Source organism: Anopheles ziemanni, chromosome 2 (assembly GCF_943734765.1).
Source record: "Anopheles ziemanni chromosome 2, idAnoZiCoDA_A2_x.2, whole genome shotgun sequence".
Lineage (NCBI taxonomy): Eukaryota > Metazoa > Arthropoda > Insecta > Diptera > Culicidae > Anopheles > Anopheles ziemanni.
In genome coordinates, this window is record NC_080705.1 from 63901614 (window position 1) to 64042049 (window position 140436).

The 140436-nt window shown below is 45.6% G+C and overlaps 14 protein-coding genes and 1 pseudogene across 14 annotated transcripts; 6 read left to right on the forward strand and 9 right to left on the reverse strand.

Annotated features, from left to right (window-relative positions):
- Positions 1-20496: 20496 nt before the first annotated feature.
- On the reverse strand, positions 20497-22391 carry LOC131294074 (esterase B1-like). Its single transcript, XM_058322119.1, has 3 exons — positions 22323-22391; positions 21759-22256; positions 20497-21687 (listed from the first exon to the last, which is right to left on the reverse strand). The coding sequence occupies exons 1-3, from the start codon at positions 22389-22391 to the stop codon at positions 20497-20499; spliced, it is 1758 nt and encodes a 585-aa protein (XP_058178102.1).
- Positions 22392-23129: 738 nt separating this feature from the next.
- Positions 23130-25149, reverse strand: LOC131294075 (esterase B1-like). The gene is made up of 4 exons (XM_058322121.1): positions 25048-25149; positions 24159-24987; positions 23629-24097; positions 23130-23547 (listed from the first exon to the last, which is right to left on the reverse strand). Exons 1-4 carry the CDS (start codon positions 25147-25149, stop codon positions 23130-23132), a joined length of 1818 nt encoding a protein of 605 aa, XP_058178104.1.
- Positions 25150-25904: 755 nt separating this feature from the next.
- On the reverse strand, positions 25905-27705 carry LOC131294076 (esterase B1-like). Its single transcript, XM_058322122.1, has 3 exons — positions 26928-27705; positions 26386-26854; positions 25905-26304 (listed from the first exon to the last, which is right to left on the reverse strand). Exons 1-3 carry the CDS (start codon positions 27703-27705, stop codon positions 25905-25907), a joined length of 1647 nt encoding a protein of 548 aa, XP_058178105.1.
- An 807-nt stretch (positions 27706-28512) lies between these two features.
- On the forward strand, positions 28513-30081 carry LOC131282838 (esterase B1-like). Its single transcript, XM_058312380.1, has 4 exons — positions 28513-28835; positions 28909-29517; positions 29581-29703; positions 29777-30081. The coding sequence occupies exons 1-4, from the start codon at positions 28528-28530 to the stop codon at positions 30075-30077; spliced, it is 1341 nt and encodes a 446-aa protein (XP_058168363.1). The 5' UTR covers positions 28513-28527; the 3' UTR covers positions 30078-30081.
- Positions 30082-32509: 2428 nt separating this feature from the next.
- On the forward strand, positions 32510-34361 carry LOC131294077 (esterase B1-like). Its single transcript, XM_058322123.1, has 4 exons — positions 32510-33120; positions 33192-33800; positions 33866-33988; positions 34061-34361. The coding sequence occupies exons 1-4, from the start codon at positions 32510-32512 to the stop codon at positions 34359-34361; spliced, it is 1644 nt and encodes a 547-aa protein (XP_058178106.1).
- A 3458-nt stretch (positions 34362-37819) lies between these two features.
- Positions 37820-39643, forward strand: LOC131282839 (esterase B1-like; annotated as a pseudogene).
- A 44-nt stretch (positions 39644-39687) lies between these two features.
- Positions 39688-42023, reverse strand: LOC131282837 (esterase B1). The gene is made up of 4 exons (XM_058312379.1): positions 41943-42023; positions 41255-41622; positions 40196-41182; positions 39688-40130 (listed from the first exon to the last, which is right to left on the reverse strand). The coding sequence occupies exons 1-4, from the start codon at positions 42021-42023 to the stop codon at positions 39830-39832; spliced, it is 1737 nt and encodes a 578-aa protein (XP_058168362.1). The 3' UTR covers positions 39688-39829.
- A 3022-nt stretch (positions 42024-45045) lies between these two features.
- Positions 45046-51311, forward strand: LOC131294078 (juvenile hormone esterase-like). The gene is made up of 5 exons (XM_058322124.1): positions 45046-45126; positions 49428-49454; positions 49529-49896; positions 49957-50940; positions 51011-51311. Exons 1-5 carry the CDS (start codon positions 45046-45048, stop codon positions 51309-51311), a joined length of 1761 nt encoding a protein of 586 aa, XP_058178107.1.
- A 1059-nt stretch (positions 51312-52370) lies between these two features.
- On the reverse strand, positions 52371-53474 carry LOC131281627 (ester hydrolase C11orf54 homolog). Its single transcript, XM_058310971.1, has 3 exons — positions 53396-53474; positions 53233-53331; positions 52371-53161 (listed from the first exon to the last, which is right to left on the reverse strand). The coding sequence occupies exons 1-3, from the start codon at positions 53472-53474 to the stop codon at positions 52371-52373; spliced, it is 969 nt and encodes a 322-aa protein (XP_058166954.1).
- A 1861-nt stretch (positions 53475-55335) lies between these two features.
- LOC131283032 (uncharacterized) lies at positions 55336-59503 on the reverse strand. Its single transcript, XM_058312590.1, has 5 exons — positions 58953-59503; positions 58617-58850; positions 56734-58537; positions 56518-56657; positions 55336-56444 (listed from the first exon to the last, which is right to left on the reverse strand). The coding sequence occupies exons 1-5, from the start codon at positions 59188-59190 to the stop codon at positions 56269-56271; spliced, it is 2592 nt and encodes an 863-aa protein (XP_058168573.1). The 5' UTR covers positions 59191-59503; the 3' UTR covers positions 55336-56268.
- Positions 59504-60098: 595 nt separating this feature from the next.
- Positions 60099-63778, forward strand: LOC131282605 (THO complex subunit 4). The gene is made up of 4 exons (XM_058312114.1): positions 60099-60558; positions 62833-63067; positions 63148-63351; positions 63429-63778. The coding sequence occupies exons 1-4, from the start codon at positions 60316-60318 to the stop codon at positions 63560-63562; spliced, it is 816 nt and encodes a 271-aa protein (XP_058168097.1). The 5' UTR covers positions 60099-60315; the 3' UTR covers positions 63563-63778.
- Positions 63779-64807: 1029 nt separating this feature from the next.
- Positions 64808-65867, reverse strand: LOC131294885 (DNA repair protein Rad51 homolog). Its single transcript, XM_058322937.1, has one exon. It carries the CDS (start codon positions 65838-65840, stop codon positions 64884-64886), a length of 957 nt encoding a protein of 318 aa, XP_058178920.1. The 5' UTR covers positions 65841-65867; the 3' UTR covers positions 64808-64883.
- A 4885-nt stretch (positions 65868-70752) lies between these two features.
- On the reverse strand, positions 70753-77411 carry LOC131294079 (cilia- and flagella-associated protein 44). Its single transcript, XM_058322125.1, has 10 exons — positions 77290-77411; positions 77048-77210; positions 76656-76965; positions 75050-76559; positions 74343-74981; positions 74171-74278; positions 74053-74088; positions 73636-73819; positions 71843-73564; positions 70753-71775 (listed from the first exon to the last, which is right to left on the reverse strand). The coding sequence occupies exons 1-10, from the start codon at positions 77409-77411 to the stop codon at positions 70753-70755; spliced, it is 5817 nt and encodes a 1938-aa protein (XP_058178108.1).
- A 7695-nt stretch (positions 77412-85106) lies between these two features.
- On the forward strand, positions 85107-89086 carry LOC131294080 (zinc finger protein GLI4). The gene is made up of 3 exons (XM_058322126.1): positions 85107-85717; positions 87933-88206; positions 88280-89086. The coding sequence occupies exons 1-3, from the start codon at positions 85107-85109 to the stop codon at positions 89084-89086; spliced, it is 1692 nt and encodes a 563-aa protein (XP_058178109.1).
- A 31766-nt stretch (positions 89087-120852) lies between these two features.
- On the reverse strand, positions 120853-138170 carry LOC131294081 (uncharacterized protein DDB_G0271670-like). The gene is made up of 5 exons (XM_058322127.1): positions 138051-138170; positions 125281-125375; positions 125047-125128; positions 124714-125004; positions 120853-122049 (listed from the first exon to the last, which is right to left on the reverse strand). The coding sequence occupies exons 2-5, from the start codon at positions 125373-125375 to the stop codon at positions 120853-120855; spliced, it is 1665 nt and encodes a 554-aa protein (XP_058178110.1). The 5' UTR covers positions 138051-138170.
- Positions 138171-140436: the final 2266 nt, after the last annotated feature.

The window sequence follows — 140436 nt, forward strand, 5'->3', positions numbered from 1 at the left end:
CGGGTATAGAACAATAGAAACGACTCCTCCCCCACCGCACCATCCTCCACTTTGGTCTTCTCGTGTTTCATTCAACCGAGAGTGTCCGGAATAGATTTTCCGAGACCGGGGTTGTGCATAAAAGAAATCCTGTTTTATGACGATCCATATTAACCATACGGTGGAAATCATTGACATTGGAAAACATTCCGTTCATCTGAATAGAAAAACATTGAGTCGGTTGGTAATCAAAATATCATTAGAAGTAGCAAAGGGTATACAAAGCACAATATGAATCAATAGTTGAAATTTGATTTTATAGCTCACAATCATAATATTCTAAACAAGTAAAATGTTTCCAATTGGATTTTACATATTTTTAAACACCACAGGTATCATTAAAAAGTCAAAAACTCATTTTATTGATCATTGGATTCAGTTGAACAATTTTAACTGACTTTTTGATTCAATTTACTTGAAACGTATTTACTTCGACCAAATCGATCGAATTCGAAAAGAAACCGAAGAAACCAATGCTTGACCGTGCAAAAGTTTTCCGAACTAGTGACGCGGGAAAACGTTTCAATTTTCTTTTACGCCACACAAAGCAATCAAAAAGTAACTGGCGGCAAACAAATCAAACGGTAACACACGAGCTCGAAAGTTCAGCTTCGTTTCCAACTTTCGACGTACTTTCGATAGAACGCGCGACAAACGAATCTTGCGCTGGTGGCGTGTGACATTCGATTTCGTGGACACAAATGGGGGAGCCGAAGTTTCGTTCTAAATAAAAACCGGGAAAAACTTTTTCCGATTGTTACACACAAACACACACACATGCTTCAAACAAGCGGTACGCGCTTCAGTAACAATTTGTTTCTTTGGATAAGCAAACTTTTTCGAAATGAAATACTTCAAGGTGAAGGTTGTCCAGCGCAAGCTTGGAAAAGATCGAGAAAATTGTTGAAAAAGACCATTTTTCCCTGCCAAGCATCCACCGCACGTGGGCTCGTAAAACGGCGACCAATCAAAACACGCCGGACACGGTGCGGTAGGTTTTCCCGCGAAACGAGTCCTCGTTAGGTTTTCCCTCCGTTTACGCCTAAGCCTGCTTTATGGCAGTTTTCCAGACTTTACGAGCGTAGTAGGCCCCGGCCACGTACGGTTTTCGTGCGCTCGCGTAATATCGACCGAATGTGGGGAAATGTCGACGGTCAAGGCGGTCAGTTTCAGGTGTTGGTCAGTTCGCGGATTGGTTGGGGCCACCGAACCGGCAAGGACCGTCAAAACGTTCGTTCCGACCCACCCGACCCGCGATTGACCCCCGAACCTCGCACGGCAACGATTAAACCGAGTGCGACGGAAATGAAACGTGAAAGAGAGAAAGAGAAGCGCAGGACAAAAAATCCACCCGAAAGCAATTAACGAACACAACCAAAGCTGGTTCAATTTGCTCGTCCAGTATTTTTTTTATCCACTCACCTCGCTCGCTTCCGCACATCCAACCACCCTAATGGATGGTCAGTCAAAATATTTGCAACGCACAAAAAACGACCAACAAAATGAATAAATATGATTATAAGCCTGACAGCGTTAATTATGACGTTCAGTGCGAAACTTTTCTCTGCGAACGTCCTAAACGGGAGGGGCCCGGTAAACCGGTGGTGGAAGGACGATATGATCGATGGAACGGCTTCAACCACATGCAAAACAAATTTCGACAAAACGAACACATCGATCGGTAGGGATAAGCGAAAAACCGGGGACCATCGTTAGTCTGCGGCAGAAGCAGCTCGTTTGTCAAAAAAACCGGAATCCATCAACTCACTATCACGATGTAGATAGTGTAATGATGTTAATCAAATTGATGAAAGATAAGTTGTCTGAAACCAAAGCTCATTTTTTACACAACGAATGCATGCTAAGCACTTTTATTTATGGCCTGTCTGTGCTGATAATATTCATGCACAGCTTTGAGCAATATCTAAATATTTTACTTTGTTTCAATTTTAATTGGATTTTCCTCTATTTCTCTTTTGCTTTCGAAAGAGAAAATTGCATTACGGCCATGTATCTTCATGCAGGAAAATTCCATTAAATCTTTCCTATCGGTTCATATGTTCCATCTTCATGGGAATTGGTTTCGATAGAGAGAGAAGATTTGCCATTCCGGTCAGCACCAACAACACACACGTACACACAAAGTCATGCCCTGAAGTAAGTAAAGCAAACCTTGACGAACGCCCATTTCTACAATGAAACTAATTCCTACCGGAAAGAACGAAGAGAATACCCGGAAGTAACGATGGAACAGAAGTTGGGTAAAATACTGAATACTGGAACAAAAGCCCCATCTCTAGCGTATATCTGTTACATCCGGCCGGGAGGAAAATGGTGCTGGAGGAAAAGTTGGTGACACATACGCTCTGCGCATCCACCCGGTACTAAATCCCTCCGTGTGTCGTTCGGGCGGTTTAGAATCGAAACCGGTTCACGAAGTTCTCCGTGCAAGCACGACCCCTCCGTGTATGTGTCACGACGAAACAAATGTGATTGTCAAAACTGGCTCGGAACATTCTCACAACAACGTCACGACCGAGAAAGAACGCGCCCCAAAGGGAGGAAAAGCGGGAGACACATCCGTCGGTTGACATCCGTCCAAGAAGATGAATGTAAAGTTTCGTCGGATTTAATTTAAATCTACCCCACAGTGGGGGAGGTCCCGGTCCCGTTGTGTATTCAGTTGTTGTGCGATCTATTAGCAATATAAATTATGTATCGTCCTGCTCGCATGGCATCGGTTTCACGGTGGATATGCACGAAACTGCACACTGCACATCTCGAGGGAAAATGTATTCCACGACCACCTAGAAAGCAATCGTTCGTTGCATCCTTCCGTGGTTGGGTGAGCTTATTTTATTCGCTTTTCCTTGTACATTTCTGGGTCCAACGCGGAAGAAGAATACAGAAACCCTTCTCATAAAATTCAACCAAGTCTCTGTTTAATCACGCAACAACACCGAGACGCTCACCAAACGGATCGATTGACCGTTGGATTGAGCTACAAGGGCTTTTTTCATTCATCACTTGATTAATCTGTTACAGCTGTGTGACCGCAACGCCCCAGCCATCAGGAAGTAGAGGAAAATTCGAGGAAAACTAACAGGAAACGGCCGTGATGTTTTTCCTTTCTAGAACCATGCTTCTCCCGCTCCAGTGGGATGTAATAATTGGTAAATTCATTTTTCATACCGACAGCTTTATTATGTATGGAATAATTTGATTTTCATTTTTGTCCCGCCAAGGCTTCCCCACTCCGCCTCCCCCCACAGGGGACGCCGTCTTGGAGAGCACTTGATAGGCCAGCATACCCGGTGTGTCAAACAAAATTTCCACATTTCCACTGTCCGCGTCACACTTATGGCTTCGGCGGAACGGGACTTCATTCGTCCTCTCCAATCCTCGCCGAGCGTGTTCGAGTGAGTTTGTATGTGTACGATTTCGTCTAACAGGGCTGTCAATCAATATTTTTCATGCCAACCTCGGCCGGCCGTGCATTGTCTCGCCTGCTTTTTGACGCTGTAACGTAACGTCGTGTCCCCAACAACAACAATAGCAAAATCCCATCAATTTCCAACGAGACCCATCAGAACACAATCAGAATACGCCACGCCAACCAAACCGAAGGGGAGTCTCGCGTTTTCCATCCACTTTCTGGTCTTTCGGAGAGGTAGGAAGTAGTTGGGAGGCAAAGATGCTGCTATTTTTATTACCTCCTCTCTTCGTCCGTCATTCTTTCGGCGTTGTTTGAATGTACTTCTTGGTCGACGTGGTAACATGTCGGCCCCCTTAGGTGCTGGATAGACAAAAAATTGGTTATTTATATGGCGGACAATCGATTTCGTGAAAGCTAACGGAGTGGTTTTGTCTGGTTGTGGGATAAAAATAGACACTCCTAGGGCTGAAGTCAATCGTTTACGAACTTCCATCTTGATGTTTTGAAAGGTTTATCCCTTGTTTACGACGTAACGGTTAGTAAGGAATAAGTTTTCGACATTAAAAGAACACTTATTATCGATTATCAACTTTCGTGATGCAGTACAGAGGAGCAAAGAGTGATCGAAAGAGCAATCAATCAATAGATAGCAACAATTCTATAAAAAAATAATTGAATTTTTTTGATGTTCAAAGAGGAAAATGCAGATGTCCTGTCTCAAAATGTGATGCAAATGCTGTTTTCCTTAAAAAAACCAAGGCAACCACAACAAGTAACTCGCTTCTCATCTCAAACAAAACCACGGTGCGCTAAAGATTGATGGTCTGCAGTAGTGGCAGGAAAAACTTGCAAACCCAACTTCACTCAACTTCAGCTGCATCAGTTTCCATCCAGCTCTACCGACCCACGGTCCTCTATAAATCATCATTTATGGAGCCATGTTCCATTTGGCCCTTGCGGCACAGAATCAAATTTTCATATTTCAATCCTTTGCCGAACCGAACTACAACCGACTAAGGAAAAGAACAAGGAGAGAGAGAGAGAAAAAAAACAAAACACGTCACCCAAACGGGGTGGACCTTCCGGGAAAAAATACCATGGAAAAAGGAGAAAAATTATAAACTTACTGCCCGGCTGCTATGATGGAACATTTATTCCCCTCACATGCATCCAAAGCGAGCGGTGTGAAGGTGGGAGTGAAAAACAAAACCCAAACCGACACAAACGACTGCCACCGTCAGTTAAGATATTGTTTCGAGATTTGGCATGCATAATGTGTGAGTGTGCTGGACGAGTTTTCTCGCATGGTGGAGGAGTTGGAAAGAGCATCTTGAAACACATAAATCAGGCCCGCCGAAAGTGGCCCGAAATCTACGAAATCTACTACATCAGCTGCTTGAGAGATGAAAAAGTATCTCCACTTCTTGCCCCGGGGTCTTATAAATTCCATCTCGCCAACAAAACGGGGTGGACGAGCCATGCCGCGTATCGTTTATCTTAATCCAGTTTTCCACATTTGCCGAGCGCGAACGAAGCGGAAAACGATTGTGCCACTAATGTTGTCCAAGGGTTTACGCTAGAGCTTCTCCATCAGCTGTCTACTTACGGAGCGGCGTTGTTTATCATATCGGTGCGGCGAGCAGAGTGTCACTTGTTTGTAAATGTTGCGTTTCTTTCTCGACAGTTGATTACTTAAACATTGATTACATGAACCAACAAATCGGATTTATTTGCGGAAGGATCTTGAGGAAAACGACGAAATCGTAGCACGATTTATAAGAGGATATTTATGTATGTAGCATATACCTTTGTCAACCGAAACCTAACCCTTATGCGGCATAAATGAAGCTAAATTGCTCATCAGCAAGTATCTTATCGACCACTTTCGGGCGCAACGATATAACGTGAATTATGTGCAACATGAATATTTTATTTCAACCATCCAGATTTCACTTCACCACCCGAAAACCAAACCACTCATCGATTCACTCTCGGGGGAAGGAAACAAATGACACGCTACGGCCGATTTCCCGAAACAATGAGCCGCACTCCAGTATTAATGGGGAAGTTTTATCACTGTCGAAAATGCAATTTTATCTCCCTTCCAAAAAACCAATCGAAGCGGGCATCAAAAACCAATCAATGTACCGATTTACAATCCCATCAGCCTTAACCTTCAACCCGAGCGAGAAACAAAAGCTCCACGAGGGCGAAGGCACTTTCCAAGGTTCGCCGGGCCCGTCGAACACCCGGCTTTAGACTCCATGCCACCACTCCTCAGACCGGCATTTTTCACATTCCTTGCTGTGGTTATAGGGCATCGAAGTTTTCCCGACCTTTCGGGTGGATCTGGGTGGTTTCCCCCCCCCCCCCCCCCCATCCCTTCGTTGGCCGAAATGGCAATTTGGAATTTTAGCGCCGAGCGCTAGCGAACAGTCGATCGATTGAAGGCCCAGTGCGGTCATTTTGAGTTTAGCGTACGTTCACGGAACCTCTCTGGCGGGGTGGCCGGTGTGCGTGACTAATTGATAAAAGAAAACACGCTGGCTCCAGAATTCCTATTACCCTTTGTGCGGTTAAGGTGAGCCTCGAGCGGTTCGAAAGCCAACCGCCGAAACTACTGCTCCGGCCAGCCCCACCCCGATTAACTCCCCAGGGCCTGCAAACTTCGAGTGAAGTTTGGCGTTTATGTTTATTTTGTGGTGTTTTTCTCTCCAGTTTGCTTTACTTTTGCTAACCACGAAATCGTGCGTTTTGAACGCTGAGAACGATTGCAAGGGGAGTGAATTTATGGTAAATTTAAGGCACTGAAATTAACTTAGTTCTGGGAAAAGTGAACAACTGTTGCTGTATTTTTATTATTATTTCTTTAACAATAAGCAAAGGAAAACCTTAATAGAGCATTATTTTTGTCAAACAAAACACAGACAAAACGGTTAGAACGGCTCGCGATGGAAAAAACCAACAAACCACCACAAAAAACCATTCTAATGGCGCTATAAAAATTATCTGCGACCTTCGCCGACGTATTCCCTTGGCAAGAATAAACACTATCACCGAACTATCGTCCGATCGGGCCTTTCGATACTTCCAGCCAGGTGGCCGTTAAAGGAGTCCGGAGGAGAAACCGTGGCTCGGCTCGTGTCGGTTGAAATGATTAGCTGGGTGGAGGTATAAAACTCCCCCGCCCTCAGTAGTAGCCCTCATGCAAACAATGGAACGGGCAGTTACTTTTGCAGGAATGAAAAATCAATATTCAAACCTCGCCTCTCCAGTCTGCACGGAACTCTTTGCGCCTGAAAGGCACGTCCAGGCGAGCCCTCGCACGGTATTAATAATGAATATCCTTCCTGCCGACAAGTGGTTTCATGCTCTTCAGCAGCAAACTGGGCCGTTTAAAAAGGCCTTGTTCTCTGACACACACCCACACACAGTCACACAAGCACGCATAGAGCTCTCTCTCTCTCTCTTTCTCTACCCACACCGGAAATGGATGACGACCGGCTGCCTGTTCCGTTATGGGAACCGTTTTGGATCGGGGCCAGCTTGGGCGGAAATTGATTTGTCTTTTATCGCATTTCGGGCGTCCGTTTTGTGGATCTCCCTCCCTTCCGGCGTCTGTGGAGGGTGCGGCCAGGGAGTTGTTGGGTTTTTCGGCAAATTGAGCGGAACTAAACTCGGAATCAGAAGTTTATGCTGGCGATCGTATGATGTTGGTCGGTTTCGATTTTAAGCTCGGGTTTCGATTTTCTTTTCCGGGACAAAATGTTGATTGGTTTCATTTTAAAGACTTCATATTTGTTGTTAAAGAAAAGATACTTCGATTCAAACAAATTGCCCTGTTCAGAAAACTTGCTTTGCTAAAACGAAAAATTACTCCTAACGAACGGCTGTGTTATAACAATCTTTTTTTCTTTGTTTTTCCAAGAAAGATGAATAATCTTGCGTGTCGTAATAACTTCATCACGAGGAACAACACACGCAGGTTCTCTCGTCAAAATTGCAAATCGTCCCGACTTGCTCCTTGATGCGAGAGTGAATATGTCCTCATGTAATCCCATCAAAACGGCATCTTTCAACGCCCAACGATGAAGGAACATTTCTTCCTTCCCTTTTGTCTTTCGTCCCGCAAATCGTCTCACCATCAGCGACCCACTCCGATTCGCAACGTAATAATATCGACCCTAGAGTGGAACGATGAAGATTTCCCGACAGTGAAGTGTTTTGTTGTGTGAGCATAAATAAAAATGAAAGCAAATCTGACGTGAAGCAAATCACAATTTACTACAATCACAATCCATTGTGCGGAACCGATGCTCATAAGCTTCCACCGCGCCGGTGACTGGCAGAACGATGTAAAGAAAGCATGGGATGGGAGTTTGTTTGACTAAATTGAAGCATGGCTTTCATTCGCCCGCAATCTCACCCCCGGCAGCCTTGAGGGTGCTGTGGAACCGTTGTTTTAATATTTGTGATGAATTTTTGATGTATCATCATTTCTTTCCTTTTCGACCGGCATATCGACCTTCGTCGCCAGGCTCAATTTCCGTTCCGGCGATATGTGTGGGCTCCACGATCTGTGTGTATGAGATCGTCTCTTACCGCAGACAAAAGCTTTCACATTTGCTTTCAATTATTTTCGATATCGTTCGCTTCTATGGTGCGGGACAGAAAACTCAACGAACCGGTTCGAACCGTTCCCTGGAAGCGGGCCTTCTCCTGTGGGGACGATTTCGAAAGCATATCCCGTTGCGAAGAAAGCCCTTTTTGTTGAGTGAATTCTGGTGCCTTAAGCAAACGTTACCTGCGCCATAACCTCCCCGGAGGCAACATCGAAGGCGGCTGTGCGAAGGTGTTCGAAATGAAGCCTGGCAACAAAAGGTTGTCAGTAGTTTCCAATCGATGAGCAGCTGGATGGAAAGCGGTGCACGGTTGGAAGGATCGATCGCGGAAGGAAAATTCGAGAAAAATGAACCCGGCCAGATCAGCACTGAATATCTAATCAAGCCGACGAAATCCACCGAAGGGTGAGCTACGTGTCAATCGAACCGGTAACATCTGCCAAGCCCGCAACTGGTCCGGGCCTTTTCCACTCTTTCGAACGCGCAAAGTGTTGATGAGGCTGGCTCCATCCGGAGTTGTTACAATTTGATTTTCGCTGGCGCACACAAACACACACACACATATGCACACAGTTACAAATGCACCATCATTGTCGGGATGGTTCTTCATCGTCACAATAGTGCTCGGTGCTGCTGATACGCCACTTCATGGCCACGTCTGGGCGAAGTCGCTGATTCACTTCAGTTCTTCCGTTCGGCGCTACCGACGGGCCGAGATGCTTCTCGAAGCGCTTTCAGCCATGCGATGTGTGCCACACACTTGACTTTGCCGGCTTAACACCGAAAGCCATCGTATATCGATGATTCGGTGCGGTGTTTTCAAGCGAAACCCCGATTTTCAAGGCGCTTCCCACGATGGGAAAGGATGCTGTGCTTTATGTGCGGTAAGGATTTAAAGTTCATCCGACTAGCGCGTTTTCTACGACCGTCTCAACAACACACGCACACATATAGAAGGTTAAACTAAGGTTCCGGGACCGTAAAAGTTTGAGAAGATGTCATAAAATTAAACGATTTATGATACTTCCACACCACACCGCCAAGTGATTTTGAACTTTATTGGGCCAAACTAAATCCCCACACTCGAGGCGGTTGGTTGAAATGATAAATCTACTGTGGCTTAACTGGTTGACGGTTGACATTATGATGAAGTTTTAATAAGATGTTAGATAAAGCACTGGTTGGAGGCATTAGAGATGCTCTAAGAAAATAAAATTACACTACTTCTACTGATGAAGAAATTAAACTTGATCTCACCATCTACCTGGATTAGAAATTTCATAAACTATGCGAAAAATAAAAATAAAAATAAAACGTTATAAACTTCCTGACATGTAACGATGAATAAAATAATCGTAAAATATTTCATAAAACTGTCATATTCAACGAGAGCACCCAGCAGATCCTATATCCGTTGAGGTTACATAGATAAAATAGTGCTTCACTTGACAGGAAAAGCTCGTTCAGTTTTCTTTTGCCCCCCAACGGTGACCCTTTTCATACGAGTTTACGACCACACACCAATGTCACATTCTCATTACAAGTATTTCCACGAGTACGGTGCTACCGTAGGGTTTCGTTTTTGTTGCTTCACTAGTTTCCGTAAGGATGCACTAACTCCGCCCGTTACTCTTCATAAATTATCCGCTGGCAGTTCCTCTATCACCCGCTGTGGCGAGCCCGTTAGCACGCAAAAGGTATTGAATTTTATCGTGAAGGATCTTCAGCCGAAGAATACTTGAGAAAATGTTATAGCATACAGTTTGTGCCGGGAAATGGTTGAAATGTTCTCGTTTTAATTATGCCTTTTTTTATTGCATGCTTTAGGATTACGGCTCTTGATTGCCTGTAGACATTCAATTTTCAAGTTGTCTGAAACAACACGATCGATTATAAGAAACGCATTTTTTTCTAACTGGTACGGAATGAGGAAAACAGGCCTGTCTTGAACATTATTCACTTATCCTTGTGAGGTACTGGGCGCCTCCATTTCCTTCCAGATGGAGGCGCCCAGTACTTCACAGCTGGAAACTGTGTTAGAAACACAACACGAGACTCCATTACTTTCTTGCGATCGAAATCCTTGACCTTCAACGAACGCTCGAACGATGCGAGTTTTCCTCCCATTCGACATTTCACTGGATCGCAGAAGCAACTTCATCGCCGAGCCAAACATTAAATGCATTATGCAGTATCAAATTCATAACCCATTAGTTCGCCGGCTCCGGCACCACACTGTGGGAGAGTGCCAGAGTACTGGCACGAGAGCTCCCACTTAGCACAAACACCATCCATCGGCCATTCCATCGGTTGGCATCTGTTTCGAAAGTTCAAGCAAAAGCCAACGACGATGGAGTCAGAGAAGGAAAAGGCAATGAAAATGGCAATTCCGATTGGGGATCGTCCGCCACACGCCCTTGGTCGAGCACACAACAACAGGAAACTTTCCACTCAATTAGAGCATCCAATAAAACTTATCATCAGCCCGCTATGATACGCTCATCTCTTTTTCTGTCCGGCTTCCCTAATCGCCAATAAGGAAAACTTTTCTTTTCGGGGTGCGCTTTTTTAATTCGCTTCACGCGCTGTGCTTGTCGACAAAGTTGTTTTGCCTGGTGCCATTTTTCACGTGTTTCCGTGTTATGTTTTTCTTTTTATTTCTTCCCTTCTGAAAGATCGCCAATTTATTTCGCCCGCACACACAACCTAGAAAGTGTAAAATTGCTCACCATCTCGCGTGAAGCCTCCGTACCGATGGCAGCGTAACGGAAACGGTTTAGTGGCACAATTTAGCGCACGAATAAATTTTCACAACAAAATCGAGCCGGCCCAACTGTTCGTTCTCATGCTCCGGGGTGCCCAGAAGTGTTGAGACACGATAAAATCTGCCACGGGACGAATCCGCGGGGGCAAGTGGGGTGTGGTGATACCGAAGGTAGAAAGTACAAATACACCGGAGTGTACGTTAAAACTATTTCGAATCGAGCCAGATGATGATGACGGGTGTGGAAAACGGAAACAAACGTTACTGGTGGTGAGAATATGTGGAAAAATCCCTCCCAAACCACGGCGAACGACTCATCCACACGAGACTGTCACCAGATTCCGATGGTTCGGATGCTTTTTGAACCACTTATCGGCAGCGAAACGAATCCCCATCACCATCCACTCGCAACGAACGCAAAAGAGATAGAGAAAAAGATACTTCCACACGAAACCGCCATCAATGGCTGATGATGCTGATGATGATGGTGCACATTTTCCCGACTGAAGCGGCCCCGGAAGCTGCCCTCAATCGTAATCGAGTTCCAACTAAATGCATCCCGCACGTCCCGTCCGGTTGAGGTTTGGATTCACATCAAGCTATCGGTTGTGTAAATATTGCTCGATATTTTTACCCTTCCCGTAAGCCGCCAAAATGGGGTTTCCCTTCGTTTCTATGTCGAGGAGAAATGTGGGTTAACTGTAAAATTTATTCTATTGACAGCAGGCAACTACTTAATGGTGCTGTTATGCTGTTCAACTGCCATTTCATTGGACTCGTTCGCTCGATGCTCGATTTCCGTAGGATGCTGTGAGAAATGTGACAACCTAGGCTTAAAAACGACTGGTAATCTCGCACAGTGAGATACGAGGCGTATGAAGCGATGAAAAATATTTTCATTTTCCCGATTCTATTTCTATTGAATCATTTTGGCTTAACAAATAAAGCTCATTTGAAATAGGTTTATATAAAATACTAACTAAATTATATTTACCATAAATTTAAAAAGCGTTGAAAAACGACCATAACACTTTTTCCTGCACAAACAACACAATAAAACCGAGTAAAACACATAAATCTATCGACTGTTAAAACTCCTATTTCAACCAGGCATTCGGTGTGCGCCTCTGCGCCTCAACATGTTTCACGCCGACTCACAAATGGATTTATTTCTGGTGCATACAACGCTGCCCTTGGCCAGCGCCAGTGAAGGAAACCCCCGAAAGCCGACAGCTTCTCGCTTATACCGATCATTATAGACCTTCACCATCGCATCACGCGCTCGTGCGCCGCCGTGACACTTTTAAAACGCATCATCAACACAATCCGAGCGAATGCGGGGCAGTCCGAACAATCACACACACAAACATAAATAGACGTACATGGCAAGCATCAAACGGTTGCAGAACGCAGCGGGGTAAATGTGCGAAAATACATTTTTATTACCATAATAAAATTGAACCAACGTGCACCGACGTTTGGCAACTTTTTTTTTGTTTTGAATCCGCTGACCGTTGGCCCTTCGAACGCCACTGGGAGCGTTGGAGGGATCCCACTTGATCGCAGTCTGGTGTCCCCAGCATTTGCTTTTTTGTGAGAAAAACAAATACATACAATCAAACGCACCAAAACTCGCCCAAGCGTGCCGGATTGCAGAGGAGGAGTTCTGTGCGGGATTATCCAGTTTTCGTATCATGTTCGGTCCACCGTGCACCGAACGCGATAAAGATGATGATGAAAGGCTCACCCGGCTCGTTGTAAATATAGCATCCGTTCGCAACGAAAAAAGGTGCCCTTAAGCCGATTGAAGTTGTTTCCTTTCGGAGGTCGTGTATTTTTCTGCTATTTTTTTGATTTATACATGCAGCTCACTGAAATACGTCCTTTTTTTCCTTTTAACCTCTACTTTAACAGTTTTTTTCTCATTGATTTTGATCACCTTCAACACACACCATGAAACTAAATGAAGAAGAAAAACACAATGAAAATCGTAAAAAACCATAAAAACCATCCGGCCATCCACCGAAACGGAACACATGGAAGAAATTACTTTCACTTTCTCTCGATGGAAAAGCAACCGATAAAAGAAAATCCATGATCGCGCAAGAATAGGACGGCCCATTCCCTTCCCTTTCTCGGAGCTTGGCCCCGCACCAAAAAGCACCGGACACCCTCCCATTTGCTTGCCAAAGGGCCAAGAGGAACATTCTCGAGACAAAACAAACCAACACCGTAGTGACGGGCCGGAAAAAGGGAAAAATGAAAACCAACCGCCCGGTGCACCGCCGGGAGATTACGGGTTTATTGTGTTTGAAATGGAATCCAATTCGGTTTACGAGTTTATGAGCCTCCGTCCGGCCGCACGCCAAAAATTCATCGTTTTGGCTATGCGCGCGACGTTACTTCCGAGTGATGACAGGTCGCTGCAGGCCGGAAAATGGAACCGAAAGTTTGCCCCACGAATAAGGTACGCCAATTGCCCGAGATGAGATAATATTGCGGGTGAATTTAAACCGTTCGGCGGGGAACGGTTGTAAACAGGAACCCTGGAAGTATCCCGCTGGCTACGCGCTGGTGATAAGCGTCCATCATAATGGATAAAGTTTTTGTCCCGCACAACACCATCGTTTGTTGTCCACTTTTGTTAAAAAGACTCGGGCGGTGCTTCGTTTCCTTGGCGGACAGATTTAGTGCGCTGAGAACGCGCGACAAAATCATTAAAATTTACAACATTATGAGCTTGTAATCGGAAAGACAACGGATATAACCGTTTGTAAGCATTGTTGGTGTGTGAATAAAAATTTATTCACGAAAATCCCAAAATAAAGACTCTGATCATAAACAGGAATGATCAGTGTTGGGGTTTTAAAGCTATTTTTTACCACTCTCCCGTTCATCCAACGACTGTCTCACCTGATGTGTCACGCATTACACAACCTTTAATGTTCAGAAAAATCGTATAGCGCGTATTTAAACGACGTTGAAGCGTTCAACAAAGTTGCTTCTTTAGAGATTCAACTTATTTTTCACTTTCTTTTATCAACATTATGAACAACACGCCGCAAAATGGCGCCTTGTGATGCTGGAAGGATGTTTTATTTTGTACTCGTGTTCTTCCGTGTAGCACTTACAATATTTATTTTCTTCACCCCGATTCCATCAATGTCGGCTGCAGCCCCAACGTCTGCTTGAGCATCGCAAAACGGACACACAAATTGAAACGAAAATGAACTGCTAGCGCAAGGGAATGTTTAAATCATCGTCACGGAAATACAGTGTACCTGAAGTGAAATGCTTCCATCCCGCGTCCATCTGAGCCCAGTTTTCCCAGCGTGAAAAAGACGCTCCCTACCTTTTCCCTCATTTCTCGGCTACTTCCGAATGCAATTACCTTTGGCTGGAAAGTCCACCGCAGAGTGTTTCTTCCTATTTGCTCACTTGTTTGCGCGTTTGCTTGCGCAAAATTCCTTTAATGATTACTTCCCCATTTGGGTGGTTTGGGAGGGGGAGCGGGCTTAGTTGGAAAATACTTATAATTTTAATTTCCCTCTCGCTTGGCGAACTTCAAACTGGCGCTTGGTGAACTGCAGTAAAAGCCGCAGTAATCTTGATTTTATGTTTCATCCAGCGGGGCAAGAAGTGGGTCGGGAAAAACCACGCACGGGACGTTCGAGACTTAATATCTTAATGATGATGCTGCTGCTGCTCGGGCTGCATGCAGTCCTCGGTAACGCCGTGTGTGCATATGTGTGTTTATTAATAGACCAGCTGGTATTGTACTGGGTTTGGCGTATTGCGGCTGGGAACCTCTTTTGAACGACGCCAAACGTCGCCAGCTTCAATCGCACGCGTGAGCAACGGAAAATCTGTGCGTGGAAAGTGGTAAGGGTCGAGCACCAAAGCGGAATCGCGAGAAAACGGTCGGAAAAGATGCGGTTACAAGCGGCATTAAAAGGAAAATGTAGGACGCTGCCGAGTAATGGAAAGCCCTGTTGAGGTAAATATCAGAACGGATTAGGTTCGTTCACGGAACGATCTTGCCGATGTGTTCGGCGGAAGGTAAGAAACGAGCTGAGTCAAGCATTCGGTATGATTTACCGAAGTATATGTGCTCCGCAACTTTTGACCAGAAATTTAAACCGTTTAATGGTGAAAGTTTTCGCAATTGAAACAGCTTTATCGATTTTTACATGTCGTGTAGGTTGTTCTCGCAATCTAAGCACATGTTTTGCTTCTTTTAAACAACACGTTTTACTGTACAAACTCTTATGTATGAAAGTGATGGAATCCTCCTTGGAACGTTCTTTGTTCAAACAATTTAATTTGTAGCAACACTGGTCGATTCTTGGAATCTCCTGGCAACAACATTGAAACGAGAAAAACCTTCCCCTGAAATCAGAGAACTTTCCACGAAGCTACCCTTTCATACGAAAAAAACCGTAAGAAGAGTTGGGCTTGTAGACTCTTTTGCCGATTTCCTCAAACCTTCCCGTGTCGCAGCATCCCTTTTTATTTCATCATTATATTTTTCAAGGTTGCATTTTCCTGTCTCCTATCCCTCCTTTGAAGAGACCCACTTGGAAGGCCTTTGACTTAAAACTCTCGAGACGGTATTTGCGCGACAGCGAGGACAACAGTGGAGCTAAATTAATTAACTCTACTTACACTTTATTAGTTTCATCGTCGTCCGTGGGCTGCATCGTCCAGCTTCCAGTGCACCCGGGGTCATCAGTCGGGAAAGTGGGTCTTAGCGCTCGTAATAAAACACTCGGGAGTCAACTTCAGTAGACTGAATGGCGAATGAAACCGAAGGAACCCCGTGCAGACCAGAAACGAAGCACCAGCGAACAATCAGCGCAAGGTTGAAGCGTCCCATTGTGACCATCATTCTTTCCTTTCTTTGCGCGAGGTTTACATTTTCCACGCGGAAAGCGAATCCGAGAGCGAGAAGGTTCGGGACAGCAGCCGTTTCATATTTCGTGGAAACCGCAAGGTTGTCAGGTTGGCTACCGGGCCAGATGGGACCAGGGATACCAGGGCGAATCCTTTTCCCATCTTCTGCAACCCATTCGGGAGCGGATCTAAATTTAATGCTTTTCCACACCTGTCCAAATCCGATCGATTGTTTGCCGAAAACGATTTAATTAAAAACGGCTTCACCGTCCACGTTGTCCTGGGGATAACCCGTTTTTGTTGCATCGAATGTAACGTTTCGGGTGGTAAAGGTATTATATCCTGGGACAAAAAATGTTATCCCATTCCGCCCAGTTCGGTATGTTTTACGATGGCACGACCTTTTCCCTCTTCTGGACGGCAGACAATCGATAAGTCTTATCGGACGGCTGTCGAAGTTGTTGTGGGTAACACCGACAGGTACACAATATAAAACATTGAAAATAAAGCATCCCGGAACAGGAAAATGGGAACAAAAAACTGAGGGATACTATTAGTAGAAGCTACCAATAAACAACCTATTCACATACACCGACAAACAAGGCAAAAGGTAAAACTCACTCTGTCGGAAACGGTGGTTCGGTGGCGGAGTGGTTCCCAATTTTTTCTCGAGTGTCTACCCCAACCCTTTACCAAATGACGATACCCGGCCAGCGGGTGGGTGAAGCACTAGTCAAACTCCTCTTTTTTCTAATTAATTGACTGCTCGGGAAAACAGCACTCCTGCTGTGGGGTGTTATGTTTTTTTTAATAGCCCTCGACGACGACTATGACGACGACGGGAGGCCAACCCAAATGGCGCTCGATCGTTCCTGAGTAATTGATCTTTTTTTTTATTATTATTAGTCTGCCACTGGAAGTCTTCCTTCCATTCTTCCACTTGCCACCCGGGGGCCACCCACTCGCACTTCGCTGCCAGATAGGAGGTGATAAGTTTTCCCCCCGCTTTAGTGTTTCACCAAAGTGATGGCACAGTGTACGGCTTCCTTCAACTTGTCGCTGCACAGTGTGTGCTTACATTTGGCATGTCGGTGGATATAAAACGGGCCACTGCATTACAACTGCGGCCAGCGTAAAGCAGTGTAGTACGTACTAGGCATTTTAAAGGGGCTCGTGACGAAAATCCTACTTCACACAAGAACATTCGTTCCGCGTTCCGTAACCATTAACACAACGGATCAATTGTTAAATGAAAAACACTCCAGACCAACGTAATCCCAGGATAACCGGGTGGTATCGAGCATGCAACCGGTTGCCAGCTAAAACACTCACTTCACAGCACGATGGGTTGCGTTGCAGCACTACTCTAACGGTCGGTCGGTGCACCGTGTTCACCACCATACCGTGTACACACACAGGATTCCACGCACTAGTGCACGCACGGCACGCACGCATCAGCACGGCGAAGGTAGCTCGGAGCGAGTCGACATCGTTTGCGAAAATAACATACACACCAGAAAGGCGCACCAGCGCGAGAACGCACCACTGTCGGGAAGCGCGGCCAAACCTGGACTGAACCGTTCGATGCTGCGAAAAGTGTGTTTTATTCTCCCCGCCCGACTGCCGACCAAGGGTGCAGGTGAAAAGGGGCGCGCGGCATGGGGGAACATGACGAAAACAACATCGGATTGCGGCGAGCAGTGAGAAGTAAACCTCACCCTGTTCGATATGGAAAGCGGTGAGGTAAGGATGGATGTTTGTTTAAATTTGAAAGCTTCTTTAACAACTCCACTTGATATGTGTTAATTTGATTATGAAAATTCGGTTCGGGAAGATTTTCTTGTAGAACATTTCGTTTTCAGTGTGAATGAAGCTTATAGAAGGGAACAACATTTAGAAACGGCCGTTATAAATAAGTTAGTAAACATTCATCTCTTTATGTTAAACACATGCAGAAGTTGTTGGTAATTACTAAAAAAGGATGCCTAATCATTAACTCATTTTTTCAAAGAACATCAAAGTAGAGACTCATCAAAAATTCCTCCATGTTTAAATCAGTTGTTTATGGTCGAGAAACTTTTAGTGAACTGCGATGGAGGCGCCTCATCTCGCACGATCTGCTCACCACAACAAAATATTTCACTCTCTTTCAAACTCAGGATTCCTTACGCTCCTCACTGCTATCGAGAGACGCCATTATTTCCACTCACTTTTCGGGGAAAATTTGTCTCACAAGTCTCGAAGGAGGCCGCCAACAGCTGTCCGGAGGAACTGTACGTTACATTGAGCTTTCTCTCCAGTTAGACTTTCCACGATTTTATTAAATATTTATCATTCGACAGTAATAGCAAGTTTGGAGTGTTGTGCGCTTTTGTTTACGCGATCTCTCGGCTATTTAAACTCACTCCCGGAGCAATGATGAGTGTTTCTCTCGCACGGAGAAATACCACCGGTTCGGCAGTTCGGCCGTCGTGTGTGCTATAACCGGTTCACAGTTAGTAGAACAGGGAACTGGTCCTGGCGAGCCTGTACCGGGTTGGAAGGATCCCCGTCAAGTACACTTACTGCTGCTGATATTATTACCAAATTCGGAGGCGGTTGCCTTCGCCATTTGTCATGCCATTACGGCTCACGCACGGTTTTCCTTCACGTAATATTATCGCTCGCCCGGCACAGATGGGCCACCTGAGAATTTTGAACCATACTCACGATGGTCGGTCCGTCCGATCTGATGGACTGGCGCTCGGTGTACTACGGAGGAGGTACGTAAGGCCACGTCGCGCGTGTGAATTATGAATCAAGTTGACCAGAATGCTTAATTTTATTCAAGTTGACGATTTGTCTCATAAGAGCTTTTCAAGAGCACAATAAACCGTCGAAACCTGAAATACAATTTTTTAATCAACCAAGCATGCTGATGGCCCTATAATTTATTTTATTTGATTTAATAGAAACTTTGCCACTCACCAACCATTTTTCGTAATTCTAATCAATTACAAAATTCGACAAATTCCAGCAAAACTTCATCGAAAAACAGACAAATCAATTATTCCTTAATGCATTATTGAGCACCGGATGCGTCTGCCGGAATCTACGTTTCTCTTGAATGAATCAATAATTAGATTCATAATGGAAACGGAAACAAAACAGCCCCACGCTTTGCGGCACTCCAAAGCCTAAATCGAGAAAGAAGTGACTTTCAAGTCTCGAAAACCGGAAAGCTTTCCCTAATCGGTCGAACCGTGCAAAACACATTTTTTTCCAAACCAGTGAATCGCGTTGATTTACAACACGGCTCAGATTTTAGGGCCTTCTTTCCAATGCATTTTATTGAAGTTTGATGTTGATCTTATTGATGAGAATCTACCGCTCCTATACCACAAGTTATTTATGTATCGCTGGTTGTACAAAAACAAGTGGGATTAAAATAATCAAAATATTAACACTAAATCGGCACATGTTTAACAAACATTTTAATCATATTTATGAAGTCCAAATGATTGCTTAAAATATTGACTTATATGAAAAAGACTAAACGTTCTACCAGGAGCAGCAAACAACCACCAAATGCGATGGCAGCAAAACAACCGTCGTGCTTTTAAATTAGCACCGTAACTTCCCACTCCCATTCGCACCCTCCCTGGGAACCCCTGCCGCTGACAACTTAATTATTTATCATTCGTCAGCGCGCGAACTTGTTTGATCCACGATCCGTCGGCGAATATGGTGTGCCAGGGTTCATAGTTTTACCGCTACACACACCTACCCACCGCCCGGTTTGGAGAGGAGACATTAAAAAATCATCATTCCGATATTACTGAAAGATTTTTATTCGTCTCGCCTCAGCTCCAAAGCTTTTGCAGACGAAACGAAGTTGCTTTTGGCATTGACTTTGATTAGCAGCAAATCAAGAGCACCAGTTGTGACGAAAATAATAATTTTAGCTTCAGATTTTACCTGTTACTTGCAGCTTTTTCAAGCTTGAATGTTTTTTTATATATATCTCACACAGTTTTTGTAACCATAAATTTGTTGGTGGGCGTTCCATACTTCTTCTCAAATTCCAAAATCGTTCATTGGATAACTGTTGGTAATCCTGGTTGGTACATTTTGGAGTTGCTTAGCGTGTACATGTTTTAATAATACCAAATAAATCCTTTGTAACTGTTGCGCCAATGTTTCCATCAATCAAAATAAATTTCTATTCATAGATCCTGCATTCCATGTTTGAAGGAATTGTAAACATAAACAAACTACTTTATTTGGATACATTTTACAGCATTACAGTATTCTTTAACATCCTTAGGTTACCATCGGGACATAATTTAACTATTCCTCCGATTGCTGCATAAATTTCAATATAAAATCATTTGCAAACTTCATTGATGTGGTAGACTAATTACCTAATTAATATATACTCTCGCTGAACAAAGTTCCCTGTTACTAATATTGATCCTCAGAAAGCACTACGCTGGTGTCTTCCAAATTTCGTCTTCAAATTACCGACTAATGAATTCAGTTTGGCGGCCTTGGGCTCACAAAATGCGGAGCACCACACCGAACCGCCGTCCAATGTCAAACAATTAATTATAAATTCATTACCGCCTCACCAAACTGGCCGTGTTTCGGTGGTTTGCGGAATAAATTAACGAGTACCTGGAATTGAAGGTACAATGCATGTCACCGTACACACATACGAGCATGTTCATTTAGCTAACATTATCCGCTTCAGGCAGGTCCTTTCAAGCGTCAACACGCGGGATAACGAAGTTATCTATTGACCCATTGCATCGCTTAAGGATGTCTAGAAATTTGGCCAACCGTTGCAACTCCGGCAGCGTGTCCATCTTCACCTCCTCGTTGCCGATCGCAAGCAGGGTGTAGTTGGGTGGATTTTCTTCACCCTGTGGCACCGCGACCATCGATTCCCAGCGGCACGGAAGACGAGCTAAATCGTGCGTTGGCGTCGGATCGGAGTACTTGGCGAAGTTGGTCCACATACGAACCATCGTTTGACGCATTGCGTGCGCCTGGTCGGTCGGTGGAATTTCCGTCCGAAGTAACGGTGAGCTGAAGATGTAGTACACCTCATCGATGTGGCATGCGCCCGGCAGATGCTGGAACTTAAGCAACTCCTTGCCTTTGTTCAACGAGCCGTCGAAGGCAAACCGGTACGAGTAGAACGGTGTCTGTGGCTGGTAGGTATTCCACAAATGACACAGCACGTAATAGCCTACAACGAAACGGTCCGATAGGAGGTCTACCATGTGGTGCAGGTTGTCGCGTGTGATCGGCTGATCGCCAAAGTAATGTCGCTTTAACTCCTCCCCGAGGGCTCGAGCAAGCGGGCTAAAGTAGTCCACATTGAACGAGCCACAGATAAACTTCTCTGGCTGACGGTTGTACACGGAGATTGTTTTGATCGTGTCTACCAGCTCCATAATGCCCTCCTTATCATTGTATCCGCAGAGGACCGGCACCGGGATACTGCCGTGCTCTCGCAGATAATCCATGGGAGTCTTGAGTAGAACGGCATCCCGGGACTCCTTCCGCTCAATGACGGCAGTGAACGGGAAGTGGAAGATAGGTCCATACTCACGCTCTCGATCGGACAGAACGAGAAACTGGGCCTCGTAGAGACGGTGTGCCGGCACGTCCCGGAGTGTTGCCAGTGCTCCCTCGTCCGATGAACCCTCGTATCCGAAGATGCGCGCCAGGGAACGAGCCCGGTTTTCCGGTTCGTTTTGGTAAATCAGATCCGCAAACACAGTCGCACTCTGCGCGATTGCCTTGTGAAAGAATGGTCGCGAAAGTTCGGAGAAGCAGTGCATCATGACGTTGCTTCCACCGGAGCTTGCCCCAAAGATGGTTACGTTGTTCGGGTCACCAGCAAACGTTGTGATATTCTGAGCGATCCACTGCAACGCCATACGCTGTGAAAGTGGTTCGAGAAAACCGCATGCAACAACGATTTAATATCCTACCAACGGTTACTTATCCTCACCTGATCTTTCAACCCAGCGTTCCCTTCAATGCCCGCATGCGGTAGACACAGAAATCCAAGCACTCCAAGGCGATAGTTAACCGTGGCAACTACCACACCCTCCTGCACCAGATAGTCCGGCAGGTAGAGGCCGCTTCCTCCATTGCCACCCGTCATTCCACCACCATGAAAGAACACCATTACCGGCAGCAGTCCGCCCGACGATCCATCTCTAACGATTCGCGGTGTATATACATTCAAGAACAGACCATCCTCAGATCCGGATATGTCGCGGGTTATCACATCTCGACCCATGCAGTTGCTCCGTTCGCGGCTACAGTCCAGGTACGACACGTTGTATCTTTCGATAGCCACCGGAGATGCGAATCGAAGCTTTCCAATCGGAGGCTGCGCGTAGGGGATACCTTTGAAACAGTAGTACGGCTGCCCGTTCGGGAGACGATCTTTCGTACCGTAAATTGACCCCTGTACCACCTTCACCATCACTCGAAAAGAAGCCTGCAATGTGAAACAGCTAGAACACGCTCGTTGCCCAATCATCCAACCAAAGTCTGACAAACTTACATCGTACTGCTGCGTTCCGTTACCTAGGCAACTCGACGCACCATGCTTGCGAACATTTCGCATAACCATCGTCACCGAAATCAATTAAAGTAACGGACGGTAAACTAACTGCCCACCGTATCACCATGCAACTGCGTTTGTAGACTGCATTCGTCCGATGGCGTTGTTTCTTTTATAAAGAGATCCATTCGGTGGATTAGAACGAACGAGGTGGTAAGTTGACAAAACAACTGCAGGTATGATTAGCATATGATTATTTCCTTCTGTTTTGTATCGTCTCCATTTAACTTCACTGTCGAAACGAACCGTCTGCAAGCAGTTCCCTCACCCTGGCGCACTGCGAGACGTCATCGGCCATTTGGATTGCGAAAGTGAATTTTTATTACACCCGACTTAGCGTGTGAGTAAGAACCGCTACGTCTCGTCTGCCCTCAACCCTTATTACTTAAGCGGAATGATTTGCGCAAAGACCGATTGCAGCCGGGTTGCATAAATGCTCTGCCCTGCGCTAACATTGACCGAGAAAACAATGCCGCGGCAGATACGGGCCAAAAAATAAAAGTATATCACCGTCTTATCTTGGCAGCCAACCTGAAACGGAGACCTCACCACAATTTCGGATATCTCTCTGCGGCGTAAGCAATCAAAACGCGAGCCTTATCTGTCACCCACACGACGGCGGTCGGCGGTGTTTTATAGCTAAGGTTTTGTGTGTCCGTAAACTCTCCCCAAACGGGGCGGCATCTCAAAATCGAAGAAAAATAATCCCGGGGATTACGCTCAGCAAAATCCCAGACCCTAGGGCGATTAGCCCAGCAGTGTCGGGTTATAGCGTTCGGCCAGCGACCTCCAAAACTGTATCCGATCGTGCAACGGATTCTCCAGCATGCACACTGGATCGTTCAGCTCGAGGGCCTTCAGGACGAACGGTTCGCCGGAGGGTGTAGGAGCGACCGGTTCCCATCGGAAGCCGATGCTGTCGACTTGCTCATCCGGCGTAGGGTTGCTGAACTTGGCAAAGTTAGTCCAAAGCTGGCACAGCAACGAACGAGCTCGTCCGGCGCTGGAATCAGGCTGCACCTGCACATGGAACTCGGAACCGCTGAACAGGTACGGCAGCTCGTCACCGTGGCAGGCTCCCGGGGTTCCTTCCGGTACGTTTAAGAACTTGCGCATCTGGTTCAGCTCGTTTTCGTATGCGAAATTGTAGAAGTACAGTGGAGCTCTGTTGAGAAAGAATTCGAAATTGGCATGTAAATACTAGGTCCTTGACTAAACTGTCCTCCAGAATATGCCAAAAACTTACTCCTGCTGATAGCGAGAATGCAACTCAGCGGCATTGAACACGGGGAAATTGAAACCAACGTCAGCCAAAAGATCCAACATGCGTAGAACCGTATCCTGGCTGATCGGTTGATCCTGGAAGTAGAACTGACGAATTTCCTCCAACACGGCTGGTGCCGTATCGCGCGGGATTCCGAAATCTAGCGGCAGTGTCATGCCCAGGTTACTCGCCAACACGTCCAGCATCGTATGCATGTGTCCATTCCATAACAACCCCTCACCGCTGTTTACCCCATATATCAAAGGAATCGATGTCACATTGGGTTGCTTCAGCAGCTCCTCACCACGCTGCGGAATGATCGGATCCTCCGAGGTAGCGTCCTCGATCGAGGGAATGAACGGTGACGCAAAGTAGATGCTCTTCTCAGCCTCCTCAAACGCTTTGTTTGCATTCGCCACTAAATCTTCGGCCGAAGCGTTTCGCAAAGTTTCTGAAGGTGGACGAAGGATCGATTATGACTCACCGACTTTTGTAGTTACTTTTATACGTACCCAAAACTCCCGCATCATCGTCTCCCTCGTAGCCCAACACCGAGGCCAACTTGCGTGCCTTATGCTCCGGCTGGTACTGCAACCCCCAGGGACAGAACACCGAACCCGACTGGCAGATTGCCTTGTGGAAGAACTGGCGAGACGTTGGCGAGAGGTAGTGCCAGTTCACCGATGCACTGCCAGCACTTTCCCCGAACAGCGTTACGTTCGATGGATCGCCCCCGAAATGGACAATGTTCTCCTTCACCCAGCGAAGAGCCAACTGTTGATCTTTCAGTCCCTGGTTGCCGTGGATGCCGACAGACGGAAGGGCAAGGAAACCGAGCGGTCCCAGTCGATAGTTGAACGTCACCAGAACCACGCCCTCCTGCACCAGATAGTCTGGGCCGTACAAACTCGTGCTCGAACTGCCAGTATAGAAACCGCCACCATGAATCCACACCATGACCGGCATCAGCGTACCGGGCTGACCACTCGGAGCACTCGTTGTGTACACGTTCAGATAGAGACAATCCTCCGTTCCGTGGCCACCTTCGGGCAGGTAAAAGCAGGCAGTGCAGATACTCCGCTCCTGGCTACAGTCCAGCGGTTCTTCGGAGAACTTTTCCACTGGAACCGGCGGCTTGAAGCGCAGCTCACCCAACGGCGGTTCCGCGTACGGAATACCCTGGTAGGAGTAATACTCCTTGTTAGCTGCGGTTACCTTCCGGCGGCCAACAATCTTCCCCGGCTTGATGGTAAGCTCTACATCGTCCGCAAACACGAGCGGCTCACCGCCATTCGGCACACTCGTCTCATCGACGATCAACGGTAGATCGCTGGAAGGGGGCTAAAGGAGAACCTGTTTGAAACTAAGTTACATAATCGTGCACTCAACGTTCACTCTTACCTGATAGGCGCTGGCCGGAGGCAAAGAGCTCGGATCCACGCGCGGCGGAACTGGATCTCTCTTTACGACCGTCGGTGGAACGTACAGCTTGCGGATAACCATCCTGTCGGGCAGTTTGCTTCGAACTAAACGGGCCACCCACCGGATTTGGTCGGTTGAAGCTTAGAAGTATACTCTATCTCCGCTCCAAAAGATACGTTGATAAGATATGGGCAGAGGGAGCAAAAAGAAAAATCACGCCGCCCCGGGGAATGACTGCGGATTCTTCCGATTGGTGCGAGATTTGGCAAATACTTGCCATGACATCATACCCACTTTGTCGTACACCGTTCGGTTAATGTTTCTCGATATTTGATCAGCAACACCGCTCTTGAACTTTCGGTCGCTTACAAAAAGGAACACAACTGTGTGTGGTGAATTAATTATGCTCGAAAACATATTTCCTGGTGCGCTTTTTTAAACTTTTATCGTTTTATCTAATCACCTTATCGCGCACCGTTTATCATTGATTTGGAAACCGGCGCAATTTTTGGGCAAGGCTAAATCCGTGCCCAAATGTACCGAGAACTGTCCCTTCTCTTCCTCCTTTCTTCCTCCCCAGGGATAAATATACAGAATAAGCCACCTCTTGCATCTTCATTGGATGAAACGTAAGTTCTTGTACCACATGGGACCATATCTAATTTTAGAAATCAAAGCGATTCCTTTCATAACTTTTAAAGGTCTGTGTGTAATGGAAAATTTTATATAATTTTTATAGATCGAACTTTCAGCGATTTTCTCATTCAGTTGTGTGTTTTCATAAATAAGCACAATTAATTCATGGTTATTAATGATACAACAGTTACATGAATTGTTTATTCCCAACAGTTATATTTTTGATATAGCTCTCTCCAAAATTGAATCCGCCTGTTGGGAAGACTCTTCATCTTTACCCCTTGGTTACCAATCTCCAGCGCCATCCATTGAATCTCCGACGGGCCCGGGCTTTCCAGTGGAGTCCACACAACGCCATCATTTGTCGTAGCGCACGGGGAGGAAGTTTTTGCGAAACTGGCCCACAGCTGGCACACTGTTTCTCTTAATTGCCAACCCGTGGACTGCCGTTCGATGGCGTCGGTATTGAAGTACGGCGAGCTGAACAGATAGCAAACGTCGTCCGCGTGGCTGGCACCCCGATGTTCGTCCGGCACTTTCCACAGTTTGCGAAATTTGTTCAGTTCCGTTTCTGCGGTGAAATGGTAGAAAAATATGCTCCTGAAAAATACACACACACACACACATATCAATCAATTGTGTTGATAGTACAAACCCCTGCGCTTGAAAGAGGTCCCTTACCCAGTCTGGTGCTTTAAATGCAACTCGGCCGCTTGTACCGCAGGGATGAGGTAGAAAATGTCGGTAAATATTCTACTCATCTGCAGTTCGGTGGAGCGAGCGATTCCGGTTGTGCAACAGTAGAAATCTATGACGTCTTGCGCTACCTTCTGTCGACGGTCCGATGGAATGTTCAGTGAGGCCGGAAGGAAGCGAGTCACTTCAGTCCTGTACCGGTCCAGATGCAGACGGAAGGTGTTTATCTTGTACAGAGCCTCCTCACTGGTCACTCCAATGATCATGGGGATGGTCACACTGTTCGGGTGCTTCAGCAAAACCATCACATCCTCCGTGACTACAGGTTCGTCCGCTTCGGGCACTTCCACCGTTGGCCGGAATGGGTAAACCGAATCGAGTGTTTTCTCATACACGGTCAGCGCTTCTTTCTGATGTTTGGCAAGCTGGTCCGGAGCCACATTCATAAGCGTTTCTGTAAATCAACAAGAGTATTGCAATATTGGATCGAAGTTGGTAACGTTTCATTTCATTTTATGTTGACGTACCCAGCACAAGGTCATCAGAAGCACCCTCTGGACAGCCGAAAAACTCCGCCAACCGCCTTGCCTTTCGCTCCGGATCGTTCTGAAAGGTAATCGAACTAGTCGCAACCCCCGATTGACAGATAGCTTTGTGGAACAGGTGGCGGGACCGCTCCGATAGGCAGTGTAGATGGGTCGAAACCGCACCGGCACTTTCACCGAACAGCGTCACATTACCAGCGTCGCCCCCAAAGCGACCGATATTTGACCGCACCCATTCGAGCGCCATCCGTTGATCCTTCAGCCCCATATTGCCGTAGATTCCCACCGACGGTAAACACAAAAATCCAGCCGGTCCGAGTCGATAGTTTACCGTTACGACGACGACACCCTGCGCCACCAGCCACTCCGGGTCGTATACCGTCGAATCGGCGCTCCCAGTGCAGAAGGCTCCACCGTGCAGCCAGACCATCACGGGCAGTAGGAGGGTTCCCGTACAGCCGTCTACCACCGTCGGGTTTATCGGTGTGTAAACATTTAAAAACAAACAATCTTCCGAACCGATAGCATCCGGCGGAAGGTAGCTGCTGGCTAAACTGACGCATCGTTCGACGCTACAATCCAGCGGTACGGGCTTGGCGTGTTGTTTGAACGGTTGGGGCGGACGGAAGCGACGACTTCCGACCGGTGGTTCGGCATACGGGATTCCCTTGAACCGGAAGCAGGGCTCGCCGTTCGGTAGCGGTGCCGTTACGCCTCGGATCACGCCAGACGACACTCGAACCGTGCAGTTTGCCTCCATCAGATTGTGGCTGATTGGCGAAAATTAGCAAAAAGCCTGAAAAGAAAAACAAAAACGAAATTCGCAAATTGAACAACAACCCACGTCCGAAAATAACAACGAACTTGCCACTCGCCAAATTTGTGCCGGTCGGACACGGGGGGTTAAGATCAAGGCCAATCAAACAATCAAACCGGCAATAAGGCGGGGTGTTTACTTCCTCAATTTGGCGCTAACAGCGACATAGTTGTTGCTTCAACGCGCGATGCACTCTCGATATCGATGGCGAGTGTGTGTGTTCGTGTGGGAAGATGCCTCCGAGAGCACTCTGGCTCGATCTTCGTTCAAGTGGCCCACCCCACACTCAGCATCGCAAACAACAAGTTCGGGAAGATAAGCGACTCTCTCGGTGGCTAGTCAACGGGGGACGATTCCGACGAACAGTAAGAACCCAGTGTTTGTTCAAGCAACACCGGGAAAGAATCGAAACCGCACAGCTTCCTTCCAGTGAAATCCGTGTTTCGTGTTATCAGCAAAGCGATGGCCGAAAGCAAGATAACCGTTTCCCTGCAGCCGGGTAGCATCGTCGGAATCAAGGGTTCACTGCCAAATGGACACGATTGTTACATTTTCAAAGGAATTCCTTACGCAAAGCCACCGATCGGTGAGCTGCGGTTCAGGGCGCCGGTTCCGCTGGCATCTTTTCCGGTCGACCCACTGGAGTGTCTCGTGGACGGTCCCAGCAGCTACTCGGATGAGGTGCGGCTCGAACGAAAATCGGAAGATTGCCTCTACCTGAACGTGTTCAGCCCGGAGCTGGAACCGAAAACACCCCTCCCGGTGATGGTGTGGGTGCACGGTGGGGGATTTTACACCGGTTCCGGCGACTCGGCCCTGTACGACCCGGAGTATCTGGTGCAGCAGGGTGCGGTCGTCGTCTCGCTCAATTATCGCCTCGGCCCGCTCGGTTTCCTATCGCTGCCGAGTGTCGGAATCGCGGGCAACGCGGGACTAAAAGACCAACGGATGAGCTTCCGGTGGGTGCAGGAGAACATCGACCGGTTCGGTGGTGACCCGAACAATGTAACCATCTTTGGCGAGAGTGCCGGTGGTGCTTCGGTGCATCTGCACTACCTGAGCGAGCCGTCCAGGTGAGGGGATGGGGATGGATGGACAACCAATCCGGCAGCTGTGTGATATTTTACAATCGTTTTTTTTTTTAAGGCAATACTTCCACAAAGCCATCGCGCAAAGCGGTACGGCGTACAACGAGTGGGTATGGCAGCGTGAACCGGCCGAACGTGCCCGTAGGCTGGCGAACCTGTTGGGTGCGGCCGAGGACAGCACTGACGAGGAAGTGCTGGCCACGCTAATGCAAGCGTCGGCCGAAAAAATGACCACCATCCAAAACCAAGTGATGACCGAACACGAACAAACGCTACTGATACGCTTCCCATTCACTCCGGTCGTCGAGCAACCGGACAGTGAGGATGCCATTCTTACCGTCCATCCGGTGGACGCGGCCAAGGCGAGCTTCACCAGAGAAATCCCTCTCGTCCTGGGAAGCACCAGCGCGGAAGGTTTGGTCCTGTGGTCGGCGATAGAGGAGAAACTTTCGCTCTACGCAAGCGAACCGTTCCGGATGGTTCCGGCCACGCTGCGCATTAGCAACGAGCAGGACAAACAACTGGCAGCGGAAACGATTAAGAAATTCTTCTTCAACGGACGTCCCGTGTCGTCGGATACGATACAAAACATGACCACTGTTTTGGGAGATAATCTCAACACCTTTCCGGGTTACTTTGCGGCCGAACTGCACGTACGACACCAAAGGTAAGGTTGTGGAAGTACGGATGTATGCGCAACTGCTAAAAACTGGTCTTTTTCCCACTTCAGTGCACCCCTTTACCTGTACGTGTTCTCGTTCATGGGAGAACTGAACAAGTTTCGGGAGGAAATGAAGGTCCCGCCAGAACCGGTCGGTGCTGCACATGCTGACGAATTGTACTATCTCTTTAGGTAACTTTTGAGCCACAAAAAATGCCCGTTATTACCTTATCAGCTATTTGTGCACGTTACTTTAAACTTTCAGTTCCACATTATACAACACTGCCACGGTAGACGATCATTCTGATGCAGCCAAGTTTCGCGAGTATTTGTGTCGCCTATGGGTCAACTTGGCACGCCATGGCAATCCATCTGAAGTCGCCGCCGAGTGGATCCCGGTCGAGCACCCCCTGGAGGAGGTCACCGATGATTTCTATCCACATGCGTTCGAGCTGAAAGAGGGTGGCTGTGCCATGACGAGCGATTTCTTCCTCGAGCGCTTCCAGTTTTGGAAGGCCCTCTACAAACAGTTCAACGGATCGCATCTTGTTCCGAGCATTGAGTAAGGTTTCGGAGAATCGAGATTGATTGATGCGACACACTGTGCACGTATACTAAAGCAACAAATAAACGTTTTATTAAAAATATATACCCCCATTAATCCTGTGTTGTACACAACGTACCTTTAGTCGTGTAACGACGTGGAATTGTCCGATCAAGCGCGAAGGTAGCTTGACCGTGTGCGTTAGTCGGCTCCAACGCGAACACCTTTTACTGTGAACTTGACTCCTTCGGCTTTAGTATCAACGTGTTCGGTCCGGGCCGTGACTATGCCGACACCGGAGAAAACAACGTGTGATGCTAAAACCTGGACTTGACGATAACCGAGAATTCGGTCCGCGACGTGGCTATGCCGCCAGCGGAGAGAGATTCCGACGAATTATCGTTAAGTCTTTCGGATAGGGTTAGGAAGCTGGCTTTCGGTACGATCGGTCCGCGCCGTGACTACGCCGACGACGGAGAAATCGCGACCGAGGATGGGATAGAACCTTGGATCTTTGGAGAGTTTGGTCCGTGCCGTGACTACGCCGACGCCGGAGGGGACGCTCTCAAGATTTCCTAAGTCCTTAGGGTAAGGTTGCTGAAAGGGTAAAAAATGATTAGACCGAACTTCCTTTCCTCTAAAGCGTCGAGGTTAAGATGATGAGAACATCCCCGAGCCTCGTACCAAGACGGTCAAGGTGACCGCCTCGGATGGATTCCCATGAAAGTCTGATTTTATTCCAAATTTGTCCGTCTTATATACCTAAATGGTTTCTATGGACTAAAGAGCGCGAGCGAGTTAGAAGATCTCACTCCAGAATCCAGACTTGTTTGCATTTGCGTTGAACTAACGTAAATTCCTGTTCCAACTTGTTCATTCATGCTCGTTCGAACATATTCGCAGTTTTTCTATTGAACTTGAAATCGAACAGCGCCATTTGTAACTACATTGTTGTTTTGGTTTAGATGCGTATGCCTTGGCCTGACTCACTGACTTTCGCATGATTTGGTCACACGCTTGGACCATTATGTCGATCGAGTAAACAACTGAAAATTGTTTGTCAACGCGTTCTTGCTTCGCTCGATCGTTCGTTCTTTTTACAATGTTGTATCGTTCGAATTCGGTTATCTGGATTTTGTACTGGATAAAACATTGTTAGATCGCGCACGCTCGCGATTCTTTCCACAATGTTATATTGTTGGAATTCGGTTAGCTGAATTTTGTTCTCGTTACAACATGTTATATCGCGCCCTCTCGCGATCGTTCGTTCTACAATGTTGGAATTTGGTTATGCTGAATTTTGTACTTGTTACAACATTGTTATATCGCGCCCGCTCGCGATTCCTTCTACAATGTTGGAATTTGGTTAGCGTACGCATACGTGTGGCGTTTCGACTTTGTAGCCTTAAGCGATCTCGCTTTCCCGGTCTTTGCTCCCACGCGTTGAGCAAGCCATGTTTTGATTTAATCATTAATATTTGTCGCGCCATACGTTTAGCGCTATCGTTGCACGCATGCTTACACATCTCGTTCCCGATGAATAGTATCCGGGAAGTCATGTGTATTTTGATCCACGATTGTACTTGGTACCGAAAGTAACAATCGTTTCCTTTATCATAATCTACATGCGAGTTTGCATTGGTGCAACGACAGCAGTAATCGCTGTTTCTAGGCTATGCGTTTATCCTAAACTTTACTCGTGGTTGTTCTGTGTTAAACCAACAACTTTTTCTGACCAATTCAAGCATTTTCTGGCCATCTTTGTTGGTTATTTGTTCCATCCTTTACTTCCATTTTCTTGTCTGTGTGTAAATTTTATATTTTGACATGCCAATTTGAGAACCGATTTTCTAACTCGAACGAGACCTATCGTCCGTCCGTAACAATTCGTTTCTTTTGCCCTTTCACCAACCCCTACATGTTTTTCCTCTCTCTGGAACGAAGTTGATCCTAAAGTTTGACTTTGAGAAAATCTTCATTCCACTTCCGATAGACACCGCGCCAGAAGTCAATCCGTTCTTTCACCGGATCAACCATCATTTGCGGCTGCCGGTTGATATCCAAACACTTTAACCGGAACTCTCGATATCGCTGTGGAGTGTGTGTGTGTGTGTGTGTCTGTGTGGGAAGATGCTTCCGAGGAGAACACTCCGGCTCGATCATCTTGCAAGTGGCCCACCCCACACTCAGCATCGCAAACAACAAGTTCGGGAAGATAAGCGACTCTCTCGGTGGCTAGTCAACGTGGGACGATTCTGGCGAACTTCTTCTTCTTTCGCTATGCGAGTCGGGCTCTTATAAAGGAGCTCGTCCTTTAGGACCGGCTATAAAAGCCATATGTCCAATTCTGGCGAACAGTAAGAACCCAGTGTTTGTTCAAGCAACACCGGGAAAGAATCGAAACCGCACAGCTTCCTTCCAGTGAAATCCGTGTTTCGTGTTATCAGCAAAGCGATGGCCGAAAGCAAGATAACCGTTTCCCTGCAGCCGGGTAGAATCGTCGGAATCAAGGGTTCACTGCCAAATGGACACGATTGTTACGTTTTCAAAGGAATTCCTTACGCAAAGCCACCGATCGGTGAGCTGCGGTTCAGGGCGCCGGTTCCGCTGGCATCTTTTCCGGTCGACCCACTGGAGTGTCTCGTGGACGGTCCCAGCAGCTACTCGGATGAGGTGCGGCTCGAACGAAAATCGGAAGATTGCCTCTACCTGAACGTGTTCAGCCCGGAGCTGGAACCGCAAACACTCCTCCCGGTGATGGTGTGGGTGCACGGGGGAGGATTTTACACCGGTTCCGGCCACTCGGCCCTGTACGACCCGGAGTATCTGGTGCAGCAGGGTGCGGTCGTCGTCTCGCTCAATTATCGCCTCGGCCCGCTCGGTTTCCTATCGCTGCCGAGTGTCGGAATCGCGGGCAACGCGGGACTGAAAGACCAACGGATGAGCTTCCGGTGGGTGCAGGAGAACATCGACCGGTTCGGTGGTGACCCGAACAATGTAACCATCTTTGGCGACAGTGCCGGTGGAGCTTCGGTGCATCTGCACTACTTGAGCGAGCCGTCCAGGTGAGGGTATGGGGATGAGTGGGAAACCAATCCAGTAGCTTTGTAACATTTTGCAATCGTTTGTTTTCAAGGCAATACTTCCACAAAGCCATCGCGCAAAGCGGAACGGCGTACAACGAGTGGTTATGGCAGCGGGAACCGGCCGAACGTGCCCGTAGGCTGGCGAAACTGTTGGGTACGGCCGAGGACAGCACCGACGTGGAAAAGCTGGCCACGCTAATGCAAGCGTCGGCCGAAAAAATGACCGCCATCCAAAGCCAAGTGATGACCGAACTCGAACAAACGACACTGATTCGCTTCCCGTTCACGCCGGTCGTCGAGCAACCGGACAGTGAGGATGCCATCCTTACTGTCCATCCGGTGGACGCTGCCAAGGCGAGCTTCACCCGGGAAATCCCGCTCATCCTGGGAACCACCAGCGCGGAAGGTTTGGTCCTGTGGTCGGCGATAGAGGAAAGACTTCCACTCTACGCAAGCGAACCGTCCCGGATGGTTCCGGCCACGCTGCGCATTAGGAACGAGCGGGACAGACAACTGGCAGCGAAAACGATTAAGAAATTCTTCTTCAACGAACGTCCCGTGTCGTCGGAAACGAAAGAAAACTTGGCCACCGTTTTGGGAGATAATCTCAACACCTTTCCGTGTTACTTTGCGGCCGAACTGCACGTACGACACCAAAGGTAAGGTTGCGGAAGAACGTTTTTCGTATGCGCATCTGCTAAAAACTAGCCTTTTTCCCCTTCAGTGCACCCCTTTACATGTACGTGTTCTCGTTCATGGGAGAACTGAACAAGTATCGGGAGATAATGAAGGTCCCGCCAGAACTGATCGGTGCTGCACATGGTGACGAATTGTACTATCTTTTTAGGTAACTTTTGAGTCATAAAAATACCCGTTATTACCTTACCAGCCATTTATGCACGTTACTTTAAACTATCAGTTCCACATTGTTCAACACTGCCGCGGTAGACGATAATTCCGAGGCAGCCAAGTTTCGCGAATATTTGTGTCGCCAATGGGTCAACTTGGCACGCCATGGCAATCCATCTGAAGTCGCCGCCGAGTGGATCCCGGTCGAGCACCCCCGGGAGGAGGTCACCGATGATTTCTATCCACATGCGTTCGAGCTGAAAGAGGGTGGCTGTGTCATGACGAGCGATTTCTTCCTTGAGCGCTTCCAGTTTTGGAAGGTCCTGTTCAAAAGGTTCAACGGATCGCAACTTGTTCCGATCATTGAGTAAGGTTTCGGAGAATCGAGATTGATTGATGCGACACACTGTGCACGTATACTAAAGCAACAAATAAACGTTTTATTAAAAATGTACTTACTTACTTACTTATGTGGCGCTACAACCGCTGAGCGGTCTTGGCCTGACGAAGCTCTATCCGAAACCGCTCACGGTCGCTCGCCACGCTGGTCCAATTCCGTATTCCGGCTTTATTGGCGGCTTCGTCTACGCCATCCTTCCACCTCAATTTAGGCCTACCACGCCTCCTCTGTCCTTGGGGACAGCCTAAAAGGACTTTATGGGCTGGGTCGTCCGGTGCCATTCTCATGACATGACCAGCCCACGGGAGCCTGGCGAGTCTTATTCGCTGTACGACAGTAAGGTCGCCGTACAGCTCGTAGAGCTCGTCGTTATAGCGGCTCCTCCATTGTCCCTCCTCACATACGGGGCCAAAAATCCTCCTGAGCATCTTCCTCTCGAACACGGCTAAGAGGGTTTCGTCAGATTTGGACAGAGTCCATGTCTCGGAGGCGTATGTGAGCACTGGTACTATGTATGTTCGGTATAGTCCCAGCTTCGACTGTCTTGACAGGTATCGTGAGTGGAAGAGATTTCTCAGACTGTAATATGACCGGTTGGCTGCCAGCACCGTGGCGCGAATTTCATCTTCAATGTTGTTGTCGGTGCTGACCTTTGACCCAAGATAGGTGAAAATGCCCCGCGTAGGCTTTCGGCAATTGTTGGCAGGGCCGCTGATGGTGCCACCATCATCTTGGTTTTTCCCTCGTTTATCTGCAGTCCGAGGTTATTCGCCGCTTGCTCGATCCTTTGGTATGCTTCTGCTACATAGGAGAGTCTTCTACCAATAATATCAATATCATCAGCGTATGCCAGGATCTGGATTGACTTATAGAAGATGGTCCCCGAAGTTTCCACCTCCGAGTCTCGGATGGCCCTCTCTAGCGCTAGGTTGAAGAGTATGCAGGCAAGTCCATCCCCTTGGCGCAGTCCCTTGGTGGTAGCAAAGGAACTTGAGAGTTTTCCATCCACCTTCACCTGACAAGTGACGTTGGTCATGGTCATTCTTACAAGTCTGATTAATTTAGCCGGGATTCCAAATGAGCTCATGGTTTGATACAGTTTTACCCTGGCTATGCTATCATATGCGGCTTTAAAATCAATGAAGAGATGGAAAGTGTTTTGTTGGTACTCTGCCATCTTCTCCAAGACTTGCCGCATGGTGAAGATCTGATCAGTGGTTGATCTCCCTCTTCGGAATCCCCTCTGATAGTTTCCTACTATCTCTTCAGCGTATGGGTCAAGTCGTTCTTGAAGAACGAGGGAGAATATTTTGTAGGCGATATTCAACACCGTAATACCCCTGTAGTTACTGCAGTCTAACTTATCTCCCTTTTTGTATATGGGGTAGATGATACCAAGATTCCAATCACAAGGCTCGATTCGCTATCCCATATCTCAGATATCAGTCGATGAATTTCGTTCTCTAGATTTGCGCCTCCGTTTTTGATCAGTTCGGCTGTTATTCCGTCCGTGCCAGGCGACTTGTTGTTCTTGAGGCGACGGATAGCCTTTCGTTGTTCTTCAATGCTAGGTGGCTGAAGCATGATTTCATCTGCTGGTGGAGCCTCCAGCTCCTCGTTAAACTGATCATTTAGTAATTCATCGAAGTACTGAGCCCACCGCGAGAGGACCTCTGGCTGGTTGCTGACCAAATCTCCATCCTTGCTGCGACAGCAGGTCACCTTCGGAGTAAAGGTGCTTCGGTGGTCTGCTATCGCTTGGTAAAACTGTCTTGTGGGTCCGTAACGCACTCTGGTTGCCTCGAGTTTTTGCATTTTGGCGTCCTCCCACAATTGCTTCTTTCGCTTGAAAACTCGTTTCTCTTCTCGTCTGAACCGGTGATATTCTTCTGCGCATGCCCGTGTTCTTTGTTTCTGCTGCATTGCTCGGTATGCGCAGTTTTTGCGTTCATTCACAAGTCTACACTCCTCGTCGTACCAGCCAGATCTGGTGTTGCCACGACGTTCTCCTAAAACGTTTTTGGCACAGTTCGTGATCGTTGTTTTTAGAGCATCCCACCTCCCGCTCGTATCTGTTTCTCCTTGTTGCAGTAGTAGAGACTCATCTATGGCTCCCTGGTAAGAGAGTTGGACTCGACTGTCCTTAAGAGAGTCCGTGTTGTATCGTGTCTGCGTGTTGTTTCTACCCACATTGGCTCGTGGGCAGGCGATCTTGCATCTTATCATTAAGCCAACCAGGTAATGATCAGAATCGATGTTGGCCCCTCTATAAGTTCTGACGTTTAACAGACTCGATTGGTGGCGGCGATTTATCAACACGTGGTCGATCTGGTTGGAAGTGGCTCCATCCGGGGATACCCACGTGATTTTGTGGATGTCCCGTCGCGCAAACTGGGTACTTCCGATGACCAGATTGCTCGCTGCTGCGAACTGGACCAATCTACTACCGTTTTCATTACTGTGCTCGTGTAGACTGTGGGTTCCGATGTACTGGCGGTACATCGACTCCCTACCGACTTTTGCATTGAAGTCCCCCAGGATGATTTTGAGGTCATACCTGGGGCATATTTCATAGAGTTTCGCGAGGCGGCCGTAAAACAGGTCCTTCTCCTCTTCATCTTTGTCTTCGGTAGGGGCATGAACGTTAATGAGGCTTATATTATAAAATTTGCCTCTCATGTGCAGGTAGCATAGCCTTATTAAAAATATATACCCCCATTAATCCTGTGTTGTACACAACGTACCTTTAGTCGTTTTTTTTGCCCTTTCACCAACCCCTACATGTTTTTCCTCTCTCTGGAACGAAGTTGATCCTAAAGTTTGACTTTGAGAAAATCTTCATTCCACTTCCGATAGACACCGCGCCAGAAGTCAATCCGTTCTTTCGCCGGATCAACCATCATTAGCGGCTGACGGTTGATATCCAAACACTTTAACCGGAACTCTCGATATCGCTGTGGAGTGTGTGTGTGTGTGTGTGTCTGTGTGGGAAGATGCTTCCGAGGAGAACACTCCGGCTCGATCATCTTGCAAGTGGCCCACCCCACACTCAGCATCGCAAACCACAAGTACGATGCACAAACCTGCATCGCAAACCACAAGTACAAACAGGAACATAAGCAACTCTCTCAGCGGTGGCTAGTCAACGTGGGACGATTCTGGCGAACTTCTTCTTCTTTCGCTATGCGAGTCGGGGTATATCCTCCTACGCTAAGTCGAACGTTTGTTCCCTTACTCGTAATCAGAGGCGTACCAACTCTGTCCGAACTCCTATAAAAGAGCTCGTCCTTTAGGACCGGCTATAAAAGCCATATGTCCAATTCTGGCGAACAGTAAGAATCTAGTGTTTGTTCAAGCAACAGTGGAAAAGATTCGGAACCGCACAGCTTCCTTCCAGTGAAATCCGTGTTCAGTGTTGTCAGCAAAGCGATGGCCGAAAGCAAGATAACCGTTTCCCTGCAGCCGGGTAGCATCGTCGGAATCAAGGGTTCACTGCCAAATGGACACGATTGTTACATTTTCAAAGGAATTCCTTACGCAAAGCCACCGATCGGTGAGCTGCGGTTCAGGGCGCCGGTGCCGTTGGCATCTTTTCCGGTCGAACCACTGGAGTGTCTCGTGGACGGTCCCAGCAGCTGCTCGGACGATGTGCGGCTTGAGAGATCGGAAGATTGTCTCTACCTGAACGTGTTCAGCCCGGAGCTGGAACCGAAAACACCCCTCCCGGTGATGGTGTGGGTGCACGGGGGGGGATTTTACAACGGTTCCGGCGTCTCGGCCCTGTTCAACCCGGAGTATCTGGTGCAGCAGGGTGCGGTCGTCGTCTCGCTCAATTATCGCCTAGGCCCGCTCGGTTTCCTATCGCTGCCGAGTGTCGGAATCGCGGGCAACGCGGGACTGAAAGACCAACGGCTGAGCTTCCGGTGGGTGCAGGAGAACATCGACCGGTTCGGTGGTGACCCAAGCAATGTAACCATCTTTGGCGACAGTGCCGGTGGAGCTTCGGTGCATCTGCACTACTTGAGCGAGCTGTCCAGGTGAGGGGATGGGGATGAGTGGGAAACCAATCCAGTAGCTTTGTAACATTTTGCAATCGTTTGTTTTCAAGGCAATACTTCCACAAAGCCATCGCGCAAAGTGGAACGGCGTACAACGAGTGGTTATGGCAGCGGGAACCGGCCGAACGTGCCCGTAGGCTGGCGAACCTGTTGGGTGCGGCCGAGGACAGCACCGACGAGGAAGTGCTGGCCACGCTAATGCAAGCGTCGGCCGAAAAAATGACCGCCATCCAAAACCAAGTGATGACCGAACTCGAACAAACGGTACTGATTCGCTTCCCGTTCACGCCGGTCGTCGAGCAACCGGACAGTGAGGATGCCATCCTTACCGTCCATCCGGTGGACGCTGCCAAGGCGAGCTTCACCCGGGAAATCCCGCTCATCCTGGGAACCACCAGCGCGGAAGGTTTGGTCCTGTGGTCGGCGATAGCGAACCGTCCCGGATGGTTCCGGCCACGCTGCGCATTAGGAACGAGCGGGACAGACAACTGGCAGCGAAAACGATTAAGAAATTCTTCTTCAACGAACGTCCCGTGTCGTCGGAAACGAAAGAAAACTTGGCCACCGTTTTGGGAGATAATCTCAACACCTTTCCGTGTTACTTTGCGGCCGAACTGCACGTACGACACCAAAGGTAAGGTTGCGGAAGAACGTTTTTCGTATGCGCATCTGCTAAAAACTAGCCTTTTTCCCCTTCAGTGCACCCCTTTACATGTACGTGTTCTCGTTCATGGGAGAACTGAACAAGTTTCGGGAGATAATGAAGGTCCCGCCAGAACTGATCGGTGCTGTACATGCTGACGATCTGTACTATCTTTTTAGGTAACTTTTGAGTCATAAAAATTTCCGTTATTACCTTACCAGCTATTTATGCACGTTACTTAAAACTTTCAGTTCCACATTGTACAACACTGCCGCGGTAGACGATAATTCCGAGGCAGCCAAGTTTCGCGAATATTTGTGTCGCCTATGGGTCAACTGGGCACGCCATGGCAATCCATCTGAAGTCGCCGCCGAGTGGATCCCGGTCGAGCACCCCCGGGAGGAGGTCACCGATGATTTCTATCCACATGCGTTCGAGCTGAAAGAGGGTGGCTGTGCCATGACGAGCGATTTCTTCCTTGAGCGCTTCCAGTTTTGGAAGGTCCTGTTCAAAAGGTTCAACGGATCGCAACTTGTTCCGATCATTGAGTAAGGTTTCGGAGAATCGAGATTGATTGATGCGACACACTGTGCACGTATACTAAAGCAACAAATAAACGTTTTATTAAAAATATATACCCCCATTAATCCTGTGTTGTACACAACGTACCTTTAGCCGTTTCTTTTGCCCTTTCACCAACCCCTAAAAGTTTCTCCTCTCTCTGGAACGAAGTTGATCCTAAAGTTTGACTTTGAGAAAATCTTCATTCCACTTCCGATAGACACCGCGCCAGAAGTCGATCCGTTCTTTCGCCGGATCAACCATCATTTGCGGCTGCCGGTTGATATTCAAACACTTTAACCGGAATGGCTCATTCGGCGGAATCTTATCTACCGGATCCCACCGGAAGGGAAGACTCTTATCGTCGGCCGGGGTGGGGTGACCATATTTAGCGAAGTTCGTCCACAAGCGACACATCACGCGTCGCACTTGGGCAGCTTCCGTGTCCGGTTGCACGTCGTAGTTCGCTAGTCGCATCCTGCAACGTGCATTCATAATTATATGAAATCAAACTTAAAATTAACCGCTACCCTGGATACTTACAAAAATAGATACGATAGTTCGTCCGCATGACATGCCCCGGGGATGCTCAACTGTAGCAACTTTTTGTACATGTTCAGCTCCCCGTCGAAGCTGAAGTTGTAGTAGAACATTGGCGAGTTTGGCTGATGCCGTGCGTGCAGTTCGGCGCAAGTGTTGGCCAAAATACCGAAATGGTAATCCGTCATCAGGTCGGCAAGCTGGTTAACGGTTTCATTCGTGACACCCTTCGGCCCACAGTAGAATCGTTTGATTTCTTCTCCCAGCTGCTCACTGGCGGGACTCCCCGGGGCCACGTTCACCGTCCGTGGGATCATCCGTGCCATATCGTTATCGTACAGGTCGAGCTTTCTTATCGCATCCATCATCATAATGGTGCCCTCGCGATCGTTATTGCCAAATATGATCGGTATCGGTGGGATACGGTTCGGTTGTTGCATGGCTACGAACGGATGCACCGGAACGACGGTATCCGGTCCAATCGATTCCTCCACCACCGGCTTGAATGGCATCGGCAGACCGCGACGCTTCTCATCAGCCGTAAGTGTGTTCAACATCAGTCCCATCAGTTCCACTTTGTCCGCTTTTAGCAGCGTTCGGTATACCTCCTCGTCCGATTTTGCCGCCGGATCGATCAGTCTCGCCAGGGTGCGCGTACGGTTTACGGAATCGAGCTGCATCGCCCATTCCATGATGGAGATACCACTCTGGCAGATGGCCCTATGGAAGTATCGCTGCGAGACGGGCGATAAAAGATGCAGATGGACCGAGGCGGCACCAGCACTTTCACCGAAAAGTGTCACATTCAGTGGATCACCTTGAAAGTGGGAAATGTTGTCCTGCACCCACTTCAGAACCATCAGTTGATCCTTCAGTCCGGCGTTCCCCTCGATACCCTGGCTGGGTAGGTGCAAAAAACCTAACGCGCCGAGCCGATAGTTGAGTGTAACCACTACGACGTCCTCTTGCAGCAAATATTCAGGAGAATAACTAAAAAGAAATCAGCCGTGAATAAATGTCTGCCGTTCCACCAGCATTTGCCGGAAACAAGCTTTCAACTACCAATCACTGTTGCCACTGCCGAAAAGGAAGGCTCCACCGTGGATAAACACCATCACGGGCAGGGGTTTAGTGCAGCGCTCTGGGGCCGGCGTATAGACGTTCAAGTGGAGACAGTCTTCCGTACCCTCCAGCTCCTGCGTGAACATGTTCCGGCTGAAGCAAACATCCCGCTCGACACTGCAGTCCAGTACGGGGTACGGGAACCGCTCGAGAGGTTGCGGCGCCCTAAAGCGCAACTCTCCGACCGGTGGTTTCGCGTACGGGATACCACGAAAGGCACAAAATTCGTTCCCATTCGGCAGCTTCTCTTTCACGCCACTAACTGTCCCCTGCCGGACCTTCACGTTAACACGATCAATGTTTCTCATCTGCAACGGAAGACGGAGCGCGTTTGAGTCGATGAGAAAAATCTTTTTCAACTGTTCAAAAAGCAAACAAAACTGTCTCTACTGGCCAAAGTTTCCCTCCACCAACATGAACAACGTGTAGTGCGTCAGGAACAAACCGATTATCAAGCGATCGTTCCCAGATAAAGAAATCTGCCCATTCATGCATCCCACTCCTACAAGCTTCTAATCAACCAAACACCCACCCTATCACGCGGGAACAAAATTACATCCAATAGAATCGAGGTAAGAAACGGAACGAGAATTAACAAAATTTGGACACAAAACCACACAATACTTGCCCAACGTTGAACACTGGTTGAAAAGGAAGCTTGAGATAAACACGGTAATTTCGATCGAAGCAGCCGTGCACACTTGAACATTATTGAGAAATAAATATTACGAAATATCGCTAGGAGGCTCACTTTACAGATTCACGCACAGCCAACAACGGATGCGCCAGCCTTATGAACTTTTTATCTTACAAAATTCTTCTTGTTTGCTACCTGATGTTCACAGCAGTAAAATTTATAAAAATATCCCCTTTCACTGAAAGAAATAACTAGAAATTGGAAGTTGTGTTATTTCAGAAGAGAAGCACAACAACAACAAAGTCGAACTGTGACAGTTGAAAGTGATAACAATCGCTCAGTGACGTGGCTGGCTTGGAATAAGAAGGGGCCATACGTTTTTACAGGGATTTTTAGATGGTTACATAATAGCAGCAGCATTATTTCTACGACATCAGTTGATTTTATAAAGCGATCATGTCTATTATAACTTTGTCACTTGAAAACAGAATCGTAGCAGTTGATATTATAATCCTGGCAGCTTGCGCGAAATATGCAACTAGCATAGCGCATTCAACGGCGAATCCGGTTGAATTCATTTGAATCCGGTTGAATCCAGGGTGCTTCTACCGATTTTATTTTTTTATGTGGCACGACATCCCCTAGTGGGACAAGGCCTCTCTCCGGAGAGAGTTTGGGTGACCGAAAGACGGTATATTATAGATCGGTGGTCAGCCGTTCGTAATACCGGGGGGTGCCAGACTCGAGATTCGATCCCACACCTGTGGTGTGGTGTTTCCTCGCGCTACCGCTGCGCCATGGGCACCCCCATGGCTTCTATTAATGCTGCTATTATCGATTATGGTACCAATATGTTGTGATATCATGTGCTACAGTTAGAAATAATGCTGCTGCTGTTATAATATCATCTGAAAATCCTTGTAAATCGGTCGTTATTGTGTAGCAGAAAGCTATCTCTCAAAAAATCAAAACAAATTTAACCGTCACCCGTTCAACCGCCTACCCGGGTAGTTTTTAGAGTTTTGTTTTGTTCTAACTTTTGATTGGATTGACGTATCGGCATGAAATTTTTAGAATGCCTAGAAAAACTCATTTTCTGTCGTTTTGCTAAAGAAAAAAAATTGCCTAGGAATTTAAATAATTTTTATTTGCGTTTTTCGGTTGATACCCCTCAAACGATCAACCGGACTACCCGGGTAGTCCATACATTTTGTATGGGAGATTCCGTTTTCCTGTACTTAAGACTTAATAACTTTTTATCTAGACGTCGGATCGATTTGAAATTTTCAGTGAAGATACTTGGGTGTTTCTCAAAATATTGTATAATTTTTATAATTTTAAAAATTCATTAAATATGTTAATTTGAGGTTCCAAAAAATTTCACCATTACATTTATAACCATTTATCTGTGTAGTTCATATATTTGACATAGAAGTTGGCTTTTTCTGTATTTTAGTACTGATATATTTGCTCGTAAATACTTAACTACTTGAAATTTTTTGTAAAATTGCATAACATATTGTAAAAAATAATTAACCTTCAGGTCTACGACCAAAAATACCTACGTTAACATACGACCGCCTACCCGGGTAGGCCATACGTTTTGTATGGGGGTTTGCATTTTGCTGTGCTTCAAAGCTAATATCTTTTGTTCTAGATGCCGTAGTGAGTTGAAATTTTCAGTAATGATACTTAAGAATGTTTTCTAACAAATCTCATTCAAATAATAATATTAAAAATTCGATAAGTAAGTAATTTTTTCATTCAAATATATTTTATCCCATAGATCTACAATCGCCAACTCTGTAAACCATACATTTTCAATAAGTTATTGTGTTTGTTTATACTTCTTAAGTTTCTGGTGAAGTAACTTCTTGGTGCCTTCAACATTTTTGCTTATAAATTGAAGCTTCAAAGATGTAGAAATATCTATATCTATAAAATTCTTGTGTCACGGTGTTAGTGTTCAAACTCCTCCTAAACGACTGAACCATTTAAACTCAAACGTTGCACACACGTTCCTTAGGTATGAGAATAGGTTTTTAACTATGTCTCATATCTGAAAATTTTATACTTTTTTAATTAATTACAATTTTCTATCGTCATACATTGGTTTGTTTGTTTTGTTTACATTCAGCAATGACACATAAAGTGAACTACAACAAGTATAAACCGACACAGCAACATGCCTTTTGACATACTGTGGTGGTGAGTTTAATACAAAAGTGGTGAATTTAATTCAAACAAGTCGTTTCATATAAGTGACGATAGTAAAATCTTTGTTAATTTTTGGTAATAATAACTAATGTTGTTAATTGGTGGTAGTAGAATATGTGTTCAAATTATTGTTGCTTAGAGCAGTGAGAAAACCTTCTCATTTACCAGTGTTGTGAAAACGAATTTCAGTATAATTACTACAGCGAGGCTATGAACTCGCGAATAGGGACGAGCATGCTTATTCGTCACGTTTACATGCAATCCAACGTGGCGTAAGTTTTACTGTTACCAGGACAAAATGCGGCGCATAGTCATGATACAACAAAACGTGTGTTCAAACATTAATGTCGCTGAATTTAGTCCGACAAGCTATGATTAGTATCGAGGATCTTTGCATGGTAATTAAAAATTTATCGCTAAGTTATTATTATGTTTTAGGTTCGCCGAATCGAAGTGCATCTAATTTGATGGACACTGAAATAAGTCGTGAACTGCAGCATAATATTGCAGTCATGTTGGATATCGTTTCTCACAACGTATCAATGTTGACTGATGAACAAGCATATGTTTACGAACGCATTATCATGGTAGTATCAACGGGACAAAGTGGTATCTTTTTTTGGATGCCCCAGTCCGAACTGGCAAAACATTTCTCATATCGCTCTTGCTTTCCAAAATACGAGCAAACAATGACATTGCAATACCAGTTGCTTCATCTGGAATTGTAGTTGAAAATGGAGGTAGAACGACCCATTCATCATTTAGGCTACTTCTAAACATCAATAGGAACTCAAAAGCCGTATGAAACATCAAAAATCAATCACTCATGGCCTAGGTCATGGAACAGTGAAAAATAATTTTCTGGGAAGAATGCACCATGGCAAAGAAGCATTCTCTTGAGGCGCTGTACAGAACACTCAAAGACGTGAAGTGTAATAAAGATTGTTCCAGTAATACAGTAGGTCCCTGCAGTACGCTATACTCGATATACGCGAATTAGCAATACGCGATTTTTTACAACTGACAGCTCATAGGGTTGCTAGACTTCTGATTAGTCAATTTTACTTTGTTTTGGTAGAATGAAGTTTTTAATATGCACTGGAATAGAAAAAATGGAACATTTATTAGTGATTTGGAAGATAAGTTAAATAAGCGGTTCCCTCTCAGTGTCAACTCTTCAATATGAAGTATAAACGATATGGCAGAGGAATCCGCAATACGCGAAAATTCGATATACGCTATTGCGTTTGGTCCCAAACATTCGTGTACTGCGGGGACCAACTGTACTGTGTTTCTCCTCTCAGGTGATTTCAGGCAAACTCTTCCCGTAGTGCCACGATTCACCTATGCTGATAAGATCACCTGAACTTGCCTTACTCATCGGTGTTATGGAGCAATTTTGAAAAACTTTAGCTAAGCATAAACAGGCACGTCCAAATGCTACAGGATCCATCAGCTTCTACTTTTTCCAAACAGTTATTAGACATCGGCAATACACCTTAGCAGATTCTTAAAAAGCTCTAATAGAAACCCAATTTAGAAAACTAATATGTACGTCATACATGGCTTACCAGGCGTGCACAAAACATCGTTCATTCAATTGGTCTGCTTGATTAATAACAAAATAAGGATGATAATCATTAGCAGCCTCACTATAAGCTTATTACGACGTAAAAAGGGTAAATACAATGAAATTGTAAAATGTACTTAAGAAATATAATGTGACCGTTAAACCAATTTTTAACAACATCAAACGGGTCAGCTAGTTTTTCTATAAAATTTTACGTTTTGGAAATGTTCATGTTCCTCAGTAAATTCAGTGGCATATCTGGCGGAAATTCTTCATTATACATTGTTACATCTGATATTTAAGCCTTAACATTTTAAAACTTAGCTCATATACATAAATTTGATCGTTTTGTTTCAAACGATAACAGTTTCTTTTGTATTTAATTCAACCCGTTGCATCATGATTTTCTTGCAATTAAAAATTATTATTTTGTGTAGCAAATGATGAAGGTTCAAATGTAGCATAATTTGCATATTTGTAGATCGTCTTTGAGTTTATCTCATTACTAATTGTTCGAGGAGTTCGAGGAGTAAAACAGTCTTTCATAGTGTGTCTTAGATAAATTTGGATTGTTTTCAATATAAATATAAAAAGAAAAACCCGAGGGGCACCTCCTTTCACCTACTGGTGGTTTGTCTTGGTACAGAAAAATATAAACTCTCGTACAAAACGTATGACTTACCCGGGTAGGCGGTTGTAGATTTAAGGGGTATAAATTGAAAAATGGTTTATAAAAATACTTAGAATAAAAATAAAAAGTCGGTTTTCGGCAGAACGATAGAGAACATGTTGCTTGAGGCATTCCAGGAATTTCGAGTCGATATAACTGTTCAATTCGAAGTAATTGCAAAATAAAAGGGGAAAACTTACCCAGGTAGGCGGTTGTAGATCTGAAGGTTAATTGCAAGAAAATCATGATGCAACGGGTTGAATTAAATACAAAAGAAACTGTTATCGTTTGAAACAAAACGATCAAATTTATGTATATGAGCTAAGTTTTAAAATGTTAAGGCTTAAATATCAGATGTAACAATGTATAATGAAGAATTTCCGCCAGATATGCCACTGAATTTACTGAGGAACATGAACATTTCCAAAACGTAAAATTTTATAGAAAAATATTTCTACATCTTTGAAGCTTCAATTTATAAGCAAAAATGTTGAAGGCACCAAGAAGTTACTTCACCAGAAACTTAAGAAGTATAAACAAACACAATAACTTATTGAAAATGTATGGTTTACAGAGTTGGCGATTGTAGATCTATGGGATAAAATATATTTGAATGAAAAAATTACTTACTTATCGAATTTTTAATATTATTATTTGAATGAGATTTGTTAGAAAACATTCTTAAGTATCATTACTGAAAATTTCAACTCACTACGGCATCTAGAACAAAAGATATTAGCTTTGAAGCACAGCAAAATGCAAACCCCCATACAAAACGTATGGCCTACCCGGGTAGGCGGTCGTATGTTAACGTAGGTATTTTTGGTCGTAGACCTGAAGGTTAAAAATTATTATTTTGTGTAGCAAATGATGAAAGTTCACCTAGAATGCTTTCGATGCCGCTGTGTGGTTCAAAATGTAGCATAATTTGCATATTTGTAGATCGTCTTTGAGTTTATCTCATTACTAATTGTTCGAGGAGTTCGAGGAGTAAAACAGTCTTTCATAGTGTGTCTTAGATAAATTTGGATTGTTTTCAATATAAATATAAAAAGAAAAACCCGAGGGGCACCTCCTTTCACCTACTGGTGGTTTGTCTTGGTACAGAAAAATATAAACTCTCGTACAAAACGTATGACTTACCCGGGTAGGCGGTTGTAGATTTAAGGGGTATAAATTGAAAAATGGTGTAAAAAAATACTTAGAATAAAAATAAAAAGTCGGTTTTCGGCAGAACGATAGAGAACATGTTGCTTGAGGCATTCCAGGAATTTCGAGTCGATATAACTGTTCAATTCGAAGTAATTGCAAAATAAAAGGGGAAAACTTACCCAGGTAGGCGGTTGTAGATCTGAAGGTTAACTCTCTGTCGCTTCATGCCACCTTCATGCTCCAACTGGGAACAGAGTTTTGTCCGTTATTTAATTCTTTTTTCGTCAGAAATGTTGTTCCTAGTAATTCTTCTATAAGTCTGTTCGGTTTTATCTATTCTAAGGATTGATATTTTCCATAACGCGCACTTTTACTTAGCTTTTCTTGCACTTTGAATCACACACATAGTCGACTAGAAGCGGATTAATAAACGTGTTTGTGGCGCACATTTTCTGAACAAATTGATGTGTAGCATACTTGTATTTAATATTAGATTAAGATTTTAATACCTATACGTAAGGCATAAATGTTTGAATTATCGAATTCGTGTTTTCGAATGAAACATTCCTACTTGAACATTGAACATTTCTCAAACACTTTTGGAAAAAAAATTGAATAATTTTCTGAAAATTTCAAGCAATTCAGCTTTAATGATCAAATATATGTACAGTTGGTCCCCGCAGTACGCGAATGTTTGGGACCGAACGCAATAGCGTATATCGAATTTTCGCGTATTGCGGATTTCCTCTGCCATATCGTTTATACCTCATATTGAAGAGTTGACACTGAGAGGGAAGCGCTTATTTAACATATATTTTATCCAAATCACCAATAAGTGTTCCATTTATTACATTGCGTAATTATGTCTCTGTTAAAATGTGCATTTTAAAAACTTCATTTTACCAAAACAAAGTAAAATTGACTAGTCAGAACTCAAACAACGCTATGAGCTGTCAGTTGTAAAAAATCGCGTATTGCGAATTCGCGTATATCGAGTATCGCGTACTGCGGGGACCAACTGTATACTGAAATACAGAAAATGCAAGCTCCTATCTAAAATGTTGAAGCTACACAGGTTTGGGTCATAGATGTGAAGGGTGAATTTTTTTGGAACCTCAAATTAACATATTTAATGAATTTTTAAAATTATAAAAATTATACAATATTTTGAGAAACACCATCAAGTATCTTCACTGAAAATTTCAAATCGATCCGACATCTAGATAAAAAGTTATTAAGTCTTAAGTACAGGAAAACGGAGTCTCCCATACAAAATGTATGGACTACCCGGGTAGTCCGGTTGAACGACTACGTATGTAGGTTTGGTTGAACGGGTGACGGTTAAATTATCACATAAAAATGCACTTTTATTATGCTTTAATTATCTAATTCTTTTACTATCCGCTAGGCGATTTCAAGCAAATCGTCCTAAAAAACGTCCTACGTGACACAAACGAGCAGTTTTGTATGGTGAGTAGGACGAAGTAGGACGACTGCTCGAAAAACGTGCTACATTTGTTTCATCCCGATACAAAAAAGTAGAACGTTTGTTCGCGCGTCGGACGTTTTAGGACGATATGTCGAGCTGCCTAGCGGGTATCTTTAGTTTTCTGAAGTCTGAAGCTATACCGGTTTTAAGTGATTCGATTCACAATTGTGCATGTCCCGTGCGTTGCACGCATGTTCTGCTCTCCGCCTGGAATTGATCACGCTATTCGTGTAAGCGTCTTGATCAATTCCTTCCCACAAACTATAAAAGCCTAGAGTATGACCACTTTTTACATCAATCCTTTCAAAGGAACTCGTGGTGTAGTGCGGATAAGTGCTTCAACTTACTATGAACTATTTTTTCCTTTCCCGTTTGCAGAGACACGTGTCCAGTGTTGTTAGGAAAGTGAGTGTTACATTGTGATAAACAGCTTAATGAAATCCTTTAATCAATCCTCATCTCCGATTGTAACAATACAGTTTAGTAGCATGGAACGAGTGAATATCAACGTTAAAGCTGGCACAGTCAGCGGGGTCATCGAGAAGCTACCGGACGGTAACGATTTTTGCGCCTTCCGTGGCATACCCTACGCTAAGGCGCCCGTTGGAAGTGGTCGCTTTCAGCCACCAGAACCATTGGACCGTTTCCAGACACCCGTGCTTGACTGCAGCGTAGAGCGTGATGTTTGCATATCTAAAAATCCCTTCGATCAAAAATGGAACGGTTCGGAGGATTGCCTTCACCTCAACGTGTACACTCCTCAAATACGACACCAGGAAGAACCTCTCCCAGTCATGGTGTTCATACACGGAGGATCATTCAAATATGGCAGTGGAAACAGTGACTGGTATGAAACAGCGTGATAACGGGCTGGACCACGTGTGTTCTTATGGTTATTTTTTCGCAGCTACTCTCCCGAGTACTTACTCGAGCAGAACGTAATCGTGGTCACGATAAACTACCGTTTGGGGCCGCTCGGATTGCTGCACCTCCCGAGCCAGGGAGTCGAAGGTAATATGTCACTGAAGGACCAGCTGATGGCGCTTCGCTGGGTGACGGAAAACATCGTCAGCTTCAACGGTGATCCGAACAATGTGACCCTGTTCGGTGAGAGTGCCGGAGCGGTCGCGGTCCACCTGCATCTTTTGTCCACGCGTTCAACACAGTACTTCCACAAAGCCATCTGCCAGAGTGGTGTTCCGTTGGCCGGATATGCCTTGCCGAACGATACGATCGGTAACAGCCGGCGATTGGCGAGATTGATCAATCCGTTGGCTAAAACGGACGCCGATGTACTCAAAACGCTTCGGAATGCTCCGGCGAAAGAACTGGCGCTGCTGGGCGATCGTACAATGACGAAGGACGAAAGCCGAAGCGGATTTCCGATAGCGTTCCGCACAGTTATCGATACGAACAGCAAAGAACCGATAGTGGCACTTCATCCCATCACGGCAATGCAGACTACCGATCGGATCCCGCAGATTCCACTGATGCTCGGCTACAACGATCGTGATGGAGCCTCCTTCACGCAGCACATGATAAAATATCCCGAACTGTACCGGGACGATATGCAGCGGATGATCCCGAGGACACTCAACTTGGACAAGCGCTCACCGGAAGCGGCACAGCTGGCGAAGGAAATAGAACAGTTCTACTTCGGCCCGGAAGGGTTCTCACCGCGAAAGGTCGACGATTTTGCCGACCTCGTAACGGATTGCAATTATTCAGTAATCATACGAATGGCCGCTGAGCTGCACGCCCGCTTTCAGCACCGGTCACCGCTCTACTTCTACCGCTTCGAATACGACGGGGATTTGAATTTGTACAAGAAATTCCTTCCGTTTCCCCTGGCCGGAGCGTACCACGCGGACGATCTAGGATACCTGTTTCGGTGAGTAAGGTGGCTCTTGTTTACCATTCACCGAACTCTGATTCGCTAAACACACACATTTCCACGTCAGCATGCGGATGGCCCCTAAGGAGGTGCACGCAAACTCGGAGGCCGCGCGTGTCCGTCGGTACATGTGCCGCATGTGGACCAATTTTGCCAAGTACGGAAATCCGACGCCTGCACACGACGAATCACTTCCGTTCAGCTGGACTCCGGTCCCGCACGTGGAACCGGAGTCGCAAGCACGATTTCATCTCCCTTACCTTCGCATCAATGCCGAGCCGCAGATGGACGTCGATCCAGACCGAGAGAGGATTGGGTTTTGGGAAAAGATTTACCAGAAGTACAATGGGGGATTTAAGAATATTTGAAAATTACTATATCATCCCATCATAATCTGAAAATAATTTAAATGGGTTTGCTTTCGCAAATAACAATCCTGACCTACACATTGGATTGAAAAATCGGATTACTAGATGAAAATATATTTGTTCTTAAAATCAAAAGCTACTTTAAAAAAAATCTCAGTTTTTATTTGACCAGTTCCAAGAGCCAAGTTGACCAGCCCCGAATGCCCCTGCGGTCTTTTTGACCACTCTTTTATAAATGTTATAACTTTGTTGTTTTTGAACATTAAATCTAGAGACTAGATTTACAGATTACATTTCCTCCTAGGGTGGCCTTTCCCGGACTTTCTCGGTTAAAATATAAAAATTAAACATAAACGCGAATATATAGTGGAATGATGGAAGGGAGCATAAAAATTAAAATCAAACAAAAATATTAAAAAAGTAGCCATTTACGGATTCGAACAAACTTAAAAATTGACGAAATTATAGCATTTGCGAAAGAGTTGTCGAAAAGACCGCTAAAAGCATTCGGATGTTATTCAAAAGCAATGTATTCAAGTGTTAAAAAGCGATTCAATTATAAGTCACTTGTAATCTTTTATTCTTTTTTGTTGTGTTAATTAATTTCCCTAATAAAAAAAAGTACGAAGTAATCAGTAATTCGTCGTCACCTTTTGTGAAACAATTAATCATTTCAAAGATCACTTAATTTTGGCTGTCAAACAAACGCAGGCCAGGCACGAGACGGACACTATCAAATCTTCCTTGTCCAAGAGCACCGACTTAGCCGTTCGCGGTCAAGTTCTTCTCGCTCGGGTGAGTTCTTATCAGTTCTTATTATTCCATCCTCCAAGCAATACACACAACGGTTGTGTACCCATAGGATGACCTACAAAAGCACATCAGACAACGAAAAGCGTGCGCGTATTGCCTGGTTCATTATCAATGTTTATTTGTTGACCCATTAGTGCATGATACTCTCCCACCCTTAAGGGCTCCGAAGGGCTTCCCCTTATGTTTATTGTTTCCCTTATTGTGTGTGTGTGCTTTGCGAAACCGAATGGATTGCGCTCGATCTGCTTAGTCTCGTCCGAATTTGTGCGTAATGACCGGTTTGTCGACGCGCACGATCCGCTCGCCGACGACAAAATATCCCTCGTACTCGACAATGTCCGGCGTGGTGTCGATATGATAGTGGCCACCATGGCCGTGCGTTGAGAAGCTGTGGAAATGCTGCAGCCGCAGATCGAGATCGCACTCGGTTGTCACGAGGGTGCCCACGTTAATCAGCGGTGCCGGCATATCATAGAAGTTAAGCCACTCGTTGAGCTCTTCCTCCGTGTTAAGCGGAGTCTCCGAGAACGGCGACATTACGTGCTGCTTCGCTTTACCCGCCTGCAATAGGAACACACCCCCGAGACCGACCGTCTGCTCTCCGTAGTGACCCTCGAGACACGTGCGGATGCTGGCAATGAAGTCCTTCTTTCCGGTACGCCGCTTGCAGCTCACCTTCAGCACCTGGCCCGCTTTGCCCTCCGCGACGAGAATGTTACCAAGCAGTGCGCAGCGCGTTTCCGTGTTCGGGATTTTGTGAACGGTCACCGTTCGATCGGTAGGGGAGATCACCGCCAAGTGACTTTCGCTGGCCACCGTTCCTGGGGGCGTGTAGCGTAGGTTGAACATACCCTCGCAATTGGAGTTTACCAGCGGGAATGGACCGGCACCAGCACCGATGGCAATGAATTCTTTCTTCGTGTCATGCAGGGCACGCTGGGAAACGGACACCAGATCGTACAGCTTGCTGCGATCGACGTTCGGGAGGAGGTACGGTGGTCCACCGATTTCCACCAGCGTTGGACTGCCGTTCAAACCTATCGACCCGACACAGTAGTCCTCGATAATGAATCGTGCATGTTTACAATTATTCAAAAAGGCGTTTTACCTTGTCCGGCAAGATGGAAAGGGGCTTTGGTGAGATCCGGACATGCCACGACCTCCACGTTGACCGTTGCGAAGCTAGACTTCAAGCCAGTCGCGAGCACTAGAAGAAAAAAAAAAGATTTCTTTTATAATCCGTTATTACTGATCACCATCGAGCAACTTACCATCGCGTATTTCGACCAACGAAGGTGTATGCAGTGCTTTCTCTTCGAACAGTAGGCTTTGCGTATCCAGACTTGCCATTTTGGAGCTTTCCTTAGCTACCTTTCACCGAACCAAACACTGCTTCAACTTGAAACTTCCGTCGGTTACGACTGTTTTGTACAATCGACCGCCAACAACTGACCCCGAGACCGGTGGAAACGGCTTAAATGGCTCTCGTCGCGCAAGGAGTAAACCGCGAGCGCAAAAACCAACACGATACACTGACAAATGGCCGATGACGATGACCACCACAACGGAACGACGACGACGACGGCATCAGCTCAAGTGTTTCTCCGCGGAAACGGTCGATGTTACTGTATCTGTGCACTCCATGGCTCCATCCAGTCGATTTCATGTGTTCCCGACAATGAAGGGCCTGTAAACAGCGACCCTCCGTGGGGTTTATCATCCAACAAACACGCTCCACACGTTGAGTGTTGGTGTAGCTTATCTCCTTCAACCGCAAATATTTCCTCGATAAAACGCAAGATAAAAAGCAATATATTCACACCCTCCGCCACGCAACCCCACCCGGATGCATTCGGTGATGTAAATACGATTTCAAATAGTGCACGCGACGCGAACCGCGGTCATTGTGGTGTTTCTGTTCCGATCAGATGTTTTGTAGCATTATTTTATCCCCTGCTGGTAAGAACGCTATGCGCAGGTGCAACAACAATTGGTAACGATGAATGGAACGTAGCAGGCCGCGCGTACACCAATACCAGCTAGCAAGGTCACCCCCGGCGTATGTTTTATGCTACGGAGAGCAAAATCAAACGAACGAGAGAAACCCGAGACATCCCGCGGAGCATACCTTTTCACCTTTCCATTCCCATAGTCCCGGCAATCAGGCGCACACGTGTTTGCCCTATGCATGTGCGATCAAAGAGGAACGTGAATGGAAACATGAAGTTTTTGAATGGATTATCGAATTAACATTTTAAAGAAGAGAAAAGAAAAAAATCTTGAATTCTTACTACGTATGCTCACACTCCTCTCAGCGTGGTTGTTCGTAAACAACATTTCTTTACGTCTTGCTTTCCTTTCATGTCTTGATTCCTTTTTCTTGACGGCATGATTTTGAGCCTCATGCTTTACATTTTAAAGAAATTAACGCCACTATCGAACAAATTACAAATTAAAAGTATTATTCCTCTTTCAAATTTCCAAACTGAATAAAATAAAATGTGTATTGTTATCGTTCAAACCAGTAAAGGAACTGAAATATATTATTTGTTCTTTCGGAGAAACGGTAGATGCTTATTTGAAAAAAACTATTTTTATGATGTTGTAGTATTGTTTATTACGGTTATTACTCTAGTTTGCAATCCGAATTCATTAACCTTTTCTTTGTTTTTTGCTTTTGCACACCTTGCCAAATGCTATAGTAAGTCTAATCAGAGAATTTTGGTTGAACAACGTTTTAAGTGTTTGAGTGTGTGTGTTTATGTATTTCAACGGACATCTTTCCGTAAAGTGAGTAGAATATGTTCATTGAGTTTGCAAGTTTGTAGTACGGTTTTAACAATGAAATTAGCGACAGCATATTAGAACTGTGTGTTTTTTGGAGAGGAGGGGGGACAGCATTCAAAGATGTTGTAAGGATGTCCATCGGTAAGGGTCACTGGGCACGAAAAAAATGGCACGCGCCATGTAGACACCGGAAGGAGTAGGGGGGAAACATTGTGAGTAGATTCTCTAGACAGCATCCTTTGTCTTCTCTATATTGGAGAAAATACTTCACCGTAGTAGTATCGTTTAGCACCCAAGATTGTTCTTGTAATTTTGTGTGTGTATATTTTCCGATCGAGTTACCACCAGTATTACACTTTTCAGCCCGGGGGGGGGGGGGGGGGGGGGGGGGGGGGATTTAGTTTTCCCTCTAATTCTCACATCCATACGTTCATCATACATTGAAACATGCACATCATATCACAATCACACATTTAAACATACTCGGTCTTTGTAATGCCTTCACATAAATATCCTTGTTTTAAATCCACCGATTCGCGGCATTACATAGCAGGAATACTATCGGTTACTGGCCTTGGTGCTCGTTGGCGGACCGCACCGGGACTAGCAGCACGCCCGCCACCCAGCAGTAGCAGTCAAAGATGCAAGGAATATGCAGAGAATAAACTCGGCGTACGGCGGAAGAAAGTAACGTGCCATTCGTTCTGAGTAAGCTCGCTAATTACTCCTCATTTTCTACACGTTCTACTATGTGTTGATTTAAGTTTTCTTCTCTCTTCTTTTTTTTAAATCCTAGATTAACTAGATCACATTTTTCGTTTATGTTGTTCGTCGGGTTTCCTATTCCGGGCGTCTTAATGTTACAGTTTTATTTGTCCTTTGTGTGCCGCACAAGCACTGGAATAAGTGAAACGGGTAACGACCACTTGTGTCTACAACAACACCCGTGTGTGCAGTAGTGTACGTCAATGTCTCGCGCAATTGGATGAATTAAATTCGTAAAATTAAAAACATAAATTCTTGCATTCGGATGAATTGGATTCATACAAATTAACTAGATTTTCACCAAGTCGACCCTGGTGCCGTATCAGCCTAGGGAACACGAGAAACTACCTTTCGTAGCGTAGAGAAAGGTTGAACAATTTCAAGGAAATTAATTATCGCCAAAGAAAACTCCCTGCTATTTGTGTTTCCAGTCACGAATAAACCTCCTAGAGAGGTTTGTTGATGGAAAACAATTGTTGTTTTCAAACATTAATAACGATCAGAAAGGAACATTCACAAACTAATAAAACAAATGTGTCTACTTATCCTCCACGTCTATAAACGCGGCACATGAAGACGGTTGGCGCTTACTTTAGGCTCGGAAGAATCGTACAACGCGCACGATGTACTGACGGCAGATGGGACACTCGGTAAGCACCTTACCGCAGGCGGTACAGGTTGTCATATGGCCGCACTCGAGAATCACGCACTCGATCGGAGCATCCATGCAGATCTTGCACAGATCATCCGATGTAAGCTTTTCAATAGCTGAAAAAGCGCGAAAAGGGACGAGATTAGAACGATGTTATGCATTGGGTTTGGTATTTCAGCATGGACTTACATGGGATGGACTTAAAATCGCGCCACAAGCGTAGCACTCTTTCTCGAAGTTCCGCCTTTTCACAGCAACCTTTAAAATCGACCCGGTTTACCATCAGGATTCCTTTTAACTGCTTCACGGACAGCACGTCCAGGTCCGCACTGTAAATAACAACGATGGAAAAAAAAGGTTAATGGAGGTGGACATCGGGAAACGACGCCTCGTTTTAAGTCGTACCTTTCCTTGATGTCACTCAAATTGATTTGTTTCATATTGACCAGCTGCTGATTACCGGACGAGTAAAGGTTCACACAGACGGTGGTATCGTCAGTCGGCAACCGATTCGAAGACGTTTGCCCACTGGTTCTACTATTGTTGACTATCCCGTTGGTGGCCCTTCCCGCTTCTGACTCGTGACTATCGCTGACGTCGGCCGCAGCAACCGCCCCATCCAAGACGGCTCTCGTCCCCGGGATCGTCGATTCTTCCGCCAAACTTACGCTCGCCTCCTCGGTGATGGATTCCGAATCGGTCAGCTCAAACGAACCCTTGCTGCGCCGCTCGAGATAGTTAAGGAATGCTTCCAGCTGGCGGCGCTTTTCCGCCTCCGACGCACCGGTGGCCGCCTCTAGCTGGCGACGGAACTTCTTCAACTGTCGCCGGATACCGTTGCGGCGTTTGCCACAGCGGAAGCACATGCTCGTGTGGTTGGCAGGATGACTAGAGCTGGGGATTGCATCGGTGCTGAGGGTGCTGTTCAGTCCCGGTCCCGGAAGCCTTGCACCGGGGACACCCATTTCGTTGGCGCGACCTAAAGTGAACGGATGTCCCCCAAACAGTTGTCCAACGATTGGCGCCCCAACGGGACGCTGTTGTTTCGGGTGAAGCGAAAGCAGATAGCTATCGGAGCGACGCCGGGTCACGACACTTGGCGATGGATGGATGGGACTTTCGCCCGCCACCGGCATCATCATGGGGGCGGCAGGTTTTGATTTGTTCGTCTCCGAGTTACTTATGCTATCACTGCTCTCTTCGGCATCGTAGATCGTAACCGTCGTGGCATCATTCGCTTCGGTAACATCGACCGCTGGAATGCCTTCGGTATCGGCCGTACCAACGTCAGCGCCACCACCGCCACCACCACCGCTGTTCGCATCTGAGGTATTGATGATTTGCCACTGCTCCGTGTCGTCCATCGAAGCTGCGGTGGTCATCTGGGCGTCGGTTTCGGTTGTTGTTACCGCGAGCGTGTCGGCTGCAATCGCGTGATCAGCATTGCTGCTGCTACCCTCCCCGAGAAGGTCGTCGAACGAAGACGATGGTGTTTGACTTTTCGAAGGGGGACCCTCCTTCGGTGTTGCTGCCGCCGACGGCACACTGTCCGAAATGGCCTCCTGACTCGGCCCAGCCGGTTCGGGTGAGGGCAACAGATTAGCATGGGAAACACTTCGGCGAGCGAATTTCGACCGGCGAGGAATGTCTTCATCGCTCTTCTCGACCACCGGGGACGGAATGTCACCGATTGGCGCCTCGGGCATCGCACCTTCGTTTCGCCCGTCCTCCTCGTCGTCCGTACAACATTCACAGCCATTTGCGCCAGACTCTAGTGCCAGAATACTTTCGATTCGATCGTTCAGTGCTGTCTGGGAAGTGTTACTGTCTATTACAGTTCGAAATGGTGGATCAGCTCCTCGGATCGGCGACGAAAAGGACGAAGAGGCAGCACTCGTATCGGCACTGGAAGTAGGACCACTGCTGACACTACTGTTAACCCCACCAGTCCTTGGCTGTACATTTGGTCTTTCTCCATCGTGCGGCTGGTTTGTTCTTTGGTTCGCTTCACTAATACCTCCGGATCCGACCGTTTGACCATTAGCACCGTTAACCGACCGCTCACTGGCATCCGTACTGTGGTACACATTGTTACTGCCGAATCGGGGCTGAGTAGAAATGTGACGTTGTTCTTCCTGTGGAGAAAAACTACCGTTGGCTGTGGGTTGGTCGGTAAATCGTCGTTCATTCCTTGATCCTACGGGAGAATCTGCAAACCAAAGAAATATTTGCTAATGACGGTTGCTTTGATTTAAAAAAAAGGCTCGGCAAAAGAGCAATCCAATTACCTCCTTGGAATCTGTCGGAAAACGAGGAAAACAAATTCTGGCACGTGTTTCTTATGTGATCGAACGTATTGGAATAATTCCTATCACCGTTTTGCGAAAAGCTTCCATAACGCGAGGACCCTCTAGAGGCGGATCCGTTCGTCGATGAGGTGGCGCTGAATGCACCGGGCGTTCGTGGAGAGCTTCCACCGGAGTTTACATGAGCAATCACCAGGTTGATTAGGTCGTCTTTTTCTATAAACAAACATTAAAAAAAAAAGTACAACAATTGAGAACGTCCCCTACTGTGCTGGCGTAAGTTGTCAAGTGCCCTTTGGACCATCGTGGTCCACTTACCAACACAACCAGTCGTGGAAATATGCTTCGACTGCAGATAGAAGATCAGGTCCTTCACCTTGAGCTGGGCCAAATCGATACGCGACAAGGGCCGTTTGGTGAAGATGGTACAGCTGGGACAGAAGAATCGGTCCTGCCGTTTGGAGAGGCAGTCCCGGCAAAACAGGCGGCGGCATTCGTAACAGGACCTTTTGCGCGTCAGCAGGCCAAATTTCACGTTACACTTTTCACAGGGCATGCTGCGATGTTGACGCAAAGTCGCCCGAATGGAGGAACGTATTTTCTTTCTAGCAGCAATCGGCAGTGCACGAAAAACAGCATTGGGAAAATCTCACCCGAAGCGCAACCATTGAACTGGCGACAAACTAAGAATGTGTCCTTTTCGCTTGGCAACTCGTTAAAGGGTGACGAATTCACTAGTGACGACGGTGATTATACGCAGCAATTTACGATTATCTTGCAATGCACGATGCCAAGAGTGTCATGCACATCTTATAGCATCGACACAATGCTTTACCGAAGCGGGCAGGCGAATGGAACTAAAATTTACACTCCACCATACGTAGAGAAACAATTTCCTGCCCACAAACTGAGATTTTTATTTTTCTAATTTTTGTTTGTGTTGTCACAATCGCCCTGGACTTTGTGTTGAAGTTTCATGCAGCAAAACTTTACAAGATAATGGTAAAAGTTATTTTTAATGGGCTACACTGCTGGAGGCAAACTAAAGTCAATATTTTCTTATAATTTGCATTAACTAGTTATTTCTGCAACACCTTACACCCTGTAACTGTAAATTTCTTTCCGATTTCGTCAAAAAAGATAATGAGCCTATGCAGCAGATATTTTTGAATAGTAGGTGGGACATGCGCGCAAGATTGACAATCGGTGTGCATTGGTTTATGGTACATCACATATTCTCTAATTTCAGGAAAAAATGAACTGATATTACATAATCTTAACAATTAAAACATTTTTTCAAATACTTAGCAAAACCATTAGTTTACAATTACTCTTATAAACAGACAAAAATAAACTAATTCTAATTCACTCGACCTATGACTGTCAATTACATTTTTGAGGTAACCTGTCAAGTGTAGGTTCGCGGGCGCTTCTACGCATCATCGTCACTTCGCTTCAAGTTTTCGTTTGCTACGCATCGCAACGTACGAAGCCGAAAGAAAATTTAAAGAAAAAGTATAATTCAACGTTAAAACGTACCACAAGTGTAAAACCAGTGAAACCAAGTATAACTTCAAACTGCCCAACGTGCATTAGCTTCAGAGTGTGCTGCCAAGCTAGCGTAAAATCCGTTCGAAGTTCATTCAACCAGGCGAGGTTAGGCACCAAGCGGAAAAACAAAATGGTCGACAAAATTGAGATGAGCCTTGATGAAATCATCAAGTCGCAGAAAGGTTCCCGTGGACCTCGTGGAGGAGGCCGCGCCGGCGGAGCCGGTCGGCCAAGCCGTCGTCCAACCAGCGGAGCAAGCAGCCGTAATGGATTCCGCTCGAACCAGCCGCGCAACGGAGCCGTCGGTAGCGGCGGTGGCGGAGTCCTCAAGGGGCGCAATCGTGGCGGAATTTCCCGCGCACGCTTCGGGCGGGTAAGACAGTGAACCTACCATAGAACGACGCGCTGGGTGTGCGATTTCAACCTCTGAGAGAGCAACCGTGACGAGCTTGAGCTCTTACCTTGGGTGCTGGGCCAGTTTCCGGCAGCCTCCCCAAAATCGTCCGACGGACGCCAGAGCAGCGCAAGGTAGCTGCGGCTTTCCAATCTCGTCCTCCGTTGCCGCAAGCACCGTTCGTTCCTGGCAATTACCCGCTTCGGAGTTTCGCTTCCGTTTCTCGAGTGCCCCCGTGGGCTAGGGAACCTTCCCGGAAATGATTGACGGTAGTACGAGGGAATAATGAAATCGGATGGACAGTTGTTGGTTAACGAAGGAATAGAAATGTGCCGATGGGGAAATTTGAGCGTTTTATGTGAAAATCGATTGCATCGCTGCATAAAGGATGCACGAAAACTCTTTTTGCGCTGCAGTAATATGTGCCCAAGGTGACGCCATTAAAAATCAAGATGGCGCCGACCGTGGTGAAAATATTGGCTGCCTCTTCCTCCCCTTCCTCCGCTCTTGTTCATCTTACGATCAGTATCATGGTGTGCTGGTAGTAGTAATACGTCGCGTGAAACGTGCAAGTGTGTTCGTGTCGTGTCGTGTTTCGGGCGATCGAAAGGAAAAGAAAAATGGTGCGTGCGTTGGAAAAGGAATGCGAAAAGTGTGAGGAAAAGCAGCAAGAAGGTGGCTCAATCTGCAATGTGTGTTAGCGAAGTTGCAGTATTTAGGAAACGGTTTTTGTTGCTTAAGTTTTTCCAATGTCCCGTTATTTTGAGAGTTCCTATGTCGTCCTATCAGTGATCTGTTTTGATGGTGCTTACCGTCTTGAAATTTCCACCGCCATGTTGAGTTCGTTGGTTTTCAATGCATATAGTCTCTACGAAAGAAGGACCATTTTGTGGCTATTGTTTCTTCATTCGTTTTTGTGCGCGTGTGTGTTCATATTCACGGCAAAAGAGTAAATCCTTTTCAAGATGAGTCATAATGCGTGAAAAGAAAAATGTCAGTGTGTTCCAAGCGATGTGTGTTTGCGATGATCACGAATCCTAGTTATAGCTGAAAATTTAATGAAAATGTCTTAAAGTGAACACTTTTCCCCAATCCTGTACCTTTTTGCTGGTTCATATTCGAACCGTCACACATCCATCCAGCTTCTTGCAGTGCGATCTAAGTTCCCAGTGTTCGTAAAGTCGCCGTGGTTACGCGCTGTTGCTATATCAACAAACCTCCCCTCGCTGTTTGGAAAGAAGGAGCAGAAGAAAGGAGTATTGTATTTACATGCAGCATCAGACGGTTTCTTGCTCCTTATCATAGTATCAACGTCTATAGTTCTAAAACCACGTATTATTTTCGCAGCTCATCGTTTGATTTCCGCTAATTTTCGAGAGAGAAACAAAACATGCTAAGCTAGCAGAATCCCTTCGTAGCATTTCTTCGCTGGATTGCACTGAGAGAAAAGAGAAAGAGAAGATCAATATGCTGACAACACGAAATAATATTCCATTCAATGAGGAAAGGATGTCCTTTACAGTAGAGCTGAATGCTGACATAACGTCCTTTCCAAACAAAAACCAGCCGCAGCCACCATCTGTCGGGTGTCTCTTCATCTGAAGCAAGTGGACGAGCGTTCATTGGAAGATGTTGAAGCAACTGTGATAAATCTGCATCTGCGGTGGGATCACAACTCTTTGCCAAAATATCGAACCAGATGGCGACTGGATTTAATTTTTGCAGCTAGTAACATATCTATCGAACGATTCCTCTCGCCTTCCTGTCACAGAACAACTGATGACGCTGTCTGTGCATCATCAGTCCTTCGAGTCCTCTAGTATTCTTACCTTTTCTACGTACGTACAAGAACCTAAGCATAAACACACGAACGCTACGCTCAAGGGAATGCACGCCCGAAAGCGGCCTCCGTGTCCCAAGCGGGTGAGCGGAAGGAAACCGGAGCAAACGGAAACCGGAGATACGGAAGCGAATCGGCCAAGGAGAGAATTATTCCATTATTGTCCCAATCGGAAGAGCAAAGGAAGCTCATGAGGAAAAGGGGTTCGGGCGTGATTATTTCGAGATGATCGGTTGCTGTCCGCTCCTCCGGGTTTTTTTTGGATACGGACCGGCGCGGTGTTCTGCATCAAAAGAGGAGAAGGCGCGCACGTAGCGAAAGACACACACAGAATTCTTAGAGACCAAGAGAGAACCAATGAGTGATGAAAAACCAAAATCCACCAACACAAACCCCGTCACATCAATCCACAGGGCGACGTAAACAGCGCATGGAAACATGATATGTACGATGGACCCCGCAAGGGGGGCCGTTCGCTGACGACGGGTGGCGGCGCAGGTGCAGGAGGATCATCCGGCGGAGTCACGAAGCTCCTGGTTTCGAACCTGGACTTTGGCGTGTCGGAGACGGACATCAACGAGCTGTTTATCGAATTTGGACCCCTGAAGAACGCTTCGGTGCATTACGATCGTTCGGGTCGTTCCCTTGGTAAGTGATCGTTAGAAGCACGCAAACAAAAGCAATTAGCAGTTAATAAACTGTTTCCTTGTCCTGTTTCTTTTCCTTAGGAACGGCGGATGTGATCTTTGAGCGGCGCGCGGATGCCATTAAAGCAATGATGCAATACAATGGAGTACCTCTAGACGGGCGGCCGATGAGCATTCAGCTGGCGACCTCTGAAATACCCACCGCGCGTCCAGCGCGTCCCGCGCCAATTCCGTCCAGTTCATCGCGATCCCCGCGCAAACCGACCGGAGGACGAACAAGCGGAGGTACGGAGACTTGCAATTTTAGTTTCGTTTCGTAGCAAGCGATCATTCTCATAATATTTCTCCCTTGAATTCCTTAGGAAAACCGCCTGCACGTCGCGGTGGTGCTGGAGGTGGTGGCGGTGGCGCTGGAGGAAGACGCCAGCCACGAGAAACGAAGACCGCTGAAGAGCTGGACGCCGAACTGGATGCGTACACCAAAGACATGAAGTAGAATTTCTGCGGATCTCTCCGATCGGGTGCTGCTGCTGCAAACAAGAGTGAACTCTGCTGATACCGCTTGATATTCAAAGATCAAAGTAGAGGGCACACAATGTTAAGAGTATTTCCTGCCGACAAACAAATCTTTCTAAACGGTAAAAGAACAAACGTTTGTACGCAATAGTCGGTGGAGAGTACAAAGCAGCGAGAGGGCACCACGGTTCACAATTCACAATTCATAACCTTGTATATAGAAAATCGCAGCATATTAGGGTCCAATCGATCCGACCCCCGGGGTCGCTCCGTACGGAAGCGGTGGCCGTTTACACAAACCATATGTGTATTCTGTGTTCTGCGTGTAAATTCTACTGTTGAATTGAGCGTGGTTAGGTCTAGATTACGGTATTTGAAGGTAACGCATTTCTTGCTTCGTCACAATTTATCAGCAGTTATAAAGATCGGTATGACGTTTTAAGTTTTCCCAAAAAATAATGATGAACTGGATGAAGTTAATAAGCGGTAGGTGAATTCGTGATCATAAACGAATTCCTTGCAAACGCAACCATGCGCCGGGTCATCTGACACGCGACGAGGGAACGTTTTAATCCAATTTTTTGGACGTACTAGAGTACCGAAGTAAGATAGTTTATTTTCATTCAACACTATCAAGCATAGATTGCGCAGCAAGAAGCAGACAACTGATAATCTTTAGTTTTTACTAAGCTAGACAAATAGGGACGAAATAATAGGAGAAGGAAACGTAGCAAATATTTCGGTCGGAAAAGTTTAGGGGCTGGGAGATGCTGAGGAAAAACCTGAAGGTTTGATTTGATTCTGCTATCGTATCAGGGAATTGATATTTTCTTCAACGTTTATTGAATGATTTGTTCTAAAATGAGCCTCTAGTGAGGGGAGGAAAACACATTTTCTTTCTTTATTTTTTTACAACATCTGTTTTTGGCGGGTTCTCAACTCATCCGATTTGTCTTACGACGAGGGGAAAGATCTAAATAATGTTTTTTTAATATTACTTTTCTTCATCTCAATGCCATTTCAATCATTCACTGTTAATCCACACTTGCTTGAGGTATGCGAAAAGATACGAGCAATTATCCAGAACTTAGGTCAGGTTTTAGACGCGCTATAGCTTTTTTTCTTCTCGAACTACGTGACGCCAAGAAGTCGACTCGGAAAAGCACTGCAATACAGTGAGAAAATAAAACATAAATAAAAAATCTAATCAAGTTTGTACAAGTCTTGTGTTTAATTTTATTTCGTTAATATATTTTTCTTACGAATAGTTTGTACAGTTGTTTGGTATTTTCTCCCCTCCATCATTGCTCTATCCAGTTGAAGCCAAACGAATCGATCAAGTAGAATCGGACATACTGTTTGTCCTGCGTTGTCACGAATGCGTTAAACCGCATCTCTTCGTTGCCTTCGTTCGAACTGGTCCGAAGGCTGGGACTGTCCATTTCAGCAAGCTCGATCCGATGTTCGATCGTTACGCTGGCTGACGACGACGCGAACTCATTTAAGATCGACATATGGCGGCTACTGCTTCCCGCGAGCGATGAAACCTGCGTCGAAACTGACCCATCCAGTGGGCTTCCGTGCTCGAAGTCCCGCGCTGTTCCGCCGCTGGCAAAGTACGAGGGTTTCGTAAAGATGATGGTTTTCTTCCACTTCTCCGCCAGCTTGCGGAGCGCTTTGCACTGCGTTCTCAGGAAGGTGTCCATTCGGACGAGATTCTGCTCGGTGCATTTGCTCCAATAGAACGTTGCAAGCGAATCTATCAACACGTAGGACAGTGTGCCATCTTTGAGAAAACGGTCCGGCAGGGCGACCAACGATAATTCGTACTGCTCCAGTGAGTAACACCGCACTAGGAGTAGGCGCCGGAGGGCGGTACGCTGGATGGTGCCAATTTGTTGCGGTGTCAAGCTTGCCGCCACCGACGGGTCGGCCAGGTTCAGGATGTACTTTTCCATCACACTCAGTAGCATCATCCGGTTGAAGCTGTTCTCGCAATCGATGAAAACGGCACCCGTTTCATGTCCTCCGCAATTCCCGGGAAGGACAATGCGCGCAATCAGTTCGTGCAGAAGCAACGATTTGCCAGTATTGCTTTCACCGTGAATTTGTACCAGCTCGCCAGATTTCGGACCACCGTCGGGAAATATGGCTGAATCGAGGCAGGGTATGCTTTCTCCGCTGGACGAAACGCGCACAACAACGGCTGAAAATGCAGACTCCATCTTTCGATACGAGTTCCGACAAAACGCCGGCATATTTTTGTTTGTAAACAAAACCAACAACTGGTTGATGTAAAGGATTTGGTTTGTACATGCAGACTTTTTTTGTTTTACCAAGTGTTTTGTGTACTTTTGTTACGTCCACATGAATTATTGGTACAATGTTCATGGTAGTTTAGTGAAAAAATTTATCAAACGAATGGTTCAGGAACTTCTGGCCAAGCATTGCAAAGGAAATGAAAATGCAGTAGCCAAACTGTATTTACATTTAAGGTCTACAACAAATTACAAAATTATAATACTAACGAATATATTGAATACGACTATTATTGATTATTGGTCTTCACTATTAGTTAAAGAAGCGCATTTGTTGGTGGGAACCTTTTATACAACCTACTTTACGTCGTTTTGGGAAACATCCACCGCGAGCGATCTGTCAGTTCAAATGAAATTACGTCGTTTGAAAAGCGGATGTTAATGTACTAAAACTATTTCATCTTCTAAGCTACGTAAATTTACATGTTGCATTATACATTACAACGTGTTTACAGATTGGTCAACAAACCTTCATTCAATGTCGATGCTTGGCTTTCGAAACATTACTTACAAGTTCCCTCTGTAATTCAACAACACACGGTTGGGTTCCGAATAGCTACCAGCGTGTTGATATGGCTAAACAATTATTCTTCACATTGTGATGAAACTGTATTTCAAAGCTTGGATTAAAAAATCTTGACCTATACGAAATATATATTTTGAAACACATGCTTCAACGTGGCCTAAGTGAGCTAACATATGATCCGTTCTGGTCTGAAACCTTGGGGTTTCAACTACAACACGAAGGTAATGATCTATCATCATTGTAGGCAATAGTGTGGTTAATGATTTTACATAGTTGCCCCGGCTTGTCATTCGACTATTTATATGCTTCATATCGTCGTCGTTTTGTCGCTATAGATAATCTCTGAATTCTTTATTCCAAAATTTTACAATATTCACCGAGATTAAGTCGCTGCATGATAGTGGTTTTGGAAACGCTTATAATACTGAATTTGTTCTATTGATTGTTTTTATAATGATTGCCTCTGCATAGTGGACTAATCGGTCAGAGACCTTTTACTAGTATATCAACTATTTAAAACATATTTGAATCAGCAATTCAGTCATTTATAGAAAGATGTTATATTCCCTTATGACGTTTTGATGAAATTAAACATTTATGACACAAAAATCTAGATCAACCATCTGTTCTGATAACATATTATAGAAGAAAGAATATGTTGTACAATACACGTTCAACTTCTGTTTGTAAATTTTAAGGAACAACCCCGTTTAGTTTGTTATGTGTACAATCGGATTAAGTAACAACTGAATCTATTGTTAATTAAACATAATTACAACAAGAATCAGACGTGAAAAAAACCACACATTCCAATGCATATATTTCCTTTAAAAACCATATTGTGGGTATTTCATATTGATCGTGTTGGTCGCGTTTATCCGAAACCGGCTCTCTACCACACGGTAACGCTAGGCGTGGATAATTATAAATCAGCTGATCTCCTGCTAGGATCACCAACTCCATACGGAGGTGGTCTGATCGGCAGGTAAAACTGTCCCCATAGCGCATCGCGCGTTATCCCATGAGGAGAACCGTCGCACACATATTGACTGATCCGATCTAAAAATGATCAACGGCTCACCAGATTGGAAGCGATCAAGAAAACTAAAACGAAAACAATAGAAACCATAATTTCCATTTGTCCGTCCTTCAGGTTTTCTCACTCGCCACGCTCTTTCTCATCTGTTTGGTGCTTTTCTGCCGTGTCTTCCCGAATCTTCTATTTTCGTGCGGCTCTTCGGGGCGCTCTGCGTACGATCCACTTTGTATTGACGACCCACCATCCCTATGCGGGGGGTGGATTTTCCAATCCGTTTTCCAACCGGCGCGCTGCTTGCGGTCGCAGCCGGTTTTGGGGCCCCGGCAGCGGCTCGTGCCATGGTCCCCGGATTAACTGCGCCGGCAATCGTCACTCGTTGGTCGTGATTCACGCGAGTCGTATCGGTGCGGTGCAACCCGGCGAGTCACCTCGTCATCGTGACGTGCAAAGTGCATCGGCGAGTGATTGATCCAAGCAGTCCGGACAACTTCCGTCAAACGAGGAAGAAAAATTGAACCGTTCAAAGTGACTAGTATTTGAGTGATTTTAAAGTTCCTTCGTGAATAATGTTGGTGAGTTATGTAGCTTACCTTTATTTAAAAGAAATAGTAACCATTCTAACCATAATGTACCGTGACGTTAATGTGTGACTGTGCTGGTTTGTTTATTAAACAAAATGGGGTGATTAATTTTTAACGTTTCAATTCTATCGGTTATAACATCCAGTTGGTTTCCTAAATTTTTAACGTGGTTTATTCGGCTAACCTTTAGACCGACCGTTTGCTCACCGGAGTTAAAACGAAATCTACCAAAAATATCCATCCCATCTAATCAGAACGTTCGGTGCAAACCTTGACCGCCCGCGAAAGAAAAAAAAAACCCGATTGTTCTCTATCAACAATCCTCCCTCCCCCCTGGTGGGGGTATCAGGAAGCGATGGATGCGAAGGGAACATAAGAAACCAAATCCATCATTATCAGCGCACGATTGGCATGCGTCCGTGTGTCCGCTGTTGCCGGGAGAGCGCACAGTTTATCGCTCGGCGCACACGGCACACACAAAAATCGATCGGACGCGAACAACATGCTAAGCGCTGGACTAAATTTGTTTGCCCGAGCTGATAAAGCGCGCACGAAACGGACAGGACACAGGACAGGAAATTGGATGCCGTTGGTGGTGGTGGTTGTGGTGGCTCAACGATGATGATGATGATGATGATGATTTGGTTTATTGTTGTCTTCTTTCTCTTTGTAGCCCGACGGGGGCACTATCACTAGCAAAACGGCGTAAACAAGGATCGAAAGATCTCGAGAGTGTCTGCTGGGGGGAGGGAGGGGGAGGGACTGAGCACCGTGGGGGGGACTCGAGGGTGGGAGCACACACTCACCACCCATCGAGCGGACGCAAAAATGGGAAGTGACACGATAAGGAGTGTTCGCGATAGATCTTCCGCCGGCGAAAAACAACATATTGCACCATGTTTTTTTACCTCGGTCGACAAACAACGAGAGACACAACACACGGCAGGAACGTGCACAAATTGAACAAACAGAGGCGAATGAAAAGAAGAAGGGAAAAAACAACACATCCATAATGAAACGGGTTCGCGCACACTTGGCGCACACTGGAACCGTCAACGTCAAGGGCGAAAACCATGCGCCCCCTGCGTGTGTCGGCTTTATCTGCTGAAGGACGAATGGCGCTGTTTTAGGAAATTCATTTGAATAATGATAAATCAAGTGTTCGCGATCACCGTTATCGTGTTTGTAAGCTTTCGGTGGGCAAACAGGAAGCTGATTTCGAATTTATGTTTTAATCATTTCAAATCTATCCTACCATAAATGTGGATCTTCCTTTAAATTAGTAGTCAAAAAGTCCGTTGGCTTATGATGGAAACCTTTTTCAAAAATATCCTCTTTATTCATTAACTGAACCTAGTATTCTTAGGATTTGAACAGCCTCATTCAATCCGTTTTAAAATAAAATTAAATTCACCGCAAAAGTAGTACTCTGTCTTATTCGTCAATGTGTGCTTCTGCTATGTGACCTTGGCTTGGTTGATCTCGGGATTTCTTCCGATAATCCTACATTGCCAAACCACCACAACCAAACCCCAACGACTCGGATATATCCCCCGGAATATCCGTTGGGTGGGAAATTTCCCAACCTGCAGCCCAAAACAGTCACGTTTTCTGCGGCCGCAACCCGTCGCTCCATTATCTCCTATCGTGGGGACGCGTGTGTTTCACGTTGCCAAAATACTGGGTACCATGTCCCCATCTCTTCCAGTAGATGGTATGATAGGCGCGATACACGGAATGGAGTGCTATTTTTAGAAGGGGGTTGGGTCTACAGGACAAGGGAAGATAGGGCCTCACCGATACCAAAATGGGGCACGTTTATCGACCAAAGGTGGATTGATGGAAAATCCTGCAGATTGGTTTACCTGTGGTCATCTTATCTAGGCCTAGGTATTCTAATTGAATGATACTTGTGAATGCTGTTCTGCAATTCATAAGTCATATAGGTGATCGAAAATGTTGGGTGGAACAAAGGATTATTAAGTACATAGTCACACAAGTAAAAGCCTCAATACAATCGCTTCTAATTTCTAAAGTTCTTCGACTTATCCTCAAGTAAAGTTATCGACAGTCCCTGCTTTGATAATAAATCGTCAGCAAAACTTCTTCTAGCGACATTGGTTAAGATAAACGTCATAAGATAGACAAATTTCATCATCTTCCGCGAAAGGCCACAGCGTCGAATAGCAACCGATTTTGGGGGGTGGGAGGGAATATTTTGTTTACTTCCAACACCACGATAACGACGTACGCAACCCGATCCTTCCACCCGATTGCGTGTGCAGGGCAACGTCTCCCCCCCCCCCACCCCAAAACTTTGCAGGTAGGGTCGGGTTGCAAAAAGATAACGCGGCCGTCGTTGTTATAACATGGACCGGCGCACGCCACGGACGCATGGTATTTTCGCCCAAACAAGACAAAAATTTGGGGGGCCTGTTTGTGGCACACTGTCGCTAAGGGCACATGGTTGCAGCTGTGGTGTGTCCATTTCCCAAAACACGTTGTTTTTTCGTGTTCTTGACTTAGGCGTGGACCGTGTTTGTTTGTATGTGCGTGCGCGGAATGACGTTGCAGTTGGGTTACGCACGATATAAGAAGGTGGTCCTATGCCGATTATCGAGGCTCGCGGTCGAATATCAAACCCTGGTTCACCATGTTTGTGGCAAATCACGACTCTGCCCACTTCTCTCAAGGTTTCTATTCATCTCATGGCTCACGAACGCACTGTAAAATGCCCTGAATTACTCCCTTGATCAGCTCCAGGCTGACCTCGTCGACCGTGTTTTCCTGCGCGTACAGTAGAATCTCCTCGCTGACCATCGCCACGTCGACGCCGTCCGGATCGATGCCGGGCTTGTGACGGATGCCGTTCGCTATGAACTCGATCGTTTCCGGATGGTTGATGTCGGCGATGTGCAGGGTGGCCAACACCTGCTTCATAATGTCCACCAGGATGTTGTGGGAGTAGTTTTGCGAAGCGGGAAATATCATCTCCAGACTGTTGCCGACGATCTCTCCCAAGATTTCCTTGGTGTCGATGTCGTAGCCCTCCTTGAACGTGCGGAAGATGCTCTCGATCAGCTCGGCGATCGCCTGAGGTGGGATCGTGATCAGCAGCTCTTCCGGGATGAACGATTTAAAGTTCTCGATAATGTGCGGCAGCAGGTCGCTCGCATGTTCCGGGGCAAAGTTGTGTATAATGTTGGACAGGTAGTGGGCCAGATGGTTCACCACTCGCTTGATGTCCGACTGGAGGACGCGCGATCCTAGCTGCTCCACGAGGAAATCGTCGATAAGGCTGGAAATTTCGTTGTACAGGAAGTTATCCGGCGAGCTGGCCCTGGTGCTCGGCGGTGCGGAGTCCATTACCGCGTTGTACACCGACTCATCTGGGATGGGCACCGGTTTTCCGCAGACTGGCGGTGGGATGGCGATCTCCACGTCCGGACTCTCGGCTGACAGTGGCTTACACTTCATGCTCAGCGTACGTATCTCACGCTGGAGGGTGTTTATCTGTTCTTTCTGAATCTTGGCGATTTCCCGTAACTTACTGAGGTCCTCCGAGTAGGTGGGTGGAGGATGGGCACGCTTCTCTTGCAACTGTTTCTGGTGAGCCAGCGCCTTCTCCAAATTATTATACTCCTCCTGTAGTACGGTGAGCACGTGTAGCTTTTCCGTTCCCTCCTGAATGACCTTCTTTAGCTCTTCTTGTTTTTTTGCGTACAATTTCTGAAATCATCAAAGAGTGCGTGATAAATTAACACTATCAGAAAACAGTTAGAATGTAGAATTGTACCTTCAATTCCTTCGTGCGTTCATCGTAGTTCTTCTTGACGTCGTCTAGATTGGCCCGCATCTCGAACGTGTACTGACGAAGGATGGTTTCTTCCAGCTCGTCCAGATCGATCACTCGTCCAAACTTCTTCATCATCGTTTCATTGATCTCCTCCCGAAGTGTCACTAGCTGCTGGCGCATGTACTTGATGTCGGTTTTCATGCGCGCTAAATGGACGACGTTCACCCGATGCCTGCGCTTTGTCTCGAGCGTTTCAACCGCCAGCTGGTCAACCCGAGCGTATAGCTTCAACAGCGCCTCACGGTTGAACAGTAGACTGTGCTCCACGTCGTGGAACTCCGTTTCCGTGCGGAAGTACTGCATCTGGTCCATCTTAACGATCACTAGCGTGTCGATGTCGTTCAGCCGCCGTTGCTTCTCACGGCGTAGTTCGAGTAGCTCGTCTTTCTTCTGCCCCAAACGAAGCTCTGAGTCGGCCAGCTGAGGCTTAAGGTTCTCCAGTGTCTTGTGTAGTTCGCGCAGGGAGCGATCTTCCGCGTAGTGACGTCGCTGAAGATCCAGCTTCTCGTCACGTAGTTGTATGGCCAGATTGTACGTGTCCGGATCGCAGCCGGATGGGCATTGGTTGAGATCAAGGAACACCTTGCTCACCTCACTGTCGTTCGCAACTTCCAACCCATCGATGTCTTCCGAGGAGTACTCGGAGGAGGAGTCGGATTCGTTGTCGTTGATCTTACATGGCTTGTATTTCTTCTTGTAGATACGTTTCATGACCTTCGCGAACTCGTTGTCCAGGCAGCTCGAGTTGAAGCGCTGTAGGTTTGAACGCTGCTCCCTCTGGATCAGCTCGATCTCTTGTTCAACCTGATCAATCGATGCCCGTGCGTCCTGTACCGCCTGGAGCAACCCATTTCGTTCGATGGTCACTTGTTCCACGCCATTCAAGACGTCCGTCTCGAGCTTGCTAAAGTCCTTCAGTATCCACAGTTCCTGATACAGTGTAAGTTGGAAGTTTTCCAGCAACTTTGCGTTCGTCTCCACCACCAGCCGTTCGTGGGACAACTTTTCCAGCTCCCGATCAAATTCAGCGATGCGCCGTGCTACTTTGTCGATAATTTTATCCTGCTTGAAAAGTTTCCTCACGAGCCTCATCTCACATAACTCTTGTTCGTGTTTGTTTTGCCCTGGTAATGGCTTGGCCGTCATCCGTTCGTCGCTGCTTAGACCGAGTGCTTCCTGGAGAATTGAGTCATAATAATCTGGTGTTCCCTTAACACCCTTCTTCCGCACCAGATCTTGCGGGACGGTGTCCAATCGCGTTCGATCCTCTTCAAACTTGTACTGCTCATCGGCGTACTCCAGTTCCACATCGATCACCACTTCCCGCTGCAGTTGCTTCCGTTTGTCCGTCGGAAGTTCTGCATGAATGTCCCTCAGCTTGACCTTCTGCTTTTCCACGTAACATCTCAACTGCACCTTTCTGTCCCGTAGTGCAAACACTTTTTCATTGTACTCGTTGCGTAAGGTAAACATCTCCCGACGGACGCGCAACAGCTCGTGGTACTTGCCGGTCGTCGTCTCCACTTGCTCCTCGCTGGGCTCATACTCCGGGTCACTCTTCAGATTGTAGTCTCCGATTGAGCTGGCCGCCTCCCGGATGGCCAGATCGTCGGCCGGATCGTTCAAGTTCGGATCCGGTTTGGACGCTTTATGTTCTTCCCACTGAAACAATGTGATCACATTTTAAAATTACCAACTCCGTGGTTCCCAGATAATCATTGCAACCATTTTACCTCCTGTTGGCGAATCATTTCCTGGTTTTTGCGTTCCCGATACTTCGATAAAAGTCGTCTCATTTTACTTTCGAGCTTAAAGTCGATGGTTGACTGGGACAGACCCTCAAGGAACGACTCCTTCCGTTGCAGCTGTGAGTCTTTGCGGCGATCCTTCCGTTTATCTGTGGATGTTTCGGGAAGCCTAGAAGAAATCAAAGCATTACCAAACATATTCTAAAATTTCCCTAGATTAAGTGAGAGTGTCAAACTACAGTGTATACTACACAAACAAAATCTGTGTGGGTGTGCGACATAATCATTAGAAATATAAATTTTACTAAGGTGTGATTTAATGTTTGTGTAATCAAACATCTTCAGCTCGTGCAAATGGATCTTTTTAAAACACATTACAAATGCACTCTGGGTCCAACAAACCTGTCCTCCGGAGTTTTACATAACTCAATGAATTGGCTTAATATTTAACCAATGGAAAAATTAGAAGAGAAATTATCAATATTACCGCCCGTCGCGATTGCGTCAAATCCCTACTCACCGTCTACGATTTTCCTCTTCTTCTACTAATTTTTCCACTTGTTTAAGCGTTTGGAAATAGTCATCGTCTAGCTTCTCGATTCGAAAACTTTTCACTGACTGTCCGGTGCTGAAATGGAATGAGATTGTTTTACATGAAAGCCACCACCTTCGACGGCAACTATCAACCGTACCTTATGGCCAACACCTCGATAGGGAAGCCCTCCAGCGGGTTCAGAAAGAAGCGATGTAGCTTGCCCGCCGTAATGCGCACTTTCTCGACGTCAAACGCCATCCGGCGGTGGACGAGAGCCATTTCGGACTCGAGCTGCCTTTGCAAATCGTCCGTTATGCGCTCATCCAGGACAAAGTCCGTCACCGGAATACGGTACGACTCCGGCAACGAACGGTTGCGCTCGAGCAGAGCCTCAAACTGCTTACGGTATGTTGCGACGGTCTCCAGCACTTCGTTCTTACGCCCAGCGACGATCCGTTCGAGCCGGTCCCGCTCCTGGCGAGCCTTTTGCTCTTCCAGCGATGGGTAGTTCTGCTCGTCGATGTCGAACACACGCTTGACGGATTTTTCCAACGCCTTAGGCGGGATGGCTTGAAACGGTTCTCCTTCACCGTACCAACGGTACGCAAACAGGTTTCCATCGGTACCGGTGCTGAAGATGTACGAATAGTCGTAGCTAAACGCCAATCCCGTCACGCGTCCGGTACGGTTGTCGTGCATGGGCAGCGTCCAGTAGTCACCGAGATCACGGAAATCCTCCTTCGTCCTGGTCACCCGCAGTGCGCCCTCGCTGGTGCCAAAGATTGTGTAATGAGTGCTGAGAAAGAGAAGAAAAGTAACATGAATCAACACTGAGACGATCGGAAAGTGGAGCGTGTCGCTTACTCCCGCAGGTAGCACGTCAGCTCCGCGTCTTCCGCCTCCGGGATCGGTGTGCACGAGATGGGGTCTTCATCGTCGAATCCATACTCATAGACGTATCCCGCGTCGTAGCCTCCCATGGAGAGCCACAGCGTGTCCTCTTCGGTGTAGCGTGCCCATAGAATTGGGTTTGGTATTTTCGGAATGAACAGCGGTTCCAGCTCTTCCTCTCCGTCCGAGTCAGCTAGAAACGCTACTTCGTTGATTTCGGCCCGTGGGTCGTCTTGGCGAAGCTTCTCCAGCGTTTGCAGCTTCCGTGCGCGCTTTTCCTGCTTGCGCCGCTCGATGTCCGCGATGCGCAAGTTTCGTTTGATCTCCGACTTGACCGATTGGAATGTCAGCTGCTTGATCTCGACGTGGCGCAGGTGGTATGATATGGTCGTATAGTCGACCGGCGATTCCGGGAGTTCTACCTCGAGTAGCTGACCGTGTTGACAGCCGACCAGAGCGATCGAAGCGTAGCCTGGCTTCCAGTCGAGTGATGTCACCGGAGATGGTGTGTACACGAGTCCGATGGGTTCGATTGTCACGTGTGGAGTCCCACGGACACATCGGTGCACGAAGATGGTCTTATCATCCGCACCGGACACCAGAATCGTCTCACGGATGTTGAGGGCCAGCGCGGTGATGGTCCGGGCGTGTGGTTTCAGTACCTGTATCAAGTTGACTCGATTCTCCGGGTAGGATAGGTGACCATCGTGTAGGTTTAGTGCGACGGCTCGTAAAAATCCATCGCTGAATCCGAGAATCAAAATGGCTCCGGTTGGATCGAGTGTCGGCGGGAGCCAAAGCATTGTTCTACCGGCACACTGGAACCGGTGGCTCAGTAGGAGTTCCCGCTTGGCGTAGTCGTACACGCACAGCATTCCGTCAACACCGAGCGTTGCCACGTGGGAGGATACCGGCGAAGCCTGAACGGCGGCGATAGCCCCAGCGTGACACTTGAACAGCTGCTGCGGTGGTTCGGTGTGATGCGCCGGTGTGAGATCACACAACCAGATACAGCCGTTGCCATCCTGCGCGTACCATTCGTAATCGCCCTGCTTGTTAACTAAACACATCAGCTCGCTGTGATGGTGCGGGTCTGACCCGATGCGAAACTCCATGATGGGTTCGATCTCCACAAAGCGATCGTCGTCCGGGGGGTCGGCCAACTCGACCGTCTCCCAGAACCAGATCTTTATTTTTCCATCCAAACCGGCCGTCATTACCTCACCAGCGCGCATGTGCAGCTGTGTGATGGAGCCCTCGTGGCACGGTTTCCTTCCCTTCCGGCACACCTCTAGCTTGATCAGACCGGCTTCCCATACCAGAATGTTACCCCACTGGCAACCCGACAGAACCTTCTCGTCGGGCAAAGGCAATATACCGATGATGTCTGATATTTCCGTCTTCCCGAAGCGTCCCAGCTCGCCCTGGAGCTTCAACCCGGTGAAGGTGTGTGACATCTTCCAGAATTTGATATGCCCAAGTCCTTTCAACAAAAATGGAATATTCTGTTAGTAATTTCCAATTGACATCCTTAAATAAGAACATGTTAGAGATCCTCCTTGAGGTCTACACTACTTACCACAAGTGGTGATGTGCCCGGGAACAGACGGTGAAAACATCACATTGATCACGTCGTTCGAGAAGGACTTGCATCGCAGTACTATCTCCCCCTCCAACCAGTTCCACACCGTCAGCATATAGTCCGGTTCGATGCCCTGCGAAATTAGCAGCTTCCCATCGACGGTATAGTCGATCCGAGAGTATCCGCCCGTCGTACCGCCGGTGAGAATCCTCTCTACCGTCATCTCCGGGTACTGGTAGATGATGATAGGCGGATTGGGCCCATTTTCACCGACGGTCAGATGTGAAAACTCTTCACTCGGATTGGTCTAAAAGGGCGAAAAAGGCAAACAAAACATGGTTGCTAGGTAACGACGCAACGAGATACATTGGACACGCAAGTTTTCTTACGGTAATACATCCGATGCCGCCACCGGTAGAGCTCCGGCGTGTCGTGACCGTGCGGGTTCCAACGTGAAAAAAATGTATCAGATTTCCCGACGCAAATACTAGCACATTCTCGTCCACTTTACACAAGTTAAAGTAGCGCTTGCAGTCGTAGCCGTAGGAGTAACTTGAAAGAGAAAGTTTAGTGATAAAAAAATGGTCAGAAGTGGCGAAATATTGGGAAATTGTGGAAGTGGGCTACTTACTCCAATTCCAGAAGCTCGATTGGGATAGTACAGGATGAGTTCCGGATCGGTTTCGATATCATGGAGTGGATACGTTTTGATTTTCCATTCGAAGACGAGCCATTCTGCTGAGTTTGTTCCATTTTTGCTACCGTTTGAAGCTAGTGATTCTCGAGACTAAACGAAACATTCTTCCAGCAGGGCTTGCTTGGTTGCACCCTCTGCTATTTCTATAGGAACAGTGTCAGGAGCATAGCAACCGCCAAACATGTTGCACATTTACGATATATAGGAACATGCGGCCGAATATGTTGAACATGGTTTTGTTTTAGTTTGTTGACTTAACGAAAACGTATTTCTTAATTTTTTCTCTCTGAGGAATGGGTACACAAATACAATACCTAATGTTTGTTTATTTCGAATCCTGTCATTTTCGTAAGATAAGAATGGTCGTTGAATCATGTGATTAAAGAACAATAAAGGTTTGTAATCTTCCACTCCAATCAAGGTAAACATCGTCCCTACTTAAGATATTTAGCAGAGTCACGTTCGATTGAGCTGCAATCTGCAATATTCCAGCGTTTATGATTGTAATCGCCCCCTTTCGAATGCAGATTGCGCACCTGCAATCGGGGAGGTGAACCCCAAAACTGCATCAAAACCGGCTGCCCAGCTAGAACCCGTTCATTGACCGTGTGTGTTTACGCTTCGTGAAATCCCGACAAAGCTGATGAAACATCGCGTTCGAGTTTCAACAGGTCTCCCGGTTTCGATAAGCGCCGTCCCGGTACATCTGTTTTACGAGCATCCCCCGTGCTCGTGGAGTCCAAGGTATACCGGCAGAAGGGTTCCGCCGGATAATCGCCTTATCGCGGTGGCTATCCCAGGGCTAACGATATTCGATCGGCCTACGACCCATAAATAATCGTCCCGGGGTTCGGTGTCAGCGGCGAAGGAAACGAGCGCACTATCAGTAGCCACCTTCAGCTGCCAACCGACACGAACCGGATTCGTGTACACGGTGACTGATTCCCAGGCCTTTGTGACGGATTTGGTGGCTCTATTTTGGGCACCCCCGGGCCCCTCAGGAGCTGTGGAAGGAGACGTTCATTAATCATCGTGGTCTGGGTGGAGTGGGAGGGAGTAACCCGGTCGTAACGTCGATTTCCAAACGCTGGCAGGGCAAAGTCCGCGAGGAATCGCGGAGTTTCGGCGACTGATTCCACCGGCGATACCCGTTCGACTCCATTGCATGTGCAGTACGGCGGTGGGGTAGATACAGGCAGTGGGTGAAATACTGAGCGGGGGAAAATAATGAGGCAGAAGATTGCGAGTGGAATCGTAAGTGCATCCTTTCTAAGTGGGCCAAACCGGAGAGCGCACGAGTGGCGATAAGCCCACCCGGCTACGTATGGAACGCCATGCACTGAGAGCCGGAACCGGTTCGAACCGGTTACGGATAACCCCCGGCTGGGGGTTAATTTACTGAACAATCGCGCTAGCGATCGGGTTGATCTGGCCCGTCTTCCGGCCGGTTGCGTCAATGAATGGCAAGATGGTTCTGGTCCCTCGTTATAAGTGTTTTGAAAATGTTGTTAAAAGAAATTGTTTTAAAACGAATGCGAAAGCCTTGTGGAATGAAATTCATCTATGATTTTTCCACCCACTTCCCAAGCATGCCGTTATTCGAATCATCAGCATAAAGCATGATTCCGCTGCGTGATGTAATAGTTCCCAAACGTTGCCACGGGATCACCGGAAAGTTTCCAAAGTCCACGGCCTCGTTGGAACGACACCGGTAGATTATCGACAGTGTTATAAATATAAAAACCTAGTCCAACTTCACCGCTGGGAAGCACAACGTCCCGCCGAATCGGGGCGTTTGTTTCAATAATTGACTCGGAATATTGTGTTGCGATAAGGCACGAGGTCGGGAAAAATGCTAATCGAAACCGGGTTGAACCGGCTTCAATCGCTGCAGTCATTCCGAGGCGGGTGGCTCTAGGTTGGGAGGTGACGCGGGGAAACGTTATCAGGTGAAGACTACATCCAGATCGGACAGTGGACGCTGAGTGACAACAGTAGTGCATCTTGAAGGCGGTGTACATTATGCATACCGCGCATCGGGTTTGCACAAGAGTTGTGTAAATCGGATTCAGATTCATGAATCTGAATGAATCTCTGCCTTATAAGGGATTCATGAATCTTTCGCCGCGAGATTCATGAATCCCAAAGACACACCAAATGATGTAAAGTCACCAACCAAAAGTCGGTTGAGGGACCACCTTTTTTTTTTTTTTTTTGGTCTCATTGTCCACGCCTATGACAGAATCGGGGAGATTCATGACAGAACCATGAAAGATTCATGAAGATTCATTAAGGTTTCGAAAAATTCATTAAGCTTTGAATATTCGAATCCGCAAAGATTCATGAATCCATCTGAATGAATCTTAGGTAAAAGATTCATATGAATGAACCTCGCCAAAAGATTCATTAAGCACAACACTAGTTTGCACCGTTTGGAAGCTGGTGTGAAGTGAGGGCAGTCACGCGATTGCCGTTTGTTTTGCTAGTGACCTCTTGTTTACGAAGCTTCTGCAGAAAGCTAGCCTCCCCGCCAAGCAGTGTGCGAAGTTGTTTGAAGCTTTATCAACAGAATTGCACCCTTTTCGTTTGCGACTGTAACTTTCTTCGAATAATAAACTCCTACAGTATGTGTTTTATGACGTTGCACCGCTTTATTGGGGGTTCAAAAACGCAATCTCATAGACACACTACAAGGCGTAGTAGAAGATGGCCCCATGGATTAGAACATGCTCAAACACTCGGCACTGATCGTAGATCTTCCCCCCTGTCGGTCCGCTTGGTATGGCCTAATCCCGTTCTTCCTGGGCGGACGTCATAAGACGACGAGTTGTTTGATAAACAACCCACTGGAAATAGAAAACAAAAACTGGATTTACAATTTCTCTCCACCTTCGGACACCCAGCAGTTTACCGCACAGAGGAAGGGGACGTCTTGGATTTACTTTATCGTCTTGCCCTCTTCTGAATGCCGACCCTGTCAATAAAGGCATCCACGAGGGTCCGGGAGTTTGTTGTCACAGGTTTGTATACTGGGAAAGTGGAATAAACATTCGAAAGACTTAAAACCGTTACGAAAAGCACAATATTTGCCATTGGGAAACAATTGACATTCCCGTAGGGACTTCAGACACAAAAATCCCCTCTTCCCAAGGGGTTTGTTCCGCACAGGTGACGAGCCAGAGTGTAAGTGGTCTAGTAGATTAGAGCTCCCCTGTGAATCAAGTAGCCAAATCATACCTAACGGCCTTGCTGCGGCCCAACCAGCAGCACTTCGATTGCGTCCGATTCGGTCACCTACACCCCCGATAGTAGAGTGCGCAGTAAGTCTACGCAAAGTCATCGTACATCGACTCTATGGAAAGCTTAAAGCTGGCACGCCCCAGGGTGGGCTGACTTGTTCGGTGTGACCTGTGCAACCCTGGACCGGCGATGGCGTCGCAATGGGCATGCGATGAACGGGTGGCGGTACAAGGATCCATACCGCCATTCTTGTACGTGACGTAGCTCGGCTGGACCGGGTGGACCAGTTCGAACCGGATCACGCAGAGTGTCTGACGGGTGCGACGCCTCCATCGATAACCGGTTCGATGCGGTTCCGTAGACATTGACGATGCAGCTTTCGCTTCACGTTATCGCAAACATAGTCCCTGCGTGTGGGCTCAATCGATGGCGGAGGGAGGGCCCCCCCAGCATTGCACTCGAGGGGATCCATCGCTATACTTTGACCCGAATCGCACTTACTCAAAGTGCAACGACAGAGGACTCTGATCTGAGATCTAATCGTAACTTTGTTAACATTCTCATTCCCTGGAAATCTAATCATCTTAACAAAATTAATTGCTTCCCAACATAAAAAAAAACCGTGGGAGATGTTTTTCCAAACCGGAATTGTGCGAGCCTAACGCGTAGTAGCTGACGAAACCAGTCGGTATCGAAACATAACCATCAAAGGGCCGAGTCTAGACGATGTCTATGCCGATACACGCTGACAACGTCCAATTATCGGCATTCATTTAAATGCCCTTGGGTTTTGTGACCCATTTTTTCTATTTGCTTCACAGGAGGTACTCCTGACTCATGAGTTTGATTGGTTGATTTTGATACTTTTTATCAATACCCCCCCCGATGCACTTACCTGATACATTGTAGTCCTATGATATGGTAGTTCTTTTAACATTGACCACTGAAACTGAACACGTTGACTGCCGTGTCACCCAAAAAGTGGATGACAGCAACAATGCTCATTAATCCTTCACACTAAAATGAAAGAGGACTGAAGTAGTAGTAGGCTATAATAACTACATAAATGTGTATCCTTTTGAAAGATTAGTTTTTTGCAAGATCAGTCAAAAGACAAGTCGGGTCAAAGCTATTTTTTGCTCCGCCATTGTTGTGACAGTTGGTTGAAAAAGCGTTTACAAAAATTTCTAGCATACTTGTGCGAGATCTCCGTCAAAATCTTCGCGAAATAGGTAATTATTAATTCTAGATCGCAGTATCCATGGTCTCGCGGATAGAAGCAGCTCTTCGGTGTGAAGTGATTGGATATGGATCCTTCTGCTCGCCTTGATTGTTGGAATTAAGAAGTGTAATGGTCTGCCTTATATGCAGCCTTCCTCCAGAACATATTTCGAACGCCTCAATTCCTTGTTCATACCAAATTTGCAGTTTTATCTCACTTTCCTGGCTGCTCGTGAGTGGTAAACAAAATTTCAACCAACTGTCAAAAGTTTTCCCACGGTTTTTCTCTCGTTACATGGTATGCTGCGACCACTTTTCCATTGATTTTGGTTTTTTGCTTAGTTTTCGAAAACCATTGGTTAAATAAATTTGGTAATCTAATTTTAACGAAAAATGATTGTACTTAAACTGTATGCTCACCATAAAATACCCACTGTTTTTTGGTAGAAAACGGTATCGGATCTTTTTATGCGAGAGCCTTTGCTAATTTACTACGTAGTTGCTAAGGCAGAAAACAAGAGTGACCAATCAACGATTATTATTTAACCAAGCTCAACGTTTTTATTGTTTGATTGTCCAAAAACTCACACACCCTGATGGATAGTTGAATCTTAACTATGATTCACATCTACCCGTTTCGAAAGAATTATGAAATTTTATGTAAATAATTCTCCGAAAATAATGTTTTAAAGTGTCTTAATAAGTTAAAACAATCTTACAATAAACAAATGCAAATCTCCTATTCGGTTTCATTTCGCTTTACATTTTGGTAAACATTTTTCATTACAAGGCGGTTACACAGGCCTCAACTGGATGAAGAGCAATTAAACCTACCTCCCTTGTTTCCACCAATAAACAGGATTTCAATCACCATTTTTTTTTAATGCAACGTTTTCAATGGTTAAGAGGAATAATTTATTTTCAGTTGAGTGGATTCAATTTTTTCACAACCAAGAAATACGATTCGGAACATTTTCATACATGACGAATGCCTGACGACCGATCTACAATATACTGCCCCGTGACAGTAACATTAACTCTTCTCGGAAATAGGTTAAGTCCTACAAGAGAATGTCGAGTAATTGATAAAAAGGCAAAAGCAAAATAAAAAGACAAACAAAATAAAATACTGAACTCGATAACGAGTAAGTTAATCTATTTCTTCTGAATCTTGATTTCCGGAGGAGTTGATTCACATCCTCAACTTTTATACTTCAAGTCAATCACACTGTTAGGATTCGTCCTAACGAGCGCCAATAAAAAAGAATAAAAAAGGATTTCTTATTAGCACTTAACCTTTTTATCGCAACTTCTGATTTTTGCCCGATTTCCTCCATTTATATTTTCGACCCGGAGGCGTTCGCCGACCTGAGAGGTCAACGATCGGCGATCAGTCAGCTGTTCGCTGAAGTTCCCGTTTTTGGTGTTACCGTTATCTGTCGGGGTATCTTTTCTGAGTCGAATAGACAACTGGCGTAAGGAACGAAAAGTGTTTCTAACACTCACTATAGAAGTAGATCTATCAGTCGACTGATAATTTTTAAACATCGAGAGTGATGTGTGCTCACTAGGAAGACAATATTTGAAGCCTTGCTAAGCCCTAACTCGTCGATCTGCATAATACTTTATCCATTTTGGGTCGAAACTATCGGCGATATCTTGCCATGATCGATCAAATCCTCCACGTTGGATCACGGCAACCTGTGAAATACCATGCGCCTCCATCTGGGAGTTTCGCAACGAGACCTCTGTTTGGATAAGCAAACCCATGAACATGAACGGCTTAGCAATCTATGCTTCGTTTCCAGTTTGGGACCTTGAAAACTACCAAGTAACCACCTGCTCGTAGCGGGAAGGCCCTCGAGAGGTTCCCTTTTATAACTTCCAATCTTCGAAATTTCTTATCAACCGGGAAGTATTCTGCCACCGCAACCCCCTTCCAACCCACCGAGCGTTGCCAACGAACCGAAGCGCCCGAAGATGTCATCGCGTCTTTATCGGCGCGCTTGGATTTGTCAACGAGAGTGAACCACCTGCCAGCGAACAACCGAACCGGCCACCGATAGTGGCCACGGTCACTCTATTCCCACTCTCTCTCTCTCTCTCTCTCTCTCTCTCTCTTTCTCTCTCTCTCTCTCGCTCTTGCCCTCTCCCTTGCCCTACAACGAAGGCCTGAACAACGTGAAGGTGCATTTTTCAATCCCAGACCTTCGCAATGTTTTCGCGACAATGACGTGCCGGTTTTTGGGAGGCCTTCTTCCGAGTGGCCTCCCTCGGAACACGCACACAGGCTTTGTACGGATACTGTACCGTTCACTGTGGTTGTGTGACTTACCCCGGCACTTCCCTCGATCGGTGGACGGAACCCCCCTCCTGCGACAACCGAATCGAAGAGGACCTTATCAGTCTTCCCAGAGTCCGGTGAGCCTCGGCTACACCTCCTCCGCACAATCAGCGCGCGTATGTGTGTGTTTGTATGATTGAATTGGGGATGCTCCCGCTTCCGACGAGGCTCCACACACACCGTCCATCCGGCGCTGGGGTGGCTTAGTAGGGGTGCTCCCATGTGTTGTATTAAAATGTGCGCGACTCGGGCGGGAGACTTTCAGTCAGAATTTAGAACTCGTAGCGCTCGGATCCGCGGTTTGGTTCCGTGGCGTGGTTCAAAAAACAAAATCATAAAAAATAGGGTAAAGAAGGGCAAGAAAAGTCATTGCGGGCGCGCGCGGGCGAGAGGAAGTGATAACGACAAGTCGGTGCCCAAGTGATGGCAGTTTTGTTAATGCTTTTCTTAACCTGGGTGGCATAATTTAACATTCGAGTGCGCGAGTTTTTGTTTGTCGCATGTGGTCTGTCGCCACCCCTTCCACCCTGTGCGCCTACCCAGCATTCATCCGTCCATACTTATAGTTTTATAAGCCGCAGAGATAAGCCGAAAAAGTATGACTTTTTGGCCTATGTGAAGAAGCGTCCAGAGCGCAGAGTATTCCGTGTCTAGTCCAGTTGCAGGAAGCAAATTTTAAGTCCCACCTTGAATGCGCGTGTGTGTGCGTGTGTGTTTTATGCAAATAAGCTAGCTGCTAGTGGCTTTAAGCCAGTGAGAAGAAGGAGAGATTGTTCGCGCAAAAAAGATAAGCGTGCGAAGTGAATAGACAAGTGTGTGCCTGCGGTCCAAGCAATAGCGAATTATTGGACCGATTAAGACAGTGTGTGCCACTAACCAAAGAAGAGATAGATGACATAAAAGAACAGCGCCAACTAAATAACGCGTGTGTGAACGGCTTGCCAGAATGCTAATCAACAAAGAAACCATTCCGTACAGGATGGGCCTGCAGCCCTTCTACTACTACCAGTCGTCGCCGCCGGTGAAAAATGAACGTCTAGGTGGTTACCACCCGATCACGCCGCCCTACCACCACCCGTACGATTTTGTCCTCCCGATGCAGTCGCCCGCCAACTCGGCGGCCGCGGCAGCAGTGGCGGCGGTAGCGGCCGCCGCTGGTCTCCCCGTACCGAGCGGAGGCTCCCCCCGCTCTCCCACGTCCAGCTCCGGAGCGTCGTCCTCGTCCGGATCGCCACTCTACTTCTACATGAACGACCGTGCCACGGCCCGTTCCGACGGAACCGAAGATATCAGCTCGGTGCCGCTGTCACCGCCACACACTCCACCACTCCGGGAACACGCACCGCTAATGGTCACCGGCAAGTACGGAGCGCTATCGAATATATCCGGCACCGATCCGGCGCTCACTTCCGGGGCCGCGGCTGGAACGCGCAACTCCGTCATCATGAAGGTGCAGAACCAGCAGGTGGTTCCGATACAGCGCGACACCGACACCAGCTCACCATCAGAGCCGGAAACGGTGGAAGAGTTCATCTGCCGCTGGGAAAATTGCTACTGGTAAGAGACTATTTCTGTCACCCTTTAGTAGGTTAGGGCCTAATATATACAGTCGGCATTTCAACAAAAGTTGTTCTGAAAAGTATGCTACATCCTTTTGGCGGAGTCGTTCTTTACCTTTCTTATTGAACACTGAACACTGATTCTAAATGCCGAAGCAATCGTCCTACATCAACTTCATTTTTAGCAATTGTGTATTGCTGCCTTTTTTCGTCAGGTTAATCACACAATTGCTATAAACCAGCATCCCATTCGTTGCCATAAAACTAATTACGCGCCTATGTTTATGCAATTGTCATTGCATTGCGTAATTCCTTTGGTATGTTTGATTTTTGCGAATTTTATTCTTCGTTTAATTGTTTTGTTATAAAAATCTATATAGTTTGCTTAAACGATGTTAATACTTTTCATTCCCTTGGTATCAATAACCTGGTAAAAATTGTATAAGAGGTTTTTCATATTGTTTTAGAGTAAACAAAAATGAAAACATAGTAACTCCTGAAAGATTTTAAGTTTATAAATGAAACAAGAATAAAACTTTAACTATTTACTTACTAACAATCAAAGATATTGCAGAAGAAGAAGAAGAACTGTTTGATAGTGGTACTCATGCTAAGAAAAGTAGTTTTCATTATTTCACTGTTTAGTGTTACCCATGACCGACTGACGAAGTTTCAACCGATGTAAAAAGACAACCCTTTCTACTAGCATCTTTAAGCATTCCGTTATCTTGGTTTCCCACCGCGGATCATATAACTGTCTCCAGATATAGTCACACGGTTGCTTCTACGCCCGGTGTCTCAGGCGTTCATCTTATAGTACGAGGGTGAAAAACCTCCCCCGTAGCCACCGGCCGACAATGCAAACAAATGCCCTTAGCGTCCACCACGTTCCCCTGGTATGCCATCGGGTTGTTCTGATTCCGTGTAGAGACACGTTTTCGTGTGCACACGTCACGCACGCTGGAGAGAATCGGAGATCTGAACCGAATGTCAACCGTCGTCGTCGTTGTGTAGGGGTGCTGCTTCCACCAACACTCACTTGACTGAGCACAACACTTGACTCTTTGATGTGCAAGGATATTTACTTCCCTGAGTCTTTATGGTCAATTGGCGATTGGAAATGTTTTGACTCCAGGTTCTATATTATTCAGTTTTTCATAATTATGTGGTATTTTCTTCTTTTTGAATTTAAGTTACAATATGAGATTTGATGAACAAACTGAAAATTAGTCAAATTTCAGTTTCGATTGATCAGTTAGTGCCAAATGGACATTTTAGCCATTGTCAAGGTGAATTCAAAGTAAACAAACTCACATCCTGTAAACATATTTTTCTGTTCCACTTTATGAGTATGTTTACTGTTTTTGCGATTGCTTATGCCCTGCAATGGTTTATCAGTTGCCAAATTATTCCGGTGATGTTTATACACTGATTTTCTACATCTGTGCATAAACGTCTTCCTTTTATTACTGATAACTGAACGCTGAATTCTTAATTCAGATTCTTTGTGGTGCTATAAACAGTTCACTCTCTTGTCGCTTTCAGCTGTTCACGTTTCTAACTCATGACGTATCGCTGCTTATATTTATTTTCACTTTTTCGATTGGAATTCACGGAGCTGTTTTAACATTCACCTTATTCTGATTTGTTTTTCTTCTTCCATTCAACAAAAACTCACGCGATACGATAAGAAATTGTTTCGCAACGTTGAACCATTCGAGCCCACGTGGTCCTCTATCGGTTAGAAAACAAGTCACACCCTTCCTAACGCCATTCGGATTAGGTTGGATTATAATGTTGCCAAAATTTTCAATTGCACACCATAAACAAAAAGAAAATAGGTATTGGAACACACAAACAGGCTGTGAGACCTACTCCTGCCATGAAACAAATACAAAGTTCGGGCATGATAATGGTTGTAAAAAAATGGAACCATTCACAACACCGTTGCTTTACCGGTGGCTTCTTTGTCTGGCTCGGCAAGGTTTGTGTTTCATTTTTTCGGCAAGCCCCGAAAGACCCACCGGTGGATATCTTATCAAGTTCACTTCCGCTACGTGACGTCTTGCTGGGGTTTGCCGGTAGGGTCTCTCCCACGGGAACCTCCCACCATAAAAGATATCCGCCTGAGAACCCCTGTTATGAAACCCTTTGATTCGTCATACATCTAACTCAAGGTTTTTTTTTCTCTTCGTTCTTCTTCTTCGAAACAGTGTGTTCTTCAAGCTGGAAGATCTAGCAAGTCACGTCACGCAGAAGCACGCCGTCATCGGGCTGGACGGGCTATACTACTGTCGCTGGGAGCGCTGCCTGCGTCAGGATCGTGGCTTTAACGCGCGCTACAAAATGCTGGTGCACGTGCGCACACACACCAAGGAGAAGCCCCACCAGTGTGGCAAGTGTGGCAAGTGTTTTTCGCGCGCCGAAAACCTGAAGATCCACTTGCGCTCCCACTCGGGCGAAAAGCCGTACGTCTGCCCGGTCGAGGTAGGTCTTTCCTGGCTGACTCTTCCAATTTCGTTCCCGATCGCTAACGTGTTCCGGTTGGTGTTTATTTCAGGGATGCAATAAAGCCTACTCGAACTCGTCGGATCGCTTCAAGCACACCCGGACACACGCGAACGACAAGCCGTACGTGTGCAAGGTGGCCGGATGCAACAAGCGCTACACCGACCCGTCCTCACTCCGGAAGCACGTGAAAACGTTCAAACACCCGAACCAATCGTCGCAGAACCCGCTGGCGGACGCGTACTGCATGGAGTACGAGAGCTACTCGCAGGACAGCACCCGGTCGGACGCGACCGGTTCGAACCCGAGCATCGCCTCGCCGCTGCCGTCGGCCGATTTCGACCCGGAGGACATCGGCGAGCTGATCGATGTGGTCAACCTCGACGGGCGGTGCGACGAAGCGATGATATACGGCGAGTACGAACGCTTCCACCGTCTCGGGGAGTCGTGCGGCCATCCGGCCTGTGGCGGAAATGAACGCCTGCTGCTGGCCAGCGACGAGCTGGTCGATCCGACAGAGACGGACGAGATGCACGACGCCAGCCAGCTCGAGGGCGAGGGTGACGACGATGACGATGAGCATGGTACGACGGCCGTGTACGCAACCACCGCCGAGGCATGGGCCGTTCCTGCGGTCCTCAACAAAATCCCACCAGATAGTGACGCCCCGGAGGAAGGTGAACCCCGCGGCGTCAACGTTGGTGCTGGTGGCGATGGCGGCGGCGCCCCCACCAGCGCCAAATCGATCGAAGACGACGAGCTGTGCAGAGCCGTACGGAGGCTGAACGGCAAGCCGAAGGCTCAGGTGCTCAAGATGGACGTCGACGGTCCGCTCGATCTCAGTATACATCACCGTTGAAAGTGGCACGGCTGCGACGAAGTCGCCTGGTGCACGTCGTGGTTTTGCTTTTTCAATCGGAATTTTCCCCATGTACCCACTCCCAAACCCAATCCCCTTTCCCGCACCCTACCCATCCCCAAAAACAACTTTGCAACTGTGTTCTGCAACGCAACTGATGGATTTTGTAGTTAGTAAGCAATTCGTTTTTTACAACTTATATACTTAACTATAACAAGAAATACTTACAACTAAAGCTAAAACATTTTTAAAACATTTTTAAACAACACAGAAAAGGCAAATTATTGTCTACAAACGTTATAAAATCGAAACAAAGCGAAAAGTGCTATCAAAAGTGGGTAAAATACACACACACACACAAATGGTGTGTGGCATGAAAAGAAAACAACGGTTTATTAGCATGTTCAACACGTTTTTGCAACTGCAAGAAGTAAGAAGCAAAGCGGAGAAAGTAAACGAACAAATGAATTTATGGAAAAAGCAGCTAAGCTAAAGTAGCATGATGTTTGAAGCGAAGACAAGCGTCTTCGAAAAGAACCAAGAATCGAATGATGAGCAGGAAAGATGGAAAAATAAATAGGCGAGAGAGTGTGTCAAGAATAGGCGAGAGAGTGTGTCAAAGTGTAGGAGAACAAACACTGTGGTTTGAAATGAAACTCAATTTCTAATAACTAGAAACAACCTACTACTACTACTACTACTACTTCTACTATTACTACTTGTTACAAACTTTGCAATTATGTGCAGTGAATGAATAAATAATTTCACTAAAGGTGATGGTTAACAACCACTGGAAATCTATAGGAAAGAAGGATAATGTTATGGATATTTTGAACAAAAATCAACGTACAAATGTGATTATGGTAATATTTATTCACAATGGAACAGTCTTTAAACTAGTGCTTCTCATACCCTGAATTCTTTCCCAGCTGTTCTGTTGCTAGGGTTTGGATCCAGCTGGAAGCATGGGGAAAATGGGAATCCCACCTGCACCTCCAGTGCCGCTGCCTGTTCCGCCACCCAACCCTCCTAGTGGAGATCCGATCATGCCAGGATTGAACGGTGTAATGATAGCTTGGAAAGCGCCCAGGATTAACGATGCTCCTGGCGACGATGATTGCTGCGGCGCTCCCGGGCCAAGTTCCGGCAGACCGGCGCCTCCCAGCAGCTCACTGGCTCCCCCTAGTGGTCGTTCCGAGGTAGATGGTTTTTCCGTCGACGTGCCCGCTAGTGGTGGACGAATATCGAACGGTCCTGCTCGTGCTTCGGCGGCTTGAGCACTTTCTTCCGCCGATGGTGCTGTTGGTCCGATCGTGTTTCCGTTTGGTAACGCTTCGCTCGTTGATCGAGAACTGTCCAGGAGCGTTAGGAAAAGAAGAACAATCCCAACTGCGTTGCGTCGTCTCATGATCGGTGATGTTTGGTCGTCGGGTTTTCAAATTAATATTTTCCCGAAAGTTTTCAACTGTTCAACCCGCTCTCGTTAATTTACTCCAACCGATCCGACCTGAGTTGCACGACAGACTGTTTAAATTCAAACGCGGCTATGCGCTTTACGGGTGCATAAAGAGTCCCGGGTGGGAAAACTCGATGCAGCTCCCTGTCGACTATTACTTTCTCAATGGGGAAGCTCGGAACTTACGACAACTTCATAGCCCCCCACAATGTCTGCGGGATTCCTTCGGAATGGGAAAGTGGCGATACCGACGACCCATTCTGCTCGGCGCCGGTCGTGGAAATAATTAGAAGCCGGGCGACCGATAAGAAAACCTTTCGGTTTGAGAATATGTTATTCAATTAACGTGCGGATATGCTGGCGCCGCCCTCGTTGCAATGGATTGCACTGGCTCGATCGGGTGCCATTTTACGGAAGTGGTGGTACAACTATCTAACTCAGGGGTTGGCAAAGTTCGGCCCGCGGGCCAAATACCGCCCACCAGCTGTTTCTATCCGGGCCAGGAGTAAAATGTTAAACAACATAGAAAAAAGCAAAAAAACATTTGAATTCTTACCGGATTTGTTCACTGTATCACACTTTGTTTTTGGTACGCTGAAACTATTGAACGAAGCGATCAATACGCAGGAAACTTTATTAGACTTTTTCGATCGCATTTCAGATTGCCCAATTGATTGTTCTGAAATGTCTAACCAAGCGGTAAAATAACATGTTAACTTTGCGTCGAGAATAACCACAATCAAGGAATACAAGTTTCGACACCATTACCAAAAAGAATATGGTTTTTAATATTTAAAAAATACCGAAGCTAAAGGTAATTTAACTATAGAGAGTATGCCGTAAAAATTTGCTTTGCTACAATAATTAGAGTGCTGGATAATAAAAGAGATTAATACGAAAAAAGGTTAGTACTACGAACGAACGTTTTTTGAGAAAAAGTACCAAATGCTACGAAAACCAATTTACAAATTAATGGCTAATTGTTAGATTTTAAAATATTTATTTTATCTTTATCTATATTACTTTCTGGATTAGATAATTGATACTCCGTTAAAAAATGGTTTAGCATTGTTTGGGGCCTCTAACCTTCAGTAACTGGTTGTGTTTCATCATTTGACCCTTTTCAAGAAACGTGTGAAGAACCCTGATCTAACTTTAAGGCAGCACTCGGTTGCGGTGCTAAAATGTGCGTTCGTTTACCTGCCAACCTGGGCGGCGGAAATCATAAAATCAAATTGTTTTTCTCATTAAAACCATCGCTGTTTTGGTAGAAAGAAACAAAAGGTTTCTCTCTTTGTTCTTTGTGGCAAAATAACTACACAAACACACATTGATAATGTGAAATTAAATCACGGTGTTGTTTAACTACCTCTGTTATTTATGCTTAAAATAAGTAAATAAAACTCGGCACATCATTTTGGTACACTATTTAGGTTAAAATGCAAGAGTTGTAATGATTTTTATCAATTCAGTAAGCATAGGACGCCATTGAAATAAACCAAATTAAAAATAAACCCCTACAGACTGTAGCATGCAAACTTGGTACAAATATTTGGGATTTTCCCTCCGCCATACGGTCCGACAAATTATGCGCATGCAAATTGCGAAAAAACAACCCGAGTTGGCTGATTGATTCGATTCGGTCGGGACCCCCAACCCCGTAGGCCATGCTCTTTAAATATTGCCTTCTGATGAGGTCGTGTTTATGAAATAAAAATTAAACAATCCTCCTCTCCCCATCCTCTGCCACATCCACTCATCCCGACTGGCTTGATTACACTGCAACAGGTTTTTTAATTGACGATGGTCAAACCCCACTGCCCACCGAACCCCCCGGGTGGGTCAGATCAGTTTGAGTAAAGTGGAAAAAAGAACGGACAGAAAAAAACAACACTCGATTCCGTGCTTGGAAAACAGAGCGGAAAATAGCAACGAAAGTGAACCGGAGAAAATAAACATCGAAAACTCCTGACCGGAATGGAAATGAAATGAACCGAAGGATACAGGGTTGCCCGTCAGAGCCATGACGACCAAACGAATGCTGAACGATGGGTGGAGAAAGTTTGAAAGGTCACTTTTCGTAGTTACAAAAAGCAAGCGAAGCCAAATTCGAGAGCGTATCAGAAAGGATTTAAATTAACGCTACCGAATAACGCATCGTATGCGTTTCGCATACACCTCATCAAAGTGGTGTGCAAAGGCAGAAGTTTGATTTAACGTTTACCACTGGACACCACACGAGTCCGATATTTGCATTCCCGATCTAGTAGTCACGCTTTCCCTCGTTCTCTTGGTCGTCGTTGCGCCGGTCGGTTTATTTAACGCAAGCACGGAGCACGCGTTACAACGGCAAAAAGTTTAGGAAACGGGGGCCAAAAAAAGAGAACTGAACACCGACTCCGGACAAAAACACTTCCGCTTCTGTCCCGGAAGCCAATTTTGGTCGGCAGTCGGCGAAGGAAAGTAATAATAATTCCCAACCTGCAGCTGGCACACGTACTATCTGGGAGTATTAATGGCAGGTCCGGGGGAAGTCCACAGTCTGGCCGGGCGGTCTGGCCTTTTATGGGCCCCGGAGACAGCCCGGCCAGACACAGGGCCTTCCAACGCTCGGTAGTAGAAAAAAAGGAACCCCGGATAGAAAAACCGGAATCCACCCAAATCCAGTCCCCGGCAAACGGTTAACTCTGTGCATGCGCTCCCGGGGGCTCTGGATGCAAACGAAAGAGTTTTCATTATCGTCTCGGCCCTCGCAGCAGCCGGCCCTCCTGGCTTCCGGCGTGGGGGAAGAGAGTGTCTTACTGCGGACCCCGGTTCCATCCCGGCTCGAGTGAAATAAACGAATTTTAAATTCTTCACCCAACTCGGTCGGCCTGCGGAGCGATGGACGGTGCGGAGTGCGGGCCTCGGCAGTCTGGCAGTTGGTCAGACACCGATGGACACGTCGAATGCAATTGACTCGGCGCAGGAAGAGTAGACGGTGCGCTCTGTCTGTCGCAAGCAGGCAAACAGACACCAGACACCAGGCGTCGGCCATAATGGAACTCCATGCCCTCAGCCTGCTCAATCGCTCACTGCACCAAGCACGGAAGCGCACGAGATTTGCTTTGCCGGACGGTGAACACACAATGTTGCACCACTGTGCACCACTTGCCACCGTCGACGCCAAATCCGAAGCTTCCGGGTTACGGTTTCGGGTCGGGCTAGACCGAACAAAAGCGGCGAAACAGCAAACGCTAAAGGAAATAATAATCTCGTTCTGTGCCATTGCCGGGGTTTGAGGTTAGGTTTTGGCCGCTACGGACGGAAGTCGCAGCAGGCGATGCAAAAATGGAAGCCGATGGAAGCTCTCGTCTGCTCTTTCGGCGCTTCCTGATTTCCAACCAACCAACACAGACATGAACAGTCGGAAAAAGGACCTTCTCTCCCTCCAGCACTATCTCTCTCCCTCCAGCAATATCTCTCTCGCTCGCTAACTATTTGCAAATCTCGTTCAGGTCGTTATGATATTCACCTCTCTTTCTCCCTTCCGAACGACCGCTCTCAGTCGCCGCAATCTCTCTCTCTCTCTCTCTCTCTCTCTCTCTCTCTCTCTCTCTCTCTCTCTCCCTCTCTATCTCTCGCTCGCCCATCGTTCTGTTTCTCTTTCATATCCTGCTGCTCTTCCACCTCCCTTTCTCTCACGGGAGTACGTGGGCGGGGGGGGGATCTGATGATGTTTACCACAGGAAAAGGATCCGTCTGCCACTGGGCGATCCCCTCTCCCCGCAGGACCCGCAACCAGAGGCAGGAAATGAAAATCGGAGGAAAAAGCAAAACTTTTCCCAGACAGTCTGCACCCGCTGGTTGAAAGGGTGTGCGAAATTGATGACGTCTGCTCGCTGGATCATGTGTGCGTGTGTGTGCTGTGCCGGTATCTGTTGGCCGACGTTTTATGGACGACGTTTTCAGATACAAAAAGAAGATGACCGCACCAACACGGGGAAGGATTAGGAAGCTGGCATGGGCATCCCAGCTCTGGCGAAATGAAGTAATGGAAAATATGATAATATAAGGCATTGCACAGCGATTGCTAATTCTTAAATTTACACAGTCAAACCCTGGATCGACTTGAACAAAAGGAACAAGGTTATTGAAAGCTTTTATTAAAAGCACCAAATTAAAAAAAAAAACCCTGAACAGTGTTGGTTCTTCATAATATGTTAGCATCTGCATTCATTCAAGAATAAAACTATCCAAAACTGCTTATCGATGGAAGCTGGCTTACACAAATTCTATTTAATATTAACAATGTGACCTATTTTGTAAGATAACGAAAAGCTACAAAAACTTTATGAGAAAAATAACTACAAACCATTAAATCAGTAATAATGTTGGAAAGTAAGCTGTTGAGTGGAAATCAATATGAATGAATAGAGTGGAAAGGGGAAAACAAGCAAATTTCACCCTTAAAACAGTTTAGCAAATGATTTGTAGTTGAACTCGAAAAGTATTCGAAAAGCCATAAGAAAAAAAAAACAAACGAAAATAACCGGCTACTTTAGCTCATATATTTGTATTTATTTGGAATAGTTGAGTAAAACATATGAAATTTAGGACTTCAAAAATTATGAAGGTACAACTGTGAGTAAACATTTAAGTGAATAGTTTGACAAGCTGTTCACATGTTTCTAATTGTAGCTAGATGTTTAGCATGCACGAATTTTCCATCGCAGTAAACTTAGACCGGGTAGCATCAAACTTAGATCTGCCGGATTTCCGTTGCATCCATTGGTCCGCTTGGTTTCGACTCGGTGGCCGTTGAAGCAAACCCTAAACTCATCATATCCACTGCCATATCGGCAACTTATCTCCGTTAGCGATGCCTTTGACGTACCGGATGCTCGTACGATAAAGTTTGGTTTGGTTTTGTTCGTCGCTAATGGCCGGCGGATGTAACGCGAGTCCGACCGGCAGCCTTCCGATGCACTCCCGACCAGCAGGTCGAACTGTCAAACTTTGCACAAATGGTCCCATCTGCAGCAGGAATGCACAAAGTACTTCACCACAGTCCAAGGGGGGAAGGATGCCGCATGTCGCATCGAGAGTTTGCAGCACGTGTTCGATCCCCTTCTTCCACTTGGCATCCGTCCTAAGCATATGCTTCCAAAAGGGTGCTTCGGAGGGATGTGGAAACAAGTTCAAACATCATCGTTGGTCGACGGGCAAACTTTAAATGAACGTTGTTACTCACGACGTAAATGTCGTCAAATGGGTTTAGCCAGTTGGTGAGCGAATTTGTTTGTTACTTATCTCATTTTATTTGTCTGGCAGTTGGTACTCCAATGTAAGCTTTTACACATAAAATTGTGTTGTTTTTCATAGCAATATCGCAAGATGGTTTTTCTCATGTGAATTATTTCCTTTGATAATAAATCTACCCATCTTTCGTGAAAGCGAAACTAAAACCATCTTTCAACACCTGCGGGATGCACTTCGGCCAGCATTAAATCTGTACCGGAATGCTTCCCCTCCCCCTCCTTCCCTCCCTGGGATGTAACGTCACGCGGGAAGGTTAATTCAATCTAGCTTCCAAAGCGGTGTGTCAAATGCATCGATCCCTTGGCGCGCGGCTTCGAGCACTCACCAGATTAACATACAGAAGTGGCTCTCGTAGGGACGACGTTGACTGCAAGGATCGCAGGAAAGCGTTCCGTCACCATCTCCCCGAGGGGAGGACACGCGATGTCTGCACATTTTCGTCAAGGTTATTCATTAGCAGACATCCATCAGGCAGCCGTCTACTGGTTCGAACCGGGTTGCGCCTTTTCTTCACCACCGTCAGGGAATCCTTGCAAATGTGGCGCCCATTTGGTTAGAAAGGGGTGTCTCCCGGAGGGTGGTTTTTGGTATCCCTTTGGAAGACGTGACGCCTGTGTGTATGTGTGTGTGTGTGTGTGTGTGCGCCTACCTAAGGGGCCACGTTTACCACAAGCGCTTGCAAAATCGTGCCGAGGACGACGTGTTGACGGATCATAATAAAATGCAAATGAAGGGAAATGGAAATTTTGATTGCTCTTGTTTTGTCTCTTGTCTTTTGCTCGTCAGGCCGGTGCGGGATTGTCTTTTTTTTTCTTTTTGTTTGTTTGATTTTCTTTGCTTTCTTGCCGTCAGCAGACCGACGTGATGAAGAAAGTGCTGCTTCCCTCATCCCACGGGAAGCACCGTGCGGGGAGTGAAGTTTTACACTCTTTTCACGCCCGACCCTTTGACAACGACGGTGTTGTCGGAAGACACCCAGCTCGGGTACGGACACACACGGTGTGCGGGGAACCTGTCTCCTGACAGGTGCCGGGTACGTGAACGGGTGGCGTGTAGATTACCTTCTCCGGGCGCCAGCGTGTAGACACTTGTGCATAATGCGATGGCATTCGGTCGGAGCCGCGCTTTCAGGGATGCTTTTGCTTGCCGTAAATTATGCGTAAAAGCTTATTACGGGAAAATTAGAATCATCATCGTCGCCTCGCGAAAAGGTGTAGCTGTACACTCACCCGCACACAGGGCGGGCATGATGCTGTCGGATTTGATCAGTGTGCTCGCGGGTATTTGGTGTCATTTGGCTGCAGGCTGTAGTGATTTCTGGTAACCGAGCACGAAATCGCGTTACTTCAATAAATTTATTTCATTTGGACGGGTGATTCATGTTATATGGTTCTTTTTCTTGGGGGTCCCCGACAGCCGAGCGGTAGCGCCGGTTAGAAAAACGGCCCATGAGCGCCGGGGCTCACCACCTCGACGGTGTGGGTTCGAATCCCAACCGAGACCGGACCCTCCCCTATACGAGAGGACTAACTATCCACGTACAACAGGGAAACAAGTCTCGTAAGCCCTTAACGGGCAGGCATGACCAAGAAGTAAGTGGGTCGTTACGCCAAGAAGAAGAAGAAGAAGAAGAAGATTCTTCAAAAAGAGTAAGTGTATTCACAAATTCGAACAATAAATATACAATTTGGCCTCGTTTATAAATAAAGTAAATACAAAAGCTATCCAGATAAACAACCGTTCTAGTACAACCAGGGGTACTTTAAAATAAGATTAAAATTTCTTTATCACTTTTGATTTCTTCATTAATTTCTTGCATGTTTGGGCCTTGCCGTAAATGAAAAAGGATTGTGGATTAAATCTAACAAAAGCATTTCTTACAAATAACCGGAAAACCGAAAATCAAAACCGTTAAAACTCCTTAAATGTTATTATTAAAAATTTGCAAAACTGGCCATGTTAAGTTTTAACCAACGGTTATCTCCTACTCAACGGAATCCAAAGCTTATCAGGGCGATGATTTTACAATACGAAGCGTCTTGAAATATTCCTAAACGTAGGCTATGAAATGAAGCATTTTATGTTGATGACACACTAAATTTATGTCCTATCTCTTCCGGAAGATCGATTATATTGGATCGGTGAGAATTGAACGCATGCATCTTGACTGAACGCCATTACCGAAAAATGCATCCAAATAAAAATAACTCTGAGCTTTTGCTGGACGAAAGAAAAAGATAGAAAAACAGACAGAGGTAAATTGTTCGAAAGCTTGATAAAAGACGAGCGGACGGAATTTATCGTCCCGTTTTGCAACATTTTACCGTGATTTACCGTTGATTTGTAAGTAGATTTATCGATACCTCCGATCCGATTGCAGCGAGGTTTGGGTTTTGTTGTATTATTTATTCGCTTTAAGGACAACAAGCACAGCTGCATCCGATGAGTTTCCCTTCGGCTTGAGGCACGAGATATGTTTTCGCTTCCTTTTGCTTCGATCGAATTGGAAAATGAGGGCGCCAAGGCATGGGTTTGGTCGGATGGAGGGTGTTGGGAGTGGAATGGAATAGAACAGCAGGGACCGATAGCATCCGACCCCGGGGGGGTACATTGACGGTGGACTTGAAAATGGAAGCGATCCCGCACAGCGAGACGAATGTAATCCAACGAACCTTCCTTCGCCCTGCACGCCCGCCACCCGAAGTATCCCGATGGCCTGGAATCGGTCCTGTGCAAAGTGCAACGGTCTGGTCCTGGTGCGACCAGCGTGCGAACGACCGAATGGACGAACGAACGCACGAAGGACGTCGGTGCACGGTTGCACTCACCCCTCGACTACGGTTTGGGAATGTAAAGTACTATTTACCCTCGCTTCTCCCGTCCGTTCCACGAGATCTGGCCCGCTCCGTGCACTTCACTTTCGATGAAACCCGTCCGACGTTGGCTGGGTGACAGAATTTAATCTGATTCCAGTCGACAGCTGCAATTGGCGTCGATGGCGCTGGTCGTCGCATCCCGTAATGGGTTGACAGCAACGGGGGGGATGGAATTACGGTATCGATCTTCTGCCCACCACATTGTAGTGTCCTCGACTCGAACCATCATCGAGTGCAGGACCAGTAGCGTCATGTGCTGTAAATGCAATTCTAATCCCCCACTCCATCCTGGCCGTTTTCCATCTTCCTTAGTTTTCCTTCCCCGCTTGGTGATTCCAAGTTTATTTCTCTTACAGTGCTTCTCGGGTTTTAGGATTAATTTATTATGTTTGGCTTTATACTTGTTGTATATAAAAAAAAAAAACAAGAATATGTTTGTTTTATTTCATGTGCAAGCTTCATTAAATTAAATCAAACCATGTGAACAATCAGCCTAGCAGTATTTAAATGCATCTGTGGGGATTTTTTTTCTGTATAACCTTTTGTATTCTATTACAAGATTCGCTTTAAAAACTTAAAACATTATAAATTTTGCGCAATTTTCATGACCATCTTGACAAATTGTGGAATTTTTTCTAGTAGTTTTGGGGAAGTTTTGATTGTTTGTTATACTTTTATTTAATTATGTTTTCTTAATGACTTCAACAATACTCAAGGAGTAACATTTATATTATTCACGGTATGACCGTACATAGTTTATCTCAAAGTTGACCGTACATAGTTTAGCTCAAAATGGTTTGCGAAAATATTCGGTGCGATCGGTATTGCAAATTGTCACTCACTGTAAGTCCGGGTGCTTCAGGATCTCGACTAGTTGTTTGTAATCGAACACAGGCAATAATGCTCGCTGCAGTATCAAAACCGCATATTGCACCCACAGTGGCAAACATTGCGAACCGTCTCGAATGGTGCATTTTGCAACCACCCATCCGTCGCAACATCGGGTCGGGTCAGTGGAAATCAGAAACGAACGAATTAAAAACAAACACACACACACACACACAGCACAGGATCAACATCGCCGCTGGTGGTGTTGGTCGAACGGTTCCGGTTAAGATCGATGCAAATTTAATGAAAAACTATTTCATTAGCCCATTACTTATTAACGGGCGGCGTAATTAAATCAGTTCGTTCGATCGAAAAGTGGATAACACGCGCCCGGGAGGGGAAGAGCCGTTCGTTGGTGCAAAGGTGTGACAGTTTCGCAAGACATTCGATTCTCGGCACGGCAAAAGTTGGCGATGGCCGTCGACGACGACGACGACAAAGCCTTTTGCCGAAGGGGGAAAGATCCGTTCCTAGCGAAGGATAAAGTTTTCCGATTGATTGGCTGCCAGACATCGGACGAAACACAATTAACTGTTGGGTGAGCGTCGGCCGACGGATGTCCTGTGGTTTGGGATTGCCTTCAGAGTGACATTATTGGATCTGTTGCAAGTATTGATTTTTTCAAATTTCTTTTAACAATTTATTTACAATACAAAATCACAGACTACGATTGACACGAGTTCCACTTAGTTTTTCAGATATATTTACTTCTTTTATTCCTGTTAACACAACTGCTTCATTGAACTTCCAATCATCGCAAGTATCCTTTAAGTTTATTAAGTTTGTTTTTCGTTCGTTATTGCTTTATTGTAAGTAATTACCATGCATTTTACCCCGCAAAATACAAAGGCTCACGTCGTAAACCTTCGCGCTACCGCTGTGCGTCAACATGTTTCCGATAATTAAAAACCATATTTTACAGCCTCTACCGCTTCTTTTGTTATACGATCGAACTTGGGCTTTATTATCGAACCGGTAGTAAATCGCGAACTCTGCATTCCATTCACATTTCAAACCCTGCCGAGGTCGGTCGAGGTGTTTTCTACCCTGCACCGCCGACAGGGTAGATTAAAAACATTCACACCAAAATCGCGTGGCCGGAAGGGGCCGAACGGAGTAAAAATTAATTCCCGGCAAAAATATGCACGCTCCAAATTGGGCACAGCCCGGAGGGGATACCGTTGTGGTGTCCCTTTTATTTGGTTTATTGACGTATAGGTTTTTTTTGTTGTTGTTTTCGGCCGCATTACCGTAAAATTCCATCCGTCGGCGGGAGGGTTGTGTTTTACTGCCGAAACCTGCTGAAAGCGATAAAACCAATCAACGGGCTCGTTTTCTGCACCGACCTGATGGTGTTTCAGGGTGGTTGAGATCCATCAAAGTATGTAACAACGAAAGTGAGTCTACTTTTTGTGTAAAGTGGTGATATTTGAATTTTACATACAATATCATGGTCATGACTTCAAGAAAATGTAAGTGGGTAAGGAATTCTTTATACAATATTGAATAGGGAAACACGTAATAATCTACATCTATATATCTGCCTAATATTTAAAAATTCGAAATATGTCTAATATTTATATGACTTTCTAAAGAACTATAACTTTTAACACTTTTTTTCAAACAAATTTTATATAATAATTTAAAAATTTGAAAATAGATAAACAAATCTTTTACAGATCCTGCCCTTCATATTAATTACTATTTGTTTAACTATTTTATGATAGCGACATAAGTGATCTCCGAAAGAAGAAAAAAGTTGATGGAATAGATTTCATCAACTTCGTTAACAAACCACGTCAAACTGGCATTTCCATCGCCGTCCGACGGAGGCTCTCGAAAGGTTCTATTCCTTTTCCTTTTTCCAATTTGACGTCCTTCAGTAAAACTTTCATCCCTCCCTTCTCCAACCCTCGCTTGGCGAACTTATCCGTCTGTCGGCTATCAAAACCGTCTGCATGCACCCGGAAAACGCCTCCCACTCTCACCCCACTTGAGGCGAGACGGTGCGGCTTGTAATAAAATTGCGTCCCCTTTACCTGAGATTTTAACATTTCCACTTGCCTTTCAAGGTCGTCCCGGCCATTTTTCATAACGCACCGTTTTATTTTTCTCTCTTCCTTGGCAGCCCAACCTTTTCAAACGATGCCTCGAGGGGGACAGAGATGAGATTTTTGTTTTCGCTTCGCTCGCACCCCGTTTTCTGGATGGAGATGTGCGTCAGATTTCTTCTCCTTTTCCGCGCGCGCCAGTCCATGGGTAAGCGTTAAGTTGAGTGCCGTCTGCGCCGGGCCGGAGTCCCGGACACCACTTGACGTTGGCAGACACAAGGCACGACACTGGTCTTCCCCCGCGAACCCGTGCGTCCTTCGTTAAAACCGGCGTTTTCACGCTTTTCAACCAATACCACTCATCGTGTACTCAATTTGCTCGCACTTTTCCCGTTGAGCCGGCTGAGCTGTAGTTGAAAGGGTACTTTGAATTTTTTACAGCCGGACATCACAATACGGACGCATCGAACAAAATACGGGGCCCAAACAGACGGAGATAAACCTCTGAAGGAGGGCTCCGGATGGGCTCCTTCCAAAATAGGGGTTTTGGTGTTGAAAATAGATTGACAAATAAAACATGTAATGAAAAGCGAAGACTCAACACGGGTGCTTAACTTTTCCCACATGTTGTGACGATAAGCAATGTAAAATTCTCGAAATGAGTCATCCCAGAAACCGGGAACCGTAGGAGGGAGGTGAAAACTCAGGGGAATTGTGCCAGGGGAAAATTAAAAGCTTTCGAATCGGTTTCCGGCGAAGGACCGAGTGAACTTGAAATCGTCTTCCACAGACGGAGCACGGAGGTGACATACCGGCTCGGAGCAAATGATGATGGTGGCAAACAATTCGATGGTGGGCTCCAGATAAGGACTAATGAGGACGAGAAGGGACCGTCGCCGAGTGTCCGGGAGGAGGAGGAGCTTTCGGAAGGTTTTTAAGGATTGGTTGTGAGAGTGTGTTGTTTTTTTTTTGTCGGTCGTCTGTCTATACCCAGTCTGGATGGAATCGAGCCGACTCTCGAGTAGTCTGCACTAAGTGCCAGGGCCCTTATGTACCACTAGACCGCGTTTTTCCTTTCTTTTTCTTCCCCGCTTACACGCTCTCCTACTCCCTTTCGACGTGCCTTTCGCCGAAGGATAAATGTGTGTCCCGTCGGTGCCTTCGCCGTGTGCGAGGAATGCGAGCAACCCCGTGACCTTGAGACATTTTACGAATGGCATTTTATGGCATGCGCCAAGCCCGCCAGAGCTCCGGAGCACCGGCGCAACAGGGAAAAGGTGGGCGAAGCATATCGAATACATAAACACATGGCCACGTCCCGGGCGAAAGGTAGCGCCATCGAAGTCCGACCGAAGCGCCCAGATCCGTTCCAGAGCGGGGCATAGGATGATGACGCGATGGAGGCTCCTTATGTGCATGCAAACATGCGATGGAGCATGGGATCACCCGGCGTCGGAGAGATAGTAGACCTTAAACTGATCGTCTGTCGTCGGGAATTTCCTTTCGACCGACTGAGAAAGTAATGATGTTGAATATATTACAGCTGCATCGTAGTGTGTTCGACGAAAAAGGGCATAAGCTCGAAGGTGCTATTCGTTTGCACAAAATACCTCAATATTAATTTCTTTTTTGATAGAGGACTTAAAAGTCCATCTAGAGCCATATTTGTGTTGCTTCTGATTGAATTTGTTTGATGTTCCATGAATCAGCGAAAATTTTTGATCATGCTCTATGATTTCCTTCAAAATTTTTGCATTTTTCGAAATATGTTGTTTTCGACTATAACGGGAATTTATTTCGTTGTGGTATTAGGTTTATATGTTTATCTGAAAGAACTATTCAAAGACTTGATTGGAGCTTGGCCTAATTTAAAAATATGCAACATATTGGGTTTTATCATATTCATATCGTTACTTTATTTTATCAATAAGATGTTGTAAAAAAAATTGCACGAGGTAAAGTGCTTTCGGAAATCTTTATTTTCTTCCCCTTGTAATTGATAATCGTAATTAATTAACCTGAGTTGTTATTGAGATACGATTCAATTTATTGTTTCTTCTAAATAACTTCCCCAAAAAAGCCTGACTATCGCACACTAGAAATCAAACTTTTCTCCGTTTCCATAATTTAACCAGTTCCGACAGGACACAAATCAACAATTAACCACCACGCACCTTCTGCTTCCCGTTTACCTGACGGCAAACTAAACCAATCCGAGGTGAGTGTTGCACGATACAAGTGCCACGCTAACGATACTTCATCCGGGGCCAATCCATCACCGTCAGGTCCGATCCTGCCGCGATTAGTAGCCAGACTTCGGCCAAACACTTGCTGCTCCACGCTTGGCAGTTATTTATCGAACCGAATCGACGACCAACATGCGATTGTCTTGTGTCTGGAGTTGGTTAATGGACGGGGTGGGAAATTCAAGGTCAAACGGTCGAGGTTAGGTGTGCGGGTTGGAAGGTACACCTTCCCCAGGCGGGACACGCAAAAGGTTAGACGCACCATCATCATGTCGTCCATCAACCCGACGCGGTTAAGACGTTACGCAAATGACCGTGAAACGATGATGGCATGTTATTGTTTGCATGGTAGGGGAAAAAAACGCTGGAAAAACGGTTACTTTCTCCTTCATTCCGTGGATGATTACGGACCACTTCGGACGCAAATGTGACCAAATCGAACGGGCACCAGCAGACGCTAACCACCGACTTGTTTGCTGGAGCTTTCTAATGAAGGTTTGGCGAAGGCACCTGGCGACAGAAAATGGTAAAACGTTAATTTAGAGTTTCTTTCACTTTTTCCCCTTTCGTTGGGAATATTAATAACCGACCCGGAGTGTGCTTACTTTCCCTTTTTTTTGCTTTCGGCGGGTTTCGACCCCTGATCCCTTAGAGGTGTCCGAGATCCTTTGCATTTCATCAGCCCAGCTTCCCAACCCTGGAGCTTTAGCTTGTCTTGCAAAAGAACAGCTTCATCTTAGATCCGACGTGGCGAGAGAGCAAGTAAAACATCGGCTCAACGGCGGGGAAAAAAGGTGAAATTTGCATAATTTATGACCGGCCGATCTAGACGCGGTGCAATGGTAGAACGGTTCCCGTCTCGCCAACATAACTTCTCATTTGCGACGGTTTCTTGCACGTGTTTTCCGGGGCGGTTTGTTTTGGACCCTTTCTCCCAGCCCAGGGGAGGCCACATTCTCACACAATTCTGCTCGCCCACACGAAGTTGAGTTTCGCACCTTAACAAGGTAACGTTCTTCAGGTGGGAAGAAGGGTGTGTGTGTGTGCACACGTGTGCACTGGGAAAATAATCAGCATCGTCTAGCTTGGAAGGAAATAGAACACATGTTCTTTCCCTCGGACCAGAATGGATTGTGTTTCCCTGTGGAGTCTCTTTCAGGGAACTTTTCTTCGCCATCATGGGTTGTTGTAAATGAAAGTTTACTGGAAATATTATTCATTTACGTCTATTTGTATTATTTTTTTTTTATTTGTCAAGTTTTAAAAAAATCTTCAACTTTCATTTCGCTACCTTACCAATCTAATATGAAAGAAAATTAACTTCGAAACGGGAAAGTGGCTCTCGGAACATGAAAAGTGAAGAAGGAAAGGTACACTTCACTCCGAACAGCCAGACAGTGTAAGCTGAAAGGTAGGTATGGCGAAGAGTAAGGAAAAGCGATATGTATTAGAGCGGGAAGAGATCTTTATCTAACATGCTATTTTCATGGATTTAAATGAGGAAAAGGTCGTACCGGACGGCCAGAAACTGCCAGCGGACGGAAGTCGGGCGAAGTCAAAATAACAATTCCTTTCCTTCCGCCCACCGATCAACTTCCCTCCTCACGCTTGACCCCCTCATCCTTTCCTTCGGCCAGACAAATCTGTCTTCTTTCACCGTTTCGTCGGGTCTTCGTTGTTGTTGTTAAGCAGTGCCGAAGGCGTAAAACTAATCCTGGGCGAACGCGAACCCCGACCGGCGAGCGTCTTCATTTTAAGGAACCCAACAACGACGTCGCAGTCAAGAGGTGAAGTTGCAGAAGAGGCGGAAAAAACTTTCGATTTCATCAGTCACCGGTTTACCGGTTCCTTGCTCCCTTGGATCTGTTGGACTTGAACTTCTCGCTGTCTGCGTGTCGCTATGCAACCCACGGGCGGAAAGTCCCGACGGTCCAGCTTTCCGGTCAGGGCGGGATGGAGGCGCATGGTGGCTGGTGGTGGCGCATGGGCGAACGGTAGGTTCGGTCGTTCGTTCGTTCGGTCGTTCGCTCGTGCGGTTCGCTATCGTATGCCCTTGCCCTTGAGCGGACGGGCATGTTCGATTAAACAGAACACGGGCTAGTCAAGCAACGGGACAACATTTTGTTGTTGTTTCGGTTGTCGTCGGTTTAATACAGTGACGGAGAGAACATTTACCAAAGGTAGAGCATATTCACTTATTTATGGTGTGAACTTTGGAAAAAAGCTTGATATTGCGAATAAAACAAAAATGTACCGTTCAAACTGTATACCAAATTTTATAAACGCATTTTAATTTTTTACAATTTATCCTGGGTTTCTCGATTTATAATACAAAGCAAATATGTAATGTGACATTTCTCTCTTTTTGATAAAATAGTCACTATTCTCGATGGAATATAGTCGCCAAAAAGTTACGTGTGAGCAATGAGGAGAGTTCAAACTTCTCAAACTTATTGTATTATCGTTGGTATGACAAATTATTGATCGTGCATGACATTGATTCGATGATATTCGTGTTAGCTTTCGCAACTTCATCCGAAATAAACGTTACAGTTTTATTTGAATCTTCAATTTTAGGCTTTATTTTTTTGAAATGATTTGCATTAAGGCTATGGCTAAACTTAATAATAAAAACTGGCTAAAAAACTGAAAGCTGTGAATTTTTTTTGGTTTCCCAAAGTTTATTTTGAAGAAAAAGGTACCCAATTTATTTGTGCCGTTACTCAAATGACTAACAGAATCGAAGTTCAAGCTACTAATATATTTCCAAAAAGAAAATTCTGTTTATTTGAAAACAAAAAATCCAAATGGCGTGTGAATTGAAGGCTAAATATTATCTTTCTGTGCCCCAAACATTGCTTGTTTGTATGTATTAAGTAAAAAAGCTCGCTTTTTTGGATCGTCATGCGCTACACTGTAAATTTACCAAGACACCACGAGCAGACAGAAAAATCGTTAGTGCCCACGAATGTGCGCAGAGTAGGAGATAAATTTTCATCATTGTTGGACATTTTTCCATTGGCTTACGCTGGCTCAGGTGCGGTTTCACCCCCTCAAATGGTGTTTTCATGCTGCCATTCTCCCGTTTCCGTTTGTTGTATCCTTCGAGCGATGTCCAAAACATGCCCGAGGAACCTCGAATACCTCCTGATGTGTCGTTTTGCCCGTGCGTTGGTTTCCGTTTCGTTTCCGTTGTCGTTACGCCCCGTGGGAGTTTCGGGACCGGCTACATCGGTCTTAAACCCGGTGTACCGTCTAAGAAAGTACTTCATACTGTTGCCATCTTTTCGGGCGATTCCTTCCATCCTTCCCAGAGAGGAATGGACAATTCACACGTGTCGTTACAGCTCCTTGAGCAAGATGGAAAGAGTATGGGGTGATCGTAAGGGGATCGGTTGAAGAACGTCGGGACGCTCAGGGTCAGACAGGTAATCATTTTCGCCCGGTCATCTCGGGAGGTTTCACCGTCCGGTACATCACCAATAGAGGGTTTGAGACGGTCGTTGTTTGTTGTTTTTACCGGGCAATCCCGGTGTCCTTCTGGTGTACTGGTTCGAGCACTAGACCGAATGGTGCTCACGCTTAGCGTCGGTGAGTGGCGTCGAGCTTAACTTTCGTCTCCTACAACGCAAAAAGCAACAAAACGAACCATCTCCATCACAGGGAGTGAGTATTTTTTTTTTAACTTTGTTTTTCAAGTCGTTAGAAAGCTTACCATAGGAATTATTTTGGCATTTTCCACGACTGGATTTTTTTCTTCCTATTTTCATCGCCCCATCGCCTGCACGTTGTTTACAATTTCGGTAAACTCAAGCCGGACATGATATCGTTTAGCGCAATTGAAAAAGTTTTGATTAAGTTGCAGAGCGTTTGGACGGCGGAAACTGACTGCTAGGATATTTTTCTTTATTCGTTCGAAACTGGATGAAGATTTTCGTACGTCAGTGGGTACGTTTTTACCTACAAAACCCTCCTGTTTTCACGGACGTCAATTTTGCTTTTGGTTTATTTTACTTACCTTTTAACTTTTGACGAACCAGAGTGACAATCTATGGTGAAATGGAGATCCTTGAAGTTCACTGGATAGATGATACGAACGATCATAGTCAAGGGAAAAAATAGAATGTGGTTGACGGCAACAATTGGAATGGAAAATTTGTGAAAAACTCCAGAAAAACAATACCAAAATCCAAATTTAACCGTCTTCAAAGCTATCGAACGTTCAATAGATTAGGTAGCTGCTGTTGTTGAATCCTTCGCAATTGACTACAAAGGTAGACGATATATCTAATACTAAGGATAGGTCGGTTTTAGCATTATTTTGTATATATTATGATAATACTGGAATAATATAACTGGTTTGTATTGCTAGTGAAAACTTTATCTCTTTTCGTTTCAAAGTACTAGGCGTTCCGATCGTTTAACAAAGTACCAAGCGTCCCCATCTTTTAACAAAGTACCTAGCGTCTCCATGTAGAAAATTTAAATTATTGTTCATATTTTAAAATACAAAAGTAGAAATGATTTTTCAACTAAACATGCAATAGAAATTTTGTGTCATATGAAATTGAATCTTCAGACATTTTGTAACTGAAGCACGATCCTGCCAGCAAAAATGTTGCAAAATGCGCAAACCGCTGGTTAACCTTGAACCATCCCGAACGCCACAAAACCCACGGTACGATAAACCGGTAAAAGAGCAGGGCATAAAGCTACCATTCGCAATTGCAAAAGTGTCGTTAATTTGCACGTACCATCTACGAAGCATAAAATTCAACTACGGTAGCGCTGGAATGCTGCAATCTGGCCCTGGCAGGGATGGCCGATAGCTGGCTATCTTTATGGACATCGGTACGCCCGACTCCTATGCCGGTGTGTTCCGCGCGAATTAATGTCCACCATCCGTCGTCCGACGTCGTTCGGTGCTCTGGGATTGGCGTGGAGCGGGATGAACGGCTTGAAGAATATGGTTCTTTTTTTTTCTCCTTCACCCGATGGCATCGTTAGTTCTCCTGCTATCTAATGCGTTGAAGAGGAAAAAAAGGAAAACATTAAATTCTCGCTTGACCGAAACTCCCGGACCAGCGGACCAAGCTTTCAGTAGCCATCGGGTTGTCTCGAGCGCTCGACATTGCGCGATTTAAGTGATCGTCACATGAAACGTCCTGAAATGGCAGACATTCCGGCGTGCGTTCCGGAGAACGACGGGGTGCGGCGACGTTGGCGCATGGAAAAACTTTCCCGACGACCGAAGTCCGACGCCAGCGACCTGTGCAGTCATTAGCTGTAAATTTGAAGACATCATTTATTTTACTTTCATATCACTTTGCCCTCAACCTCCCCACCACCAACTGGTTGTGTGTATTTCCATTTATTCCACACGTTTCTATACGCTAACGCTCGGTATGCGTCCCGTTAATGGGCAGCATGGTGGTGAGCTTTTTTTCTTGTATTTGTATTTAATTTTCTACCCTGTAAACTGCTCAAAGTAGATAAGCAAAGTCTGTGAACTCGGTCGGTTCCCGAGTGGAATGTTCTTTTTTCTTTGAAATTTCTCCCACCACGCGAGAGTAGAATGGATTGTCCTTTCGGGGTGACATCGCCACGTCCCTTGTCTTTCCGAATGGCTGTCTTAACTAACTGACACTGAAAGTAATTGTAAGTTCATAAAAAAACCGTCGCTACAAGATTAAAATTGTGAGTCTAGCAAAACTTCTCCTGCGGGCAAAAATAATATGATACTCATGAGAACGACTCGTGTGAATCTAGCTTTTGTAACAAAATAAGATGGCAGAAAAAATGCTCAAGCTTATATTTCAAAAACAAAGTATTCGAAAGGCATTTTTATAGCGCATTTTATAACGCAGAAGGTTTTTTTGCGTTCAGCGTGCTTAATTTTATCGCTTAACACAATAAAATCTTGGAAAACTGAAAGCTGCTTGCTATTTTTAACAGATACAAATAAATCTCAGCAGTAACAAATTCCACGAAGAAACCGCTAATGGTTTCCAATCCCTACGATCCTCGTTTGCAGGGATTCCGTATTGGCAAGGAAAAGGGAGAGATTTTCCCGCATTTTCGTTTTGGAAAATAGAATGAAGTGTGCAAAAAAAAACTTAAGGAAAATAAGGGTCATTACAGCAGCTGAACTTGAGGTTTTCTGGTTTACTTGTTTTTTTTTGTCTGTTCGCAAACAAGTTATTTTGAAAGATTTTAAAGTGAGGCTAGAATATAAGGCGAAGAAATTGAATGTCGGTTTGGAGTAAGTTTGTAAAATAACATTCACAATTCGCAAGCATGCTCCTTCCAAACGAGGATAATGATGGCAACTACCGAAGTGATGCTTCTGCGAGTGTGTAAAGACGTGGAGAAGTCTTTTCTAATTGTAATGTTTAGGGAAAAGTACGTCATTCATCACTATATGTTAGTATGTACCTAGTGATTTTATTTTTATCCCTTTGAGAAAATTGAGCTACAACAATTTTATTTATATTTACCGAATATAATACGATACGGGTATGATTGGTTTAGTTTACAATAATTTTAAATGTAGTTTTGGGGAATCCTTTTATCAGCTATCCATGGGTGTCGGTAATTTGACAATGTACTGGACTTCAACGAGGTGCAGACGTGCTTCGCTATACGCCTATTCCGTAACGTGGGCTAACGAGAGCGATATCCTTATTTTTTGAGTTCAACAACACATACAGTACGGTCTCGCTAGAGTACATCGCTTTCATCAAGCATGGCGAAAGTATGATTTATTTCTTAGCTTGTCCTCTCTGAATCCAGATACCTTCGATAAATTGCAATACTTTGCTTTAGCACAAAAAACAAGAATATAAGAATGCACTGAAATTTTGCCTTTTTCGTTCGAGAAAAAACAACCCTCTTAGTACCTCGCTACTGACGCTAGAGATTACGGCGAGAATTGTTTGATCGAGTGCCCACTTGAGATTATCAGACACCGTTCATTGCTCGACTGGTTCGGTGGCTTGTGGAACATGAAGAACTCCAGGCAAGGGTGCTCGACAGCTTCGGTAGCATCAAAGCTACTACGACGTGCCTGTCGAAATAAAACTTTCCAGCCAGCGTGCCGAAGTTGGTTATGGTCTCGGGCGGACATCCGTTATCGATACCGACGATCCTATTGCTCCATCTCTGACCCAACATTTGACCAAGGGAGTGGTTTCGTGGGCGGATCTCATTTTTTTCTCCCGGCAGTCAGTAATTAAATCAAGAAAAAACAATTTGTCTCACATTTCACTTTCTCACAATATTTTTAAAATGTGTTTTAAAAAGCTATTTATTTCAATAAAATCTTGTGATATGCGTCAATTCGTAAACGACTCACAGTTGATGGTGTAATTGAGTGCGGTTTGAGTCGATTTCAAAGCCGACATGTTTATACATTAATGAAAAGAACTGTTGGAGACGAAATGGGAAACGCTATCCAATCATCACCTTATGAGGAAATCTAACTCAGCGGGAGATGCCAACGAAAAAGTTGCATTGCACGTGGGATTGTAACGTGATTCATCATCGAGGGAACATTGGAAACAGTTCAAAGCCCCTAAAGCTATGCAAACCGTAACGTATGTCGTGGTAGACTTGTGTTGCGTTTTGCATACTTTCCAACGATGTTTGCTAGCTTCCGTTTAAAGCAGTTTCGGCACGATGCTGGTCACTCAATAATGATGCTTTAACGCTCCCAGTTGACAATATGCATCACACACCGAACCTCTGACTGCAATCTGATACGAACCTTCCATTACGCACTCATCCTAATCCCCTGATTTCTTCCAGAAACCGTTCCCACTAGACAGGAATCACCCCAGACTGGAACGTGTCGCATCCGACTGCCTACCTTCCGAGGAAACGGGGGGGGGGGGGGGGGGGGGGTGCGGAACATCTCGCACCATCGGTCACCGTAGAGCAGCGTTCGACCCCGGGCGTCAACAGCAGGATGACCTTAATGCAATTACCAATTCAATTTTATATCTAAATCAGAATCAAACTCAACATGTGCAGCGAAATGCAATTATGATGGTGGTAGTATTTCAGTGATTTTCAAATTGAATTATCAACCGAACGGTTTCCGGCCCGCAAGGGCTCGCTGTTCGCATCCGGATCCGGGTGTCTGGTGTCTGGCCTCTGTTTGACCAGCTACCAGGGACAGAGAGATAGAGTTAGAGAGAGGGAGAGAGCATTTTACGGCGTTTTCAACCCTTCTTAGGAAAATAAACCGAAGCATGAAATTCGACTTTCATTTGTCAATATTAAACTAATCGCAAGGTTTCTCATCACGGAGGGGACATTATTATACATTATTATTATATTCTTTGAGCCAAGAGGGACCGAGTTTAATGTACTCCCTTTTTATAGGGGGGATATTGTTAACGTTTTTGGTTATGAAGAGTAAAATAAAGTTCGCTACGAATATGCACCAACACCATAAACAGCGGAGAAAATGTAACCCATTAACGAACCATTAAGAAGAAGAATGGATAAAAAACGGTAGAATCAAATTGTAAAATTGTATACCGAGTCATTTGATTTACATCTGCCAGGTTGCACAGTAGCGGAAAACAAGATTATTATGTTTATAATTACATTGTATACGCTTAAACGAAAACAAATATTCCGTGTTCGTGGCAGCATCCATCGCGATTACAGAAGCCGTGACCGCCGATGAAAAATCTATCAACCGTTAATCAATCAACTTAACAGGATGCATTTACGATTCGGTGCATCCACAATACGTGTACGTACAGTGGTTTTTTGTTCCTTTCCACACATCAGAATGTTTTTGTGTGCATTAACAGCTGCCAGTGCGAAACAATTGCGGGAAAACAATCACCCATTCCGTAAATCATATGGAAATGAAATATTAATGCTGATCTAGTCGGTAACCGATAGTAATTGTAATTATTTCGCAACAAACAATCGATCACTGGGCGAAGGTGATTGATGTGGGAAGCAAAAATGAGCAAAAGAGGGGAGAAATATATAAATATATGTATGAAAAAAAAAACTCATCATGCAACAATGTAGCGTGAAATGTTCACTTCTAACACGGCGGAAAATAACAGCACCGAGGTTAACCGCGGTCAATGTTGAAATAACTCGTTAACCCACCGGCAGAGTTAAACTTTTAAATGGAAAAGTTTCCAGTTTAATTAAGATTTTTGTCCTCTCTCTAGGTTGCTTTGCGAACTCTGGCTGTGCTGGCAGGATACGCTTCACCGGATGTAGCAAAAGGAGTGATCATGATCTGAGACGATGTTGTTTGATGCGGTGGCTGTTTTCTTAGCGTGAATCCTCAAGAAAAGAAAATCATGACCATACTGATAAGTGAAGAAAATTTAAAAAAAACATATGAAAAAGAAGACTAAACACTATTAACAAGAATAACCTGAAACAATATACAAGAAAGAAGTCAAAAAAAAACAATTGATCTACCCATCATAAGTCCCAATCATGTGATATTTTCAACAGCACTCCGCCACAGTGATACCAAACGAGACAACATTGGGGAATGTTAATTTCATTATTTATTATTTCTCTTTAAATTATTTAGTTACTTCTTTTGCGTTATTATCATTACCATTATCAATAATATTATTATTATTATTACTTGTATTATTATCAATATTACTATCGTTCTAACTCATATTAATATTAATATATTCAATATATATTTTTTCTCATTCGTACGTGAGAGAGTAGTTGCGAGTGATTTGCGGTGTTTTAGCTTTCTCTCTCTCTCTCTCCTTCTCTCTCTCTCTCTCTCTCTCTCTCTCTCTCTCTCTCTCTCTCTCTCTCTCATCTGTCGTTTCCTTTTTGAAAGTTTTAACCCGAGCCCTACACGTAATAAATATGATTTGTTTGATTTTAATCCACACCTTCCCTTCTTCCGTCGCTCGGTCGCACAATTCATGGATGATTTTCTTTACAATTCTCGGAAGCTGCACACAGTTCAAGTTTTTTTTTATCTCTCTTTTTTGTAATGCTTTTGCTTTCTCCTAACTATTTCGACCCCACGACATAGGCTGGACAGGTTAATAACGATCGGTTCTCAATATTTCGGGCTCGCGTGTTTGTGTGTGCATGTTTTTAATTCTTCTTTTTTTCCAACATAAGGAGCCGGATAAGAGCGGGAAGGGCACGGTCCTTCACATGGACGAAACGGTCGAGGGCAAGGACAGTTTGGCGTCGCACCGGACATTGGGTAAATTAAAATTAAAAAAGGTTTGGAACGATACCGCCGTCTCGCTGGTTCAGACGATAGTTTTTTTGCCTAATTTTGTTTTGGTTCAATCTTCTTATCACGACAACCACATTCTGTGTAAGCGACTCTTGTGTGCGATAAATTATAGTTTACAAAGCAAACAAAAAAAAAAAACACGTCCATTTCACCAATACAAAACTTCTCGCTGCTGCAACACATTCTAGCATATGACGGTATTTTACGTCGTGTGTTTTTGGGGAGATCCGTTTAAAAAATGTCCATTGCGACTCAAACCCATCCTCCCCATCGACTACCGTCCACCGTTTGCAATCATTACGACATCGCACACCACAAACACACACACATACACACAAACTCACACACACACTCTCTAGCATACTCGGTCACTTATTACTCCTTTCGGTTACTTTTTACACTATGTACAAACTTATCTATACTGCTCGGAGCCGGGCTTCGGCATCGTCGATGATTATCAGAGAGTGACATTATCATTGATTTTCTGTTTTCTTCTCCGCCAACGGGCAGTCGCTTCTTCGTCAAACAATTTGTTGCTTCTTCTGCTGGTCACTTGACTTGTCTTCTTCTAATGCTCTAATGATATCTCTTCCGTGGGTTGGGGGTTAGCAAACGTATTGCGTATTCGATGGATGCAGATGGTTTTGGTCAAAGAGAAACATTAAAACAATCACGTCAAAAACCCAAAGGAAGAGCTTGTTACTTGGTACACGAAATAGAAATGGTAGGGTTTTTCCGAGAACACGATGGCGATGAAAAGTGGAAGCTTTGCTTTCCTTTCCATCTCATCGCCCCTCAATCCTGTGGTCTTTCCGTCGAGATTAGTTCACAAACCGTCCCCCATAGCTTCTCTGTTTACATAATTGTGCTATAAAATGAGGTGGAACTCCTACATATGCAGCTGTTGCCTTATTGTTTTCCCAACGTGTTCAGTTCTGGTAGCTAAAAAGCGAATCAAACCAATCAAGCCCCCACATTATATGCGTTAAACACCGAGTCTTCGCGCCATCACGTGGAACGGTGGTGCCTCGCTTGTAAATAAAGTTTATGGACAATACGCGAGGACACCGACCACCGGCTACGCGGGGAAACCGCCTATAAGGTCCGCGCGCCGCCCCGCGCTAGTTGACGTGCTTCGATAAGAAAACTGTCAGGCTAACATCGAGATGGGTTTTTGTTTTGAATTATTTACTTTTATGTATATGCATATTTTTTATTCGGCCGACCTGAACCTGATGCTTCATCGTTCTCTGCCAGGGGTCTCAAGATAAGGAGAGTGGCACTGGTTTTCGGGGTGAATTAAATTGGAAACACTATTATACACGCTTTAGACGAATCCCTACGCGAACCCTTTTTCGGAGAGATGAAATGGATTGCCAATGCAATCGTGGGAAATGCAACAACAGAAGGATGGAAAACCCGATCAAGAAAAACCACCTGCCACCCCGCTTGGTGTGGGACAATGTGTACGGGACAATGTTTGCTTCCACTAGCTTGGCCGTTTGGTTGCGGTTATTTTGTGTTTATATTTATTTAGATGTACTTTGCTGTCTATTTTCTCTCCTTTATTTTATGTTCGAGCTTAATAGTTATGATTTTTGTGTTTCATATAGATGTAAACGAGTGTGTGTGTATGTGTGTATGTGTGGGTTTGTTATATTTTTGTTTACTCACATTATGTTATAGTAGTTGCCCGCATTATTAACCATTTAGTTTTGTTTTCTTTGTTTTTGGTTTGATAATCACCCTTCTTAATTTGCCCTCCCAATTTAAACTCTTCATCTCTGCCAAGTGTGCCAATTGGATGTGCGGATCTAGTCCATATTGTTTCTAAAATTATTTTGCTTGCTTGATTGAATTGGTTTCTCACATTAGTCTACATCGGAGGAAAAATGAACGAACAACAAATTCAAATAGGATAATCGAAACATCACCGTAAACCACATTTCTTTGTCTGCCTATCCGATTCCGCTTGCTGGAAGCCGACCGGAAGAAACAGACACACACCTACACACACAATATTATCTCTTTATTGCTACACTAACCACTTCCACCTCCAATGGACCTTCTCGTTTCCTGAACACGCACCGAATCACCGTCGAAATGTTGATCAAGACTTATCATCCCCTTGATTTTTTTTTTTTTGCATAGGACTTCCTTTAATCATCCTTCCCATTTTCCCGCGGCCCACAGACAGTTGCGAAGGAACTAAAACGAAAACGAAACGAAGGCCAGCTGCAAAAGTCTCATCTTAATCAGTTAATGAACACCAGACATTTCCCTCTGCTATATAGGCTTTTCTGCGCTGGGCACTTTCCCCCGTTTACCAGACGTTATCACATTTTTTGTTTCTCGTTTTCTTTACAAATGTCATCAGAGGCAAACGGTCTGTCGATGCTGGGAGAGAAATTAATGGTGGTGCCTTGTTGGTCATTACAGGAGTGTCGTCCAATAATTAGATGTTTCGAAAGGTCTTTTTCTCGGTGGAGAACTTTTTCCAAGCGACAGCAAGAAAAATATTCCATTCCAAAACTTGTTTAATATTGATTGCTTGCTCATATCTCGTACCGGTTTGAACTGAATTTAGTGTACGCAGGGATTTTGTTTATCATGGTGAAACAACTGGTTGGCGCAAAGTGATGTTTTGCTTTATTTTATTTCAAAACCATAACATGCTGCCTTCTGAAAAATCGAAAATTATTATTCGAATGTAAATATCCCTACTAAACAAGCCTTATTTAGATTCTGGTTGCAAGTCGCTTCCTTCGCCGGGCTCATGTACGTTGCATTTGGTTTACCCTTCCTTTTTCCCTTGCAGTGCCACCATTCCCCTCGATGTACCCTTCCCAAGTCTACCAAAGCTGTTGTGTGCAGTGCTATTAATAATTTTCGTTAAATAAATATTTATCACAAATTTGTCATACGTTCCACAACTATGCACGCTCACACACATACACATACCCACAAACACACACACACACACACTTATCCATTTGTTTTCCTATTCCTCTGTTCTCGACGTTACGACCGTTACCTACCCCAACGTTACGGGATACCAATTCACTACCAATCTTACTAGTGCATGGGGAACTTGTTTGTTTTGCTTTTTCAAACATTGACTCTCTGTTCCCTCTCTCGCTCTGTCACTCTTCTACACGCCCGCATTATCGAACTATTAATTCATCCTAGTAGCCCTCCTTTACACCGCATACAGCAAAATGCCCGCCTGTTACTATAGTTACTCTCAAACGTATCGAACACATTATATTAGCACACGTCCTGCTCTCACTCGCATTCGGGTACCCCCTCCCCCTCCCCTCCCCCACATTCGCATACCATTTGTCTAAAATGAAAAAAAGGTTCAATGACGAAATAAAATTATTACAATAAATATATTGGTTGCTTTCCCGTCCGCCTTTGACGTGCGCGCACTCGTAACACTATTGGTGCCGTGGTGGAAAGTAACGCCTTTGCTAGTATTCGTAACGCACTTGCCAACCTAGCCCCTTTCCTCCGAACTACACAACCGGCAGACCTAGCCAATTTCTGTACAATTTTCCTAGCAAAACGACCCACACGATTGGGTTTCCCGTCCTTCATCGATTGCGTTACTTGAACACATAGATATACACACGCTCACACACACACACACACACACACACACACATACACACACATGCGTGCACATTTTCCCCCGGTTGGCAATCCCCTCACTATGTCAAGCTCCTCCATATCGGGGTTTTCTGCGTACGTTGCAGCAATCTTTTCCCTTGTTGATTAAAAACAAAAAAACAATAGCTTTAAAATGTTTTCCGTTTTCCCTATTAGAAAGATTACACATTCCCAGCCAAGTAGTATTCAGTAGTAGTTGTTTGTTGTAGTAGCTGTAGTAGTAGTAGCAGTAGTAGTAGTTAAATTTATAGTAATGTAGTAATAATGGTAGTAGTAGTGGATTCCTGGTGCGGTTTACAGTTTCGTTTGCTTGTTTAATCGTTAAATCGTACAGTTACAGTTTACGGTATCGCGTTAGTAGCATTAATAGTAGGTTATTACTTAGATAGTGTGTGTCGTTTGTTGATGCAGTTGGCTATGAGCAACTTATTGTATCATCTTTTTTTCTCTCTTTCTCTCTCTTTTCCTTTTCTTTCTCTCATTCTACCTTGCTCTCTCCCTGGCTCTGGTTGTTTGTTTCTCTGTTATTGGCTCTGATTTTAGTGTAGTTTGCGATGCACTGCTTACGTCTGTTTGTTAAATGTATCTTCCAGTAAAGCAAAAACAAAAAAATATGTCCATGGTGTTGCTCCGATTGAAGCAATAGTTACTGCGGTGTTGCGATGAATATTGTGGCAATTAATATTGTTTGTAGTTGCTGTTTTCATACTAGTACATGTGATAGTGTGGTAGCATCAGTCGTTACGAGACACTAAGAAGCATAACGGCAGGAATTATTGTAGTGTAATTACCAAACTTTCTTACCGTTATCGCAGTTCCATTTGTGAATTGTTCAAATTGGTAATATTATTAGTGTTAGCTCTAGTTTGTATTGTTAAAGTAGTAGTTATTGTAGTGGTTTGGTTTTTTTGTCCCACTTGGCGTTGCCATCAGGATAGTGGCTATTGTTTTGACCAATTTTGTTTTGAGGTTGGTTTCTTTTCCCTATTGTAGTTATGAGCAGAGGACTGTGGTAAAGCGTTGTGTCGTAGTGATTTTGTTTATTAACTTGTCATACCGATACACACACACACATACATGCAAAAACACACATACCATACTGTTCCTTTCTTTCCTATGAAATAGTCTTTGAAAGATTTGTTCTTTTTGTTTTTTAAATAACATTTACATGTCTCTTTGTTTTTACTCGCCATATTTCTTTTTTCTTCCCTTTGCAATAACCTACCAGCGCAAAACCAAGCCCTTCCTTGCTTCGAGCGTGCATTCCTTCTCACAACACCGGCCGTTCCGGATATTGAGAAAATATTGATTTACTTAAATAATACAACTTATAACAGAAAGAAACATTTTCGCTACTCCATTCGACACACACACACACACACACATACACACACACATATGCTATCGATACTCAGCCACCCTTTCGTTCACCCTGACGATTATATTCTTGGCGGTCCTCTTCATTTTGGTTGGTTTGCACAAGAAAGCTGTTGAAGAGAGATGCCCCTGATTTTTTTCTATCCTGCTTCTTGTTTTTGCTACTATATATCTGACCGCACCGTAGTACCTCCCATTTCCTAGAGCCGTCCCGTTTAGGAACCGTGCCGCCACCCTTTCGTGGGGGTAAATGTCATACCTACTAGTCTCTAATGAATAATTGTTGCACATAGAATTTGTTTTGTTTAAATTTTATACTTTTTACAAATGTTCTGCGGCAGCGACCTCAACGCGACTGTTCTGGCCGGCGTTGTTAAGCCGTTACCTCCCCCCCCCCCCCTCCTTTGCTTTACCTATGGTTAGAGTTAAAAATATAGATATAGTTTTAATTTACGTTTAGAAATCTTAAGATACGCGCATAAAATGTACAGCTCGGTTGTTTCTGACGCTTGGTTCAGAACTTGTGTGTGTATGTGTGGGGGGGGTTCTTTTTAGTTTTTTTTGTCATCTGCCTCACATGCACTGGTTTCTATCAATAATTGTAATTACGATTATCAATATTAATATTCCTTAATATGTCCATTTATTCCAGTGCGCGTTTACAGCGCATGTGTGTTTCCTTAGGTTGATGTCCTTTTCACTGGGCGTACAATTCTTGTGAAGAAGCGGGAGTAAGGTCGGTTTACCGTTTGCTGGTTTTACTAAACTGAGTACATGGCAACATGGAGGCAGGCATGGAGAGAAGGCCATCGTCGGAGGAAAAACGGGAAAAAACGGACGCCAAACGAGTTGAGTTTCAACCGGTCAAATCAACCGAGCCAACCACACGGTGGTGTCGAAGTTCAAAGGGAACACTGTCGCCCAACAGATCGTCCGAGTGCCAAAGCGAGCAGAGGACCAACGAGACACGAGGGAGTGTGTCTTCAGTTCGATATCTATGACTAGGATTGGCCACAGTTGATTGAAAGTAGGAAAACATAAAATTGGCATTAACGGGACTCCACAACAGCGCGTGTCCACGACGTCACCTCCGCTAGAAGATCATAGTACGAGGGTGTAGACAAAATTTGTACTTTTAACAACCGATGCGACATGTGTCTGGTGGCATGTCAGTTTGAAATGACCGTTTTCTTATACGCTTGGTCGAAGCCGCAGTTCCAATTGTTTCCTTCCCTGTCGATACTTTCGCTCGACGGTGGACACCTTTGCCTTCTACGACAACCCGCTACACCCGCACACGCTCCCCTCCCTACCTCTTTCTCTATCCTTCTTTTTCCTAATCCTTTCGTTCGTTCATCACAAATAGTATCACGACATCGATTGGCTAAATAATGCTACGCCACGGGCTTAAAGCGTGTCAGTTGAATAAAAACAAAAACCACGATGGAAGCAAACGGAGTCTCGGGAGGGTAAAAGGATACTGCACACACCCGTCACACCATCAATGTGATGGTTGAGGGGTGGCGCGTTGGGGGAACCGGTGGCAGCTCAGAGGCTACTGACCGCACTGCCCCTTCCACCGCTGCCTCCTCCACGGCGTCCGCCAACTCCTCCGCCCGCCAGCGACGGTGGTCACATGTAATGGGCGTGCGGGTCCGGGCTGGGACTGACCGAAGCGGGGACCGGAAGCGCGACGCACGCACCGGTGCTCCCGGGAACGGTGGTGGGCAGCGACGGGGGACCACCGGGGGGAGCAGGTTCGGTTCCGGACTGCAGCCGTTGCTGCACCGTCGCCGAGGAAGCTAGCGAGGACGAGCTTGAAGCAGACGACGATGACGAGGAGCAGGAGCTGGAGGAAGGGGAGGACCCGAGCGGTGACGTGGCCAGGTTAGGTGAGGTTCCGGCGGGCCCAGAGGCCACGGCCGCCACTACCGCCGCCACTCCCGACGACCGGTAGTGCTGGTTGTGGTTATGAATACCTGCGCCGGCTCCCGTCGCTAAACTCAGTCCAGTGCTCGCGCGTCCTTCGGCTCGAGGACCTACACCGTTCCCGCCCGCCACCAACGCCACCGACGCTGCCCTCAACTGGCCGGCGTTGTTGTTGATGATGTGATTGTTACAACCGTTACTACTAACGCTACCGTTCGGGCCACAGTTGACCGTGCCTAAGCTACTACTACTGCTACAACTAACGCCGTTGTTGTTGCCGCCGACCGCTTGATACAGGAGACCGTTGCCGTAGTTATTATTATTCCCGACCGCGGAACCGGCACTGTTGCCACCGTGGACGTTGTTATTGATATTATTACTAGCACTATTAATACCACCGCTGTTGGATGTCGACGACGACGATGATGATGATGACGTGGAGGAGGAGGACGAGGACGAGGAGGACTTGGAGGTTTTGTTACCTGGGAAGAGCCGCAAAATTTGTCCGATTTTCTGCAGCTTGTCCGACTTCCCAGCCACCGCCGCCCCGCTGGACGCTAGGTTCAAGCCGTTGGCAGCCGAGGTTGCCGACAGTCGGTGGTTACCATCGGTTGGCCGGGGGATGGTACCACTGCCGCCGCCCGACCCGCTACCGTAGAAGTGGTACCCCGTCGAGCTGCCGACGATGCTTACGTTGCTCGCGCTCGTTGCGCTCAACGCGCCGCGAAGGTAGACGGCCGTACCATCGCCGGCGACGGAAGCTGAGGCTGCGGCCAGCGACGACAGGATGGTGCGGGTACCGTGCGCCGTGATTGCATCCGTGGTCTGGTACTGCACGGGGACGTCACGCACGGTTTTGTTCGGTGGGGGTTTCACGCACGTGCCCGATATTTCCGCTTGCTGCGATTGCAATGAAACAACCAAAGAGAAACACGTTAGTAAGGACTCTTCTGGAGGACGATGAAAACTAGATTTAGGTGTGTTAGAAATTTGGTACAACCCATTTTAGTCGTATATGGTCAAGTTCAATAAAAAAAGAGGACGCAGCATATCCTGTAACGAATTAGAAACCGTAGGAATATGTTTGACAGTTGCTTTGAGTTTTGTTTACCTTTTACAAGCAACTAGGAAAGCGGGGTAAAACTGCAAGTTTGATATTTTTCAACAGCAAAGCAAGCGGCGTTCGGTATATGTTTTAGAGGAAGGCTACGTATGACATCACACTTAATTTCGCAAATCATGACGACCAACAGGATCCACATCCCATGACTTGACACAGAAGAACCATGGAACACAGAAGAACTGTGATCCAGAATTTCCAATTACCTACTTCGTTCAAGAGTTTTTTGCCAAGATCTCCCATCAGTATGTTTGTAAACACTTTTAAAAATAACTGTCATGACATTGGCAGAGCAGAAAACAGCTTTGACCTGACCTGTCTTTTAATCAATCAGATTCATGAATCTGAATGACGAACGAAGAGCTTCATTTTGGAAATTCAGGAATCTTTTCTTCTTCTCTTTCTTGGTGTAACGACCTCTTGGTCATGCCTGCCCGCTAAGGGCTTACGAGACTTTTTCCCTATATGTACGTGGATAGCCAGTCCTCTCGTACAGGGGAGGGTCCGATCTCTGTTGGGATTCGAACCCACGCCGTCAAGGTGGCGAGCCCCGGCGTTCATGGGCCGATTTTTCTAACCGGCACTACCGCTCGGCTGTCGCAGACCCCACTCAGGAATCTTTTAAAGAGAGATTTATTCATTGAAAAGATTGGAAGAGATAACATTTGTTTGTAGCTTAAACCACGCCAATAAAAGAGTTATGAAGAATAGTAAAAAATTTCATGAATGATTCATGATGATTCGTTAAGGCTTTGAAAGATTTATACATGTTTTAAGATTCGTGAATCAATCTGAATGAATCTTAGGTGAAAGATGAATGAATCTTACATTTACCATATTGCCTCAGAGTCAATTGCCTTTTTCACAATTAAAACCACCTCTTACATCATTTTATTGTAAAAAGTACTCAGAAATCCAATAGACGTGCACTGGAAACCACGTTACCCTTTTTACCTTACTTCACTTGTTCTGCTGTGGTTCGGTTTGACCCGATTTAATTTTCAGAGGCACTGGGACGTGGTGCCATGGCCTACTTAAGAGTCGACCCGTGACAACCAGTCAGGCCACCACACGGGAAGGACGTTACATAAATGAAGAAAATCCCCGGCACCATTGCAGCGGGGAGTGGAAAAGCACCAGAATGGCGTCAACAACGACTAGAAGTGGAGCAATTTGAAGCACTTGGGGAAGTTGGGGGTGCATTGCCGGAAGCGCACTATATATACCCGTAAGTCGGGAAGTTCTTTTCCCGGTGGATGTATGGGGCTTTGGTCGTTGGGGTGTTTGTGTCGTGTGCATCACGGTGTGTGTATTTCATCCTTGGCTAGGTCCGGAAGCATTGAACAACACGTTAAAAAAGCAGGTCACTCATGTTCTCAGGATCCGGCAGTGTAGGAAAAAAAATATTGGCGAGCGCTTTGCACCATGAAAAAAGTATAGAGAAAATAAGTAAATACCCACGCAGAACACATGCGACCAAGAATGTCCAGCGGAAATGCCTCTGCACACAACGTCGTCTTATGACTATTACCACAACAGGTTACTCGCAAACAGGGGCAATGCGGGACCATAATGTTATGTAAAGTCTTAAGGCACACCGCAGGAAACACACATTCTATACACAAACAATGCAATCCGGGAAAAAACGCTAGGTGCACCAGATAAGGTTTCCTCTTGAAACATATCACGGGACAACAAGAATGCAGCACACACAGGGAAAGAATGTACGTCACTAATGCACCTGCACATGAGGAAAGCATCCTCAGTGAGCGTGACATCACACGTACACGGGCTGAAGTGGTCGTTGCATGGTTACATCGTGGTAGCGCGCTGACTAATCGTTTGCTTTTTGCCCCGCGTAAGTCGCTAAGCTGATGTTGGGTATGTTTTTGAAATCTCACTGTTTAAACAGCGTTGAGTCATCCACCGAATTTGTACATGTGGGGGGAGCATGATCGTAAGCAAGATCGATTAAAAGACAGGTCGATTCAAAGCTATTTTCTTCTCCACCGTTGTTGTGACAGTTGCTTTGGAAAGTGTTTGTTAGCATACTTCCAGTATGTGGGAGATCCTTGCAAAAACTTCTGGATCACAGTGTCCATGGTCTAGCGGATAGAAACTGCTCTTCTGCGTGAAGTCATGGGATATGGATCCTGTTGGTTGCCATGATTGGCGAAATTAAGTGCCATGGTCTTCCTCACACCCAGCTTTCCTCACGCGCAGCCTTCCTTAAGTAAGAGGTAAATGAAACTCAAACCAACTGTCAAAAATATTCCCACGGTTTCTCGATCGTTACATGGTATGCTGCGACCTCTTTTTTCATTGATCTTGATAGTAACCTCTACCGGGTTACTTTGACCAACGGATTGTACAAACATCCCTTCAACGATCTAAACAACCGACCGATTGTTAGGAAAACTGTATCGCAGCCTGATTTGACTCACCTGACACGGCGTTCGTATCTGCAGGTCCCGGTCCGGTCCATACTCTCCGTCCGGCAGCGGGACGTGGTGCGTGCATTGTGCGAAGCTGCTGGTGACGGGATAGGCGCTGGTACTGCTGCTACTGCTGATGCTGCTACTGTACGCGCTCGCTTTGCTGTAGTGAGTCTTGTAGTTGATGCTGCTGCTGCCACTGCTGCCACCACCGAGCTGCTGATTGTAGTGCTGGTGCGACGGAATGGACAGGTAGGATTGATTGTGGTTGCTCCGGAAGTTGCTGCTTCTGTTCAGCATCAGCTCGTGGTTCGACCGGTGGTGGTGATGCTGCTGCTGCTGCTGCTGCTGCTGCTTTTGCCTTTGCTGCTGCTGTTGCTGGTGCTGGTGCTGATGGCCATGGTTATGGTTGTGAACGCCGGCGGAATGATGGTGGAATCCCGTGGAGGAATCCGAACCTCCACTAACGCCGGACTCTGCTCGTAACCGTCGAGTTCTGGAGCGAAACATGGGATGGTGAAAGTGAACATTAGCCACTGCTTCCAGCATCTTTAACCAGTTGCGTTTGGTACCTACCGTTCATCTCTCATGGGTGGTGATCCGATGGAACTGCGGGCAGGAACGCCGAGCCGCTCCATCCCCGCGCAGCCCGGTGACTGTACCGATAGCATCTGGAAGGAAGGAACGAGAAAAGGTTTGTTGATGTTAGATTTAGTTTTTGAATTCGTATGCATATATTCCTTTTCTAATTTCTTTATAATGTCCTTCTCACAAGTATTACCCAAACAGGTGTTTTCAATACAGACAAACATTTTCTGACCGGGTGAATCAAAAACGTGGGGTCGGCAAAGTCCAGCAACTGATTTTATTCAAACCGTTAGAAAATCAATCCCGTATACAAACTCCACTAACTGAGTGGTTCCATTAGACAGTACGATTGAGCGAAGTGAGCACGTAAGCGAGATGCACAATTTCAACAATTTCTACCTTGAGCTTAGATAGCAATAGCACCGTTGAACGAGCGAAGCGAGCGTGAAAGTGAGATGCACAATTCCTACGCACCGGTTTTCCCACGCACTTTACGGTTTCCCCAGGCGCTATACTTTTGCTAAGGATACTATGGATGCAGGATGGTAGGGGAAATTTTTCTTGCGCTGAACGAGTTTTTGATAATCGATGGTAACTTTGTCGAAATAAAACAAAGCAAAGCGTGAACGTGCTATACAGTTTCATTCAAACTTTGAAGTACGAAGGAAATGAAACGTTTTCGAGATTTAAGGGACCATTTTTTCGAAAATTGCATTTACTCTTGCGAAAAGTGGTGCTACAACGTGATGGAAATAACCAACGCAGAATAAAATTAAGTATAAAACTAAATCCATAAGCGGGCCATGTAAAAGGGTCCTGAAAACGGGCCGTGTTACCAGGGCATGTAAAAGGGACCTGTCACCGGGCCGACTTACCGGGCCATGTAAATTGGCCGTGTTACCGGGCCCTGTAAACGGGCGCTGTAACCTGGCCCTGTAAACGGGCCCTGAAAACGGGCCCTGTAAACGGGTCCTGTAACTGGCCCGTGTAACCGGGCCGTTTTACCTAGTCCCGTATACAAACTCCGCTAACTGAGTGGTTCCATTAGACAGTACGATTGAGCGAAGTGAGCACGTAAGCGAGATGCAGACAATTTCAACAATTTCTACCTTGAGCTTAGATAGCAATAGCACCGTTGAACGAGCGAAGCTAGCGTGAAAGTGAGATGCACAATTCCTACGCTCCGGTTTTCCCACGCACTTTACAGTTTCCCCAGGCGCTATACTTTTGCTAAGGATACTATGGATGCTGGATGGTAGGGGAAATTTTTCTTGCGCTGAACGAGTTTTTGGTAGTCGATGGTTACTTTGGCGAAATAAAACAAAGCAAAGCGTGAACGTGCTACACAGTTTCATTCAAAGTTTGTAGTACGAAGGAAATGAAACGTTTTCCAGATTTAAGGGACAATTTTTTCGAAAATTTTTACATAAGGAAAAGTGGTGCTGCAACATGATGGAAATAACCAACGCAGAATAAAATTAAGTATATAACTAAATCCATAAGGTTAGGCCCTGTAAACGGGCCCTGCACCCGGGGCCTGTCAACGGGCCTACTTACCGGGCCCTATAAACGGGCTGTATTACCGGGCCATGTAAAAGGGACCTGTCAACGGGCCGACTTACCGGGCCCTGTAAACTGAGTCCTGTAACTGGGCAGTGCAACCGGGTCCTGTAAATTGGCCGTGTTGCTGGGCCCTGTAACTGGGACCTGTAAACGGGCCCAGTAAACGGGTCCTGTAACTGGACCGTGTAACCGGGCCGTTTTACCTAGTGTTAGTGCTTCATACCAAAAACCCATCTCAATTTTTATTATTGTCAGAATGTCTGTTTTATTTTTTCCCAAATGAAATGAAAATTAAAATTGTTGAACGAGGTATTCAATACCAAGTGAATTCTTCTTATACTTTTTCTATCGTACTTGCATTATTTATCGTGCTAAAATTTCCTAGTCTCATGAGCCTCGTCCAACATCCGGCTTTAAAACCTCGTTTTCTTTGCATCCAAAAAAGCTGCGATCAACAAATACATGTTTTATACTCATTGCGATGTAAAATAAGACTCGTAACATTGAAAAATTCTCGTAGCTGAGTTATTTTTAATACTGAGTGTAAGCCGGCAAAACCAAAACACTATGAAATAATTTGAGTAAAGAATTAATTTCAAGTACAATTACAATCATTTAATGGTACAACGAACCAAAATGTATTTGTTAAAAACGATCCAAATTCAAAATTCAAAATTTTGATTATTTTTAACTAATACATTTTGTTTCAAACACTTTAATGATGATCTGGCCTCCTATTTTTAGGAAATGTATGCCGACCCCTGGAATAGACGGAACACGCCAGATAGCGGTGCGCCGACGTAGACATTCGACACAAAAGCCAAATGCAAGCCGAATGCGATTTCGCCGTCAATGCCGTCTGTGGAATGCGTTAAAATGCGATTTCGATGCGAAAGTTGCAGCAGCAACAGCAGCAACCAAATTCAAATGCAATTTGATAGCGTATAGGCTTCCCTTGGGCCATGCTGCTTGTGCCGATCGAGGGAATGAACAAATTAATTAATTAATTGCCCCGTCGGCTAATGGAATGCTAATTGTTCGGCCCGCGTAAGCCCTGGTCCGTTTCACTGCCGTCCCCCGTACGGTTTCCGGTTTTACAGCTATTTTTACATGGCGTTGGCCAAAACAAGTGGTTCCGTGGTTCGCATTCCTTGGCTCGAAGCAATTAGCTGCGATTGTTTCGAGTTGTGCCCTTTGGGAACCTTATTTTCTTAGTTTATAACATGATTTGATAAGAGAAAAAGTTTGTAAAACCACTTTTATTACCATTCTGAACCGTCGCGGGAAGTCAACATTTAAGTCAAAAATAAAAACGATTCATGTTAACACACATACCCTCACCATGCGCAAGTAAACTGACCCCGCCCAGCAAGTAATAAATTTCCATTAAATTCATATTACCAAAATTAACCGCCAACGTTGGTTGAAAATGATTATGTCCGTGTCCGTCTACCCAAAATTCGCTAAATTGGTACTCATGCCATTGTACTCATTATTCAATCAATACTGTGAAAACGGACCAATAAAACAATCCATGATATCCACCATAAACCATCAGTAACAGACCCTCTATAATAGGAAATTTAATTTATCGAGAACATGAGTGATAAACTGCAGAACAATGCTTTTGCGTGTTGGCATACAAAGGCTCTACCATTAATTGCTTGTTAGTCGTAATTTTTGTTTTACAGCCTAAAGTAGCAAATCCATCAGCAAACAAATGGCAACGACGTAGAACTGCATTGAAACAGTTCATCGGCGCTTTCATCGCGTTGCGTTTAAATGCGACCTGGTACGATCGACCATAATTGACATTGGAACGCGATCAGTTTGTGAACAATTAGTCGAACATTATATGCGTAAACCATGCGCCACAAACACATCAACACGCGGCGTGTCCCGTGATGTGGAAAGTTGGTTTCCTTCGTGGCGTAAAAACGGTGTACCTTTCTCCGATAATCGCATCGAATGACATTCGGGGGAGGGCTGGCATTACGCACATGATATCCATGCGAGGCGAGAAACCAAGGTCCGGCCGGTGCAAAATGTGCATCCGACGAAGCCTACGCTGAAGACGTACTTCCCCAGTTTTTTCTTCTATCTTTCCCTTTTAGACACCCATTAGTGCACGCGGAACGCATTTCTTCGCATCCTTCGCTGCTCGGCGAGGCGCGGGTGCCTGATTATGTTGATTGCTCTCAATTGGGTTTGATAGTGGAATTGGTTCAATGTTGCCATTTCTCGGGAAGCCACACCGCGCTGGAACTAAACTCCGCCCGGCTGCATGTCGTGGGTTTGCTTTTCCCACCCGTTTTACTCTCCCCATCGGAGGTTTCTGGGGGGAGGAGGGTGGTAGAAATACGATCCCCATTGCAGCTCGGTGCAACGGTATCAACAAACGCAGAGCTCCTCTAGGTCGCTCCGAGGAAAACCGAGCCGGCGGAAAGGAAAGAAAGGCGGTAGCGATCTATGAAATTTGATACCTCCGACTTTTCAGTGCAACGTGAAAAACATGCACCACCGGGTGGGTGGTGGTGGGGGGAAGGGGTCGGCCGAGTGTAAGGCGAAACGTTTTTTTTTACGGATCCGGGTTGGATGATTTGGGAGGGTTCAGTGGAGAGGAAAATTTGGCTCCGGACCAGTTGAAGCAACGGTGTTGGGTGCAAGCGCAGTGAAAAAAAATGAAAGAAAAATAGACACGCACCCTTGTGATTAGACCTTAACACAGTCCGTCTCACTCTCACTCCCAGTGCGATGGCGTTGCATTGCGTTGCAGTTGCAACCACGCAAAACAGGTGAAACGCAGTCAAACGGGTCGTTTTCACACCTAGGGTTTCACACAGGCTTTTCATACGCGACTGGTAGGCAGGAAGTCTACACCATAAGTGGGTTTAGTTACATTTTCTAGTTTTGTTTTCCTTTTCTTTTTGGATTATCAATCCAGCTCTATTTCCGTCCTCCACTGGTGCAGGAAACGATGACAAGGAATGGAAGATATATCTTATATATATATATATAAATATATTTATAGTACTTTCATAGCGGACATTGGTTTGAAAGCTTCTAAGAAAAAGTTATGGTAACTACCGCTATTTTTTTTCTTTCTGCTGTTGCTAATTTTACATCAATTTTTAGCTGTAAGCCCTTGTTATTTTTTTTAAGCTAAAGAACTGTTTTTCCACCAAAAGAAAAGTGTTAAAGACATGAAAGATTTTTTTTTGAACATAAAATAGGTAAAATAAGTCACGAAAATCTTTCTACTTTAAAACACCCATCAGTATTTCGCATCTTTGCGAAGGAAAATGTACACTAAAGCTTACATTAAAGTCTGCTTTATGTCCATAGATTCTCAGTTCAGGAGATTTAGAAGGGATTCTTATAAATATTTAATCTGTTCGCAGAATAATGTATCACTACGCCTTACTGTTATACGATTTCTACATTAAAAAAGATGGAAAATGGTTTTTTTCAACAGACTTTTTTCATTCAAACGGATTTTTTTATCAATAAACTAACATTGAATCTATATGATATTTCAAGAAAAGAGTACGAATCAAAAGGAAACAAAAATCAGAAGCAGAAAAATTTACTAGAGTTAACGAAACATTTAGCGAAAATCAACTTGGCAAGAGCAAATAAGATGAGATAATCAAAAGGCTCGGTTTTAAAATATTGTCTTCAATTTGAGTCCATTCTATTTATAAACACTTTTGAAATGAGAGATAACGCTCGGCAGCGTTTTTTCAGCAACAACAGAAATGCGAGCCCCAAAATCGCCCAAGGTCATGACGATGTATAAATCAATGCGCGCTTATCAGAGGTTTACCATCGGCGTACAAACGTCGCCAGACAAAGCCATGCCACGATAATCTTCAGCCCGACTTGAAGACAACGGCCCGTCACTGAACTGCATTCATCCGTCGACTGGAACCAAACCGATTAACCCAAAATACAAATTGTCACCAGAAGAGGAGGAAACAAGAACAACGCAACGGGGAAAAGGGAACGATAAACACAATACAAAATGGCACTCGTTTGCTGCCGGGGCGGAAAGATTGACAGCAATCCGGCGCGACGATCAGGTCGTCCACCGTGTGTGATGCACTTTTTCGACACAATCACACACACACAAACGCACATGCACACCTCCACCGTAACGCAACACTCGTCCCTGCGCCGCAATCCTGTCGCTTTATCTTTGCAGACAAATCAGTCACCCCATGTGGAGAGCTAAGGGAGAGAGGGAAAGGGAGAGGGAGGGGGGAGGGTGTCCGGTGGCCAGCGACGGCCGGTCTGCTGCCAAAAACAGCCGAGATGCAATCGTCATTTGCAATGATTTTTCGTCTGCCATTTGAGAATGGTTGTGTTTTTTTTCGCCGCCATTTCTTCTTCCTTTCTGCTGTCAGGCTCGGAAGTGACATTTTTCTGGCAGCTCCCATTGCAGCAGTTGGTCAGCCCCGACCCAAACAACTGGCACGAATGGGGTGGGGGGGAAGTAAAAGGAACCACAACTCGTCCGAAACGGCGGACAAAATGTTCAGCGAGCGTGCGCCCGTCGACGTCGTGTTGCCGTTGTCGTCGTCTGGACAGCCACTTGATGGAAGCTCCTCCGTTCGCTGAGGTGGCCGGAGGTGAGGGGTTGAAGCGAGGCCAGAGACCCCCAGCGGTCATGTCTGCACCGTGCATGCCCCAAACCCCTTGAGCACGAGCGAACTACAAACGGAACGTGCTAAAATGACGGAATCGTGCTGAATTGCACATGCAGATGGCCAACAACCGAGCGCCCGATCGTCGCAACACGAGGTGTCTGCAACAGACGCCTTCCCCTGCCCAAAAAGCCCTCCCCATCATCAGTGCTTGTGCCATCATTCTGTTGGGCGTGCTTCACCCCCCCACCGCAACCGAAGCCAAACAACAACAAAAACACAAAAAAGGAACAAATTCAATAAAGCGATGAAGAAGTTCCTGCACCGTTCGGCCAATAAGTGCACTGGCAAGCAGAAAACCACTGCTCGTTTGTGTGTGTGTGTGTGTGTTTGAATGTACCGAGAGCTCACATTTGGGATGGAAACCACTAGGAGGAGGGCGGCCTTCGGGTCGAGACAGATACTTTTTCGACTGACAATGCGCAAATTTAAAGCCAGACAGACCAACGACGAAACGGCGGTCGGTGCCAGACAGTTAAAGTCAATAAACATGCAGCTTTTATTGTTGTTACTCGGCCGATCAAGAAAATCAAGATCAAGCGAAAGGGGGGCGAAAAACACAATAATCAGAGAAAGAAAAATCAAACGTGTATGTGTTTTGGGTGACTTTTTTCCTCTCGTCCTTTTTTTCCACTTCGACAGTGAAAGAAACCACATGGACATGCGGCCGCGACATGCCAGCGCCAAACCACCAAGACGTCGCTCCGGCTCTTGTTACACTTGATCGCGTCTTTGGCGATGATGATTGAAGAAAGAACCGGACCAAAGAATGAAAAAACACAAAACCCCCAACGAAATAAAGCCATGAATCGGAGCGCGAAAACGAGGCCCCAGAGCTGTTATCATGTTTCAAAGGGGATTTCAATTATTCATCGGGTGGAAAAAATGGCATTGGAATAAGGAAAATAAATACATCTCATTGTGATGCCGTACTATCCTATTCTGGTAAAAAAAGGGTCAAATGAGAGATGGACACTTTTGGTTATCTAGGTTTTTCTCTTCAGTAATTGAAACTGACAAATGTCTATTTTCATTTAATTTTGATGTTATAAAATACTAGCTCGTAGAAGAAAGGATTGAGAAAAGAGTTATTGTTTTAACTCCTTACTCGAGGGTTATTTTTTAATTTAATTGTTACAATAACGGCTTATTCAAAATGGTTGATATTTTATCCATTTCCCGGAGGTGTTGTGTTGTGCTTGTTTTGCTTGTGTTAGTAAAACTGAGTTTTAATTTAAAAAATTAGATGTTTTTATCAAAAAATAGTGATCAAAAAAACCATCAACAACATCTGCAGTTCATAAACTTAATCTGTGGAAAGTTTCAAAATCGAAGATTACAATACTAATTGGTCGAATTTTAAATGTACACAAAACTCCACACAAAAAGAACGAAATTTGTAATAGATTTAATTATTTACCATTGAAAGTTCATATGGGCAATAGTTAGATAAGAATAGATGAACATAGACTAAGGTGAATTAAATGAATGGATAATTTTCCAACGTATCGGTTTTCAGTAAAATTCACTGATGGTTTTACCTCATATCATACATTTCTTATACCATTAGTTGCCTTCCTTATTTTTTTTGTTTAGTTTTCAGATTTCGATTGATTAGAGAGGGATATATGAAATTTTGGGTTTATAACCTTTAAAAGCCCCTAATTAGGCATCAGTAAGAGGAAAAATACGCAAAGTTAGACATTTCCAAAACACGATATGCTTCATCACTGGGACAATGTCAAAATAATAAAACGATCGGTTGAAATTAAACTGAACACGGTTCATCGGGAAGGCAGCCCGAATCAAGATGCAGCGAAACGGAAGAGCAAAGGCACAAATCCAGATGATAAAAATAAATGGCGAATCATTGCAAATTTTAACAGACTGCAACTCTAACGACCCTGAGCCCGAAAGAAGTTCAACACTTGAAGAACAAGCCAACGGGATGAACCGAAACGAAGAGACGAAAATGTGAAGATCGATGCTACAAGCCCGACCGAACACGTTCCAGCGCTCCAGCGCGTGGTTAAACGAGCGTAAATTTATCGGTCTGCATGTCTCGGGAGGCCGGTGGATGGAGAAATGGATCCCCCGACAAGATGAATGCGATGTATCATGTCGCGTTCGGTCGTCCTGGTGTTGCCCGATTTAGTGCAAGACCAGACCCGCGGGTGTTGTTAGAGTGGTAAGTCGGGGGGGGAGTGCGTGAGCGATTACTAGCTGTCGAAGATGGGACAGAAAAATAAACATGTTCCACCATGGGAGGATGCAAACGAACGCGTCGCCCACCTGCCGGCGTGTTGTGTGTCGCCTTATGTGAACCCCGTCGTGTATGTGCCATGTCCGAGGCACATCGCCAGGGCGTAAAGGAACCACTTGTACCACTTGTACCAGCCCAAGCCTCGTAGGAGGACGTCTCTATTTCGGCCGGTTCGACCACCGGAACCGGTTCAGGTAGCTGGCGCGCCTCGACACGATGTCTGCGAGATGCGGCAGAACAGGTGTGTCGGGTTTCTTCCTCGAAATCGTCTCCGGTCGGGTTTGAATTTCCATCGAACATCGACTGGCCTCGCGTCTTATCAAGAATTTACACTCCAATTATACACGGGACCGACCTTACCGTTGGGCGAAAAAGGAACACCACGACGAGGAGAAAATAAGAAAGGTCAACGCCTACAATGGCCGAGTTAATCTATCTGCGTCGTTTATTAAAAAAATGGGATTCCCTCCCGCAGAGAAAGGTGCCAACCGTGGTTAATTAGTGGCTGCCGAATTTTTAATCAGGCTCCCCGTCTTTGGCGGCGGATACAAGACCCGATTAACGGATGACAGTGGTTAATTGAATTTCTACACTTTTCTAATTGGTTCTTTTTCTAGAAGAAAAATTGACTCTCGTGGTTGGGTGACTTTTGAATTTGAAATGTTAGGCCTACGACTGGTCGTTTAAATGTAAAAAAAGTTCGGAAAACGTTTAAGCAGATAATAAGATGCACCAAATAATAGTCCGAAATGGACGCCTTAGAGTTTTCTATTTCTTCATTCAATTTGATACCATTTGTTTTTTGAAGAATGTCACAATCGTTTCAAATAGAGCGTGATGTTTAGTGAATGTGAGGAAACAGTAGGCAAAAACAGACCCATGGCAGTATCGAAATAAATTCGAAACGAAAACTGGGAGGTTTTACAATTAAATCATAGGAGCCCCTGTTTGCGGTCTGACAATCCTTGCACTTCTGATTTATTTCTGTTGATACTTTTGGCAGAAATTCTCCTTTCAACGCACACGTTAGAAGTGACAGCTTGAAACATTCCTTCCACGTCAAAAACATCGTCATTTATATACTTTCCGGGGCGCACTCCTCCCGATGGAGACGCCCGGTACCTCTGGTCGTCGTCGATCGTGTTCAGCAGCGAACAACGAAACCGATCTCTCACGATCGTCGTATCGCAACACCATAGCAACAGTTGCAAGTTGCATCAGCCGCCAATCACGTCTGAAACGGTCCGAGCGGATCGTAGGTGCCAGTGAAAACCCAACCGAAGGCAACGTTCCTCACAACGCAGCACATTATCGCCATCATCGTGTGAACCGTTTTTTTTTGTTTTTCTGTTGTGGAAATTAAACCGTAGGACAGCGGAGGTCCATCGACGCGTGGATCGTACTCGCCGTAAAACAATTTATTTATTATTCTACCACCATTCAAAATACTGCCATCGTTTTTAATGCAGGCAATTAAAATTAGCCTTTCGCCTCGCGACCACCAAACAACCGCTCATGTTTGTCGTCCGACTGTTGCCATCCAACATGGCGCGGGAACGGGGCAAAGTGCGTGGCGCGCCTGGTGGTTTCTTGCCCTGGCCGCGTTCGGGCTTTCGCTGTTATAGGTCACTCGTGACCTGCTTTATTTATTTTCGTTGCTTCACGCCGTCGTCACACACGCCGCGTCACCCGCACTGGCAATGGTATTTGTCCGTGCGTTCCTTTTGCGTGGGAAAATGCCCCGCACGAGAACGGGAGAGGGAAGAAATGGAACCACCGTGGAAGGGCAGAGGTGCCCAGTGTGTGTGTGTGTGTGTCGAAACATTCACACACGGACACACGTAGGATTCAGTGTTTTTGCTGCATTTAATTCAACTTCTCCTTTTGCGCCAACAAGCGACGCCATTTGTTTGTCTTTCTGTTTATTTCTGGGCCATTCCTTGGCCCGGTAAGGGAATGCTATTTATTTATCGCCCCGTATGCATCCCAACACACGACACACCTTCCAATAGCATAGACTGCAGTATGAGTACAAACGAAAGGAAAAACAAGAAGAGTGACAAAGCTAAACAACAATTCCTAGGAATTGTTGCACGTTCGCCGCGACGACGACGACGACGTTGCGCTATGTTGGTGCAGCAACTATTCGTCACAACAACACGGCCTTGGAACATGGCGCATCGAGCATGGGGAGCTGTTGAGCATATAAAATGCATATGCATCGCTTCAGCCCCACCCCCAACTCCTCGGCTCAGTTTAGCAACAACAAATTGCGACACTGCGTTTTGCGTGGAATTGTTGAATCGGTGAAAAGTGGTGGAAATTCGACCCCGAATAGGGATTGCGATGCAAACGCGTACGTGTGTGGGAGGGTGCACCACCCACCAGGGGGGAAAGGTGTTGCAACGGCACCACTTGGAAGAAAGTGTACGTCGTACTAGTTTACCGGGAAAGTCAAAATAAAAACACGCCAGGCGGTGGACACACGTTTGCTTCGTCATCCATAAACGTGACGGTTGCGAAAGAATTCATGTGTATTTTAATTCATCACATCCTAGAAGACGCTTACCAAACAAAGGTTGTCGCCAAAGGTTTTTTCTGCTTCGGTTAGGGAGCCACTCTCGCTTTGGCAATCAAGTCGAACGAAGATAACTCAGCTCGACTGTAAACGATTAGAAATGAGTTTCTGCAATAATAGAAAGCCATACATCGCTCCAGACAGACAGCAAACCCGCCGTCCCTGCATCCGCTTTCCGTTCCACACGCCGCCCACAACCATTTTCATTTTCAAAAACCTTCCCTTCACTTCAAAGGGGTCATTGTAACGGGTCTGGTCTTCTGGTTGGCTACCGTTCTATTCATTTATCTAACAGCCAGTCTGTTTCTTCTCATCGGAACCACAAACCCGCAAAACCCGAAAAAGGAATGACTTTGTCAAGTCGACGGGCACGTGGCGTCTTGCAAGGCGGCGCGATCTCAGGACAGCCATCTTCGGTGCTTTCTTCGGCTACCAAAACCCCCGCCCTGCGCTAGAAAAAGGTCTCAGCCGTGCGAAAACAAAGAAACCACCGGCACCGCCGTTGCCTAGCAACGTAAGGATCTTCGAGTGACAGTTTATCCCATCTGTGCAGTGTTTGTGTGTGCGCGTTTTTGCTTCGCTTCGGTGAATCTAATAGCGGTTAGGTTTTGTTTGAACGTTTCTCTTCTCCCCCCTCGAAAGTGAAGCGAACGAAACGAACGATGTTCAGCGTCGTACGGGTGCGGCTTATCGTTGGCATATTGATGGTTTTACAGTACACCACCGGCGAGACGGCGCACCATCTGAGCTCCATCTTTCGCTCGCAAGGCTACTGCGAGATGGCGTGCCCGGGGAAGGAAGTGCATACGCTTTGTGTGCGGGTAAGGAGGAGGGCCGAAAAACTCTGTGGGAATATTATTTACAAGGGCGTTTTCTCGACCTCCACCGGCAGCCAGGCGAAAGGGAACGCTCACCGAAAAGCTGCACCAATTTTCAGGAGCTGCTCGGAAGCGAGGCCCTTTGGAGGAACGTCCTGAACGCGCACAACGGTGTCCGCCATCGATTTGCCGTTCAGTTTCGGGTCGCCAACATGAAGAAGTTGGTCTGGGACGACGAACTGTCCCGCATGGCCCGGTTGCACCTGAGCTCGTGCGAACGCTACGGGCAGGATGCGTGCGCTCGCCTGACGAACGAGGACGTGTTTCAACCGGACCACCGGAACGTGCGCCAGAACCTGGCCTTCGTGGTGGAGCGGTATCTTCCGCAGTACTACGCCATCGACGCCATTCGCCTTTGGTACATGCAGAAGGACACAACCCCCCCGGCACGGTTCGAGAACGGTCCGCACGGTCTGCAAAACGTCTACCAGGGAGTGCTGAACAACTACACGCTGCTCACTTGGGCCGGCCTCGAGCGGGTCGGTTGCGCTGCGGCAAAGTACCGCGACGGATTTCAGCTCGTGTGCAACTATTTCCCTTTCCATTCGCTCGCGCAACCGAGCGGCCTGCGAGGTCCACCGGCGGGACACTGTCCCCGGACGTTTCCCCTGCGGAGCAAGATCTTCGACGGTTTGTGCACGTTCGAGATGGACCTCGGGTCGGGGGCCAGTGCCACCGGAAGGTTCCAGGCACGCTTCGCCCTTTTTCTCACCCTAATCGTTGCGATCAAACAGTTATTTTCGAGCGGGTTCATAGCAGGGGACACTTACGGGTACCGGCAAGTGGTTCAAGTCTTCGTTTAGAGGTGCACGGGCTTGGAACTGGATCGGCAGCGTCAGCGCTTCGGTGGCGCGCGTAGTGGTCGTACGCAGATAGCGAAACACCGCGAACAGTCCGAACACGAACACAAAGGCCACGGAGAGGGACACCAACACGTAGATTATGCCTGGTGAAAAGAGACGGGCGAGAAAAACAGAGTATCGTTAGAAGATTTGCAAAAGGGAAAACGAATGTAGTAAGAAATCATGATTGCATCTCATTAATGCGAATTTTGTTTTCATCAATGTTCCGTATTGTTTGAATTATTTACTGAGTCCCGTTTAATTACAATTGCTAAGAAAAGTTAGTAGATGTGTTTGAAAACTTTCTTACGACTGCAGTTCAGTATTTTTTTTTTTTTCATTCAAGTATGTTTATATTCACATATAAAAATTGTTACCCACACGTTTCGACAAATTTACCATAATTTTAAATAATCTTGTTAAATTGTCCCTGCACAGTTATTATTGCAATTTTATTGTGAGTAGTGTTTTGAACTTTTATTGCTTAAAATCTTCTTGAAAAACAATCAGCGTGCCATGGAAAAAGACCTTACAAACGTATAGAAAAGCTAAATCGGAAGAAAAATCTAAAGTACGGACAATGATTTGATATGAACAATTAATTTTACCGATTCATTCGAAAAACAGTGAAAGTGTCAACATAGTGGAAAATACTCAGAAAATATAAAGCTCCAGAGGATTTTTTTTTTTCATCTGGCACGACATCTTGTTTTTAGTGAACCTCTTTACGAAGAGAGTTTTCTGTGACCAAAAGACGGTTTAGTATAAACCGTGGTGGTCAGCCGTTATTATAATATCGGAGGGTGCCATGACTTAAGATTCGATCCCACACCCCATGGTGTGGTGTTTCCTCGCGCTACAGCTGCGCCATGGGCACTCTTCTCCCAGACGAACTAAGACGTCTGTAAAAAGCTTATCAGTCAAGATGAAGTAAATAAAGCCTTATATAGTGGGTCAATAAATGTTACCTTCCTAACCGAGAAAGCTCTTGATAGCAGGGAGGGAATGTGCTGAGAAACAAAATGTTAGCTAGAGCATATTGGCTCTATCAATATGGCAACGTCCTTAATATCATTATAAATACAGTCCATCTTTCCTCTTGTCCAGAAGCGGATCAATCCGTTCGGGGGCCCCAAGCGGTTGGATAAACGGGGCCCTCCAAACATTTCCATTGCTATAAATGTTTCTATACCTGTGGCCAAAATTGAACTTATTTTTTACAAATTTTTTTTTATCCTTTATACAGATTTTCAGCATGTAATCTCCACGATTTTTGGTAGGTATAAATTCTACACATCTTTTCGTTATTATCCATAACTTTGTCACATATCTTATAGTAAATATTAATTCAAAGCATCTAAAATAAATAAACAAATTCAACAATATAATGTGATAGGTAACTTACAATTCCTTTCACACAATTTGCTTGTTTCATGAAATCAGATGTTAGATCTTCATTATCTGAAAATAATTACTCTGAATTAAGCAATCTGAACAAGTTAATAAAATTCCTTTCGTTCTGTTAATTATGGCCTCCACATCCTAAATCAGACAGACCTATTGAAAACTAATCATTTTATTATTTTTCTGCGATAAATGTCATGTTTTTCTTTTTTTAAGTAAATGCAAATGTAGATTACTGTTCATAGATGTTTTTTATGTGTGCTAAATCACAACAGGGTTTTTTAAATCCCTCTCAAATTATCAAATCATGTTATCAATTTTAAAACCGATGACGAAAACAATTTAAAAGGGTAACAATGCAGACTTTTGCTGATGGACCGTGAATTGAGAGCATTTTAAGTCAAACGGTCATTATTAGATGATTTTTTTTTAGATGATAAAATCGGTTACTCTAGCGATCTGGGGGTTTCATCACGGGGCCCCCTTAAACTCGGGGCCCCCCGCGGCCGCTCAGTCCGCTCATAGGGAGATCCGCCTCTGCTCTTGTCACTCATTTCTCCGGAAGTTTTTAAAATGTTTGAAAGAAAGTAATTCTGAAACATCCCGGTGGTTTGAAATGGCAAAAGCGACTTTTGCTTACCGATCAAAAGGTGCTTTTTATGGAAACATTACACTGAACCGTTACGTAACGTTTATGGTTTGCTCAATTATGTTGAAGCAGTAAGATTTACTAAAAACAAGTCGCTGCATTTATTCAACTGGCATACAGTCTAATGGTGTATATTTTATGAGAGACAAATTTGTTACTAACTACTGCACACGCACGAACGTATTTTCTCGAGACAGTAACAACTAATAACATGACACCTAAGGACGTCCAGTTGTACTCCCTGTTGACCTGCATGTCTTT

Bases quoted from the DNA above. Each gene is read 5' to 3' on its own strand.
- LOC131294074 (XM_058322119.1), bottom strand. From the start codon at position 22,391: ATGGTTATGCGAAATGTTCGCAAGCATGGTGCGTCGAGTTGCCTAGGT. The intron at 22,257-22,322 runs GTAAGTTTGTCA...TTCACATTGCAG, and splicing joins ACGGAACGCAGCAGTACGAT to GCTTCTTTTCGAGTGATGGT. The intron at 21,688-21,758 runs GTGAGGATAAGT...CCACTTTCACAG, and splicing joins ACGCTGGGTTGAAAGATCAG to CGTATGGCGTTGCAGTGGAT.
- LOC131294075 (XM_058322121.1), bottom strand. From the start codon at position 25,149: ATGGTTATCCGCAAGCTGTACGTTCCACCGACGGTCGTAAAGAGAGAT. The intron at 24,988-25,047 runs GTAAGAGTGAAC...GTTCTCCTTTAG, and splicing joins CTCCGGCCAGCGCCTATCAG to CCCCCTTCCAGCGATCTACC. The intron at 23,548-23,628 runs GTAAGTTTTTGG...CTTTCTCAACAG, and splicing joins CATTCTCGCTATCAGCAGGA to AGCTCCACTGTACTTCTACA.
- LOC131294076 (XM_058322122.1), bottom strand. From the start codon at position 27,705: ATGGAGGCAAACTGCACGGTTCGAGTGTCGTCTGGCGTGATCCGAGGC. The intron at 26,855-26,927 runs GTACGTCAACAT...GTTGATTTACAG, and splicing joins TTCTGATGACCTTGTGCTGG to AAACGCTTATGAATGTGGCT. The intron at 26,305-26,385 runs GTAAGGGACCTC...TGTATTTTTCAG, and splicing joins CATTTAAAGCACCAGACTGG to GAGCATATTTTTCTACCATT.
- LOC131282838 (XM_058312380.1), top strand. From the start codon at position 28,528: ATGGTGTGGGTGCACGGTGGGGGATTTTACACCGGTTCCGGCGACTCG. The intron at 28,836-28,908 runs GTGAGGGGATGG...TTTTTTTTTAAG, and splicing joins TACCTGAGCGAGCCGTCCAG to GCAATACTTCCACAAAGCCA. The intron at 29,704-29,776 runs GTAACTTTTGAG...TTAAACTTTCAG, and splicing joins GAATTGTACTATCTCTTTAG to TTCCACATTATACAACACTG.
- LOC131294077 (XM_058322123.1), top strand. From the start codon at position 32,510: ATGGCCGAAAGCAAGATAACCGTTTCCCTGCAGCCGGGTAGAATCGTC. The intron at 33,121-33,191 runs GTGAGGGTATGG...TTTGTTTTCAAG, and splicing joins TACTTGAGCGAGCCGTCCAG to GCAATACTTCCACAAAGCCA. The intron at 33,801-33,865 runs GTAAGGTTGCGG...TTTCCCCTTCAG, and splicing joins CTGCACGTACGACACCAAAG to TGCACCCCTTTACATGTACG.
- LOC131282837 (XM_058312379.1), bottom strand. From the start codon at position 42,023: ATGTTCAAGTGTGCACGGCTGCTTCGATCGAAATTACCGTGTTTATCT. The intron at 41,183-41,254 runs GTAGTTGAAAGC...ATTTCTTTTTAG, and splicing joins GGCAGTGGCAACAGTGATTG to TTATTCTCCTGAATATTTGC. The intron at 40,131-40,195 runs GTAAGTATCCAG...TGCACGTTGCAG, and splicing joins GAACTATCGTATCTATTTTT to GATGCGACTAGCGAACTACG.
- LOC131294078 (XM_058322124.1), top strand. From the start codon at position 45,046: ATGGCAAAGAAGCATTCTCTTGAGGCGCTGTACAGAACACTCAAAGAC. The intron at 49,455-49,528 runs GTGAGTGTTACA...GTAACAATACAG, and splicing joins TGTCCAGTGTTGTTAGGAAA to TTTAGTAGCATGGAACGAGT. The intron at 49,897-49,956 runs GTATGAAACAGC...ATTTTTTCGCAG, and splicing joins GGCAGTGGAAACAGTGACTG to CTACTCTCCCGAGTACTTAC.
- LOC131281627 (XM_058310971.1), bottom strand. From the start codon at position 53,474: ATGGCAAGTCTGGATACGCAAAGCCTACTGTTCGAAGAGAAAGCACTG. The intron at 53,332-53,395 runs GTAAGTTGCTCG...TTTTTCTTCTAG, and splicing joins GTTGGTCGAAATACGCGATG to TGCTCGCGACTGGCTTGAAG. The intron at 53,162-53,232 runs GTAAAACGCCTT...TCGGGTCGATAG, and splicing joins TTTCCATCTTGCCGGACAAG to GTTTGAACGGCAGTCCAACG.
- LOC131283032 (XM_058312590.1), bottom strand. From the start codon at position 59,190: ATGCCCTGTGAAAAGTGTAACGTGAAATTTGGCCTGCTGACGCGCAAA. The intron at 56,658-56,733 runs GTACGACTTAAA...TGTTATTTACAG, and splicing joins TTGAGTGACATCAAGGAAAG to TGCGGACCTGGACGTGCTGT. The intron at 56,445-56,517 runs GTAAGTCCATGC...GCGCTTTTTCAG, and splicing joins CGATTTTAAGTCCATCCCAT to CTATTGAAAAGCTTACATCG.
- LOC131282605 (XM_058312114.1), top strand. From the start codon at position 60,316: ATGGTCGACAAAATTGAGATGAGCCTTGATGAAATCATCAAGTCGCAG. The intron at 60,559-62,832 runs GTAAGACAGTGA...ATCAATCCACAG, and splicing joins CCCGCGCACGCTTCGGGCGG to GGCGACGTAAACAGCGCATG. The intron at 63,068-63,147 runs GTAAGTGATCGT...TCTTTTCCTTAG, and splicing joins TCGTTCGGGTCGTTCCCTTG to GAACGGCGGATGTGATCTTT.
- LOC131294885 (XM_058322937.1), bottom strand. From the start codon at position 65,840: ATGCCGGCGTTTTGTCGGAACTCGTATCGAAAGATGGAGTCTGCATTT.
- LOC131294079 (XM_058322125.1), bottom strand. From the start codon at position 77,411: ATGGAACAAACTCAGCAGAATGGCTCGTCTTCGAATGGAAAATCAAAA. The intron at 74,089-74,170 runs GTGAGTAGGGAT...TTAAATATTAAG, and splicing joins GAAGAGGAAAATCGTAGACG to CCAATTCATTGAGTTATGTA. The intron at 73,565-73,635 runs GTAAAATGGTTG...ACATTGTTTCAG, and splicing joins AAATGATTCGCCAACAGGAG to TGGGAAGAACATAAAGCGTC.
- LOC131294080 (XM_058322126.1), top strand. From the start codon at position 85,107: ATGCTAATCAACAAAGAAACCATTCCGTACAGGATGGGCCTGCAGCCC. The intron at 85,718-87,932 runs GTAAGAGACTAT...TCTTCGAAACAG, and splicing joins CGCTGGGAAAATTGCTACTG to TGTGTTCTTCAAGCTGGAAG. The intron at 88,207-88,279 runs GTAGGTCTTTCC...TGTTTATTTCAG, and splicing joins CGTACGTCTGCCCGGTCGAG to GGATGCAATAAAGCCTACTC.
- LOC131294081 (XM_058322127.1), bottom strand. From the start codon at position 125,375: ATGCTATCGGTACAGTCACCGGGCTGCGCGGGGATGGAGCGGCTCGGC. The intron at 125,129-125,280 runs GTAGGTACCAAA...CCACCATCATTC, and splicing joins CCACCCATGAGAGATGAACG to CGCCGGCGTTCACAACCATA. The intron at 122,050-124,713 runs GTGAGTCAAATC...TTGCAATCGCAG, and splicing joins AGATACGAACGCCGTGTCAG to CAAGCGGAAATATCGGGCAC.